At 40.9% G+C, this 140452-nt stretch overlaps 1 protein-coding gene and 1 long non-coding RNA gene across 3 annotated transcripts; one reads left to right on the top strand and one right to left on the bottom strand.

Moving 5' to 3' along the window:
• Positions 1–37314: 37314 nt before the first annotated feature.
• LOC126210161 (speckle-type POZ protein-like) lies at positions 37315–82513 on the bottom strand. 2 transcript variants are annotated; one of them, XM_049939313.1, is made up of 3 exons: positions 82414–82513; positions 68229–68318; positions 37315–39021 (listed from the first exon to the last, which is right to left on the bottom strand). In XM_049939313.1, exons 2-3 carry the CDS (start codon positions 68266–68268, stop codon positions 37994–37996), a joined length of 1068 nt encoding a protein of 355 aa, XP_049795270.1. In that variant the 5' UTR covers positions 68269–68318; positions 82414–82513; the 3' UTR covers positions 37315–37993. The 2 variants fall into 2 exon arrangements, with proteins under 2 accessions (XP_049795270.1, XP_049795269.1); XM_049939312.1 differs by lacking the exon at positions 82414–82513 and adding an exon at positions 79501–79621.
• Positions 82514–109774: 27261 nt separating this feature from the next.
• LOC126210485 (uncharacterized) lies at positions 109775–133324 on the top strand. The gene is made up of 4 exons (XR_007540684.1): positions 109775–109912; positions 116172–116234; positions 128610–128666; positions 132512–133324. It is a non-coding gene; the product is annotated as an uncharacterized LOC126210485 (long non-coding RNA).
• The last annotated feature ends 7128 nt before the right edge of the window (positions 133325–140452 follow it).

The raw sequence follows: 140452 nt of genomic DNA, 5'->3' as shown, positions 1-140452 counted from the left end.
GGTGTGTTGTTGTTGCGTTCCGATAATGATCAATCCAGAGTCGTGGTCCCACGTTCGTTACAGTCCTCTGTCTTAAAGCTTCTTCACCAAGGACATTGGGGTATAGTGCGTACGAAACAGCTTGCTCGACAGCACTGTACTTGGTTCGGAATCGATGCTGCGATTGCGAATATGTGCTCCTCTTGCGTGGCGTGTGCCGAACAACAATCCGCACCGCCGCGGAAATTCTTTGCATGGCCGAAAGCCACTTCCCCTTGGCAACGCTTGCACATCGATTTTGCTGGTCCATTCTGGAATGCTCGATGGTTGGTTGTGGTCGATGCTTTCAGTAATTTTCCTTTTGTTGTCCGGATGTCTTCTACGACGTCTTCTGCCACAATCCAAGCCTTGTCTGCTATCTTTTGCATTGAAGGTCTTCCGCAGATTATTGTTTCCGACAATGGCCCACAATTCATGTCCGCAGAATTTCAGTCATTCTGCCAGGCCAATGGTATTCAACATCTGACATCCGCGCCGTTTTCGCCTCAGTCAAACGGTGCCGCTGAACGATTGGTCCGGACTTTCAAGTCACAGATGTTGAAGTTGAAAGAGTCGCATTCTCGGGAGGACGCTTTGTTGCTCTTTTTGTCCTCATATCGCTCTCAGCCCCGCGATGGTCGCTCGCCGGCTGAGTTGCTCCATGGTCGTCCTCTTCGAACTCTGATGTCTTTGCTGCATCCGCCACATCAGGTTCCTGTGCAGCGGCAGTCTCCTGCTTTTGCTCCTGGCGACGTTGTATATTATCGCAACTATCGCGGTTCACAGCGTTGGCTCGCAGGGCGCATTCTTCGCTGCCTCGGCCGCGCGATGTATTTGGTTTTGGGGGCCTCTGGTGAGGTGCGTCGGCATCTCAATCAGCTGCGCCTCTGTCGTCGCCTGGGTTCTGCCGCTCCCCGTCTGCTTTCAGCGACGGAGCCGTCAGGTCAGCGCCCTGGGGACCCATCTACTGGCTCGCCTCATCCCCAGGTGTTACCGACGATGCCTTCCATTTTGCCTCATGGCGTCGCGCCGCCGCAGCCGCCGCCGGCGCCGCCAGCAGCGGACGCTTCGCTGCAGCCGCCTCGCGCCTCCCTGGGTCACGCGCCGCCGCTTGCTTCCCGTGACCAGCCGTCCTCCGCCATGGACCTCTTGCCCGCTCCGGACCGGATGTCGTCTTCGCCCGTCGGGTGCTCCGACCACATGGAGGTCGACCCCGCGGCTCCTCTTATATCATTCCGTGCGCAAACACCTCATGTTGACGTGCACCCTGGACTAGGTTTGCAGGCGTTTCCTAGCTCCCCTCGGACCGAATGGCCGGGTGCGGGTGGCACAGCCTCGCCTGTTGTTAGGCTCCCCACCTCATCGCATACGTCAACATGGGGTCCTCCCCACGGCGGGCGGAAGCCTTATCTCACGACCGTTCGCCGATTTGCGGGGGAGGAATGTGGTGTCACCGCTAGACACCACACTTGCTAGGTGGTAACTTAAATCGGCCGCGGTCCTGTAGTACATGTCGGACCCGCGTGTCGCCACTGTGTATTCGCAAACGTAGCGCCACCACAGGGCAGGTCAGAAGACACGGACTTGACCTCGCCCCAGTTGTACGGACGACATAGCTTGCGACTAGACCTACCAAGTATTCCTCTCATTTGCCGAGAGACAGATTGAATAGCCTTCAGCTTATTCCATAGCTACCATCTAGCAAGGCGCCAGTTGTATCATTGCTAATTGCTTACTACTATGCAAGAGATGTATTTCAACAAGAACAAGACTACATTAAAGTTAAGTATATTAAAATCTCTCTTCTTTTCTTTATAGTTTTCATCCAGTCTCCTGTTTCAGAATTTACGCCCGTCTGCGTTAGTTTCGCGTGCACCTAGCCACTCATTGTGTCGAGACCTTAGGGAATCGACACAACATAAGCCATTTGCACTACCCTTTCAAGTTAACTGTTCAACAATTTACAGCAGTCAAATAGATCACTTAAAAAACCCATCTCCACTTACGATGATCCTTCTTCACAATAAAACATTTCCAACGTTTCAGTATCACAGAGAAACATTAGGCCTATGCAGACCAAGTAATGAAATTTCCACTACAAACAGATCGCAGTGACAAATATATCTGAGGTCTTTGAGCCATGTGTCGACTCGTGCTACACCTTGTGTTTGGATTGCATTGGTTTTCCTTTTCTTCCCCTGACATGTTGGTTTGATATATTGTCTGTCATTAAGTGGCTGCTTGGTTGTCTTTTCCCTCTGCTATAGATATCTGCGTTTTTGCCTCCGGGAAACTGCTGTGGAGGAAGTGAGATCTTTGACCGGTTGTAACCTCGGGTGGTGGCGCGGAAGTAGGGGCGTTGCGGGGAGAGAGTGTGGTGGACACGGGAGGGCAGTGTGGCTCTCCAGCGCGAAGCAGGCGTCGTCGGTTGTACCGAATCGCCAAGTGATTTATGTCGGTTCTGTGTAACGAGAGGGTCGAGTTGACGGAAGAGCTCCCCACGGGTTGGTTGTATACTGAATCGCCCCACGAGTAGTTGCTGTTCATTTCGCCTTGGTGGGACGTTAACAAGCTTCTTTAAATCCTCCGTTTCAACACTGGAGTTTAAAAGGAGACACTAACATGAAGGAGCGGTCACTACCCGTCAACGTTGCAGAGAAGACGTGAACTCTGCTGACAGAGCGTGTTGTCGCGTGACCGTGGCGTGTCGGGTACACTGGCGACGCGTGCGCGGTCGGATGTGTGGATCCTGACCATCGGAAGTTGTGTACTGCTTGTTCGAGCATAATTGCAAGTTAAGTTCGTGGCAGGTTCAATCATTAAGTAATAATTTTGTGCCTCCGGCGACCGGGTTTCCTGTCCCTGGCACCAGTGTAATTGAAGACAGTAATCTTTCCTCCTCCTCTCGTTACTGTCCGATGGGAGGTGTAGTTTTGGCAGTTTAATTGTTTCGCTATTCTGTTGTCGGTTATGAGTAAATTCATGCTTCTTGTTGGTTGATCATGTGGTCGCTCATTCAGGATTGTGGTGGAATGTTTCCTTGCAAAAGATTAGCTCTAATTCTGTCAGCACGTTAAGCCATCTTATAACAAGTTTTCGCTGGCTAAAAGTCCGTGGCGTGACCAGCCTGAGAGTGGCAATTGTGTTTACTGGCGTATTTAAATTGGTCAGTATTCTGTCTAGCCTGAGCATCCCTGAGTGGGTGATTTGTGGCCGCCTTACACGGGTCCGTCATATCTATTATGTTCTAATGATATTCCAGGACACTTTTGTTTAAAATATTTTTAAATTCCTCCAAGTTTGTAAATTCCTTTAATTGCCATTAATTGTGTGTTTGCTGAGACCTGTTTAAATTTTGTAATGGCGGTGTTGGTAGCTTCACTACCTCACTGTACCTTATTAAGAAAGTTCTGTATTTACTTTAGTAGCCTGTTTATTAACATTCTTCAAATTTTTTTAAATTGTTGTATTGCTATAAATTACTTAATTGCCGTTAGCGGCGTGTTTTAAAAGGTTGTTTATTGCCGTACTGCTAGCTTCTGTGTTTTTTTAAGAAAAATAATTTATTATTGTATTGCTATACATTACTTGATTGCCGTTAGCGGCGTGTTTAAAAGGCTGTTTATTGCCGTATTGCTAGTTTCCGAAGATATGAATGAAACATTTGTGAAAATCTCAACTCGACAGTAAACTATTAGAAATTTGGCCCCGTTTCCCCAACTTGTGGTGTGGCTTTTAGTAACCGTAACCACTGTGTGTGTGTGTGTGTGTGTGTGTGTGTGTGTGTGTGTGTGTGTGTGTGTGAGTCTTGTATGCGCCAACGCTTGAGAGCACAAACACCCTCCTCCACCAACACGTTCCACTAAATATATCTGACAAAAAAGAAAAAAAATATTCATCCGATCACGCAAACTAGAGATAGCGAGGGGCGCGCATTTCGCCGCCTACAGCGTAGTCCAGTCCCCGTCTGCACAAGCCGGGACAGAGACCCACGCCCAAACGCATGCTTGCACGCAATTCAACTATCAGAAACAATAAATTGATCAATCTGGAATTTGACGTAGCGATTGGGTTTTTTAAAGTACTGTAGAATTCCTAAATTGAGGAATGGAGTAGGTCTACGTCGCATCTTCGTTCGTCTAGAGGAATGCTTCGCAATGGTTGAACTATAAACAACCGGGGCCGTGTATCTCCTTCCTGCTGGAATGACTGGAACTGATCGGCTGTCGGATCCCCTCTGTCTAATAGGCGCTGCTCATGCATGGATGTTTACATCTTTGGATGGGTTCAATGAAATCTCTGGACAGTGGAAGGGACACATTGTTCAACATGGTGTTTCTGGTACCGAGCGCTGCGGGTTTCGAATCCACGCCGGAGGCATGGAACTCGATGGCCACTAGAGGTCTCTGCAGCAGTCGCACCATACACCGTGGCTGCGCACGTTCCTGCCCCCGAGTCTAACGTGAGGGCGCCACTGTGGAGCACGTGGTCCCAGCGGCCAATACCGACATACCCTGTCGTGTATTTAGGTGGCTGCTGCTCACTCAGTGAGGCCATCCATAACACGGATTCCTACACCTTCTTCCCCTCCGCCGGTGTTCCCCACGGTTCCGTCCTTTCAAATGGTTCTGAGCACTATGGGACTTAACATCTGAGGTCATCAGTCCCCTAGAACTTAGAACTACTTAAACCTAACTAACCTAAGGACATCACACACATCCATGCCCGAGGCAGGATTCGAACCTGCGACCGTAGCGGTCGTGCGGTTCCAAACTGAAGCGCTTAGAACCGCTCGGCCACACTGGCCGGCATTCTGTCCTTTCCCCTCTTCTGTACCTTTTATATATGGCGGACATGCCGCCGCCTTCACTCCCCATCCACCTTCTCCAGTACGCCAATGACACCGCCTTCCTTGCCCTCGCCCCCACCCTGCAGCGCTCCCAACACCTTCTCCAGTCCCATCTTGACCGATTCACCACTTGGTGCAACCAGTGGTTACTTAAGGTTAATCCTTCCAAAACCCAGGCGATCATAGTAGGCAAAACCACCCCTTCCTTCCACCTCCTCAATTTCTATGTCACCGTCTATGGCCATCCTATCGCCCTCACCCCTACCCTTAAATACCTTGGCGTCACCCTCGACCGTCACCTCTCCTGGACCCCCCCACCTCCGGACAATCAAAGCCAAGGCACGCTCCTGAATCCATCTCCTCAAGCTCCTTTCTGGTCGTACATGGGGTCTGGACCTCTCCACCATCCTCCATACCTATAAATCCCTCACCCGCCCTATCCTCTGCTACGCCCACCCTGCCTGTATCTCCACTCCCCCTACCTTTTACAAATCCCTTCACATCCTAGAACGCCATGCTCTTTGCCTCGCCTATCACATCCGTCTCCCCTCCCCCACGCAGAACCTGTCCGACCTTATTCTGTTCCCCCACCTCCTCCTTTTCCTGGAACGGATATGTATCCTCTACACCTTCCATAAACTCGATCCTCCTCACCCGCTTGTCTCTCCCATCCTCTCCCACCCCCGTCCGCTGCCATGTCTGTATTTCCACGTCCCACCTGCTCTCCATCTCTCCACTCTCCATACCCTCTCCCAAGGTGGCTTCCGCCAGCTCCCCCTCCCTGATGATGCCCTCCTCCCCTCCATCTACCCTACCTATCAACTTTGATACTCCCTCCATCTTCCTGTGTTTGTTCCTACGGGCACCCTCTCTCCCTTCTCTCCCCCTTCCCTCCCTCTTCCCTTTCACCCCACTCCTCCCCCGGGCTTCCCCTACCTTCATTCCTCCTACCATCTCCTCTGCCATTGGCATCTTTGCTCTCAGCTCTCCCTCCCCCACCCCCACCCCCTTCTTCCCGTCTTGGCAGGTCCCCGGACTCGCACACATTAAGTGGACATTTGCGCGTCGGAGATCATCGCCATCAGTTTCCCGTGTGTGTGCCATCGTGTTTGTGGTTTAGTGTTTTTCGCCATCACGCTCCTTCGTACACCTGTACCGTCTAAGCCGTCAGTGTTTGTGCGCAGTACCGACAGTTTTTAGTGTTTTTTCATCGAGTGTGAACGGCATCATGTTATTTGTTTCTGTGTCTACTGTTTTTTGCCCCCTCCCCCCACTTTGTTCTGTATCCTCTGTGTCTCCATTGTCTTTTCTTTGTAAAACTTGTGGCTGAAGAGCAGCGTAATATGCTACTGCCAGCCCACCTTATGTAAGGTGTTAAATAACAATAAAGGAAAAGAACAAAAAAAAAAAACTCAGCGAGGCAGTCTAGTATTCACGCTGAGTCGGTTGATATCTCGCTTACAGACATCGTGTTTATGCTGCGTGTGCTTACTTCCTGTTTACGATTGGACGTTGTTTTGATTTCGTGAGGTTATCTCTTGTGACCCCATTGCTTAATACTTTGTTGTTGATCTTGGTGTCTAGCTCGGTTGTCCGTCGTCGTGCTTGTCCTTCCATTCCCGTTCGTCCATCTTGTTTGTTCGCGGGCCGCTCCCATCCAGTCCCACCGCGTTTTCGTTAGCGGCAACCCCGCGACCGTTCCTGTCGTGGTTACAACAGGGTTCCACATCACTCGACCCCTGCATATTTCCATGTTCACCCAACGATATCGTCATTTACGAGGGTGTTCAGTAAGCAAGAAAACATTTTTTGTTGAAAAAATGTGGCATTTGTCTGTGAAGTAGTTATGTTCCAAGAAGAAAGCTGTCATTGAGTTTCTTTTGTAGGAAAGCCAGAGCATCGCAAATACTCATAGGTGCAGAATATCTACAGAGACCTGGCAGTCAACAAAGTCATGGTGTGTCCTTGGTGGAGGCGTCTATTATCACAACAAGGTCACACAAACTTGGCTGATCTCCTGCATACCGGCCACACAGGTGTGACTACTGCAGCGTTGGAACGTGTGGACACTCTCATTCGACGTGATCGATGGATCACAGTCAAACACCTCGTTGCTCAACTGGACATCTCTGATGGTAGTGCTGGCACACTCGTCCAGCAGTTGGGATACTCAAAGTTGTGTGCCCACTGGATTCCTCGCAGCCTCACGGAAGAGCGTAAAGAGCAATGCGGAATTTCTTGCACATTACAAGGCTGATCTTCACAATTTTTTGTCGAACTTCGTCACAGGCAGGCGGTGAAACGTGGGTCATCACTTAGAACTGGAAACAAAACGGCAATCCACAGAGTGGTGGTGGTGGTGGTGGGGGGGGGGGGGGTTGTTTCAGGGAGAAGACCAGACAGCGAGGTCATCGGTCTCATCGGATTAGGGAAGGACGTGGAAGGAAGTCGGCTGTGCCCTTTCAAAGGAACCATCCTGGCATTGCCTAGAGCGATTTAGGGAAGTCACGGAAAACCTAAATCAGGATGGCCGGACGCGGGATTGAGCCGTCGTCCTCCCGAATGTGAGTCCAGTGTGCTAGCCACTGCGCCACCTCGCTAGGTAGAGTGGTGGCAGACCACCTCCACTGAGAAGAAAAAGTTCAAAGCCGCACCCCCAGTTGGTAAAGTCATGCAAACAGTTGTCTGGGACTCTGAAGGAGTTATTCTGTTTGATGTCCTTCCACCTGATGCAATAATCAACACTAAAGTGTACTGTGCTACCCTCAGGAAACTAGAAACGATTCAGCGTGTTTATCGCCACAAATGCAAACGAATGTCTCCTTTTCCATGACATCGCAAGGCCTCACAGAAGTCTGCCAATCCGAGAGGAGCACACAAAACTTCATTGGTCTCTTTTTCCTCACTCACCCTATACTTCGGATCTTGCACCACCTGTCTGTTCGGTCCAGTGAAGGATGCACTCTGTGGGAAGCAGTATGTGGATGGTGGAGAGGTTACTGATGCAGTAAGATGTTGGTTCCGACTACTGGAACCCTGGGGGGGGGGGGGGGGGGGAAAGTGTGTGTGTTGCATTACTTACTGAACACGTGCCGTACTATAGCGCTGGGCACACGAACGTTGTACTGTGCAACGATGGAAAAGTGTCGCCTGGGTAGATGAATCATATTTATTGTTATGTCAGGTCGATGATAGTGTCTGGATATGGCACGATCCCGGCAAACAGCTGCTCGAAACATAAATCACACCACAAATGCAAACCAATGGTAGCATTATTATGCTAAGGGGGATATTCACCTAAGCTTCCATGGGACCAGTGGTAGTAATCAAAGGCACTGTGACAGCTGTGGAGTACTGAACGATGTTGTGGACAACTTGTATCCCTTCGGCTTGACGTCTTCTCTGATGTTGATGGCATTTTCCAACAGGATAGTAGTCTGTGTCACAACATGTGAAGCATGCTACAGTAGTTTGAGCAGCAGAATAGTGAACTCACGGTTATGACCATGCCAACAAACTCACCTGGTCTGAACCCAATGGAACTGCTAGCATGCTACTGGGCGCCACCTCTGCACCTACAAACCTTTGGCTCATAATTTATGGGAGCTGTGTGTATATGGCACATGCTTCTTGAAACCTATAATACCACACAGAGTCGCTGTTGTATTTCTTTCCAAAGATGGCTCTAGATGCTATCAAGCAGGTGGTGTATCTACATCTTTACTATGGAATACAGATTTAATGTTTGACAGAGGGTTCACTGAACAACTTCCAGACATTTCTCAGAGATTTCACTTGGCAAGAATGAAAACCAAAACTTTTCTGTATGAACTCTCATTTCTCATAGTTTATCCTATTGTAGGGGTCACCCACTACTGGGCTGGAACCCCTACTGTTTTGTCAGGATCCAGACTGAAGACCTGTGTGGTGTTGGTAGATGCAATAAGACAGTATTCAAGATTATTCCATTTATTATTGAGAATACAAGTCGTTGCGTGTCTTCTGAGATGGCTAGTGGCTACATAATCCAGAGAGGAATCCACTAAATCCAACGGTGGACTCGAGGCTGCTGAGTACACTGCATTGGTTTGGAATGGAAGTCGATGACATCCTGAAGCAGTGGCTTGCCACTTGGTGTTGGACCCTGTCAGTAGTCCTGCTAGGAGATGGGGGTGATCGAGACAATTGTGTTTTGGGGAGTACTCAGTCCCTCCCAGATCACTGTCTGCGTTGCCCTAACGGGTGGACCGCAATGTCGTATGCATGATGTCATGCTGAACCTGCCCAGCCAGTAGGATAGGCAGTCAGACTAGTTCAGTGCTGGACTGTAGGGTCACCTTCTGCCCTGGACCAGAGCCCTATTGGTAGACATCTGGACTACTTATCAATGCTCGCTACTGTGCTGACTTTAGTACTGGATGCTGGACTTCATTATCCATGGTTATGGGTCACTAATCTTCTCATAAGGCAGTAAGTGTAAAATCAATACAAGAACGATCTTACACACAAGATGTTACCATACCATAACCAGAGATCCATGAGCACCATCGATCCTACTGACTACATGCTCCAGGCTAGTGAGGGGTGGAGACTACGTCATCGAGGAGAGACTCTGCTCTACGATGTCATTCATAGTGATCAAATCGGTTCTGCTCTTCTCAAGTTGTCAGTATTAGTTTTCAGTTTCGCAACATTTGCCTGACGAATTTGTCGCAGTGTCTTTACTGCTTAGTCAAACTCCTAATAGGTTGTGGGTATTATGGTTATAGTGACGGTCACCGCAACAAAAATCCCAACTTATTACGATAAGGCACTTTTATTACGGTTTGTATATTTACATGAGCACCAGAAAAACAATGCACAATTTCAAGACACGTGTATCACTAATCAAGACGCAGCCGGGACTGTCAAAGAAGCTTGAGTCCCCAAAGACCTCTTACTCTGCACTTCACCAATGAAGTTACTGGCAGTCGACTGTCGCCACAGAGCCCCCCCCCCCCCCCCCAGGAGTGCGGAGCACTGGGGGACGGACATGGGTGTCTTCCTGTGTAGTGGCGTTGTGGGATGCTCGCTGGTTGATAGCAGCGTGTGCTAAGTGTCCATACTGTCTGTGCAGGGTGGACTAGCGCTCGTATAGTCCACCATCCAGTGAGGGGGGCGGACTGGTCGACCTGCGCGCGTGAACTGGACGGGCACAGGAGATGTTGTTGCAGTACCGGCGGAGAGGGGGATGCGAATCTTGAGCATCCCATCGGTGCTGAACGTTGCGGTTATGGCAGCCGTATCCACCCCATTTGGGATAGGGACTGTGCGCAGGATGGTGATGTGTGACGTGGGTGTAGACCCACGTGAAGTGTCCCCTAAGCGGAGAATGAAGATGGATCCCTCGTGGAGCTGCAAGGAAAGCTTGTCACGTTGGCACTCGGAGACGTTGATGGCGATGCAAATTTCGTCGACAGTGGATGTAGGATGCACTAGGGGGGGTGGGGGCGAAAAGTAACGTAGTTCAGGAGAAACATTGGAACACTCTGTGGAGGTATTGGGTACCAACACTTGGGACGGTGTAATGTCACAAGCAACATGAGGTTGAGCCTGAGATTGTGGATTGTCACACGCAGTGCCTGTTTGGAACGAGGGTAGCATATCATCGTACGCAACCGCTGAGTTGCCCTCGGGTGTAGGCTCGGTGCACATACGATCATAGTGGGACGCAGGAGGGTGGGTGATCTGTGTGGGATCGGGGTCGTCACCATCTGATGGAAGAACACTCGACTCGGGGGGGTGTGTTACAGCTTCTTCGATCGTCCAGGCTGGTTTCACGCGTTGGAGGGAAACTGTCTGCCGGCGACCACTGACGAGAATGTCCATAGTATTGTCCCTGCGAGACACTACTCGATGTGGGCCAGAGTAGGGTGGTTGTAATGCCGATTTGACCGTGTCATCCCGTAACATAACGAACTCACAAGAGTCCAGAGCCGCATGCCTGAACACGCGAGGGCGGGTATGTGGCCGTGGAGGAGGCGTGCGGATCGCGGCTATGTGTGTCCGGACCCGTTCAACTAGCATGGGGAGGTCGGACAGGTCGGCGATTGCTTCGTCGTTGACGAACTCTGCGGGGAGGACTAGGGTCTCGCCATACAGGAGCTCTGCGAGTGAAGCCTGGAGGTCTGTCTTGTAAGCCGTGCGTATTCCTAGCATAACCCAGGGAAGGGCATCGCACCACTCACCACCGTGGCACATGAGTGCCGCTTTCAGTGTTCTGTGCCACCGCTCGACCAGTCCATTGCTCTGGGGGTGGTAAGCCGTAGTGCGGAATCTATCCACCCCACAGAGGACGCAGAGTTTGTTAAACAGCAGGGATTCAAACTGTCTTCCCTGGTCGGTGGTGATGAATGTAGGACAGCCAAATCGAGCTATCCAGGAGGATACAAATGCACGTGCTACGGAATCTGCTGTGATGTCCTGCAGGGGGATTGCCTCCACCCAACGTGTAACGCGATCAATGCCGGACAGGATATACCTGAAACCGTCCGACACGGGTAATGGTCCTACGAGATCCACATGTACATGACGGAAGCGGCCTTTCGGGATGTCGAATTTACCGAGACTGGGTTGTGTGTGCCTGCCAACTTTGCTGCGCTGGCACTGTAAACAAGCACGAGCCCAAGTACGACAATCCCTCTTCACACCTGGCCACACAAAGCGTTCTGTAACCAGGCACATAGTAGCCTTAGCGCCAGGATGTGCCAGGTTATGTAAGGTACTGAACATTTGGCGACGCAGCGCAGGGGGGACAATAGGCCGAGCGGTGCCTGTGGATGTATCACACCACAGTGGCTTGGCCGAGCCTGGTAGGTTGCACGAAACGATCTGAAGGGAAGTATCTGGGTCCTGTCGGAGGTTGTGCAATTCGGTGTCACTGTCCTGTAAGTGGGCCAATTCATCGAAATTAATGGGGGATGAAATTGCAGTGATACGTGATAGGTAGTCAGCCACCACATTTTCTGACCCTCGAATGTAACGGATGTCTGTTGTGTATTGGCAAATTAAGTCCATTTGCCGGAACCTACGTGGAGGGAGGTCAGTAGCGGGGTTACGGATAGCCTCCGCGAGGGGGCGGTGGTCCGTGAAGATTGTTATATTCCTTCCTTCAATGTCTGTGCAGAAATATTTTACAGCTTCATAAACTGCAAGCAATTCTCTGTCGAATGCTGACCATTTACGTTGAGCTGTAGATAATTTTTTGGAAAAAAAACGGAGTGGTTGAGTCGTGTCATTGACATGCTGTTGTAGGACTGCACCGATTGCGAAATCGCTTGCATCCGCTGTAATCGAGATGCAGGCATCTGGCAAAGGATGGGCGAGAGTGACACCACGTGCTGAAGCTGATTTAAGGTCTTCAAAAGCTCTCACCATGCTTTCAGACCACGGTACTCGGCGACTGCCTGAGGTTTGTTTTCCGGCCAATGCATCAGTCAAAGGGGCTTGAATTGCTGCCGCCATCGGCAGGTTACGACGGTAGAAATTGACAGTTCCTAAAAACCGGCGTAATTCGTGAAACGACACTGGGAGGGGTAGCTCACGAATGCAGTCAACCCGCTCCTGCGGGGGGCATATACCATCCGAGGAGACTGTGTACCCCAGAAAAGTGACAGCGGTGCAGCGGAGTTGTGACTTATCATTATTGATCTCGACTCCTTTACGTGTCAGTAAGTCCTGTATCGTGGCCAGGTGGAGTTCATGTTCCCTGTCAGAGGGGGAGAAAATTAGTATGTCATCGAGGTATGCGTAGCAGTATGTGCAGTTAAAAAGAAGTGAGTCTATAAAACGCTGCCAAGTTTGGGCCGCGTTTTTGAGACCATAAGGCATGTAACAAAATTCGTACAGACCAAAAGGTGTGATTACTGCTGTCTTTGGGATGTCACTCTGTTCCATTGGTATCTGTAAATATGCCTTGCGGCAGTCCAAGACACTGAAGATGCATGCTCCGCTAAGTACTTGCGCAAAGTCTTGTATGTGAGGTGTCGGGTAATTGTCTAATACCGTCCGCGCGTTGAGGCGACGATAGTCGCCGCACAGGCGCACAGTGCCGTCCTTTTTGGGAACTAAATGTATGGGGGAGGACCAGTTACTGTCCGATGGGCGAACAATGCCTGTCCTTAGAAGTTCCTCCACCGCGGCTTTAGCAAGGCGTAGTTTATGTGGTGGCAGCCGGCGCGCTTTATGGCGCACTGGAGGCCCATCTGTCGTGACAATTTTGTGTGTCGTGCCATTCGTAATAGCGTTCAGCTTGGCTGGCGAACTCATTTGGGGCCCGTCGTGAACGGGGATCGGTAGCACACGAGCGTCACTAACCTGATGTGCCAGGGAAGCAGTCTGCTTCGGTGTCAGCAAAGTTCCACGAGGTGCATCTCCGGTGTCAGGTGGTGGCGGCGTTGGCAGGCGTTGTCCGAGGCGTCGTGCCTCGATGAGGGCTTGCGTAGCCGATGATCTGGCACGGTTCCGTTCGACGTTGTGAGGACGGAGGTCGTCAACTGCAGGGCGTTCAGGCTGGAGATGGGCGGTGGAAATCGTGAAGCTGTCTGCCGATGAAGAGCACTTGATGGGAGCTGTTCCCAGGTCGTCGGGGAGCCGAGGGGGAGGGGGGGCCGAAGAGGCGACTGAACATGCAATGTGCGTGGACGAGGCGTGGTGCAATAATGCGGCTGACTGAAGATCTGGAGACAGTCCGAAGTGGAAAAGGAAGTCGATGCCTAATACTGGATCTTCGACATCAGCCACGTAGAAGGACCAAGTGAACTGTTTACCAGGTATGAGTTCAATAGGTAACTTGGCCAAATCCTGGACACGAAGTGTCGACTTATTTGCTGCTTGAAGGGACAGTTTGGTTGATGTCGTGTCCTTTACAGAAAATGTGGGGGGTATGACACTAACGTCTGCTCCGGTATCGACGAGAAAATACCGGCGCGAACCTACATCGAAGGCGTACAGACGTCCTCGTGGGGTGGGGAATCTGACAGAATGCAATGTCTGTGGGCGCCCCTGCCTGTATCCGCGGGCCGTGGCGCCTACTGCGGCCCGCGTGCGGCGTTTGGGAACGCGCAGGGCGGACGGCAGTTGCGAGCGGCGTCCCTGAAGGTGGTGTGAAACCAGCATATGCGTGAATCGGCTATACTCGTCCCGCCCGCCGAAGCGTCACGCGGGGGGAAGGCGGGGCGGGCAGGTGCTAGCCCGGTTGGTGTGGGGAGCGGCTGTTGCCGACCCGCTGGCGGTTCCCGGTCTTGGCCGCTAGGTGGCTGCTGTTCCGTGTGCTGTCCGCGATACGCGCGCGCCCGACCTCTACCGCCCGACGGTGGAAGTATACACACATGGTTACCAACCTCGGCGGTGTTAGGCACTGTGCTGTGTCGAATAATGGCGTATGCCTGATCCGCCAGCCGTAGTTTATCCTCGAGTGACGCTGCGGTATGTGGAAGCAAATGTAACTGTAGTTCTTGTGGCAGCTTCACCAACCACAATGCCCAGAGCGCTAAGTTCGGCAGGATCTCGGTACCGACCTGTGCACGCAAGCGTCGCCACAGCTGTGAGGATGTTCTGTCGCCTAAAGTCTCGTCGTAAATTACCTGTGCACGCAAGCGTCGCCACAGCTGTGAGGATGTTCTGTCGCCCAGGGTCTCGTCGTAAATTATGTTGTGAATAGTATCGGCCGGCGGACGAGAGAGGCGTTCGATAAGTAATGCGCGAGCAGAGGCATATTTGTTGCTCTTAGGAGGGTTCAGCAATAAGTCACTGATGAGACCAGGGTGGTCGTGCAGGTGGTTCACTAAACACACGAAACGGGTGCTGTCGTCCGCAATACCGTGTATGTCCAACATGTTGTCCACCAAGGTAAACCACGTCACTGGGTTGTCCGGTTGTAACGGCGGCAGCTTCGGAAAACGGCCAGGGGCCAGTGTTTGCGGGGCTGCAGGAGGGGCACGAAACGCAGGGGGATTCTGCACGGTGTTCACTGGTGCAAAATGTGCCTCAGTGGCAGGCGATGTGTTGCGTTGAACGTCCGTTAGCTGTGTTGGCGAGACGTGGTATCCGGTCCATGTAGGCACAGAATCTGTGCGGCCACACGACAAGCACGGCGCGGCAGGCGCGGGCGGGTCAACTGCCGGCGCAGCCGGAATCTCGAGCAGAGGCGCGAGATCGCGATTGAGCGCCGAGTGACGGGGCGGAACCACGGCAGGTGCGTCGCCCGAGATGTGCGCGGGGCGGCAGGACGGGTAGGCGTATAAATGGTCCGGCGCGGTTGGCGCGAGTGTCCCTTCGACCGGCGCGAAGGGGGGCACGTTAAACGGCAGCCGTGCATGTGGACCCAGAAACTGGCCAGCCGCGTGGTCCATGCTGTGCGGTAGAAACTCGGGGTTTCCGGGGTCCTGTGCTGAAGGGGCATTCTGTTGAGCGTAGAATGCCGTAGAAGGTGTCTGCGACGATGTGTACAGCGCCCGGTGTGGTATGCCGGCAGAGGTTAGAGTCGTCCGGCCAGGCGAAGCAAACACGGGAGATACGAACATTCCCGGTGTATTAGTGGCACACGGAGTGAAGCGTTGCGCTTCACAGTCGAATGTCCATTCTGCGGTCGCGGCGTCGTGCACTGCCGTAAAAACTGGAGGCTGCGACATTGTCTATTGGCGCGAAACCGGTGATACACAGCGAGCGACTGCAACGTATTTTCGCGACTCGGGGTCACCAATGTGGGTATTATGGTTATAGTGACGGTCACCGCACCAAAAATCCCAACTTATTACGATAAGGCACTTTTATTACGGTTTGTATATTTACATGAGCACCAGAAAAACAATGCACAATTTCAAGACACGTGTATCACTAATCAAGACGCAGCCGGGACTGTCAAAGAAGCTCGAGTCCCCAAAGACCTCTTACTCTGCGCTTCGCCAGTGAAGTTACTGGCAGTCGACTGTCGCCACAAGGTAATGTTGCTTCCTACCCAGTGTCTCCTACATAAAATTACGGAGTCAGTTTGGTATGCATTCCTCTGATTTTGTGTTGAGCTGGCTCGCAATCTTGCTTAAGAGTGTCGATGTTTCAGTCTTACTGACCGAGTAACGCAGTTGAAATTTTTACACTTCACAGTTGGTGGCTGTTGATAGCCACTTCCAAGTGACTGAGTAATCCCAGCTATTCGAACTTCGAAAACCTTATTCACCCGTTTCCTTCTTGATTTGTCACATAACACCATGGTTGTTTCTTCCTATGTACGGTACGTCAGAATCAACAAGATGTTACGCTGTTCAGACAAGAGAGTTTCTGACTGTAATTTTGTGAAGATATAGTGGCTTTGTTTTGATGATTGCCACCAAAATTCGCTTATACACTACTGGCCATTAAAATTGCTACACCATGAAGATGACGTGCTACAGACGCGAAATTTAACCGATAGGAAGAAGATGCTGTGATATGCAAATGATTAGCTTTTCAGAGCATTCACACAAGGTTGGCGCCGGTGGCGACACCTACAACGTCCTGACATGAGGAAAGTTTCCAACCGATTTCTCATACACACACAGCAGTTGACTGGTGTTGCCTGGTGAAATGTCATTGTGATGCCTTGTGTAAGGAGGAGAAATGCGTACTATCACGTTTCCGACTTTGATAAAGGTCGGATTGTAGGCTATTGCGATTGCGGTTTATCGTATCGCGACATTGCTGGTCGCGTTGGTCGAGATCCAATGACTGTTAGCAGAATATAGAATCAGTGGGTTCAGGAGGGTAATACGGAACGCTGTGCTGGATCCCAACGGCCTCATATCACCAGCAGTCGAGATGACAGGCATCTTATTCGCATGGCTGTAACGGATCGTGCAGCCACGTCTCGATCCCTGAGTCAACAGATGGGGACGTTTGCAAGACAACAACCATTTGCACGAACAGTTCGACGACGTTTGCAGCAGCATGGACTATCAGCTTGGAGACCATGGCTGCAGTTACCCAGACAGGAGTGCCTGCAATGGTGTACTCAACGACGAACCTGGGTGCACGAATGGCAAAACGCCATTTTTTCGGATGAATCCAGGTTCTGTTTACAGCATCATGATGGTCGCATCTGTGCTTGGTGACATCGCGGTGAATGCACATTGGAAGCGCGTATTCATCACTCCCATACTAGCGTATCACCTGGTGTGATGGTATGGGGTGCCATTGGCTACAAGCCTCAGTCACCTCTTGTTCGCACTGACAGCACTTTGAACAGTGGACGTTACATTTCAGTTGTGTTACGACCTGTGGCTCTACCCTTCATTCAATCCGTGTGAAATCCTACATTTCAGCAGGATAATGCACGACCGCATGTTGCAGGTGCTGTACGGGCCTTTCTGGATACAGAAAATGTTTGACTGCTGCCCTGGCTGGGACATTCTCCAGATCTCTCACCAATTGAAAATGTCTGGTCAATGGTGGCCGAGTAACTGGCTCGTCACAATACGCCAGTCACTACTCTTGGTGAACTATGGTACCATGTTGAAGCTGCATAGGCAGCTGTACCTGTACACGCCATCCAAGCTCTGACTCAATGCCCAGGTGTATCAAGGACGTTATTATGGCCAGAGGTGGTTGTCCTGGGTACTGATTTCTCAGGATCTATGCACCCAAACTGCGTGAAAATATAATCACGTCCCTTCTAGTATAAAATATTTGTCCAATGAATACCTGTTCATCATCTGCATTTCTTCTTGGTGTAGCAATTTTAATGGCCAGTAGTGTAGTATCTCTGCGAGTCCCTGCCCCATTTTGAGATGATAAAAAACAAACTGCCCTTCTTCGAGCTTTTTCGATGTTCTCTATCAATACTATGTTGTAAGGCTCCCATACTCAGAAGAGAACAGTTAAGCGGAATTAGGTAGTCTCCTTCGTTGATTTGTTATGTTAATGAAATGCAGCCTTTGGTTCCCCACAACATTTGCTAGGTGATGGTGCCATTTCAAGTCGTTCATAACTTGCTGCAGTAGGGCAGCGATATTATTGGGGTGCGGAGGGGGGAGGGGGGTTAGAGCCAGTGGCAGTGGTCCTACGTAGTGCACAGACTCAACAGTTTTTAAGTTTGTGTGATTGGATTGGTAGTGTAACCACTAACGATGTTATGCCGACGGTACTGGATAAGTGTAAATCGCTAATTCTCTTGGTTGAACAGTGCTTAATAACAAACAAAAATACATTCCAGGCAAATTATGAATGAGATGTTGGTATTCTAAGAGGTATCCTTGATGTGCTCTGCATTAGGTCCCCATTGGCAAATGAGATCTTGCTGTTTGTATTTCTAAAGTACCGGTTGTGACAAAACTTCAAGAGAAAATGTAGTTGCAGACCTATTGCATAACTCTGAAATGGTGAGCTGCAGTCTTCAAGTTGAGAACTTCTGTCTGTGCAGACAACAGCGGGAGACGGTGAGTACTGACAGCGATGGAAGAAGAGAATAAGCACTGTGCCCGTAACTACTTGCGCGCACAATTCATGAAGATGTTACTGAAAACAAAATTTAAACTTATTGCTTACTCTGACATGACTGAAATATTTGTTTTTGTTTCTTTGATTGGTCATGCAGACACTTTTAAGGTAGCATCATCAATTTATTTATTATAAGCGCCTAAATTTCCCTTTAAACAACATGCAACAATAATGTTAAGTAAACAGCTTTGTAGATAGAGGGAAGCAGGGGTGGTAATCACGACAATAAACAATCATTCACACTCTTGTCACTTACTATGAATACCTTTATTCTTGCACTGGCAAAGACACAGTTGTTCTTGCTCCTATAGGGCAGCGATATTATTGGGGGTGGAGCCAGTGGTTCTATGTCTGCACAGAGCCCCCCCCCCCCCCAACAAGTCCAAAGCATGGTGACTGGAGTACGTCCTGATGCGTTGTGCTGCTGGCGATTGCCAGGTCCGACATATCTTAGTCTGCCAGGTGTTTGGGCGGTCGGCCCGTAGCGTCAGCAGCGGTGCCGATGTGACGGTGGTGGTATCCGTTGAGGTATTGGTGGTTGGTTGTCTGTCATGTGGTGAGGCTGTCGATCAGCCAGTGGCAGTGTCTGGGGTGTCAGTCATTATGAAGTGCTTTGGGGCCAACACAAACAGGAAGCTGTCTGAAGAAACAGTGGATTTCAGATCTGCTGTGTCGATCGTAAGCAGAAGGGGCTTGGAGTGCTTTAATGACCTCAAGACCGTGCTGTAGCCGGAATTTGGCCTTAACCCCGAGTAGTGAGTCCTGCAGTGTTACGGAAATGTCTTCTGGGAGGTAGTCTCGCAGGTCTAGGCCTACTGTGAATTGACTTGAGGGGCCTGGAGCTGGGGCCAGTGGAGGGTAGACACTGGGTGTGTCCGCTAAAGTCCATGCCGGTTGTAGACAGTTCAGTAACACTGTTGTTGTTTTTCCAGCTTTTAAGATATCAAAAGTGTTCGTTCCTCATTTCAACACCTTTTTTGGGCCACTGTACACAGTGTGGAGAGCAGGTTTGACAGTCCTGAGCATGATGTGTGTACACGATTGGAGGTCCTTATGCACAAAAAAGATCAGTTTGGGGTGGTGGGATGGCAGTGGAATGCGGACATGGTGGATGTGGTCCCAGACAGGTTGGTGGTTTATGATATGAACTCCGCTGAGAGGGTGATCGCTTCCCTGTAGAGCACCTCTGCCAGTGAAGCGTCCAGATCTTCGTTGTAGACAGCTCATATGCCCAGCAGCACCCCAGGTAGGGCCTCCATCCACTCCTGGTTGTGGCACATGGGTGCTGTCTTGAGGACCTCATGCCACCATTCCACAAGACCATTAGGTTGGGGATGGTAGGCCATCGTGTGGAACCGGTGGCACCCACAGAGGGGTGCTCCCCAAATAGCAAAACTCCTTCACTACTTTAAGTGTCTCATTTCCTAATCTAATTCCCTCAGCATCACCCGACTTAATTCGAATACATTCCATGATCCTCGTTTTGCTTTTGTTGATGTTCATCTTATAGCCTCCTTTCAAGACACTATCCATTCCGTTCAACTGCTCTTCCAAGTCCTTTGCTGTCTCTGACAGAATTACAATGTCATTGGTGAACCTCAAAGTTTTTATTTCTTCACCATGGATTTTAATACCTACTCCAAATGTTTCTTTTGTTTCCTTCACTGCTTGCTCAATATACAGATTGAATAACATTGGGGAGAGGCTACAACCTTGTCTCACTCCCTTCCCAACCACTGATTCCCTTTCATGTCCCTCAACCCTTATAACTGCCATCTGGTTTCTGTACAAATTGAAAATAGCCTTTCGCTCCCTGTATTTTACCCCTGCCACCTTTAGAATTTGAAAGAGAGTATTCCAATCAACATTGTCAAAAGCTTTCTCCAAGTCTACAAATGCTAGAAGTATAGGTTTGCCTTTCCTTAATCTAGCTTCTAACATAAGTCGTAGGGTCAGTTTTGCTTCACGTGTTCCGATATTTCTGCGGAATCCAAACTGATCTTCCCCGACGTCCGCTTCTACCAGTTTTTCCATTCATCTGTAAAGAATTCGCATTAGTATTTTGCAGCCGTGACTTATTAAATTGATAGTAGGGTAATTTTCACATCTGTCAACACTTGCTTTCTTTGGGATTGGAATTATTATATTCTTCTTGAAGTCCGAGGGTATTTCGCCTGTCTCATACATCTTGCTCACCAGATGGTAGAGTTTTGTCAGGACTGGCTCTCCCAAGGCTGTCAGTAGTTCTAATGGAATGTTGTCTACTCCCGAGGCCTTGTTTGGCCTCAGGTCTTTCAGTGCTCTGTCAAACTCTTCACGCAGTATCTTATCTCCCTTTTCACCTTCATCTACATCCTCTCCAATTTCCATAATATTGTCCTCAAGTACATCGCCCTTGTATAGACTGTCTATATACTCCTTCCACCTTTCTGCTTTCCCTTCTTTGCTTAGAAATGGGTTGCCATCTGAGCTCTTGATATTCATACAAGTGGTTCTCTTTTCTCCAAAGGCCTATAATTTTCTTGTGGGCAGTATCTATCTTACCCCTAGTGAGATAAGCCACTACATCCTTACATTTGTCCTCTAGCCATCCCTGCTTAGCCATTTTGCTCTTCCTGTCCATCTCATTTTTGAGACGTTTGTATTCCTTTTTGCCTGCTTCATTTAACGGATTTTTATAATTTCTCCTTTCATCAGTTAAATTCAATATTTCTTCTGTTACCCAAGGATTTCTACTAGCCATCGTCTTTTTACTTACTAGGTCCTCTGCTGCCTTCACCACTCCATCCCTCAAAGCTACCCATTCTTCTTCTACTGTATAAAGAAATACCCCCATTCCTGTCAATTGTTCCCTTATGCTCTCCCTGAAACTCTCTACAACCTCTGGTTCTTTCAGTTTATCCAGGTCCCATCTCCTTAAATTCCCACCTTTTTGCAGTTTCTTCAGTTTTAATCTATAGTTCATAACCAATAGATTGTGGTCAGAGTCCACATCTGCCCCTGGAAATGTCTTAAAATTTAAAACCTGGTTCCTAAATCTCTGGCTTACCATTGTATAACCTATCTGAAACCTGTCAGTATCTCCAGGCTTCTTCCATGTATACAACCTTCTTTTATGATTGTTAAACCAAGTGTTAGCTATGATTAAGTTGTGCTCTGTGCAAAATTCTACCAGGCGGCTTCCTCTTTCATTTCTTATTGCTAATCCATATTCACCTACTACATTTCCTTCTCTCCCTTTCCCTACTTCCAGTCACCCGTGACTATTAAATTTTCGTCTCCCTTCACTATCTGAATAATTTCTTTTATTTCATCATACATTTCTTCAATTTCTTCGTCATCTGCAGAGCTAGTAGGCATATAAACTTGTACTACTGTAGTAGACATGGGCTTTGTGTATCTTGGCCATAATAATGCGTTCACTATGCTGTTTGTAGTAGCTTACACGCACTCCTATTTTTTTATTCACTATTAAACCGACTCCTGCATTACCACTATTTGATGTTGTATTTATAACCCTGTATTCGGCTGACCAGAAGTCTTGTTCCTCCTGCCACCAAACTATCCATTTCCTTTTTTAAATTTTCTAACCTACCCGCCCGATTAAGGGATCTGACATTCTCCGCTCCGATCTGTAGAATGCCAGTTTTCCTTCTCCTGATAACGACATCCTCTTGAGTAGTCCCCGCCCGGAGATTCAAATGGGGGACTATTTTACCTCCGGAATATTTTACCCAAGAGGACGCCATCATCATTTAACCATACAGTAAAGCTGCATGCCCTCGGGAAAAATTACAGCTGTAGTTTCCCCTTGCTTTCAGCCGTTCGCAGTACCAGCACAGCAAGGCTGTTTTCGTTAGTGCTATAAGGCCAGATCAATCAATCAAACGGTTCAAATGGCTTGAGCACTATGGGACTTAACCTCTTTGGTCATCAGTCCCCTAGAACTTAGAACTACTTAAACCTAACTAACCTAAGGACATCACTCACATCTATGCCCGCGGCAGGATTCGAACCTGCGACCATAACGGTCGCTCGGTTCCAGACTGCAGCGCCTAGAACCGCACGGCCACTTCGGCCGGCTTTACTACTTAAACCTAACTAACCTAAGGACATCACACAACACACAGTCATCACGAGGCAGATAAAATCCCTGACCCCGCTGCGAATCGAACCCAGGAACCCGGGCGCAGGAAGTGAGAACGCTACCGCACGACCACGAGCTGCAGACATCAATCAATCATCCAGACTGTTGCCCCTGCAACAACTGAAAAGGCTGCTGCCCCTCTTCAGGAACCATACATTTGTCTGGCCTCCAACAGATACCCCTCCGTTGTGGTTGCACCTACAGTACGGCTATCTGTATCGCTAAGGCACGCAAGCCTCCCCACCAATGGCAAGGTCCATGGTTCATGGGGGGGGGGGGGGGGGGTCATATCCTTTATGCTTACAAAATTTTTCATATCACTATTTTACTGAAACATTTGCCTCACTGGAATATTGACAGATATTTACACAAACCATTTAGAGTAAGCATTTCTCAAGGCTAACAACCACATTAACAGCAAAATCATCTCCTATATTAGATGTGTGGACAAATCAATAACACCAAAAATGAAACTGATGCATCAGCAACAAATCAGAACACATGCACAAACAAATTTGTTTCTCATAGAATATAGGATCAATCACAACATTAACTTCTAAAAATTAAAAATCTGCAACAAAACCATAGATATCATTTTGAGATTTATAGGAAACCAACAGGCACTAATACACTCCTGGAAATTGAAATAAGAACACCGTGAATTCATTGTCCCAGGAAGTGGAAACTTTATTGACACATTCCTGGGGTCAGATACATCACCTGATCACACTGACATAACCACAGGCACATAGACACAGGCAACAGAGCACGCACAATGTCGGCACTAGTACAGTGTATATCCACCTTCCGCAGCAATGCAGGCTGCTATTCTCCCATGGAGACGATCGTAGAGATGCTGGATGTAGTCCTGTGGAACGGCTTGCCATGCCATTTCCACCTGGCGCCTCAGATGGACCAGCGTGAGACGACGCTTCATCCAGTCCCAAACATGCTCCATGGGGGACAGATCCGGAGATCTTGCTGGCCAGGGTAGTTGACTTACACCTTCTAGAGCACGTTGGGTGGCACGGGATACATGCGGACGTGCATTGTCCTGTTGGAACAGCAAGTTCCCTTGCCGGTCTAGGAATGGTAGAATGATGGGTTCGATGACGGTTTGGATGTACCGTGCACTATTCAGTGTCCCCTCGACGATCACCAGTGGTGTACGGCCAGTGTAGGAGATCGCTCCCCACACCATGATGCCGGGTGTTGGCCCTGTGTGCCTCGGTCGTATGCAGTCCTGATTGTGGCGCTCACCTGCACGGCGCCAAACATGCATACGACCATCATTGGCACCAAGGCAGAAGCGACTCTCATCGCTGAAGACGACACGTCTCCATTCGTCCCTCCATTCACGCCTGTCGCGACACCACTGGAGGCGGGCTGCACAATGTTGGGGCGTGAGCGGAAGACGGCCTAACGGTGTGCGGGACCGTAGCCCAGCTTCATGGAGACGGTTGCGAATGGTCCACGCCGATACCCCAGGAGCAACAGCAACAGTGGCCCTAATTTGCTGGCAAGTGGCGGTGCGGTCCCCTACGGCACTGCGTAGGATCCTACGGTCTTGGCGTGCATCCGTGCGTCGCTGCGGTCCGGTCCCAGGTCGACGGGCACGTGCACCTTCCGCCGACCACTGGCGACAACATCGATGTACTGTGGAGACCTCACGCCCCACGTGTTGAGCAATTCGGCGGTACGTCCACCCGGCCTCCCGCATGCCCACTATACGCCCTCGCTCAAAGTCCGTCAACTGCACATAAGGTTCACGTCCACGCTGTCGCGGCATGCTACCAGTGTTAAAGACTGCGATGGAGCTCCGTATGCCACGGCAAACTGGCTGACACTGACGGCGGCGGTGCACAAATGCTGCGCAGCTAGCGCCATTCGACGGCCAACACCGCGGTTCCTGGTGTGTCCGCTGTGCCGTGCGTGTAATCATTGCTTGTACAGCCCTCTCGCAGTGTCCGGAGCAAGTATGGTGGGTCTGACACACCGGTGTCAATGTGTTCTTTTTTCCATTTCCAGGAGTGTATTTGCACAAGGAAAATATCTTGACACTCAAACCAGCGAAAGATGACATACTTTAGGTCCAAAATGAATCACCTACATAAAATTTCAGTAAAACTTAAATAACAATACCCGAGTTCAATAATTTGCAGGGATAAGGAATCAAATTATCACATAGACTCAGTCGTAGGTAAATCAGATTGTAGGTTTACATTTGTGAGTAGGGTACTGGGATAATGCAACAGGTCTACAGAGTACATCATTTACAAAACATTTGTGCCAGCCTTCCTAGAATATTGCTAAAGTGTGTTGGACCGAAGCCATATGGGACTAACGAGGGTAACTGAATGTATAAAATTAAGAGCACCTTGAATGGTCATAGGTTCATTTTACCAAAGGGAGACTGTCACTGAGATGCATAAAAAACCTCAACTGGCAGAAGCTTGTAGGTTAACAACAATAATTCCACAAAAGCATGACAAAGTTGTAAGAAACACTATTATGTGAAGAATCTGGGTATATATTACACCCGTCCCCTTTGTATCACTCCTGTAGAAACCTCAAAAAGAAACTTAGATTCCTTAAAGTGTGCACACAAGCTTTTCAGCAATTATTCTGCCTGTGCCCTATGGCGAATGGAATGGAAAGAAATCTTAATACTTGATATAATGGGAAGTACCAAGAGTACAGAAGGAGATACAGACATAACGAAAAAAAATAATATCACTACACCTGTAACTTCCAACAATGGGCACAAGGCATTCCAAGACAGATAAATCACCAAAAAAAATCAAACCAACACCAGTCAAGAAAGCTTCTCAACAGAAACTTGTGCAGACAGCACAGAACACCGTAGAAAACATCATATATAGAGCCATTATCATTTAAAAATATAATCTTTCACATAAACAACTTCCTGCAATTGTTGTTGTTGTTGTGGTCTTCAGTCCTGAGACTGGTTTGATGCAGCTCTCCATGCTACTCTATCCTGTGCAAGCTTCTTCATCTCCCAGTACCTACTGCAACCTACATCCTTCTGAATCTGCTTAGTGTATTGATCTCTTGGTCTCCCTCTACGATTTTTACCCTCCACGCTGCCCTCCAATGCTAAATTTGTGATCCCTTGATGCCTCAAAACATGTCCTACCAACCGATCCCTTCTTCTAGTCAAGTTGTGCCACAAACTTCTCTTCTCTCCAATCCTATTCAATACCTCCTCATTAGTTACGTGATCTACCCACCTTATCTTCAGCATTCTTCTGTAGCACCACATTTCGAAAGCTTCTATTCTCTTCTTGTCCAAACTAGTTATCGTCCATGTCTCACTTCCATACATGGCTACACTCCATACAAATACTTTCAGAAACGACTTCCTGACACCTAAATCTATACTCGATGTTAACAAATTTCTCTTCTTGAGAAACGCTTTCCTTGCCATTGCCAGTCTACATTTTATATCCTCTCTACTTCGACCATCATCGGTTATTTTACTCCCTAAATAGCAAAACTCTTTTACTACTTTAAGTGTCTCATTTCCTAGTCTAATTCCCTCAGCATCACCCGACTTAATTTGACTACATTCCATTATCCTCGTTTTGCTTTTGTTGATGTTCATCTTATATCCTCCTTTCAAGACACTGTCCATTCCGTTCAACTGCTCTCCCAAGTCCTTTGCTGTCTCTGACAGAATTACAATGTCATCGGCGAACCTCAAAGTTTTTACTTCTTCTCCATGAATTTTAATACCTACTCCGAATTTTTCTTTTGTTTCCTTTACTGCTTGCTCAATATACAGATTGAATAACATCGGGGAGAGGCTACAACCCTGTCTCACTCCTTTCCCAACCACTGCTTCCCTTTCATGCCCCTCGACTCTTATAACTGCCATCTGGTTTCTGTACAAATTGTAAATAGCCTTTCGCTCCCTGTATTTTACCCCTGCCACCTTCAGAATTTGAAAGAGAGTATTCCAGTCAACATTGTCAAAAGCTTTCTCTAAGTCTACAAATGCTAGAAATGTAGGTTTGCCTTTTCTTAATCTTTCTTCCAAGATAAGTCGTAAGGTCAGTATTGCCTCACGTGTTCCAACATTCCTACGGAATCCAAACTGATCTTCCCCGAGGTCAGCTTCTACCAGTTTTTCCATTCGTCTGTAAAGAATTCGCGTTAGTATTTTGCAGCTGTGACTTATTAAACTGATAGTTCGGTAATTTTCACATCTGTCAACCCCTGCTTTCTTTGGGATTGGAATTATTATATTCTTCTTGAAGTCTGAGGGTATTTCGCCTGTCTCATACATCGTGCTCACCAGATGGTAGAGTTTTGTCATGACTGGCTCTCCCGAAGCCATCAGTAGTTCTAGTGGAATGTTGTCTACTCCCGGGGCCTTGTTTCGACTCAGGTCTTTCAGTGCTCTGTCAAACTCTTCACGCAGTATCTTATCTCCCATTTCGTCTTCATCTACATCCTCTTCCATTTCCATAATATTGTCCTCAAGTACATCACCCTTGTATAAACCCTCTATATACTCCTTCCACCTTTCTACCTTCCCTTCTTTGCTTAGAACTGGGTTGCCATCTGAGCTCTTGATATTCATACAAGTGGTTCTCTTCTCTCCAAAGGTCTCTTTAATTTTCCTGTAGGCAGTATCTATCTTACCCCTAGTGAGACAAGCCTCTACATCCTTACATTTGTCCTCTAGCCATCCCTGCTTAGCCATTTTGCACTTCCTGTCGATCTCATTTTTGAGACGTTTGTATTCCTTTTTGCCTGCTTCATTTACTGCATTTTTATATTTTCTCCTTTCATCAATTAAATTCAATATTTCTTCTGTTACCCAAGGATTTCTATTAGCCCTCGTCTTTTTACCTACTTGATCGTCTGCTGCCTTCACCACTTCATCCCTCAGAGCTACCCATTCTTCTTCTACTGTATTTCTTTCCCCCATTCCTGTCAATTGTTCCCTTATGCTCTCCCTGAAACTCTCTTACAACCTCTGGTTCTTTCAGCTTATCCAGGTCCCATCTCCTTAAATTCCCACCTTTTTGCAGTTTCTTCAGTTTCAATCTGCAGTTCATAACCAATAGATTGTGGTCAGAATCCACATCTGCCCCCGGAAATGTCTTACAATTTAAAACCTGGTTCCTAAATCTCTGTCTTACCATTATATAATCTATCTGAAACCTGTCAGTATCTCCTGGCTTCTTCCATGTATACAGCCTCCTTTCATGATTCTTGAACCAAGTGTTAGCTATGATTAAGTTATGCTCTGTGCAAAATTCTACAAGGCGGCTTCCTCTTTCATTCCTTCCCCCCAATCCATATTCACCTACTATGTTTCCTTCTCGCCCTTTTCCTACTGACGAATTCCAGTCACCCATGACTATTAAATTTTCGTCTCCCTTCACTACCTGAATAATTTCTTTTATCTCGTCATACATTTCATCTATTTCTTCATCATCTGCAGAGCTAGTTGGCATATAAACTTGTACTACTGTAGTAGGCATGGGCTTTGTGTCTATCTTGGCCACAATAATGCGTTCACTATGCTGTTTGTAGTAGCTAACCCGCACTCCTATTTTTTTATTCATTATTAAACCTACTCCTGCATTACCCCTATTTGATTTTGTATTTATAACCCTGTAATCACCTGACCAAAAGTCTTGTTCCTCCTGCCACCGAACTTCACTAATTCCCACTATATCTAACTTTAACCTATCCATTTCCCTTTTTAAATTTTCTAACCTACCTGCCCGATTAAGTGATCTGACATTCCACGCTCCGATCCGTAGAACGCCAGTTTTCTTTCTCCTGATAACGACGTCCTCTTGAGTAGTCCCCGCCCGGAGATCCGAATGGGGGACTATTTTACCTCCGGAATATTTTACCCAAGAGGACGCCATCATCATTTAATCACACAGTAAAGCTGCATGTCCTCGGGAAAAATTACGGCTGTAGTTTCCCCTTGCTTTCAGCCGTTCGCAGTACCAGCACAGCAAGGCCGTTTTGGTTAATGTTACAAGGCCAGATCAGTCAATCATCCAGACTGTTGCCCCTGCAACTACTGAAAAGGCTGCTGCCCCTCTTCAGGAACCACATGTTTGTCTGGCCTCTCAACAGATACCCCTCCGTTGTGGTTGCACCTACGGTACGGCCATCTGTATCGCTGAGGCACGCAAGCCTCCCCACCAACGGCAAGGTCCATGGTTCATGGGGGGTTCCTGCAATTAGTCATTCATATCTTAAAGAATAATAATCTTCCCCCCCCCCCCTTTTACAAAACGATTAGGCTTATACAAGCTCAATTGCAAAGATATACCCTCCAACATAGCCAAACATACAAAGCAAATTGCCAGCAATCTGACGTAACGTCTGCTACCATAATATTTACACATACATGGATGTCTCTCGTTATTATTTTTGTTTCACTTTTGTATTTCAAAATATTTAACAGAATATTTCCATAATATTTTTACTAAATTCGTTTTCTTTATTTTTTCAGAATGGTTGTAATTAATGCTTCGTTGACTTCTGTCAGTGTAAATCATCATTATTCTATATAAACAACCATTAGTGTAAATATTTAGTTGGGTCCGTTACCTTTTTTTTCAGGGCCACAGGACTTTCAATGTGACTAACTCAGTTCTCATCTTAGAAACCTGTTTATGTTCTTTTACACCTTTTTAGGTAGAAAAGCAACTGTGGGGCACTACCATCCCAAGAAACTTTCGCCACAATGGGAAACAACCAACATTGCACGTACAGCATAATTCAAATATAATTTTACACATGAACAGTCATTTCGTGATGAACTTTTAATAACTGGTACAGCATTATTAAAATGGGCTGGTTCCTGTTCGCACTCTTTTTAATAAGAATTAAATCTGATTTTTCTTATCTGGTGACCTTTCTCATTCTCATAGATGAACTTTGGAGAGAAAAAAAATCTAATAATGAACAGAATGAAGTTTTATGCTTATATGTTTTAAGGAAAGATTCAGATCTTTGCAGAAAACTGGGTATATAGGTTCTTCAACAATGGATGAGATCCGAATTAGGGCTTATTTTGATTATGAGGGTAACATTTAAAAGTGAGCATTTGGTAGTAACAAGGGTCCTACTGCTGCAAATGTCTTCCTTAGCCAGTCAGTCACTGTTGTCTTTTTTAAAGTAGCCAATCACTGCTGCTTTTTTTTGAAGTAGTTCATATTCTTCCAGTGATAAACTTTACAGCTAAACAATTTTTATTTATATGTAAAGAAAATGTTATGTGGTCTGTGAAATGTTGGTTTCAGAATTTATTGTACTGTCTATGGCAATAATGCAATAAATAGGTAGTGCATGGCATTTATTAGTTCATCTATAAAACTTCGCCTAGATTGCCTGCATTCATCTAACACAACTCAGCCACTGTTCTTTATAACTGATTCAGTCCACATTATACATGGTCCACTCACAATGTTATCACCTAACAAAAGCCTGAATAATCCCCTTCTGCTATGCGGATCGTTGCAAGACGTGGAGGAACAGCCAATAAGGTTCTCGATGATACTGACAGGGATGAGAAGCCATGATGAGTCCAGTGCCGTGGTGGCCAGCTGTGCCAAGTTTCTCAGTTGAGGATTCATGGCACAAACAGCCCATTTTAGGTGATCCCACATGTTCTCAACTGGGTTTATATCTGGGGAGTATGCTAAACTCATCCTGGTACTCTTTGAACCACACTTGTACACTGCAAGCAGCGTGACATGTTGCAGTACCCTGCTGGTACATGCCACTGAGCCGAGGAAAAACAAACTGCATGTACACGTGGACATGGTCACCAAGAATAGACACATGCTTGTGTTGATCACCCAGGTATTGCCAGGAAAACATTCCCCCAGACAATTACACTCCCTTTCTCCACCCCGGAAACAATTATTGTAGGATGTTTGCTTTCAGATGTTTCACAACATACACACCCACGGCCATCTGTCCGATGGAGCATAAAATGTGTCTCACCCGAGAAGACTACCTGTCGTCACTCAGTGGATGCCCAGTCACAGTAATGCAAATTCCATCCTTCATCATCGATGAATAGCAATTAGCATTGATGAATGAATCAGGTGCCCGCTGTGGAGACCCATACATAGCAACATTTGGTGAACAGTCATTGAGGAAACACTGTTGGTGGCCCATCAGTTCATCTCAGCAGTTCGTTGCTCAACAGTTGCATGTCTATTCACCAGTCACATTCCTGCAGCTGTCTTTTGACCCTGACAGCTATGACTCAAGATGCACCACAGTTGCCCTGGCACTTGCATTGGATAGCGCCATTTTGCAATGCGTGGCATACTCTAACCAAGGCAGCATGCGAACAATTGACAAACTTAGCTGTTTTGGAAATACTGAAAGCCAATCCTCATGCCCTTTTGGACTTTAGGTAAATTGCTCTGTTTTGGAATTAAGACAATGACTGCACTGTTTCACATCCCTCCACACCCTCCCTGCTAGCACTACAACTTGTCGTCCGGGTGGTTACTGCATGTTGACACTGAACAAAGGAAGTGGTCACATTAACGTGACTGGACTGTGTGCATGTATATGAGGTGTGTTCAATAAGTAAGAAACACATTTTTGCACAGAGTGTTTATTCCAGATTCCAAAAGTTTTGGAGTTCTTCTCAGGTCTGCAGAATCATCTGAGACCCTCCGTTGTCATGGAGGAGGAGATCACCTTGAATGAGAGTGTCCGCACGTTCCAACATTGCAGGAGTCACAGCTGTGTGCAGCCAGGTGGCCAGCTGGCACACAGGATATTGGACAGGTTTGCGTGACCATATTGCAATGACGACAGATGCCATGCCCCATGACTCACTGTTCCTTGGTTCACTGCCACATACCCACAGACATTCTGCAACTGTCTCTGAACGTTTGTGATATGCTGGTTTTCTGTCAAAATAAACTCAATGACAGCTCTCTCCTTAGACACACACCTCCATTAGACACAATTTTCAAGGTTACGCATAGTGCAGCCAGCTATCAGAACTTCATGAAATCATTGAGGCTGAAGTGGAAATATTCCCTAATATCCCACAAAAAATTCTGCATTTTTTTGAACCAAAAATGGCTGAGATAAAAAGTGTTTCATTACTTACTGAAGGGCCACCTCCCTCTGTAATTGAGTTAACAGACACTCAAATTTTTCCTAAATACCACAAATTTAACAAAAATAGTAATGATTATTAGCTATTACTGGGATTCCTTCAGAAGATGGAATGTAATGGGCCAATTGTGGACTCCATCTGAAATCTCTGTCAATATTATCATGAGAAACACGGTGTGATCCTAATTTTGAAAGCATTCAGCTAATACGAAGCTGAATGTCCTCAACTGTGGGAGGTCAGAACCACAAAACACATCATCAGGCATCTGTGGAATTTATTATAATTGTACAGATATGGTAGAAGATAGTAAATGTCAAAACAGTTCACAAACATCTTTTATTGAATGATCATTTTCCGTGTACTTTGAAAAAGTGGTTCTTACACGAACACATTCACGAGTTGACGAATGGAAGCATGAATCAAAACACTACCATACTTCCATAGGATACCGAATTTACTCTGACATACAAACTCTATAGGTTGACTGAGATGGGGAGGTAATGTACTAATAAGCTTCATTTCAAGTAATCTTTACCTGAAAAAATTCAAATTTATATTCTGGAAACAATATCTATTAGTTACTCTCAATGGCATGTTCTCATCAATTTGAGGCATATGTTTAAGGTGGAAGCCAAGATTAGGATGTGAACTTTTGGCTACTCTATGTCGAGTTCAAACATTTTTGATAAACCACCGTACCTATCAGTGGAGGGTATAACTACATGTAATGCTGACATACCACTGATTATTTTCAAAAATCATATTTTAAAAAACTTATTTTTGTTGATGCAGTGTGTATCTTTGATGTTAAATGCTTAGTCTAGTGAAAAATTTTGGTAGCAGTGGTCTCTTCCTACCTCAGACTGCTGATTTGAGCATTGTTGTTTACAATTATATTGTCGAACAAACATTAGCATCCTCAGCTAATGACAATAAGCACAGTCAGAGTATTTTCATAATAGAAGGCAGCAGACAACAATAGTGAGCCTGTTAGCTCTACAAACATAAACAGTGAAAAATGTGCAATATACAGAAATCACAGTAGTAATGTGATATTAAGTGTACTGCGTGTCACAAAAATAGCGGAAGAACAGAATGTGGAAACAGTGAAACACTGAGGAACAAATCAAGTTGGCAAGTGCAAACACTTAACATGAAAATCCAGTGTATATAGTTAAATTACTGAAAATAGTAACAACAAATCATCATGTTAGAAAGTTATTCTTTCCTCTATGTAATGATACAAAAAGTAGATACAGAAACTAGTGTAAAAATGCTAAATTACAATGAAGAAACAGCACGTGCAGCGACCACATCGTATTGTGATCAGGAAAAAAAAAAAAAAAAAAAAAAAAAAAAAAAAAAAAAAAAAAAAAAAAAAAAAGGACAGAAATAAGTACTGCTATTGCAGCAAACAAGTCACAAAAGGTGTGATGTGTGTAAAATGCAGAGTGGTACACCATTACAGTTGTCCTGAAGATATCTCAAGCCGAAATATCTGGGATGTTGATACTGTTATGAAAAAAGAATTAAGCCTAAAATCTGACACAACTAACTTTTTTCAGTTACTCAAGGTAAAGAGAGTAACATATGCAGACGGCAAAGGAAGAACATTTGCCAAAACTTTATTGTATGAGAAAAATGTTATCTCTACCGAAATGAACTCAATAAAACCACTCATCGCTTACATGAGACACCGTATGACCTACGTAAATATCAAGCAATTGTTATGGATTTTCCTAAAAGAAACAACCTTTTGTGTTTTTCATGTGTAAATGAAGAAATAAAGAAAGCAAACAATTCATACAGAAAAAACTGCCAAACTTTACAACAGATGACATGGATGGAGAACATTATACAACACAAGACATGCACTTAAAAGGAAAGGGGAAATTTTTCCAAAGTCAAAAAATTGCGCATTTAATAAGCAATTATCATAGTGTGTCCCAGTGTACAAATACCAAGACATTACCTCAAACTACCAAAATGGCTCCAAAATGCAAGAAATTGAACTAAGGCTCTTCATCAAATGTCCCCGCTACTCCATACAGAAGAGCAAACAGACTATCTACAGCTGCCAAGAATAAACACAGAGGGTCATCAGCTACAGCAGCAACCGGGAGATCTGCAGCATTAGCAGTAGAGGCATTCAGTCATGGTAGGTACACAAAACCTAGGACACCTGCCACAATACATGAGATTTTTTATGGCATCGCATTAATGTAGGAAGATGTTGGAAAATCAGTAAGTAACAATACTAACCCATATGCAGACATTGCCAAGAATTGAAACTCAAAACAAAGCGATGGGTCAGTTGTAGTGTCACAACCTGGGGAAAAAAAAAATCAATGCAGTGTAACTAAATTCAAGGGGAGCAAGTGAAACGCTTACTGGCTCACAGGGAGGGGCCTCATTAAAATTAAAAGACAACAGAATACCTCACTAGAATGTACAGTGCACCAACAATAAAACAGATGAATTAGAGGTAATATTGCAGGAATATAAGCCAAACATTCTAGTAGTCATTGAACATGGGCTAAAAGAAAATCTGACAGAGGTCTACAACCAGAAATGTAAGCAGTTTTTGCATAACATTGCATAAGGATGGTGGTGTTGCCATTTTCTCAAGCTGCAAATCGACTACAGCTATCAAAACCATCACAAAATATGCTACAGAAATGAGCTTTGAAGCTACAGCAGTGGAAATTGCAGGGAAGTCATGCTGTGAATTAGGTCTGTACTGATCACCAAATGGTGAAATAAAAACATTTAATGAGCTAGAAGGCACAATCCAAGAACGTTTTAAAAACATGCTTATTTAACAATTATTGGGGATTTGAACATACCAGGAAAAATACAGGAAACTATGGACTTGTTGCATACTTTCAACCTAAAAATAAAAATAGATCAAACCCACAAGAGTAACTAACCATAGTGAAACCACTATTGATCACATATAAAATTTCCTTCATGTTACTGTGACATCCAAGTAATAAACTCCATATAAGCCGATCATTTTGATATCATGATAGACATTAAGATAAAGACTGCTGGAAGTGAGAAGAAATGAGAGCAATTGAGGTAGATCAGGGGGGGAAATATATATATATATATATATATATATATATATATATATATATATATATATATATATATATATAAAGAAAGATGATGAGACTTACCAAACAAAAGCGCTGGCAGGTCGATAGACACACAAACAAACACAAATATACACACAAAATTCAAGCTTTCGCAACAAACTGTTGCCTCATCAGGAAAGAGGGAAGGAGAGGGAAAGACGAAAGGATGTGGGTTTTAAGGGAGAGGGTAAGGAGTCATTCCAATCCCGGGAGCGGAAAGACTTACCTTAGGGGGAAAAAAGGACAGGTATACACTCGCACACACACACATATCCATCCACACATACAGACACAAGCAGACATCATATATATATATATATATATATATATATATATATATATATATAGGAAATACCATGTGCAGACAATGATTTAAATACTGAATGGGACCAATTTTTATCTTTATGTCAACAAAAGGCTAGTAAATAAATAAATAAATAAATAAATACAAAAAAAAAGAAAAGCTGAGTGACTAGTGAGGCACTCCATGCAAGAACTAAACAAATTGCATTATCACCTCTCCAAGCAAAAACAACAATGAGGCATAATGCTTTTTTACAAAATAAAAAAAAGAGAGTACTGCATTTTCATCAGAGAAACAAAGGCCACTGTTCATTAAGACAGCTGTAGATAAAAGAGTTATGCAAAAGTCTTATGGCCTTTTATAAAAGAAGAGAGAGGAAAATCAACAAAACTGACAGAGGACATCTGCCCACTCAAAGATGGCAAAAGTGATGTAGATCCTCTAGAAATAGCAAACACCTTTAACAGATACCATATAACTGCAATGAATGACGCGATAAAACAAAATTAAACAGCCAAACAAAGTACAATGCCAAAAATCCCACCCAAGCCATTGCTTTCATCCCAGCAACAGACACAGAAGTTGAAAATGTTCTCAGTTTACTCGACAGGCAACAGAAGACTTGTGGGATCTTCACAGATATTTCTGAAGAATTTGACTGCGTAAATCATTCCAGACTAATGGAGAAACTTATCAGTATGGGATTCGAGGGAAATGCTATGACACAGCCAAATCATATGTTATGAATAGGAAACAGTGCACAGAAACCAAACATACTAGTGCTGGAAATATAATTAATTAACAGATCTGAGTTACAAACTGTCAGGCATGATGTGCCATAAAGTTCTGATCTCACGCCAATAGTGTTTATTCTATGTGTAAATGATTTCCCAGAATATACAAAAAGAAACTTACAATGTATATTGATGATCCTACGAATATATGTGGAACTGATACTAAGGAGCTTGAAAATGAAGCACTCATAAATATTGAAATTGTAAATAAATATGTAATACCAAACAACATTTTTATGAATCAATCTAGCATTCCAAATCAAACAGAGTGAAAATTAAATAGCGAGGCAATTAACAAAGTAAGTAGCACAAAATTCTTAGGAACTATCAAAGATACATGTTCGGTGTAAAAAGCTAAACACACACACATCTTTATCATGCACAAAACAACAAAAGTTGTGGATGATAAAGTACTCAGTACAATATATTATGGAATTGTGTTCCCACACTTGTCCTACCTAACTCAGTAACAAGAAGTGGGTAAACACCTCCTAAATATAGATGTACATGATCACATAACACAAGGAAAGAAAACTTATTACACAAGACAGTGAAATCTGGAACTGACAATGAGTGCTCTAATGAAGCAACAAAAGGTTTCTTAACAATCTTCCAAAATCAGTTATGGAAGTATTGGAATTAAATTTATTTAAAAATTGTCTAAAAGTGTATCTTGCAGGGAAATATATATACAGTATGAGTGAGTATTAAAATGTCAGATTAAATATTAGCTGTCGTATTGTAACAGGAAGTATTTACTAACCTCATATGTACTCATAAAATGTAGTCCTGTTTTCTTTATTAAACATTTAATGTTTGTAAAAAATTGTTTGACGCACTTTATACTTTCAACTGAAAATTATCAGCTCAAGTCCATGGGCAACGAATAAATAAATAATCTAACATTTAATTTTATTCAAATAAAGGTTTTTGTTAAAGGAATTCTTATGGAGTTTTCCCACTGAAAATGGAGAACATACTCTCAGCCAAGCTAGGTTCTGCTCTCTCGTGTGTAAAATGCATGGTCGTTACTAAAATGGGTGATAAAAATGTACAAACAACAAATATTGCACACCAATGATCATCTCGCCTGGAGGATGAATGGGCAGCATCTGACTTCACTGTCTCAGGGACTGGAAGCAGCTATGGGGTTTCCTTGTGATATACACTATGTGTGGATTTTCCGTCACCACCAGCAAGAAGAGAAAAGGTTTCCTAGCTCAGCGGCCAATGTTCTTGCAGCAATAAATCATTTCATCTCCATAGTGAGTGGTTGTCTGTGAGCTTACTCATTATTTTCAGCCAGTGCAGGACATGCTAACAATGTACTGAAGATAGGAAATACATGAAGGGGGGGGAAAAGCTAATAGTGAATGATTGAACAGTTTTAACACAAAGATTCTGGTAGCATTTTCTTGAGGTATGGTATTTAATAGTTTCATTTTAGTATTCCTAATAACAATATAAAATTAAAATGTTTAAACTAAGTATTTCATTTTTATTAATGTACATTTGGGCACAGCTTACAAAGTTTACAAAATTCTAAACTGTAAATATGTTATCTGAAGATAACCTATCATCATTCGTAATACAAGATGAATTTTTTTTTTTAATGTATGCATGCATTTGAATACCTGTGACAAAATTTTTACAGCATCCTAACTTGAAGGTGACAGAAGTTCTAATACAGAATTGTACAACACTTATGTAAAGTTCAGTTGTGTGGTCAAAAGTAACATCTTTTAACTCGCATTAAGTAACCTAATGTCAATGTAATAACCTATAAAAAGTATTTTTTTAAGAACAAGAAATAATTAATTCTACTTGCAGCGCATAAAACTGAAAAGAAACCAGGACAAAACTGAATCTGCAGATCAGCCTTCAATGACGTTTCAAGTCGCTTGACGATACAAAATTTAAGTAAAAATATGTTGTGCTTCATATTCTCAAGTACCTTTTAAAACATTACAATATACCCATTATTTACTCATAACAAGCAGTTAGGAATTGTTAAATTGATTTAACAATTAGGAACAGTATTGAAAGCATTTCAAAGAGAACAGTTACCTCTCACTGACTCATCCCATAAGCTCACTGATACGTAGTACGGCTTCGGGATGTGTGGCTACAGTCTCGGCCCATCCAGGTGTGCGCATCACCTCGCACAGATTGTGTCTGATGAAAACGATAGCACGGTCCCACAGAAGGTCGCAGGAGAAAACTGAGGCATTGGCTGCAGTTGCTGCGGCATTGTCCACATTCAGACTGCTGGCGATGTAGGTCTCACACTGACGCTTCAGCTGGTGCAGCTGGTACTTATCAGCGGCTATCAAGAGCTCCAACGGCATGTCCTTGAGAGCCGGTGCTACACCTGTGTACATGTACAGCATAATCTGCTTCAGTATTTCCGGCTTCACGTCCTTTACCTCCACACGACCCTCCTTTGCTTCCTTTGTGTGGGGCTGCAGCATGGCAGCAAAGTAAGGACTCCGAACGGCCAGTAGTGCCCTATGTGCCTTTAGAACTGTATTTCCTGCATGTAGCTCAAAGTCTGCGAGGACTTCATCGCGCATCATCTCGTCCACAGCCTTCACTATACCGCCGTGTGGTTCTTCTGTGTCTGGCACAGGCAGTTCATCCTGGATAACGCACTGTAAGCAGATTTCGCACTGGAGTACTATCTCATTTTCATTGTAATTCTGTTCGACATTGTCTGCTTTCCTAATGACCTGCATTTCTGTTTTTTCGCCTTCCTTCAGGTGGAACCATTTGCACTGAAATACTTCACGTATCACACCAGTCGGAAGAATTTCGTCAGCCTTCAACTTTGCTCTCAATATCTTGTTGGTTTCACTCTTTTTTAGTAAAAAACACAAAAGCAGTTCGTTGGTTTTCTTCGTAAGGATCATGCACCATTTACTGCCATTCTGATGGGTTAACGGAGCAGACTCGATATATGTTGTTCCTTCACACAACGTCTTCAAACCCGTCACAGTCCAAGTATGGACAGATGAGAAGTCCTCAAATCTTGTACCACTTGAGTACTTTAGAACAGTTGGTGTTTGTGCTGCTACTTCTGCAACTGCACTTGTCACTGTACCTGAGCCTGGAAAAAAAAAGCATCATCATCAAACGAAGTTGGATAATATAACATTTCCACTGTCACACAAAAAAATAACAAAACTTGAATATGTTCCAATTATGGCGTACATATTGAGTTACTGGCCTAATGCTATAAAAAATACACTGATTGAAAAAAATATTTGTTACACAATTTAAAAAGCACAATGGCAGATTTTGAGCACTGTACTTGTGGTCATGGGACCCTCCGCCGCTCAGGTAAGTCGTGGCAGTCCAGCTGTACGAACTCAACACAGTAACATAGATCAACATGGAGACATATCAGACGAAGAAAGGAGCTACCATGTTTGGACATGTACGTGGCTACATCTTGAATGAACTTTCCCCTTGCCCAATTTGTTTGTGTGTCAATGTGGATTCTACAACATTTCTACAATGAATGGTGTACGACACGCAGACAAGTAACACTTTGGAGCAACAGTGGTATCGAAAAGATCCCGAATGACAGGAACTGGAGACAAGTGTCATGCTTTGTCAATGGCAATTTGTTTCACACCAATATAAATTGCTGCGTCCATCTCAACCAGGTTTGAAGAAACAGTGCGAAGACAACTCCAGGCAACTGATATTTGCAGTCGGGTATATCACAAAGGGGCACAGCTGACATGGGCAAATAGAGCTGTCTGTGTTCTATGAACCAAACACAGAAACTGCACAGCAGCTGATGGAAGGTGTGTAATATGATCCTACAAGTCACAATTTCTCTTCTTCTCAAATGAGACAAGGTTTGCTGTGCTGAGGTGTGCAACTATTATTGTTAGGAGTATGTTGTTTAGGCCATATGTTGTTCTGTGACATTTTGGGATGGTTTTTCCTACTACGATTTGGCTCACTCATTTGCAAACATGGACTAGGGTCTTTATTTCAACAGTCTCTGATCATGTAACGCCCTTTCTTCTGTATCATCATGTTGAGAAAGCTTTTTTTCCAAGATGACACCAGCCACCTGCTTTCTTGGTGGAACCACATCCCCAATGAGTTGTCAAGCAGTTCAAGTTTAGGCTTTTTCAATGTTTTGCAATTCTTAAGAGCATTTTCATCATCTACCATCATAGTACATGATTCAATGTCTTTCTGATTTCTCCTCAAATCTTTTATCGTCATAGTGCCTATATTGAGTTCCTTGGCAATTTTTTGCCCCGATTCCCCCAGGTCCAGTCTTCTTAGCACTCCTAATTCTTAATTTAGTGAAGGAATAATGTGTTTATGTTTCACTCCTGACATGACAAAAAAACACAGCCAACTGTACAGTACACAAACTGCAAAACAAATACATACAGTACCGTAACAAACATTGGAAAAAATAAAAGTCATGCAACCACTGAGCAGCAAGCACTAAAAACTTCACAGTGCAGAACTGTACAAAAAAACACAGACAATGACAGAAATGATATGGGAGATGACAGAGCACCAAAACAGAATACCTGTAAACAACAATGGTGCAATGGCTAGTCACCACCACAAATCAGGGCAAGTTTGGCTCTAGCACAATCGGATCAACTGAAACGGTGGACCAGCCAAGGACAGACGACTGGGGTTCTCCTGTAGACGTAAACTATCCCAAGAAAACCAAATAACAAAGCTTCAAGAACCAGCTTTACAAGGTGATTCTACGAATGTACTGAACTCCCTACGTACTGCTTGCTCAGGGATCGTGAGGCCAAGATCACAATAATTATACGGCACACAATGAGACATTAAAACAATCATGCTTCCTGTGCTCCATACGTGAATGGAATGGAAACAAACCCTAATAATGTATTTTCTGCCATGCACTTCACAGTGATTTGCAGAGTGTAGATGTGGATTGGTGGTGGTGGTGGTGGTGGTGGGAATATGAGAGGATTGCTCCAACAACACCTCAGGCAGTCAATGAGGCCAAAAAGCCCTACCTCACAGGGATGTATAGAATCCTCCTTCACAGGCAAAGTGTAACACCAGGTCAGCCCCTTTGGCATAGTCTGCTAGCACCAGACGTACCATGTCAGCAAGATTAAGATGCCACTTCGAAGCACCAAATCAGGGCTGTCAATGAGCACATGGACCACCGTCAGGCCAGCTCTGCATCAACAGTGAGGAGGAACCTCACATCTGCGAATGTAGCCATGTATCAGCCAAGGGTACCTAATTTGGAGCCAACAGAGTGTGCATGTGTGTATCCAAAGCCTGTTCATCCATCAAATGTGGAGCAATCGACAAATACCACTTCTGAACCCAGATAAATCTCAAGGACAGCCAGAGCAGGTTGCGAAAAATTGTGGTGTCAACAGAACCTTTTGAACCAAAGCAGATTTCGAGACAAATCTGAGTTCAGAGCACAAGCCATGGAGGCAAATACAATGTCTACCTGACCAGAGGTGACAATTGAGGAAGCTGCAGTTCTGAACAGACACTGGAGGCATGACAGAATTGTAAATCCAGTTCTGGGTCGCTGTTGTGGGAGGTGCAGGACATGGTAGTTGGGATGTTCAGGGAAGCTACAAACACAAATCATAATTCAGAAGCTGTTGTTGGCACCTGATAGATAATGGAGGAACTCCAGCCTCAGCTAGTAGGCTGTTCACAGGGCTGGTTTAGAAGGCTCCTGCTGCATGTTGGACACGTTTTGTAGCACTGCTAAAGGGTCGAGTGATCTGCACCCCAGCTAGTGTTACTGAGGCAGCAAAGTGTATTGAGGTGTCGCCAGCATTTCTGATTAAGTTGGCGAAGGTGGGGAAGCCATGTCAGCCACGAATCTATGACCAGTCCCAAAAAGCGGTGCATCTGAACTACAGGAAGTAACTGATTGTTTACATGAAGCTCTGGGGATGGGTGGGCAGTACAATGACAAAATAAGTGCATCCACACGAGTCTTGGTGGCTGAAAACCAAAAGCCATGGGTGAGAACCCATGATTGCACCTTTCACATGGCACCCTGAGACGATGCTGAGCAACACCCACACTAGAGGAGCTATAATAAAAATAAAAATCATCGGCATATAAAGAGGGTGATATCTAAACCCCCCAGTTACTGCTAGTCCATAATGGTCACCAGAAAGAGGGCGATGCTCAGCAGAGTCCAGCCGGAACCTGTACTCCTGGATATGGGGGGTACCGAGTGAAGCACCCACTCGAACCCAGAAGGTACGGTGTGACATGAAATTCTTGACAACCCCAGAGACCCCGCTCATGCAAGGATGTGGTGATGCCACGTGGTGTCATAAGCCTTCTGTAGATCAGAAAAGACAGTGATGAGGTGCTAACAACACGCGAAGGCTATACGTATGGTGGACTCCAGATGAACCAAATTATCAGCAGTGGAGAACCCTTTGCAAAACTGCCCCGAGATGCAGCTGAAAGGCCACCAAGACTCAAGGAGCCAACACAGCCGCTTCCTCACCATGCATTCGAACAACTTGGAGAGTGTTGGTAAGGCTGATTGGGCAGTAAATGTCCTCTCTGGGGGTTCTGGTTTCAGTACTCGAATTATCACACCTTCTCGCCACTGAGATGGAAACTCACGCTCGTTCCAGATCCAATTAAAGAGGGCAAGGATGTGACACTGACAATCGCTGAGAGATGCAGCAGCATTTGGTTGTGGATGCAGTCTGGCCCTGGGGCCATATAAGGGCAAGTAGTTAAGGCACTGTAGGGCTCCCATCCACTTAATGGATCACTATATGGCTCCAGGTGCCGGGTAGTAAAAGATAAGTGCATTCGCTCCACCTGCTGTTTTATCAGCTGAAAGGTGAGGTGGTAGTTCTTAGATGCAGATGCACCATCAAAGTACTCAGCAAAATGTTCGGCGACAGCATCTGGATCAGTACAAATGGCATCATCTACGGAAATACACGGTACATCTGCAGGGGACTGGAAGCTGTAGATGTGTCCGATCTTTGCTCATACCTGTGATGGAGAGTTACGTTATCCAGTGGTGGAAATTTACTGTTCCCAGGATTCTTGCTTTTTTTTCTCTCTCTCTCTTCCCTTCTTCATTTTATGTGGTAGCAGATTTGGGCATGAAGCTGTTTAAAAGTTATGAGGTGCTCCAATGAAGAGCGCCACCTATGGTGTTTGAGAGCCTGTCTAAGATCTCTAAGGGCTGTAGCAACCTCTGGGGTCCACCAGGGTACCATCTTCCAAAGGGGTAAACCCGAAGAATAGGGGATGGCATAGTTGGCTGCCAAAAGAATTGCTACCATTGTATGCTGAACAGCCACATCGATAATGCCTTGCGATGGGGAGCCAAGGACAACAGCAGAGGTGAATCCATACTAACAGCATTATGGAGAAACCATCTGGGCAGGCATCAGGGGAGCAATGCTGAGGGAGGAACAGGAAGATCAGGAAGTGGTCACTGCCACACAGGTCATTGTGGACCCTCCAGTGGATAGATGGTAGAAGGCTAGGGCTGCAAAAGGAGAGATCAATGGCTGAATAAGTTCCGTGTGCTACACTCAAGTGTGTGGACGCACCAGAGTTCAAAGGTCGAGCCGTGCCAGTGAAATTTTTATGTCTTTACCTCAGCCAGTGACCACTGTTCCACCCCGAGGCACAAGGTCACTCACTATATAGAGTGTGCAGCACATACACACGAACTTCGTCTGATACCCTCTCATAGCCAGTACGATTCTTAAAATAACCTCGGTAGCCAAAGGATTTCCACCTTGCGCACTGAAAGAGTACATGCTGAGTCCAGTGGCATGGGGGCCACCAGAGTTTCCTTCACCTCAGAGCATTTCTTTTTGTCCTTTTTCTCCTTACAAAACAAGACAAGGACTGGGAAGGTTTCCCTTAATTGGTTTAAAGGGCAGAGGAAGAATGAGAAGTTCGACCACCAGCAGCCTGTGGTTCCTTCAGCCACTTGGTAGTGGCTGGCTGTGGACCAGCAGGAACCATGGAAGGGAGGGTCCTGATGGACGTCTTCTTAGCTAAAGAATCTGGAGAAAGATTAGGTGCCTCCAGCTGGGGGATGGGGACCAGTGTCCTCAGCAGGTGGGGACCCAATGCTCCCGAAGCGGCTGCAGTGGGAGCACCAGGTCTCCCAACCGCCTGGCAAGTGGGGGAAGGGGGGGGGGCAGCTCTGAGGGCCCACTGTAATAGGTGCAACAGAGGAAGGCACAGTCGACAGCGAAGGCAACAACACTGTGGCTGTAGTGTAGGATTGTGTCATTTGTATTGGATTAAGATGCTCATACTCTTTTCTGGTCTCTTGATATGTGAGCCTGTCCAGACTTTTATATTCCTGGATTTTCTTCTCACACTTAAATATGGAGCAGTCTGGTGAGCAGGGGAGTGGAGCTCACTGCAGTTTACACAGATGGGAGAGTGGCACAAAGAACATTCATATGCAGTGGATGTCCACAATCCCTGCAGACTGGGGTAGCAGTGAAAAAGGAAGACATTGTCCAAACTTCATACATCTGAAGCATCTCATAGGAGGAGGAACATTGGGTTTCATGTCACACCGGTAGACCATCACCTTGACCTTCTCAGGCAATGTATCACCCTCTAAAGCCAAGTTGAAGGCCCCAGTAGCAACTCTGTTTTCCCTTGGTCCCCTATGGACACGACAGATGAAGTGCACATCCCAATGATATTTTAATGAGGAGGGACCCAGTCTTCATCTTAGAGATGGCTGCAACCCTCCCGTATTTGTCTTCACAATATATAAAGGCTTTGTGGCCAAAAAGGTGTCCCTTTCAGTCCTGGTACAAACCAGGTATTGAGGGGGGACGGGGGGGGGGGGGGGGGGATTTAGCTCCTTGCTATCTAGTCCTTCATTCCTCCCAAGGCTTGGCCAGAGAAAGGAATGCACTGTGATTGTACTTAGTTGCATCATATGAGGCCTTTCCATCCAGAGAGACTGCTGGGACTGTGTGACCACCAGTAGGTGAGAGTCTATGTCGTTTCATGTGTGAACTATCTGCCATAGTGCCACCCACTGCCAGTAATCTGTTGCCAGAAGTCCCCATGCCCCATTCATGATAGGCACATATTCCATGACATACATGAGGAGTGTGCAGTGCAGGCACCAATAGTGTGATCCATGCATGATCAGAGGGTGCAGGTTCTTGACAACCCTCCTGCAACGGGATGGCTACTGCATTGGGTTTTGCACATACTATTACAATAGGAAGGAAAGGTGCCAGGGTGGAAGGGCACAGAGGTGGAGCATACACACACAAGACAACATGCACTTCTGCAAAATTTGGAAAAGATGACAGGTCAAACGCAATAACAGGGACTATATAATTGTTAATGGTAGGTGAAGATAGCACCAGAAGTGAAGCCTGAAATCCACACCAAAATCATGAACTGAGTCCAGGCAGGCTCTGCACCAAAAAGACCATCCAATGGAAATTCAGAGAAGGTAAGAGATAGCACAGAAAGAGGAAGTAGCACTACAAAGGCTGGGGCCCTGTGATAGCCACATATGTACTCGCCAAACAAAGAGTGGTAAGCCCCTTGGGGGAAGGGGGAGGGGAGGGGGGGGGGGGCAAATCCCGAAATTGTTTGTGTAAGCTATTTTTACCTCGAATTCTATGCTGCAAAAGGCTCAAATATACATATTTATTTACCATGATGAGTAATTCAAATATGTTATGGCTGCCGTTTGGACCACTAGTGATCTAACACTTTCCTGCACGTTTCCAACTGATCATGTCACCCTGACTCCTGATTGCTGTGCCGCACACTTTTAGCACCAAAAGTTACATAAAACTGGTCACATATTGTTGTACATTAAAATACACACACCACCATTTGTTAGTGTTAGCAGCTAAGAATAGCTGCTTTAGGTATGTAGTAAAATAATGTATACAGTTATGAGATGATTGTTTATCTTCTACAATAATTGTAGCTGGCCACCAGTTGTAATACCATTTCATTGCATGTTTAGCTAGAAATGGATCCATCTATTTGTGGGCTGTCAGTAACAAGGAAACACAGATGTAGTACATCATTAGATGACAAGGGCCTATGCTACTATCTGAACGGCTACCTAAAAAAAAAGTGCTTTCTATACAAGCATTTCTCTAACAAATAAGTTGTTAGATAAAAATATGCTTCTCTAGCAAACAAATCGCCCAAATAGAGCAACACTTCCCTAGGATATAGTGGAGAAGCAGCTTAAAAAGGAGAAAATATGTGGAGCAGAGGACAATATGGAGTCAAAATTTTTAATTGGGTTGATGAAAGGAGAGTTCTAATGATTTCAAGTCTCCCTGGACATAGTGATGTTTTAGAGGACAAAAGGAAAAATAACAGAAAAGGAGAAGTTATAATTAAACCAAATGTTGTGCTGGAGTACAACAAGATTTCAGTGACCAGATGTCTTCGTATTATTCACTCTTGAGAAAGGGGGTGAAAAGTTGGGACAAAAGTTGCAATGAAACTGCAATTAGAGACCTCTATAGCAAATGCTAGGATTCTGCATCGTAAACAGAGCACTTCGAGGAGGAGGAGGAGGAGGAGGTCATTTCGAAATTTCTAACAGTCCATTGCCTTGCAAGTACATGGATGTGCCATTCCTCCATCAAGAAAGAAAGCACATACTTTGGGAAAAAATGAGGGACCTGCAAGCAAATTTTGGCGACACTGCACATTCTGCTACAAATGGATTTTCGCTCAAGAAGGCAAGAAAGCAGCATACAACAAACCCAAGAAAGTCACAACCTTCTGCAACCTAAACTGTGCATCAGTTATTTCAATGAAAACCACATTCAGGAATGACTTTTTAAGATTGTGGTGTTTAAATAGTGCAAAGGTTAGGTTGATAGGTATTTTTTGTATAATTTGTTTGTGTGTTTTGCAAATGAATTAGTAAGATAAAATGTCCTTCAAAAATAAAAGAAGCAAGAGACAATGAACCCAAGAATAACTTTTTAAAATTCCAACTATTACAGAGTGCAAAGTTTATGTGAAACTTATTTTATTTTTATTGTTTCCTGTAAGGTATGTGTTTGCCAAATAAAGTAGTACAGAAAAAAAGCATACTTTTGTGGTCATTTCACAATCAAGCTGGCCACTACTGAAGCAGTTTATGCAGTGATATGTTCCATTTGCTACTGACAGCCTACCAGGTACATACATGATGAAGTGATGTCATACAAAGATATAATTACACTCATGGCATTCGGGACACCGGTAACCTGAGCCACGTTTCAGCAAAGTTTTCATCAAGCCACCAGGATGTGATACGCAGTACAGGAATTTCCGCAGGGAACATTTTAGGAGGGGATACTTCAGCCAGAAATTCTTAGTAGAATCTGATATGAATTCCACTGGGGCTTGGCCCTTTGTTCAGTTTTAATGACTGGAGTTGGGTCTGAATGCCACTGACATTAATATCTGTATCACTCATCCTTGGAGCTATGCAAGAATTGACCTGGGTCTGTATTCCTGGATTTTCTATCGTAAAGGAAAAATTGAAAACAAAATTCAGCATTTCTGTTTTGGCTTTGCTAAACTCAGTTTCACAGAGTGTATACATGGACAAAGAAAAAAAAAAAATCCCGGATTTCTCCTGGATTTCCCGGTTAAAAATACACTTTCTCCCAGGTGAAAACATACTTTTTCCCTGTTAACTGACAGTATATTTTCTCTCAGAACTTTATAACTTACAAGTCTTTTGAATGATTGTGGTTTTATACACAGGCATAGAATTTCCCAGGGCTTTAGAAAACTAAACACAGAAAAAAACGTGTTTTGAAAAGATTTTTGATGTGCAGCAATATGTACGCTGAATATTTTTGTATTACGAAAGTATAAATTCAAATTCCACCAAACATCGCATGTTACTTTCTGAAGCATTAAAATAGAGATTGCGATGCACTTTTGTAAGCCAGTCATAGCTCATGTCACGTGATCTAGCTAGCCGATCACAATGGGTATTCAGAGCTTAGGACACGTGATGTACTCAACCAATAGCAACATCACTGTTAAGTAGCGCGAACACACAAACAGAAAAAGTTAATGGTTTAAATTAATGTACATATTGTTGCTACACGAAATGCAAAGCTCTCACATATAATATTGGTCTACAAGATTAATACGCTGCAAGAGAAGCTAAGCTGTCACATACCATGTTGGTCTTTTATGCATGTATTACAATATAAGATACACACACAAAGGTGCCAGTAAAATTTTTAATAACGACATAAATGTCTGATCTTCTGGGCTCGAAATTCATCTAAATGGCTCATCATCAAAGAATTGATTTTTAAATGAGAGTCAAACGCTGTGTGATTTAAGAAATTCATCTTACATTATCGCACATAGTCCCGGTTTAACTGCCAGAATGGTACTTTGATGGTAACGCTTTTCAAACCACTATTCGGAATATTTTCCCACAACCTGTTAGAAATCTGTTCGTTTCTGCAGTTACTAGGGAGCGCCAGATGACAGGTGTCACCGCGCTTGCGCAGCTACGATGTTGTAGGGAGCCCGTATGTTCGTACCTGTAAAAGATTAAAAGATCTTACATTATGTCATAAAAGAAACAAGGCATCAGAGGATACTCCAAGAGGATCATAATTTCGTGACCCCAGATTCCAAGTGAAGTAGGCCACGAGCTGATGTTAAGCTTTTCAATGTGGTTTTCGCGATGTAAATTTTCTTGGAGTACTGTGTTCTCATGTTTGGTTCTTTATTATGGCATAATGCCAAACATGCTATAAGTTGAAAACGTGCACTATAAATGCAGCTAACAGTGTGTGGAACTTAAACACTTTGTTTCGAATATATTGTCTGCCTCAGCGGAAATGATTAATAAAAGAAAATTTCTTTGGCAAACCGACAAAAATAACTTTATTGTTCTGCAAGGCAATTAATGCTTGACTGTCAGAAAGGTAGTAATAAAATAAAATCTGCAACTAATAACACATTTTAGCCTTCCGTAATTATGTGAATGTATTTTAATTCACTTGATAGCTCCCGACCACACAAATCTGTCTTGTTTTCATTTGAAGTGAGAGCAGTAAACTAAGAGGGAACACCAAAATCACTAAATGTTAACATGGGTCACGTGGAGACTACCCACTTCCCCACTGTAACTCAGACTGCTCTGCGCATCAGCCCCAGATCTACAATATTTCCTAACCGCGACAATACCACGCTATTCCCTCGAGCGTTTGAGATAGGACATCAAAAATATTCCAAAAAATCGAATTTTCAAAAAATGTTCATTTTGTAGCACACATCTTTTTGAAGATGTCTGATGCATAAAACATTTGTGTTCAAGGAAATGTAAGACACGATGTTATTTGGTCGTAAGTGTGCCAAAGTGCAGTGCCTCGCCCCCTCACACAGCATTCTTCTATCACACGTCACTGTACTTCGCTCTGTGGAATTGAAACGTGTATTTTGTAATGGATGCCATCAAACCATATTCAGGACAGTGGAAATTAAAATGTCCTGTGGTGCGTCTCCTGCTTACAGTCTGTCAGTTTGACATCCTGTCCCTCCGTTTCTTTTTTTTGTTTTTTTTTTTTTTTTTTTTTTTTTTAACTCTTCAGAAAATTTGCACCCTTTGTTCCCTATCAGCTAACAACTTGCTGCTTTGTGTGACATAAAATTAAATATAGGATACATAAACCCAGTAAAGACATGAGACAAGCAAGACAATACACATCTCTTCAATCCTTAGCTCCTAGAATTTTTTTCTGTCTAATCTTGGTACTGCAGTGAAATTGGGATTGTGAGGCCGAAAGTGCAGGAGGTCAGGTCCATATGTAGGAGGATAAGAGTGGAGAAACTTCAGGATAAGGAAATCAGGCACAAGTACATAACAGCGATCTCAGAAAGGTACCAGTTAGTTGAGTGTAGTCAATTACAGTCATTGGAAAAGGAATGGACAAGGTACAGGGACACAGTACTAGAAGTGGCTAAAGAATGTCTTGGAACAGTAGTGTGTAAAAGTAGGATGAAGCAAACAGCTTGGTGGAATGATACAGTCAAGGCAGCCTGTAAAAGGAAAAAGAAGGCGTATCAAAAATGGCTACATACCAGAACCCAGGTAGACAGAGAAAGTTATGTTGAAGAAAGAAACAAAGCCAAACAGATAATTGCAGCATCCAAGAAGAAATCGTGGGAAGACTTTGGAAACAGGTTGGAGACTATGGGTCAAGCTGCTGGAAAACCATTCTGGAGTGTAATTAGCAGTCTTCGAAAGGGAGGTAAGAAGGAAATGACAAGTATTTTGGACAGGTCAGGAAAACTGCTGGTGAATCCTGTGGATGCCTTGGGCAGATGGAGGGAATATTTTGAAGAGTTGCTCAATGTAGGTGAAAATGCGATCAGTAATGTTTCAGATTTCGAGGTAGAATGGGATAGGAATGATGATGGAAATAGGATCACATTTGAGGAAGTGGAAAAAATGGTCAATAGATTGCAGTGCAATAAAGCGGCTGGGGTGGATGAAATTAAGTCGGAACTCATCAAATACAGTGGAATGTCAGGTCTTAAATGGCTACACAGGATAATTGAAATGGTCTGGGAGTCGGGACAGGTTCCATCAGACTGGACAAAAGCAGTAATCACACCAATCTTTAAACTTGGAAACAGAAAAGATTGTAACAACTACAGAGGTATCTCTTTAATCAGTGTTGTGGGTAAAATCTTCTCACGTATTTTTGAAAGGAAAGTGCGAGTATTAGTTGAGGACCAATTGGATGAAAATCAGTGTGGGTTTAGGCCTCTTAGAGGCTGTCAGGACCAGATCTTTAGCTTACGGCAAATAATGGAGAAGTGTTATGAGTGGAACAGGGAATTGTATCTATGCTTTATAGATCTAGAAAAGGCATATGACCGGGTTCCTAGGAGGAAGTTATTGTCTGTCCTACAAGATTATGGAATAGGAGGCAAACTTTTGCTAGCAATTAAAGGTCTTTACATGGATAGTCAGGCAGCAGTTAGAGTTGACGGTAAATTGAGTTCATGGTTCAGAGTAGTTTCAGGGGTAAGACAAGGCTGCAACCTGTCTCCACTGTTGTTCATATTATTTATGGAACATATGTTGAAAACAATAGACTGGCTGGGTGAGATTAAGATATGTGAACACAAAATAAGCAGTCTTGCATATGCGGATGACTTAGTTGTGATGGCAGATTCGATTGAAAGTTTGCAAAGTAATATTTCAGAGCTAGATCAGAAATGTAAGGACTATGGTATGAAGATTAGCATCTCCAAAACGAAAGTAATGTCAGTGGGAAAGAAATATAAACGGATTGAGTGCCAAATAGGGGGAACAAAGTTAGAACAGGTGGACGGTTTCAAGTACTTAGGATGCATATTCTCACAGGATGGCAACATAGTGAAGGAACTGGAAGCGAGGTGTAGCAAAGCTAATGCAGTGAGCGCTCAGCTACGATCTACTCTCTTCTGCAAGAAGGAAGTCAGTACCAAGACTAAGTTATCTGTGCACTGTTCAATCTTTCGACCAACTTTGTTGTATGGGAGCGAAAGCTGGGTGGATTCAGGTTACCTTATCAACAAGGTTGAGGTTACGGATATGAAAGTAGCTAGGATGATTGCAGGTACTAGTAGATGGGAACAATGGCAGGAGGGTGTCCAAAATGAGGAAATCAAAGAAAAACTGGGGATGAACTCTATAGATGTAGCAGTCAGGGCGAACAGGCTTAGATGGTGTGGTCATGTTACACGCATGGGAGAAGCAAGGTTACCAAAGAGACTCATGGATTCAGCAGTAGAGGGTAAGAGGAGTCGGGGCAGACCGAGGAGAAGGTACCTGGATTCGGTTAAGAATGATTTTGAAGTAATAGGTTTAACATCAGAAGAGGCACCAATGTTAGCACTGAATAGGGGATCATGGAGGAACTGTATAAGGGGGGCTATGCTCCAGACTGAACGCTGAAAGGCATAATCAGTCTTAAATGATGATGATGATGATGATGATGATGATAATCTTGGTACAGGTTTACATGGTGTGCTTTCCTTTCTGCGATAGAATCTATTACCTCATCAAAGTTCGTCAAACATTTTGCTACACGAAAAGTCAAAATGTCGTTGTCTAATACTGAAAAAGCTGTTAATACAAATGAGACCCAAGACTGCTGTGGTTTCCCGATCTGATTACATCTATTTTGTCACTGTCTGCTAGATAAAACAAAACAGGCCTTTCTAATACTGCAACAATTTTAATACACACCAAATAAACGAGACTGTTTTGGCACAAACTTTTTTTTTTGTAATGACAGAATATAATTCACAAAGTCCAATATCAAATGCCCATTAGACCTACTACAAGCAAAAAGCTTTACGTTAGGAAATAGTTTCACACTTCACACTTCATTCATGCACTCCAGTTTCTCAAGCATTAGATCAAAAAGTAGTAGTACGAAATTTTAATACAAACTTGGAATAGTCATATTGTTCCACAATTTGTGTGATGTCCCCGTTTCTTCTCCCTCCTCTTTCTAACAAACAGTCTTGTTATCACTAATTCTGTAACTACTCCTGCCAATGTCAAAGCTTATTCGCAGGTTAACTTCACTAACTCTGCCAGAATCACCGGTTTAGTTATCCAGCGATTATTCTCCGGTTAGGTGTTGTCACATATTCGTACAACGAGTTTTCTGCGCTTCTTCCAGAATAGAACTTAAAACGGCTGCTAGCCAGGGACTGTACAACTGGCCCTTATTAGTATAGCAATCTGTCCAAGAATTTTCTGTCAAAATTTCATTTTCTTGGATACACCGTGAAGGTAATACGCAATCTTTCTTACCTGTTATTCGTTTAGTTCAACTCCTGTAGTCTGAATCTATGGATTTCACTAGTAATTATAACAACGCTCATCATTCGCAAACCCAATCAACCACACAATCAGACAGCGGTTGGCATTCATCCATTCGGTATTACTTCGCTCAGCTCATATAGCCCCTTTTGTCTGTAGGAAAGTTTGTTTCTACATGCGACGAGGATTCCCCTGACAGACATCATGTACACTATGCACACATTCACAAATCAACTTACGATTCATTCAGAAGTCAACTTAGAATGTGTTCAAAAATGTTCAAAAACCGACAGGGATGCATTTCAAAGTCATATGAATAATCGATAGACTAACGTGCGCTGGATGTTGGTCGCTTTGCGAGACAAGGTTCTTTCCCCTCAAGAATATGAATTTGCCCCTCCCCACTGCTGCGCATGCATGACTCTGGCAGCTTGGGCACTCCAGTAAAATTTTTCCTGGTAGCATCTAGCTGCTTGCTGTAACTGCTTACACAGCCAACATCCTCATTTCTGTAGCCAGAAGCGGAAGAAAGTACTGCTCAACTGCGCATGCGCATGACACCACTTGTAACTGCTAAAACAAATCTAGTGTAAACAGTTGTGACGTCACGCTCATCGCAGGCAATTTGTTGTTGGAGAGCATTGCACAGTCTTCCTAAAGCCTTTGACACATTTTGCTGTTGGCAGACGCTTGTATGAGCACTGTGTTTTGTTGCTGTATATTGCGCATTTCCCTTGCAATTTAAGTTTTATTTTTGTTTTTTCTCTCATTCATGTTTTATTGCTGCAGTATTATTCTGTAGTATCAGGACACAGTAATATCCTTTGTTAGAGTATCGGTTCTTACCAATCAAAATTACAAAAATTTAACTGAAAACAAAAACAATGAAAAATTCCCAGAATTCTAAAAAATTCCCAGTTTTTTCCCGGATCTCTCAGTTGTCCCGGGTCGTATACACCCTGTTTCAGTTCCAGTGTCACCTATGGTTGTGTGCAACTTACAGCTTTTACACGACTAGAATTTCTTTCACTTTTGTGGGAAATCTTTTTATACATTTCTGTTATAGTCATTGAAGACGTCACACACTGTCTTTTCTACAGCCTGAATATCATTTAGCATCTTTGTATCTATATTCCTATTCATTGTTTTACACTTTTTGTACTATATGCACTGTTCCTTACATACAGGGCGAAGAAAAATACCGCACTTTGTGGTCAGCATGCAATTCCTAATTCAGGTTCAAGACAAAAGTTTATGTAGCAGAATCAGATTGGGTGAATTTTGAAAAAAGATCTATGAAAACAAGAAGGTGAAAACACTGTCACATAGTGCAGCACATCAGAATGTACAGAGGAATGCATGTCACCCCACGCTACCATGCCATCTGTCGTAGCTCACTGAATAACTGCTGGGACACCAAATGCACATATGTCATGGCGCTATGGTTTGAATCCTCGTCAGGTTCCCTTTTTTATTTTTAGTAAGGTTCCTGTTTTATAGTTCTTGTTTATAAGCAGCTCATCATTTTGTCACGTGACAATAGCCTATCACAAAATTGTTAAGGCTTTCGTGGCCACTTGTTGACAAACTGCCTATTGGCTTCTGTCTCTGGTTCTTCAGCCGACGTTCATGTAATGATTTTTCTGACGTTTCGCCAGCACGAGTGGCTGGCATTGTCAAAGCTTCACCCTCCATTGCCGGTGGTGAACTGGAGCCGAGCTCGCGGCTGCAGACTATATGTACCTGGCGCGCCAACGTCTGAGGAGAAGCCCTCGGACGTTGGCGCGCCAGGTACATATAGTCTGCGGCTGCGAGCTCGGCTCCAGTTCACCACCGGCAATGGAGGGTGAAGCTTTGACAATGCCAGCCACTCGTGCTGGCGAAACGTCAGAAAAATCATTAGATGAACGTCGGCCGAAGAACCCGAGACAGAAGCCAATAGGCAGTTTGTCAATAGCCTAACACATGACACTGGGCTCCATTAAACTGCATACATGTCTATTAACTGTGCAGTACACAACCATAACAGGTCATGTCAAGTACATGTATGGCAGCTTCCCGATGGAGAACCCAAACGATGAATACATCAATATGCTTTTGGTGCTGTGTGTGTCCGATAACCAAGCTGCTGCTGCTGCTCATGCATATGCTGCACAGTACCCTCACAGGTGCCATCCTGATAAGAACGTTTTTCATCACCTAGAGCAAAGCCTTCAGGGAAACTTGCGATCTTCATCCAGAAGTTACAAATAGAAGTCATCCAAGAACTAGTTCAACGAGTGCAGCTTTGTGAATGGCGTTTGCAACAAGTGAAAGATATCTAACACTTTATACCGGGTGATCAAAAAGTCAGTATAAATTTGAAAACTTAATAAACCACAAAATAATGTAGATAGGGAGGTAAAAATTGACACACAAAAAAAAAAAAAAACATATTGCTAGATGCGTGAAAGATCTCTTGCGCGCATCGTTTCGTGATGATCGTGTGCTCAGCCGCCACTTTTGTCATGCTTGGCCTCCCAGGTCCCCAGACCTCAGTCTGTGTGAACAATGGCAGGAGGGTGACCACAATGAGGAAATCAAAGAAAAACTGGGGATGCTTTGGGGTTACATGAAGTCGCAAGTGTATCGTGATCGACCGACATCTCTAGGGATACTGAAAGACAACATCCTACACCAATGCCTCACCATAACTCCGGACATGCTTTACAGTGCTGTTCATAACATTATTCCTCTACTACAGCTATTGTTGAGGAATGATGGTGGACATATTGAGCATTTTCTGTAAAGAACATCATCTTTGCTTTGCCTTACTTTATTATGCTAATTATTGCTATTCTGATCAGATAAAGTGCCATCTGTTGGACATTTTTTGAACGTTTGTATTTTTTTGGTTCTAATAAAACCCCATGTCATTCCAAGCATGTGTGTCAATTTGTACCTCTCTATCTACATTATTCCATGATTTATTCAGTTTTCAAATTTATACTGACTTTTTGATCACCCGGTACATGTAACACTATATGGAATCATAAATCAAGCTTCACTCGTAATCATTTTCAACCTCCCAACAGCCACTGCTGGTCAGAACGCAACCCAGATCACCCGTGAACGTGGCTTTAAGGAAGACTTTGGCATAAATCTGTGGGTTGAATAATGGGAGTGCTTTGAAGCTCTTACCTATTGCTGGTCAAGTTAAATCATACATTTCTTCCCAATACTTTGAGGCATTAGAAAATATGCTACTTGGTGTTTGGCAGCAGCTATGATTTCAGCATGATGGTGCACCGCCACACTTTGGAATGAATGTGCGTAACTATTTAAATGAAATGTGACCGGGGAAATGGACTGGTCATACAGGCCCAACGTTCTGCCCTCCATGTTCCCCAGACCTAATTCATTAGATTTTGATTTGTGGGGACACAACAAGAACAAGTTTATAACACTCCAATAATGGATCTATAATACCTAATAGCTCACGTGCAAGCTGCTTTGGCAATGGTGGATGCAGTTGTGTTGCATAGGATACAGTGAAGTACGATCCAGCAAGTTGCTAAGTGTTTCACAAGGTGGTCACTTTGCACATCTCCTCTAAATCGAACATTGCTCGTACCTGTATGTACTGGTTCTATGACGATAACCCTGGATGTCAATCCTACATAACGTGCTATTTAGTGTAGCCTACCTATTGTAGTTTTTGTACCTCAATGGATATAGATGAAGTTACTATATCTACTATTTTCTTCTGGCCTTATTTGTGTCATGGACAAAACAAAATGGTCATTTATGTCTGTAAGAAGTTCATGTTACGTCTTCAGGTTTAAATATAGGTAACAGTGACAGAAAGAAATATACAAGCTACCACATTGTAGAAGTGTAAATTGGATACAATTTAATGCTTCAATTAAGTGGGTGGGGGCGAGGGGAGAAGTAATTAAGATTGGTGCGAACGCGACTAACATCAGTAAGTTTACATATTTGTTCCCACGGCATTTGCTAAGAGAACAGGTCTAGCTCAGTGCTACCTGTTCATGGCATGCTGTTACAGCATTGCCAGAGATTTGTTTTTTAAATTGCAAATCAATTAAACCTATTGTTGGGACTGTGTTTTGCTAGATACACTATTGTCTTGAACTGGGATAAGCAATTGCATCGCAACCTCCAAGTGCAGCATTTTTTCCTTCACCTTATGTGTTGCATACCAGGAAGAGTCCATCACATTACGAACTGTTCTATGTATATAATTGTCTACTTTTTGGTCCACCATTCTAACGGATTATTGGAGTTAGAGGACAAATTGAAATGGAAAGGGGTATAGAAGGGAACATATTATAAATACAAGGGTCAGACAAATGAAATGATACAGTCAGGAAAAATGTAAATAGACTTTGTTGTTTCCAAAGTGATCACCATAACTATTAATACATTTATCCCACTGTGAGACCCAATCAATGCCTTCATGGAAAAATGTTTGTGGTTGCCTAAGACACCACGATTGTATCCAGACATGTACCTGTTTGCCTGCAACAAATTGATGGTCATTAATGTCTTTCTTTAGGGCTCCACAAATATGGAAAATAGATGTGGGATAGCTCAGGACAATATGAAGGGTGTGTGAGGACTTCACAGAGAAAATTCTGCAGTGTAGTCAAAACACCCTTGACAATGTGTTTGCAGTATCCTGCAACAGGAAGATGCTGTCTGCCAACATTCCTGTATGTTTGGGCTTGATCGCGCAGTTCAAGTTTTGCACAGCACCCATGTGGACAGAAACTGAAGCACATCATGAATGTTCACGGATGGCATCATTTTGATGTAGGATAATGCCTGCCCATATGTTGCCAAGATTATTTCAACTATGCTGCAGACGTTTTGCTGGGAAGCCCTTAAAAATCTTCCACTCTTGACCTCTCCACATGCAATCTCCGTATTTTTTGAGCCCTGAAGAAAGAAATTAGTGGCCACTGATTTGCTTCAGATGAAGAGATGCAATCTATGGGGACTACTTGTCAAATAATAAACAGTTCACTTACTTTTTTTCCATCTCTCTCGTTTTCATTTTAGTGCCCCTTATTCATATTGATTAGAACTGAATAGAAAGTCCAAGTATTAAAAACAACATGTTTGTTTTCACAAAGATGATGCATATTACACTATGCTAATGTGAGCATCCAAGCAAAACTTATTCCTTACCATAGTTACAGAGCCTCAATGCCTAGGTAACTGCTCGTTCTTTGATCATTGCGAGTTTCAATTAGTCGTAAATTTGCTTATGCTTGAATCTTCCACCAGTGTATGAAGTTACACAAACAATTCCAATTAATTTGTGGACAGCTGCTATGTGAGTATCTTCCCTTTTACAATCTGGACAGTCCATCTAGTAAAATATGGTTACAACTTTGAACGATCTTTTACTTGAACATTCACATTTGAGATTTTTTTCTGTGGAGTCAAGTACTAAAGTGAAAGTGTGTAAATGTCAGACGACGAAGTGATTATGCATCTGCATCTGTACGTTGTGTTGGAGAGGGTGCTTAGCATACACTATCATTGAATTCCCTTTTTATTACATTTATGCCTGGTATGGGAGAAGAAAAACTGTTGGCACTCTTCCTTATGAATTTCTTTAATTTCAGTACAATCATTATATGAGAGATATGCTGGAGAAGTTAATATGTTTCTTGCCTCTTTTGGAAAAATGAGGTCTCTGAATTTTGTAAGGTCTCCCACTTCAGTTTATTGAGCATAGCTGTAACACATTCCATGAGCACAGTCTTTCTACAGACAGCAGTTTATTGTATGGGTTGATGAACAGCTGAAGAATGCCAGCAAAACTTAAGAATAATGCGGTAAAATACTTGCTCTAAATAAAAGGTCTGTAGAAGCAAAGTATTGTAAACATACATATTTTTTAAGAACACAGTAGCCAGATAATCAAATAAAAATATTTAAATTCAAAACATATACAGGATAATGGTAATATGAGAAATAATGTAAATATGAAGTATCATACAACAAACAATGTAAGTTAAAATGAAATACAATGAAACACACACACACACACACACACACACACACACACACACACACACACACACACACACACACACAGAGAGAGAGAGAGAGAGAGAGAGAGAGAGAGAGAGAGAGAGAGAGAGAGAGAGAGAGCATGTAAAAAAAAAAAAAAAAAAGACTTTTACATATTTGGAGACAGTACAATAAGGAACAACAAAGAAACTGACATAGCACATTTTCACGTAAAACATTCACTGTACATAAATTTCATGAAGCCATAATTTTAATATAAAGAGAAAAAAATGTTCAGTCGAACAAAGAAATTGCAAACTTGCAGCCAGTAGTCAATAAATACACTCCATAATATTCTGACCGGGTATCTGCAAGTCATCCTGATTTGAGGCATCAAAGACTGGCGAAGATGTCCATCATCCACAATTTATTAGTGTGCTGTCAGTATTACTCGCATGCACCAATATCATGGTAACAGACTGAGCACATTGCCCAGCAGGTAGCACCCTTGTTGCGGGAACTGCAGAACTCAGCTGCCGTCAGGGTTACCACTCACCACAGCCGTCAACATGCTCCGTTGTCTTCGATTAGTCACAAAGCATGCAGGCCGAACACAGGAAGAACATAGATACAGGAACCATCGGTTTAACAGCTCTAAATTGTCGTAGCTGTGTTGGGAAAGTACCGCAGTTCCAAGCGCTAATAGAAAGCACCGACGCTCAAATCATTATAGGCACTGAAAGCTGGTTAAAGCCAGAGACAAGTTCAGATGAAATTTTTGCGGAGAACCTAACGGTGTTCTGAAAGGATAGGCTAAACACAGTTGGTGGTGGAATTTTTGTTGCTGTTAGAAGTAGTATAGCTTGTCACGAAATTGAAGTAGATAGTTCCTGAGTTAATATGGGCAGAGGTCATTCTTGGCAACCAGAATAAAATAATAATTGGATCCTTTTACTAACCTCCGAATTCAGATGATACAATTGCTGAAAGGTTCAAAGAAAACTTGAGTTTGATTTCAAACACATACCCGACTCATACAATTATACCTGTACTTAATGGCGACTTTAATATACCCTCGATATGTTGGTGAAAATACATGTTCCATTCCGGAGGTACGCATAAAACATCATCTGAAATTGTGCTCAATGCATTCTGTGAAAATTATTTTGACCAGTTAGTTCATGAGCCGACACAAATAGTAAATGGTTGTGAAAACACATTTGACCTCTTAGCAACAAATAAATCTGAGCTAATAACTGAGCATCAAATTGGATATTAGGATTAGTGAACACATGGATGTCGTAGTGAGACTGAATATTGAAACCACAAATCTTACAAAAATAAAAGAAAAATATACCTATTCAAAAAAGGAGAAAAATTCATTCCATGCCTTCCTGAGAGACACTCTCCTCTATTATCAGATTAACAATGTAAGCGTATACCAGATGTGGCTTGAATTCAAGGAAATAGTATCAGCAGCAACTGAGAGATTTATACCAAATAAATTAATAAACAACAGAGCTGATCCTCCTTGGTAAACAAAATGGGTCAGAACACTTGAAAAAAAAAAAAAAAAAAACATGCCAAATCCAAACGGACACAAAATCTCTAAGACTGGCAATCTTTAAAAGAAGCTTGAAATTTAATGCGGACTTCAATGCAAGATGCTTATAATAGTTTCCACAATAAAACTTTTTCTCGAAACCTGACAGAAAATCCAAAAAGATTCTGGTCGTATGTAAAGTAGGTTAGCAGCAGACATAATCGATGCCTTCTCTGCGTGATAGCAGTGGAAATACCATTGACGACAGTGCTGCCGAAGCAGAGTTACTAAGCACAGCTTTCTGAAATTTGTTCGCCAAAGAAGACGATGTAAATATTCTGGAATTTGAATCAAGAACAGCTGCCAACATGAGTAACATAGAAATAGATATCCTCGGAGTAGTGAAGCAACTTAAAACACTTAACGAAAGCTAGTCTTCTGGTCCAGTTAGGTTCCTTTCAGAGTATGCTGATACAATAGCTCCATACTTAACAATCATATATGACTGTTCGCTTGATGAAAGATCCATACCCAAAGACTGGAAAGTTGCATAGGACACACCAATATTCAAGAAAGATAGTACGAGTAATCCTGTAAATTACAGGCCCATACCATTAATGTCAATATGCAGCAGGATTCTGAAACATATATTGTGTTCGAACATTACGAATTACCTTGAAGAAAATGGTCTATTGACACCAAGTCAACACATATTTAGAATACACCATTCTTGTGAAATACAAGTAGCTCTTTACTCAAAGTGTCGAGTGCTACTGACAAGGGATTTCAAATTGATTCCGTATTTCTAGATTTCCAGAAGGCTTTTGACACTGCACCACACAAGCGCCTTGTAGTGAAATTGTGTGCTTACGGAATATCTGTGACTAAATTCATGATTTGCTGTCAAAGGTCACAGTTCGTAGAAACTGATGGAAAGTCATTGGGTACAAGAGAAATGATTTCTGCAATTTCCCAAGGTAGTGTTATAGGCTCTTTGCTGTTCCTCCTCTATGTAAGTGATTTACAAGACAATCTGAGCTGTCGTCTTGGGTTGTTAGCAGATGATACTGTCAGTTATAGACTACTAAAGACATCAGAAGAGCAAATGAACTGCAAAACGATTTAGAAAAGATACCTGTATAGTGTAAAAAATTGGCATTTGATCCTGACTAACGAAAAGTGTGACGTCATCCATGTGAGTGCTAAAAGAAGTCCATTAAACTTCGGTTACACGATGAATCAGTCAAATCTAAGGGCCGTAAATTCAACTAGATACCTAGGAATTACAATTAGAACAACTTATATTGGAAGGAACATGTAGGAAATGTTATGGGGAAGGCTAACCAAAGACTGCATTTTATTGGCAGGACACTTAGAAAATGTAACAGATCAACTAAAGAGACTGCCTACACTATGCTTATCCGCCCTCTTTTAGAGTACTGCTGCGTGGTGTGAGATTCTTACCACACAGGATTGACAGTACATTGAGAAACTTCAAAGAAGGGCAGCATGTTTTGTATTATCATGAAAGAGAGGAGATAGTGTCACAGAAATGACACTGGATTTGGGTTGGACATCATTAAAACAAAAGGGATTTTCGTTGTGACTGAACATTCTCATGAAATTTCAATCACCAACTTTCTCCTCCAAGAGCGAAAATATATTGTTGATGCCACCCTACACAGGGAGAAATGAACACCATAATAAAATAAGGGAAATCAGAGCTCACACTGAAAGATATAGGTGTTCCTTTATAGTCAGTACCGCCATTAGACTGCTTTTTATTTGCAGTATTACATTTACATGATCATGATTTCAGCTTTAAAGTGTCATTATCAAGCGTTTTTAATGTTCTACCGTGCCTAAGATGCCATACTGTCATATTTAAAATACACTATTAGACTCATTGTTCAGTCAAGATGGTATACTCAGTGATAAAACAAAGCAGTAGGCTTTTATCAGAAATATTGACTCTTAGACAATGAGTCTAATAGTGTATTTTAAATATGACAGTATGTCATCTTAGTCACTGTATAACATTAAAACACTTGATAATGGCACTTTAAAGCCAAAGTCATGATCGTGTAAATGTAACACTGAAAATAAAAAAACAGTCTAATGGCAGTACTGACTTTAAAGAAATATATTATGACTGTGGCCCCACATTATGAAAAAATTGGATATAGGTGTTCGTTTTTTACATGCACTGTATGAGATTGGAATAATAGAGAATTACTGTGAAGGTGGTTCAATGAACCTTCTGCCAGGACTTAAATGTGATTTGCAGACTATTCATCATGTAGATTTAGATTAGAGCGAAGCATGGAGATGCTAACATCCCATACAACCTTTGGCAGATACTATCATCATTCATCATATATTCAGCCACACATATTTTCATGTACTCTTTAACAGTGGTGTCCCAGAAAGATGTTGCTGTGGCCAAAATCATTGTTGTATCATACTCCATTGAATGTCTGCTGGAGATACCGTGTTTGGTTACACAACGCAAGTGCAGTATTCTTCCAGGTTGTGTGTGAACTGATCTATACAAATCACACTACATTGGCAAAGTGTGTTGTGAATTCCAGCCTTGCACAATAACAAATTATCCTTCACTGATCCCAGATGGTATATGATCTACGGTGGATGGAAAACCACTTTCACTTGAAATTTATGGAAGACTTTTGCTATCATAAACGAAATACTACCAACAAATGGAGGGAGGGGGAGGGGGGGGGGTAAATCTAGAAATTTTACTGATAGTCTCACCTCTTTGTGCACTTCACACTCCTAGATTTTAACTTTTAGTGCCCTTTTAATCTGCTGGATGGAATATTAATTTTCCCTGTACACTGCCTTTAGGACTTTAGGTAAAGTATCTGGTTCTAAAACTATGTGAGCTCTGTGCCCAAGGAGACTCAAATGGGAATTCCTGGAGAAAAGGTAATGTTCTTTTCGAGAAACACTACTGAGAAAATTTAGAGAACCAGCATTTGGAGCTGACTGCAGAACAATTCTACTGCTGCCAACATACATTTTGCGTAAGGACCACAAAGTTAACAAAAATTAGGGCTCTTACGGAGACAGAGACAGTCACTTTTCCCCTCAATCCATTTATGAGCAGAAAATGAAATAGAAGACTAGTAATGGTACAGGGCACCCTCCACCAAGCACCACACAGCAGTGTGTGGAGTATCTATGTTGACACAGACATACATGAAGAATTCCTAAATCCAAAAGTTTTCTTTTGCAGATATCCTGTAGGATTGTAATAAATCTTACAGGTAGAATCAATTAGCACACAATACATCTTAATACACAAACTACGAGGTACCAGTACTGTTGCTTTATCTTTCAGTCTTCAGTACTACTACATCAAGATCCACTCAGCAATTTCATAGTGCAGTTCTTTCTGCAGAGGTTAAGTTACTGCACTCAGCAGAAGGTCTCAAAAAAAAGCATGACACGCTTCCCTTCTCATTTCTTCTGCATCATCCAAAGGAAGACATCATTCAGCTTCTTCAACACCACTCACAAAACTTTGAAGCTGATGCTACAAGTGCACATACAAAATTGAGGTCTTTGCACAATACATGCAGCATTGCATCATCCATATTTTTCTTCACGAAACTGACAGCACGATGTGATGAAGTTCTCCACTGGGACAATGACTGCCGTGGCAGCATACAATCAAATTTTGACATCTGCTGAGAACATGCATCCTTATTCATCCAATCAAACGTGGCCAAAGTCACTCCGTCAACTCAATACCATGATACAGGAAAAAGATGTGTTACAACCATTAGATGTAAGTGGTACAATTCTTCAGAAATGGCTTGGAAAATGTGACACTGATGCTATTAGGTAGATGACTCAATTTTGCAACTAAACCTAGGGCACCTACTATAATTAGTTTTGTGAGTAGTGTTGAAGAAGCCATGTAACTCCTTCCTCTGGATGCTGCAGAAGAAATAAGAAAGCAAACTTCCGGTGCCCTTTTGGAAGCACCTCCCCAACACAGTAACAACCTCCACAGAAAGAGTTGCACCATGAAATCTCCAAGAATATCCTGACTTAGTGGTACTGAAGCCTAATAACGGTAATGCAAGTACTGAAACCTAACAACGGTAATGCAACATTACTGTTGCTCCATAGATGATAATGAGGCATTTAAAGTGACTAAACCACTGGGTCATCTGTCCCTCCATTTCATTAGGGAAACATGTAAAAAGTAAAGAGTGAAAAAAGTGGGAACTTGGCTGCTCCAACTACATAAGTAAGTGAAAGAGTTTGAAAAAGAGATGACAGTAGCTGTAACACAACAGGTCAATGAAAATAAAGATAACCCAGGAAGCATCTTGCACAAGAGGGTCTAAATGCACAACAAGGTGAGGAGAGAGAAGAAAGTAACCTGCGGTCGCGTGGGTAGCACCCCCCCCCCCCCCCCACCCTCACACAAAAACCTAACACTGGAAGTCGAGGAGTATTATAGTTTACTGTAAAATTCACTCTCCCTCATGAAATGCAAAACTTTGGTAGTGCCTGTCTAGTCATCTGCAAGCATCTGAGATAGTGAGGTGGGCAAGCTGAGAATCCGCCGAAGCAGGGCGCAGTCAACAAGAATGTGCACTATTGTCAGTGGACTACCACAGCTGCAGTGAGGAGGATCCTCTTGGGCGAGTGTCATGTGGCCAATGCATATTCAGCACAATATAATGGCATCTTTCTGAGAGGCCTGGAAAGATGCATGCCACACTTTTTTTGGGTTGTAGCAGCCTGTCATTGCAATTGCCAGAGCCTCAAAATATTGTCTCAAAGTTTAGATCATAAGTCGGTGCCCGGTATTCCAACATCGAGTTGACCTCCTGTAGTTGCGTCTGGCTGCACGGTCGGCAAGTTCATTTCCTGGAATGCACACGTGGCTTGGTGTCCAGATGAAGGTCACTGTCTTTCCAGAGCTGTAGAGATAAACCAGTAAGTGCTGGATGTTTGGGACCAAAAGATATTTGGGATAGCACAGATGTTGCCTCCATAGTTCGTATGTTGATAGAAGTATGGTCTAGCAGTGATTCTATCTACAAGAAGACTGATTACAGCCCTACAGGATGTGTACAATGAAAAACTTTTGTATTCACAAATTCTTCCTAGTTATCTCAAAATACCCTCGTAAGGTTAAGATTGCATTGTTATGAACCACCAGGACTGTATGACCTTCCTAGAAGTCATAAAGGTCTATCTTTTACCTAATAATAAGCTACATTAGTGCTCCTGCATATGATTTAGACCAGGGACCATCAATCATTTTTCACAAGAGGCTGGATAACTGGAAGAAAAAAAAAGGCATGCGCATCATTGTTCTCTACAACACTTAAACTCCAGAACAAAATCTCAGGGAAAAAGGATTTAAGTTCAGCATCCCATGTAAATCATGAGTGAGTGACAGGTAATGCATAAAACACAAGGATAACAAAGATATTTATTTACTTATTTATTTACTAAAAATTTTATCAAAGAACGCAATTTAGCAAAAAGATAGGTGTAGCTGACCTAGGGTGCACATATCTGAATCTCACAAATTAAGCAACAAGATATTTGTTGAACTGACATTTGGTCTTCTAGATATTGTTTAGTTTGGTATTGCTGTATCTTATCAAGGCAATTGGTTTCAAATGTACAGTAGTCAACCTTGTTCGATATAGTGACTTCCGAAAGTTCATTTCTAAATATGATTGTTCACAGACATAAGTTGTTCAAAACATGGATGTAATACTAGCGAAAAATTTCTTCAGTTTCGGAAATTCACCATCAGATAAACAGCAGTAAAATTCAACAACTTTTCCTTATTTGTGCTTCCCTTTCAAAAAGTCATTGGTTTGAAAATCAATGAGGTGCTACTGTAGGTCAGTGGCCATATCATCAAGGTTACAATCAAACGAATTATGGAAAAGAAGAGGTTCACTCTCAATGTTGTCAAGATCTGAAAATCTCTCAAAAAATGCTTCTTCAAGTCAAGATTTCCTAGGACTCCATATGCCATATGTCAATGACAGGCCAAATTTGTAGGCTGAACTCTTGACTCGCTGAAGTAGGAACGAATGTTCTTGTGAAGGGTGGCCACATTGTTGCTTGAAAAATTACAAGGGGAGTCCAAGTGGTTCACCATACATGGATTCTGCTGTAGAAGCTCCAATGTCAAACTTAATGGCTGCGCGTAGTCCTAGTAACACCAGCAGTAAAGCAGATATGTCACACATTAAATACATTTTATCAAGCAAATTCAAGTACTGTTGGCAGGCCAGATGAAATTATGTCATGGCCGGATTCGTTTGAAGACCCCTGATTTAGACGAACGCAGTACATTACATTTGTTCAGGTTGAGGATCAACTGCTACACTCTGCACCAAAAGTTGATGGTCTGGAAGCCTTCCTGCAGCATTTCACCACAATTTCTAGTGTCACTACTTTGGTGTATACAACAGCATCACTATCCATGAAAAGCCTTGAGGAACTTAAAATGTTATCTACTAGGTCATTTATAAATGTACTGTGAAAAGTAACGGTCCTAACTACTCGCCTAGAGCACGCCTGAAGTTACTTTTATGTCTGAAGACTTCTCTCTGTTCAGAATGGCATGCTGTGTTCCGTTCACTAGAAACTCTTCAATCCAGTCACACAGTTGGTCTGATATCCCAAATGTTAATGTGCTGTCCCCTAGTAGCCAACTATTTTACGAACGACTTTGAGGAGATAGCACTTGAATCAGCAGCCTTTAAAGAAACTTACATTGGAGATGTGTGAGCAATACTATAATAGGATGGCCTCATAGAGAAGATAAAATAATAGAGTTCTTACTTCACCTCAACTACATTAATAACATACGGTCCCCTATGTAAACAGAGGAAGGTGATTATCTGCCTTTCTTGGATGTTTTGGTTAGATGTATGAATAATAGTTCTCTGGGACATTTAGTTTATCAATAGACCCAACATTACTGGTTTGTATTTTCTAATAGAGCACCATTAGTTAAAACCTAGAACCATGAAGTGTATAAAAAGGAAAGCATGCCCCCAAAATCTCTACGTTTTCTTCCCTTTGGTTGCAATTTTTCACTTAAGATAGCAAGAATCCTATGTAAATTTCAGGTAAAAGTGATTTTCCGCCCACCATCTAAGACTATAGACTATCTGGGATCAGTGATTTGTTATTTCAGAAGGAGGGAACATACAAAATACCTTGCCACTGTGGTGTATCCTACATAGGACAGATTATATGCACAGTGAAAGAACACTGCACAGAACATCAATGTTCCACTCGCAACCTAGCGGATCTGCTAATGCCAAAGAGTCTACACCTACCAGACAGTCAATGAAGTGTGATAAAACAATAATCTCAGCCACAACTATGTGTTTTTGGGATTCCATTATTAGAGAGTCCATGGCAATATGCTTTGGAGAATATCGGATGAACCATGACAGTAGCTACTGATTGGATCTCCACAATTTCCCCCAATCGAAGACTTCAGATGATGCTGATGGCTGTCACAATAAGATAACCTGAGTTCTGTAATTTCATCAGTGAGGGTGCTGTCAGTTGGATAATTTGCTCATATGTCACCACAATCTTGATGCATGCATGGAATACTAACAGCGCTAATAACATGTGGACTTTGTGATGTTTCTGACAGTATTCAATGGCTTTACCTGAGGATTACTGACAGGTATCAGAGACTGTAGTTAACAACTACTGGATGCAAGCACAAATTTCTTTGAACAGCCAATTCGCTGGCCAAATTTTAAAAGTTCACGAAAGTTCCATTTTAAAAGGTTTACTGGCGTATACTACATACTAAACAGTGTAAGTTTAGTACCTGTAGATAAAGTACGATAAGTGTATGAACTGAAGTTCATGCTTGCACCAGAGAGCTCAGGAGGGGTATAAAGCAAAATAACCCTTTCTCCTGTAACAAAAAGATAAGTTAATAAACAAATCAAAGATAAAACAAACATGGCACTGTGAAAGACAGATTAATTTCAGATGCAGTATTAAGTAATTCCAAAACATTTATCATATTTGAATTTTCCACATTAAACAATCTACAGATTTTGATATTTATGGAGACATTAGTAAAACATATGAATCCAAAAGAAGCATAAAACTTAATACTGATGATTAAGTAAAATAAAAGATATCAGATAAAATAGAAGTTTCTATAAACCACTATAACAGGTAAAGCTACAGTTCACTTCTACTAGTGGGAATAAGTAATATGAACAACTGACCAAAACTAAAGGATATCTTCTCAGCTTGAAGGAAGTACAATACAGAGAGATCCATGCTGAAATTAATTTTTTTGTACATAATTTTTTAGACATTGGGAATCAAGACTAAATTACAACCATTGATTCATTTTTGTCACCAGCAAAATAAAAATAATAGAATGTTGGCCACAATTATCTTCATTGAATAAAAAAAAATCAAAGCACCAACTAATGGTCATAATTTACTGAGGACTCACAACAATCTTTGAGAACCATATTCCTATCTTTAGGTGTGAAACATGTCAATTCAATAAGTGCATAATCTCCAAGTGAGAACACAGTACTGGAAAAACTATGGTCAATATCAATACTTCAGTACAGATGCACAATTTGTCAGTTGCAGCCAGAGACTTAAACCTTTCATTCATTCTAGATGTAAAAGATACAGTGGACAATCAAACAAAACCAAAAATTTATTAATAATTCATACTTAATCCGTAACAACTATAAACTATCAGTTGGACCCATAACACTTTTGTATTCTGATATTTAACACACCTCTATGATGCACTGTTGTTGCCCTTTTCCAGGGACCTGAGAGGTCTCAAAGATGAACCCTAGTGTTTGCACACACCATGTTTGGTTGAATGTTACCTTTTGTCCATGGCAGGGGTAAGGAAAACTGGACATTCTATGCAATATGTTTTATGTGAGACCAATGTGGATGCTCAAGAACACCTCAGTGAATACTCAGACATGAAGACTTCAACAACAGCGATGTCACCTTGATTTTGAGATATTTAGTGATCAAACAAAATCTAAACTGGAAATAAAGTGCTTATGACATGACAGCTGATGATGGAGAAACTCACATCTTCAGTAAGAATAGATGTTTTCAATGGAGAAAACAGCAACCACCAGGTAATGTAATTAAAGGCTATATAACCTGTTTCTGCTGTTGCCTGGACTGCAACAGATGGCAAGAAGTCTTCAAGGAAACTCTGCTGTTTTGGATCTATGGAATCCCTTCTTTACCCCAGATATTCTAGACGAAATAGCAAATCTGAAACTATCTAGATTTAAAGCACAGTATGTTAACGATCCCTTATCCTATCTACAAGACTGTGATATCACTGAACTGTAGGCACTAACTGGACTATTAGTGTATTCAGCCATTTTTAAATCACAGCTTGTTTGTAACAAATGGGAGTGGGCAGAGATGATTTCAGGTGAAATGTTAGTAAAGTAAGTTTATTTTTATTATCTGCTTTATAATTAAAAATTGCAGATGATTGGGAGGAAGGGAAGGAAGTAGGCAAGTCTCCAGCAATATCACAAATATTTCTGCGTTTCATTGAGAACTGTCAACCATTATCTTCTGCAACTCCAATAGTGTGGGTCACTGAAATGTTTGTACCCTGCCATGGAAGGTTTGGGTACGGAAGGTATATGCCACACAAACTGGCACAATATGGCTTAAATATTCATTGCTTGACTGAACAACATATGACTTCCTTGTATTACTCTCAAATTTATTATGGGAAACGCAGAGACAGTCAAACACTTTCAAACGGTGTAGAAGATCAGCACTCCCACAAAGGCTGTCCTTCAGCTGGTGAAAGCCACTGAAAATATGCAGAGAAATGTTACAGGTGACAGTTGGTACTACTCAGTAAAACTATGGCTGAAGGGCAACAGGCGGATTCCATATTCCTCGAGTTCCGAAAAGCATTTGACATTGTGTCCTACTGCAGACTGTTAACAAAGTGGCTCAAAGACTACTTCACTAACAGAACTCAGTACACTGTCCTCGACAGCAAGTATTAATCAGAGACACAGATATAGTAAGGAGTAGGCCAGGGAAGCGTGGTACGGCCGCTGTTATATACACAGATGATCTGGTGGAAAAAGTGAGCAGCAGTCTGCCACTGTTTGCTGATGATGCTGTAGTGTACGAGAAGGTGTCGTTGAGCGACTGTAGGAGGATACAAGATGACTTAGACAAACTTTCTAGTTGGTGTTATGAATGGCAGGTAGCTCTAAATGTAGAAAAATGTAAGTTAATGCAAATGAGTAGCAAAAACAAACTCAAATACAGCATTAGTAACATGCTGCTCGACTACCACATTGAATAAATATCTATACATAATTATGCAAAGAGATATGAAATGCAGCGAGCACATAGAAAAGCTAGTAGGGAAGGCGAGTCGTTAACTTCAGTTTACTGGCAGAATTTTAGGAAAACGTGATTCATCTGTACAGAAGACCAAGGACAATAGTAGTGTGATGCATTCTTGAGTATTGCGTGAGTGTTTGGGATCCACACCAGGTCATATTAAAGGAAGACACTGTACAACTTCATAAGTAGGCTGCTAGATTTTTTACCAGTAGATGTTTCAAGAACTGAAATGGGAGTCCCTGGAGGGAAGACTATATTCTGTTCGAGAAACACTTCTGAGAAAATTTAGAGAACCAGCATTTGAAGCTGACTACAGAATGACTCTACTGCTGCCAACATACATTTCACAGAAAGTGCATGAAAATAAGACAAATTATGGCTTGTATAGATGCATACAGTCAGTCAAGTTCCCCTTGCTTTATCTGTGAGTGAACAGGGAAAAAATGAAAGACAGCCTTTGGCCATTTTCTCCACATTTGTTGATGTTGCTTGTGGTGTGAATTCTTGTGTTACATCAAGTTTAGCCAAAGACAAAAGTCGCGATGAGACTGATCTTCACGAAGAGTCTCGCAAGAGACCTTGTAATGTGTAGGCTTTCTATTTGGAGGAAAACAAGATATGCATCAACTGTGTGGTGTTGCAATTTCTTTGGAATGTTCTAGGATGGCCTGGGTGAAATATGATTCAGAGCTTCATGAGAATATATAACTACTTTCCTCTTGATCTTTTAATTTAAATTGTTGCCAAATTTCTCCTTTCATAAAAGTACAGAGTGCAACACAGTAGTCACTCTACATTGGAATGAAGTGCAGGAAACTCAAAGCTGATTTCACCAACAATTTCTCATAAATGAAATGCCTTCCCCAATATACTTTCATAGGGAACCTGTAATATTCTCTCACTTATGATAATCTGTGAACTAGTGGAGAGGTAACAATCTACTACTACTTTAATAATGCGTAAAATAAAAATATACCATAAATTTTGCTGTATTTTAGTTGTCCAAGTGTTTTAAATCCTACAATGTTAAAAAAATTCAAGTTTCCATGAAGTCTAATTACAAAATGTGTCTCAGACAACTTGAAGTCATCAAAATATACATTCACCACAGTAATGGTTTTTTATGCAAAAATAAATAAATTAATTAATTAATTAAATAAAATAAAAAGACACACTGAGGGATCACTCCATAATAGTTGTGCTCCTGTGAATGTCCATAGTAGCTAACAATTGTGTAAACAAAGGAAACCAAAATGTTCTTACTCTGATGTAGTAGGGTCATTCCATGTCAAGTCACCCAGGCCTTGACACCAACCATGTCAGATTTTGATGAAACTTGGTACAATTACTTCTTTTATCATCCTGAAAGCACTTGTAAATTTTTTTTGCTCTATCTCTTATAGTTTTTTTTTTATAAATTTTTAAAGTTTTTAGATTTGGCGTTGTTTCAGCAGTCGGAAATTGTAACTTAACGTGTCCTCACAAGTAAAAAAATTTGTATATTAAAGAATACTCAAGATATCAGTATGAAATTTTGGAATAAGTTTATGTATTATATCTAAATGTTTAAAAAAAAATTACCATAAAGATATATTAAAATCTTCCAAATGAAAAAAATTTACAAGTTTTTTATTTTTTTTTAGCTAACGGATGTTTAGTTTTACAAAAACTGCAATATCTAGAGTCTCAGACCTGATAGAAAGCTCAAATTTGTTTTAAAATACTCTTAATTGTATAGGCTATTAGATAGAAGAAAAATTATGTTGGCTTTTTAACCTGTTTAATAGTTATCTAATTTTTAAAATAATATTAATTATATTTTAAAAACAAAAAATACCAAGTGACTTAGACACCGAAAATAAGTTTTTGTCTTCTTGGAGTAGCAATGTACACTTGGATTTTGTTTTGTTACTCCTGTGTTTTGAAGTAAAAAATTATTACAGTGTTAAATAGTGCTTGGATAGTATTTTATTAAGTTTATTCGAACTCTCAGTAAGTACTGTTACTTAGTTTACAGAGATTCTTTTCCAATATCCTATAAAAGTAACCAGAACAGTAATCAGACCAAAAGTGAAATCAGTATGTCAGATATTCAAACCTGTAGTGTAGGGTTATTTAAAAAATCTGACTGTTTCCAAACAACCTACACACCTTCAAAAAAGTTACAACCGGTATCAGAATTGAGTGAGGAAGAAAAAGATTTGATCCACTTACGATCTGGAATTAATCTGTGTGAATTTAAGAATATATGTTCACACCACAGCTACTACTTTTTAAATGTTTTTGAAAAGTATCAAACAACATGTGTAGACCCACTAAAAAAACACAAAAAGCCCATCAAAAAATCATTGAGAAGTGTAGGCTTGGATCTTTCTAAACAATTACTGACAAAAAATATTAGCATAAAACCCGGACAAAAGCTTTGCTCAACATGCCGTAACTTTTGTGAGGAAAAATTAAGAGTTGAAGTCAATGAAAGTGAAACAGATGATGAAGTCATGGTTGAATTAGAATCATTGGAATCCAGAAATGAATCCCTCGTACAAACAAACATTGCTCTTGATTATTTAGGTTTAACACCGATAAAGCTTCATGGCTTGTCAGAACAAAGTAAAGGGTCTTATTTTAAAAGGAAGGTTAGCAGTATTGAAAAGACTGCAAAAAAGGTGGTTTCAAAAGCATTAAAATATGATGCACCAGGTTCTGATGATGACGAAGAAGATAAAAGCGTGGTTGAGAAAGCAAAGAATTTTGATGTAATGATTTCTCTTATGAAAGAGAAGATTTCATCTGTTGGGAGGTCTAGAAAAATCCAGATTCTGACCTTGGCTCCAGATTCTTGGAGTCGAAATAAAGTGATGAAAGCATTTAATGTAAGTGAGTACATGGTGCGACAAGCTAGAAAGCTAAAATCTGAAAAGGGTATTTTGGAAACTCCTGGTCCAAAAAAAGGTAAAAAACTTTCTGAAAATACGGTAAGACTTGTAACAGATTTTTATGAAAAGGATGAAAGTTCCAGAGTGCTACCTGGAACGAAAGACAAAGTAAGTGTTCAAGAAAATGTGTACATGCAAAAAAGACTCATTTTGTGTAACTTGAGAAAACTATTATTATTTCAAATAGGAGAATCCCGAGGTAGAAGTAGGATTTTCAAAATTTTGTTTCTTGAGACCTAAATGGTGTATCCTTGCTGGTGCTGCAGGCACACACACTGTATGTGTATGCAGTATCCACCAGAATGTTAAACTATTACTGGATGCTGTGAAAATTTAAGAATCTTATAAAGACCTAATTAAGATGCTTGTGTGCAACACAGAAAACCAAAACTGCATGCTACATCATTGCAACAGCTGTCCTGCAAATACTGTACTAACAGAGTGCTTAACTGAAAAACTAAGTGAATATTATGATTTAGAAGAAGAAATTGTAATCAGTCAGTGGGTTAACACAGACAGGGCAGAAATGATCAAACAGTCTATCAGTGTTGAAGACTACATTTCTTTATTGATTAGGTCATTGTAAAAGCTCACCCCGAACTCGTTTATAGCAAAATCCCAATCAGCAGCCTTTAAAAGATTGAAAGAAGACCCACCACGCAAAACAGCAATTATTGTGATGGATTTCAGTGAAAATTATTCCTTTGTTATACAAAATGAGATCCAAAGTTACCACTGGAATAGAGGTGGTTGTACTCTACACCCAGTTGGAGTTTTTCTAAGAAATGAGGAAAACAATGTTTTTGTTTCCAACCACTGTTTTATTAGTGATGACAAAGAACATGACACTGGTTTTGTTAACTTTGTACAAAAAGAAATTACAAAGTCGCTGTCATTACATCATACTGACATTGACTCAGTTCACTACTTTACAGATGGTTGTGCTGGGCAGTACAAAAATAGAAACAGTTTTAAAAATTTGACTGAACACTTCAGAGACTAATTTGAAGGCCCAACACTCTTTTTTTGCAACAAGTCATGGGAAGTCAATTTGTGATGGCCTAGGAGGAACTATTAAAAGAATTTTAAGGAAAGCCAGTCTACAGCTTTCAGACAAAGAACAAATAATGACAGCAATCGATGTGTATAAGTTTTGTGAAAAAAATATTGAAAACATTCATTTTCACTTTATTGACAAAAAAGAAGCTGATTTGCTATGGTTAAAAGTAGAAAAACATTTTTCAGCGACCCAAACCATTCCTGGAACAAGAAGTTTTCATAACTTCAAACCACTTCCAACAAACAACCTTGAAATTAGAAGGACTACAGATAGTGTAAAACCCTCCTTAGTCTTTTCTTTCCATTCTTCTTCTGATTGGGTTCGTGTTGAACCATCCATAAATAGCTATGTGGCTGCAAATTATGATGGTAACTGGTACTTTGGACTGGTAAAAACAATATTCAATGATGAAGAAGATGCAGAAATTCTATTTCTACATCCTTCAGGACCTGCTGCATCATTTTATTGGCCTGAAAGATAAGATTCCTGCATAGTGCCTTTGGAGCACATAGTCTGTGTAGTAGACGCACCTCAATCAAGTGGCACTGGGAGAATGTATTACTTCAAAAAAGACTGTATCAAAAGAACTGAAAGCTCTTGGATGAAGTGGAAAAACAGTTTGAATCAGCATTAATGTTTATTAAAAAGACAAAATTACTCAAAAAATTCAATGTTTCAAGCAATCAGTTGGGTTATACATAAGTGTCGTAAGTATCTTTGTACATAATTCTAATGTAATCTACTATAATTAATAAACATGTTAAAAAGCCATCATTATTTTTGTTTTATCAAATAGCCTATATGTTTAAGAGTAAATTAAAACAAATTTGAGCATTCTATCAGGTCTGAGACTCTAGATATTGCAATTCTTATAGAACAAAACATCCGTAAAAAAAAAAAAAAAATATATATATATATATATTCATAGAAAATATTAATATATTTTAATAGCATCATTTTTATCTTCAAATATGTATAATAAATAAACTTGCTGCAAAAATTCATGATGTTATCTAAAAGAGTTTTTAAGATAAGCAAATTTAAAGTTTTGAATACAAATTAAATTGACCATTTCCGAAGGTTCAGAAAACGCAAAACATAAAAACTTTAAAAATTTATAAAAAAAAAAAAATACTGTAAGAGATACAGCAGAAAAAAAATTGCAGGTGTTGTCAGGATGGTATTAGAACCATTTGAGCCAAATTTCATGAAAATCTCAGGAGGTGGGTGTAAAATTTATTTTTTATTGGGTGATTTGATATGGAATGACCCAGTAGTCATTGATCACAATAAAATTTGCTACATACATTAGCAAATGCAATGAAGGAAACAATCTTATTTACACTGAAGAACCTCGTGTTTTAATTATCTGTAAGTTTATTCATTAACAGTCAATATTTGATAGACATTACTCTGTATTCAGGCCATAGCGTTCAGGCAGCTATTTCCATCTTTAGGCAATTCTCTGTGTTTGGACACAATGCGTTAAGTCCATTCTCTACAAAAAAGAGTGGAAGGAGCTTTTCACAAAACCATACTGTCCAATATCCTTGAATCCACCTATTGTTGATCTTAGAAAATATCCTGAGCTCAAACATAATGAGCTCGAAATAACTGACCTCCAACATGCCACCCAAAAAAAAAATTCCACACACATGCGCATTTTTCTCACAAAGACATTTGTGAAAGCAAACAGCAAGCAGAACTATATCTTGCCCTGTACCACACAAAATAATTATTAACAGAAGTCAGAGAATACAGAGTACCAAACATAATTTGTCAGTGGGTTGAGGATTTACTGGAACAAAGGATGCAGCATGCTATCTTAGAGGGAAAAGTCACTGACAGGTGTAGAAGTTACCACAGGTATGCCCCATAGAAGTGTGTTGGAATCTTTATTGTATTATGTTGCATAATAATTCACTGGCAAACAAAATTAACAATAACCTCAGTTGATGCAGTTATCGATACAGAAGCACTGTCAAAGAGCTGCATACTTATTCAGTCAGTTCTTGACGGGATTTAAAAGCTGTGCAAAGGCTGCCAACTTGGTTTGTGTGTCCAGAAACACATAATGTGCTCTTTACAAAATTACAATTTCTATCAGATTCAGCTTATCCATTATATATGGGTATTTTTTAGAACTCATGTCTGCATATTTAGTATAAATACAGAAAATTGCAACACGTCAATTTTTTAAAATTTTGTTTAATCCATCAACTGGTTTTAGAACCTTTTCAGGCTTCAATCTTCATATGTGGAACATGGAAGCTACACATTTATTTCCATAGCCTAGTGAAAGTTACTGCCTATTTGAGAAGGTACATAAAAAGATTTTAATGCTCAGCCATGAATAATAGTTATACAGTGAGTTGCACAAAAAAAAATGAAATCTGTTAATTATAAATTAGAGAGAATCTGCCTTTTTGGCATGAACACAGTTGCTCATTTGTTTTAATACACAAATATGTTTCAACACAACTGTGGCACTTCCACTGGGTATTTCCCTTTGACTGTACCTGAAATACATACAGGCACATTTTAAGTCTGGTAGGAATACATTACTTCAGATTTAGCGATTTAAACTACATGTGTACTTTATCCTTTTTATTTTGTATGGTTGCCAACAGAACCAGCCATATGTTTAAATTAATAGATCATGACATCAGCAAACACAAAATGTTCTTAGGGCATTGTCCGAACTTAATTTTTGTTTCAGATACAACCTTCTGTTAAAATCATTGCATATGGCCCATTCACACTTACTATTGCTGTATTGGACCTGACCCGGGATATGGAAGGTTTTTATTTGCTTGCTAATTGTGTCTGTTGTTTAGTATTAAGAATAACCTATAGAAATTGGTAAGGGATTTGTGAGGCTTTGGTATGAAGAACTATTTGATTTGGTTTGGTATTTATGGATTAGGCTGTGTACTGGGATGTTAACAGCATTTACTTATGACTTTTCCTGCTCATTGCAGAATTCTGGATCTTAATAAGTTGCTGTGGCTTGTTCTTACGTTTTGCTGCACTATTTACGTTTCTGACGTACGTCTGACAAACATTTGTTTCACCGTTTTGATTCGGATTAGTGGTCTCGAAATTTGATTTCATTGTCTCTCACACTCATGTGTAAAGGTGGAGGGGGGGGGGGGGGGGGCTTGACCAGGCTCTGAGCGTACATATAAAACAAACACATTGTGCTGCATGATGCTCAAAGAAAGAACTCCCGACTGGCAAGTAGCTAGCCCCTTCTACTGCACTCTCTGAGAAGTTGACCACAAAGTTATTTTAACATGAGTATATACTACTTTTGAGTATTTTTAATCTTTTCTCCAGTGTATTATCAGTTCTATATGCCACATATATTCCTTGTTTCCCTTACTGTTTTCTATTCTGTATGTTGTTTTGTTATTCACATTCAGACAGATGACCACGGACAATGTTACAAAATAAACACAGAAATGTTATAAAATAAACACAGTAGAAAAATTGAACCAAACCAACACTGAACGGAGAGTTAACAATCACACAACAGAAAATACATGAACACACAAGATGAAGACAACAACAAACAGGAAAACATGGCAGACAGTGACATCTGTCTACAAAATAACACACATAAAATAAACACAGTAGAAAAATTGAACCAAACCAACACTGAACGGAGAGTTAACAATCACACAACAGAAAATACATGAACACACAAGATGAAGAAAACAACAAACAGGAAAACATGGCAGACAGTGACATCTGTCTACAAAATAACACACATAAAAGGAAACATAAGAAAACAAGGAATACTTGTGGCATATATAACAAATAACGAAGTGCAGAAAATATTAAAAATACAAAACCATTAAGGTAAATTCAAGAAAGCAGGAATATATCAGCTAACCTGCAATGCCTGTGATTCAGTATGTTCAGGACAACACAAGTAGACTTGAAACAAAAGCACTTTAGGGTGACAGCTAACATTCATCATCTAGAACCCACCACATTAAAATAATCTCCATTCTAGTTGCATAGCAACAACCCTCCAGCTAAAAAGATAGTGCCCGTCTTTACCACTTTTAAACAAGTGGTGAAAATTACCACATCCAATAGGCTGTCATAAGGGCGAAAAAGCTATCTATGATCGAACGGTAGTACCCTCCCCCCTTACTTACTTACTTAACAACAACAACTAAAACAACATAACACGGCACAGAATATAACAAAGCACGGGAGGAAACATAAGCAAAAGTATCGAAATACGTAACATGACATATAAATAACAAAACTACACCAAATTGTGCTCCAAATTTCACAAATCTTTCACCGGCGTTCACAGGTCATTCTAAGAAACAGTGGCAAGCAAATAAAAACCAAAAATCAGCTCTGGAGAAGTCACTACAGAAATAGTAAACCTAAATGGAGCATATGCCACGATTTTAACGGAACATAAATTTTTAGTAGTTGTAACCCGACATGCCGTACTAATTTAACCCTCTGGATGATTTCACATGTATATATTTCAGGAACAATTTAAGGAAGAAAAACCAACGAGGGTACCGTAACTCCAGTGAAATGTCTTTTGGTATCGAAGCAAAACAATAACTGTGTACCTACAAAAAAGCCGGATTCTTTATTTAATTAGTTTTTATTTTGATGCAACTACAGGAATAACAATTAAGAGTTTTAATGTAATCAATTCCACTACTTACTGTGAAAATTTGGGCGGCTTTGCAGTTCGTATCCACTTACTAGCTTATCTTCCGACTACAATTGAGCAATCCATCAGACGAACTCCCCGATTTCGTCTCAGCCAACGTCACTCGCTAAGCTATCAGCCAATGACTGGCTCCTCCAGAGTGGCCAACGCTGCGGCACAATTTCCCCCCATATCGCATTTGCGTTAGGTTTAAATCGAGCCAAAATATTCTATACTGATGAAAAATATTATTTTAAAGGCAAGAAAACATTTTATTAGCTTTGCAATTACACCCTGGATACGAAAAAAAAACACATTTACTGAAAGAAAACAACAGAAGTTACATACAAGCCAAGAATAAAGATATTGACAGCAGAGTCATGGAGCAGCACATTAATATAGACGTCAAGGAATTTTTTCTTTTCTTTTAACACTTCCTCGAAAAGAAAAAAAATCATGAAATTATTGCTTTGCTTTCTGCAACTGACTTGTCCATGATTCTGCATGACCTGAATTATTGCTTTTCTTTCTGCAACTGACTTGTCCATGACACTGCACCACCTGAGTACTTTAGAAGAATTCCAGTTGTTGAGCGCTCTGTCCAGTTATCACCTGCGAAATCTGCATCGGCATAAATCTTTAATTCTTCCTCGGTTTTGCAATATTTTGGCATTCTTCGGACGGTCAACCAGCACCCAGGTATTGTTTTTCTTTAGTGATTGGTTGGTTGGTTGGTTTTGGGGGAAGGAGACCAGACAGCGAGGTCATCGGTCTCATCGGATTAGGGAAGGACGGGGAAGGAAGTCGGCCGTGCCCTTTGAAAGGAACCATCCCGGCATTTGCCTGGAGCGATTTAGGGAAATCACGGAAAACCTAAATCAGGATGGCCGGACGCGGGATTGAACCGTCGTCCTCCCGAATGCGAGTCCAGTGTCTAACCACTGCGCCACCTCGCTCGGTCTTCTTTAGTGATTGAGGCTTTTCACTGATAGCTTGCATCCATTCTTCCTTCTCGTTTGACTGCAATATTTCTGAAACACAGTTTGGATCTTTGTGTTCAAGTGCATCAACTTGTTGCCATACAAAATTCGCCACTTTCCATCCAGGTTGGTTTTCTTCATAGTCTTTTATTCTTCTGTTTCTCTTCATTAGAAGATTCAGCAGCTTCTGCTTTTAGAAATTGTGTTAATTCTTTATTTTCATCAGATTCACTCGACTCTTGACTTTCTCTAGAATCGAGAGTGCCAATTTTTTCTTGAGTTTGACTTCCTCCAGAAGTGTACATCCTAGGAGATTTACATTGGTCATCTTTAGATGAATTCGGATCATTAAATTTTTCCTGAGGGACTTCAGATTCAACATGATCACTATATTCAACATGATCACTATGTAAATCACAAACAATTTCTGGCTTAAATTTCACATCGTGACTTAACACCACTTTTCTTTTAGATGGAATCCGAACTCTAAACCCATCTTTGTCATTAACATATCCAACAAGTCGTCCAAAAACTGCCATATCATCAAACTTGGAACGGAATTGTTTGTTAATGTGAACATAGCAGCCTGTGCCAAAAATTCTGAGATGATCAAGTAGTCCTACTTGTCGATTAAACCATAGTTCATAAGGGGTTTTATTTTCAACTGAAGATTTTCCAGTACGATTTATTAGGTAGACTGCTGTGTTACATGCCTCTGCCCACAACCCTTTAGGTAATTTACTCGGATTTAGCATTGACTGGGCAGCTTCAACAATGGTCTTATTTTCCTGTTCAGCCACACCATTTTGTTCAGGAGTGTAAGGAAGAGGAATCAGTAGCTCTATTCCCCTGTCTGCAAGCAGTTCACTGACATTCTTATTGTTAAATTCTTTGCCACCATCACATCTAAATCGTTTGACAACATGTCCATTAGTTCGTGCTTCATTTAAAAACTGCTTAAGCACAGTACACACTTCACTTTTGTGTCTTAAAAAGAAAATTCGACGAAATTTACTAAAATCGTCTTTGAAACATACATAATAATGCTTACTTCCAAAAGATTTCGTGCTCATTGGTCCATTGACATCCGCGTGGATTAATTCCCCAATACTGGTAGGGTGTATTGTTCGTGTTTTGAATGGCAGCCTATGCATCTTTCCAACCGCACAGCCGTCACAAAATTCACTCTTGGCATCTTCCACATTAATGTTCATTCCTTTTAAAATATTCTTCACATGTTGTTTATTTTGATGACCAAACCTTTCATGGTACACTTGCAATGTTTCAGATGAAGTCATCAATCTCACACGATTCATTTTTGCATTTGAAAATTACCATATCCAAAAGGCTGTCATAAGGGCGAAAAAGCTATCTATGATCGAACGGTAGTACCCTCCCCCCTTACTTACTTACTTAACAACAACAACTAAAACAACATAACACGGCACAGAATATAACAAAGCATGGGAGGAAACATAAGCAAAGGTATCCAAATACGTAACATGACATATAAATAACAAAACTACACCAAATTGTGCTCCAAATTTCACAAATCTTTCACCGGTGTTCACAGGTCATTCTAAAAAACAGTGGCAAGCAAATAAAAACCAAAAATCAGCTCTGGACAAGTCACTACAGAAATCGTAAACCTAAATGGAGCATATGCCACGATTTTAACGGAACATAAATTTTTAGTAGTTGTAACCCGACATGCCATACTAATTTAACCCTCTGGATGATTTCACATGTATATATTTCAGGAACAATTTAAGGAAGAAAAACCAACGAGGGTACCGTAACTCTAGTGAATTGTCTTTTGGCATCGAAGCAAAACAATAACTGTGTACCCAAAAAAATTCCGGACTCTTTATTTAATTAGTCTTTATTTTGATGCAACTACAGGAAAAACAATTAAGAGTTTTAATGTAATCAATTCCACCACTTACTGCGAAAATTTGGGCGGCTTTGCAGTTTGTATCCACTTACTAGCTTACGTTGCGACTACAATTGAGCAAACCATCAGACGAACTCCCCGATTTCGTCTCAGCCAATGTCACTCGGTACGCTATCAGCCAATGACTGGCTTCTCCAGAGTGGCCAACTCCGCGGCACAATTTCCCCCCATATCGCATTTGAGTTTGGTTTAAATCGAGCCAAAATATTCTATACAAACAAAAGTTAGCTGATTATAGCGATCTAAGAACAAACAGAAGCGCGACAGTTTACTCACTGGTGCAATATTGGTATCTATTCCCACTAGATGTTTACCTGGGAATGGTGCTACAGCTAAAACAAACTAGTAGAAAAGAAATTCATTATACAGATCTGTATTTGCATTCACCAATGTTTCTGTGAGAAACAGAGTTTTAAAATTCTCATACCCAATACCAAGTGATTATCAAGTGATCCGTAATGTCTGATAAGAACACGCAATAGCAAAACAATTTTTTAAACAGTTACTTACAACTTCATTATCTATTAAATCAATGCAATTTTCTGGACATATATAATGCTTCACTTGTAAAACCAGGTCCCCACCTTGATATCACTTATTGTCGCATAGGTTGTCGTGAGAACCATACATTTAGGGTACATTGGGTACACTGATAAGTACTAAAATATTCTTCATCTATGTAGTTCTTTTTCTGTAAGACCTTATCGCGTGATTCAAATGACCATATCTCGGCTTCAGGCGACAATTGGGCTGCAGAAAAAGGTTGTTTTCCTTCGGGGAACATCTTTTGACAACACTAGAAAACAAACAGATGCTTAAAATTAGTATTAATGGTCAAAATGTTTGATGCACATCAATAGCTCTTATTTTCTGTAGCTGTAGATCACAACATAAAGAAAGCAATTCCAACATATCAACTAGCACAGAGCAGAATAATCTCTCTCGCAAAAATGAATTAATATGATGAAAATGTTAAAAGAATAATTTGTTGCCCACCTCAAATAAGCACATAGCATATATCTTATTTGTGGTACTTTCAAGCACATTTAAGTAAAATAACATTTCTGTGTATTATTCGTGTGCAAATACCAGTAATTATGGACATTCTTACAATCATAAAACTACACAATGTCCTATTCATATTTTATGACTATTAAATTACTGTTGGATTTCAAAATGAGTATACAATCTCAGAACATGAATATTGAGAAAGTAAATCATTCAACAATCCTCCATTATCTGTGGTATGTACGTTTTATACAGAATCATGAACTTGAATCCTAGAGTCAACACACTTTCCGCATACGTTTTAGGTGAGCAGGATTATTTTATTGCACAGTTCTTTGCCTATGGCCCTCCACACACAGAGCAACTCAAATGCTACCCGTTGCCGACGTTAGCTGGTCCTTCACACAGTTGCGTATTCATTTATTATGCAAATGAACGACAGGTTGCTAACATAACATTTGTACGGGAAGTGGAAAAAAACCTTATTTTATGTAATTTCAAGCCGCCAGGCTACTGCAGGAGGGATTTAGCACAGAAAGCATGGTTTTAAGTGGGGAAAGAAGTTCATATGACAAGTTTGTAGTGTATTGTTCATCTGTTGTTTAAAACAAAACTAGTGGCATGTCAACAGGAGCAATTGCACAAGCATGTTAATCATTCTGGGAGCATTTATTTGTGACTAGCAGCGCCTGTGCTGTTCTGTTAAATTAGATTATTGTGTGCAAGTGCACCATGAAAACGGCGGGAAACGACAATACGACCACAAGTCTATGGTATTTGTATACACAATAGTGTTCACATTCAAATGATTTTTAAGGGAGGATGTAACGGAAAAACATTTATTTAAAAAATCATTACAGCCATATTTATTAGTGTACAAATATAAAATTTTGCATGTGTAAAGCAAAAGAGCCTTGTTTTAAAGGAAAAAATTTAATAAAATATGCAGGATTAATATTTTACCAGAAATTTTAATTTTTAATTTTTTGTTATTGTCTTTACAAAAAGCCATAACTCAAATTCTAACCAAGCAATTAATCTGAAAATTTTATTGTAGTATCCTGAGAACGTTATAAGACCACTGAACTACAGTTATTAATTTATGGTACAAATTGTATCATTAACAAAGTTTTTAATTTTACACATCGAAAATTAACTTTTTTCTACATACAATCATCTAAAACTCAGACTGTAATTTCATGATCTCGTATTTTTCAGTTCCAGGGAGACAGCAGCATGTTGTGGCGTGTGCTTAGAATTGCGGTATTTTACAAATCGTGGGCAGGACTACAACAAAACCAATTACTTATGATTAGTGTAACATGGGGTTTCATTTAATCGCTGCGTCTCCCAGATAAATAGAAATCTCTACCTGAGAACATGTACCAATGTTGTCCGTCAAGCAGTGTAAATGGGACTAAATTTTTTCAGAGTGATCTCACATAATTTAGCGAACTATTATTCAAGGTGGCATTGTTTCTCTTAAACAAAATGAACTACTTTTACACACAATACCACACACGCACGACACTAATGTATTCTTCCCTGTCAATAAGTATTTCCTAATAGTTCTTATAAAATAATCAGTTACACCGTCAGCGAGAGCGCACCACTATTTCCTGCTACTAATAAGGCGAGTACACCGTTCGATTGTTACATATTTTTACGAGCTTCAAACAGGAGCGACTTATTTTCAGTTATCTGTGTAGTTACTAGTTTATGTTTGTAATTTCTTGCATGTTCGAGTGCTTACTAGCGACAACCTTTCATTTCAATAACAGTGTAGTATACAGTACCACCGTTGCTATCGACCATTGCATCGATTCTCGTATCGTGCAGGCTCTTGTTTGTTTGGTTAGAACAGCTCAGTATCAGTTAAACTGTCAACGAGAGCGCACCACTAGTTCCTGGTACTAATAAGGCGAGTACACCGTTCGCTTGTTACGTATTTTTACGTGCTTCAAACAGGAGCGACTGCAGTAATGGATAGGAACAGCTTCAGGCTGAGTTGGCTTCCGTCACACAGCTTGAGGCTGCTACCAAGGGGCGTCACTATGGGGGATCGGACGCGGGGATGTGAGTGACGTCGAGCATGTCCCACGTGTCCTCCGATCGCTCCAGTGCTGTGACCTCCCTGAGTACTGCCTGCACTGAGGTTGACCCCTCACCCGTTGTCGAGTGGGAGATCATTCCAAAGTCTGGCAGGCAGCGAAAAACTTTCCGAGGAGCATATCATAGGGCCTCCCCGGTTCGTTTGACGAGCAGGTTTCGGGCGTTATCAGTAGCTGACGACGTCTCTGAGCTGGATGCAGTCGTCCTCCCTGTTCCAGAGGAAGCTTCTCGGCCCGCAAGGTCTGGGCATTCACAGGGGTTGGGTTTGCTGGTAGTTGGGAGCTCCAACATTAGGCGTGTAATGGGCCCCTTAGGAACATGGCTGCCAAGGAGAGAAAGGAAGCTTGTGTGCACTCCGTGTGCATGCCAGGGGGAGTCATTCCGAATGTGGAAAGGGTGCTTCCGGATGACATGAAGAGTACAGGGAGCAGCCAATTGAAGGTGGTGGCTCATTTCAGTACCAATGATGCGTGTCGCTTTAGATCGGAGCAGAGTCTGTCAGGTTTTGGGGGCGGCTTACGGAAATGATGAAGACTGCCAGTCTTGCTCCCGAGATTAAGGCGGAGCTCACCATCTGCAGCATCATCGATAGAACCGACTGTGGTCCGTTGGTGCAGGGCGGATTGGAGGGTCTGAACCAGAGGCTCAGGCAGCTCTGTGGGTGGGTTTCCAGGCTCCGCTTAATAGGTCAGGAGGCGGCTACATGGGTAGCGGGGACTGTGTGGAAGAAACTGGGCGGTTTATTAGGTCAGAGGGTCTCAGGGAACCACAGAAGGGAAGTCCGTCTAAAAGTGGGCAGGTAAAAAGCAGTAAGGTAGTTATAGAAACGATTGGTATTGTAATTGTAAACTGTCATAGCTGTGTTGGGAAAGAACCAGAGCTCAAAGCGCTAATAGAAAGCACTGAAGCTCAAATAGTTGAAGGTACAGAGAGCTGTCTAAAGCCGGAAATAAGGTCAGCTGAAACTTTTACAACAGTGTTCAAAAAGGATAGATTAAATACAGTTGGTGGTGGAGTATTTATTGCTGTCAGAGGTAGTTTGCCTTGTAGCGAAAGTGAAGTAGATAGTTCATGTGAAATACAATGGGTAGAGGTTATACCTGACAATCGGACTAAACTATTAATTGGATCGTTTTACCGACCCCCCAACTAAGAAGACATGGTTGCTAAACAGTTCAAAGAAAACTTGAGTCTCATTTCAAATAAGTACCCCGCTCATACAATTATAGTTGGTGGTGACTTCAATCTACTCTCCATATGCTGGAAAAATTATACGCTAAAACCGGCGGCAGGCATAAAACATCATCCAAAATTGTACTGAATGTTTTCTCAGAAACTTATTTTGAACAATTAGTTGCGAAAGCATACTTGACCTTTCACAACAAATAATCCTGGACAAATAGTGAGTGTTGTGACGAATACAGGGATTAGCGACCACAAGACAGTTGTTGCTAGGCTGCATACCATAACACCTAAAACCATCAAAAAGAAACGCAAAGTACATCTATTCAAGAAAGCTGATAAAAAACTCTTAACACCTTCTTAGAGACAGTCTTCACTCCTTCCGATCTGATCATGTAAGTGTAGAAAAGTTGTGGAATGTTTACAAAGAGATAGTATCAACAGAAATTGAGAGATATATACCACATAAATTAATAAGTTATGGTACTGATCTCCCATCGTACACAAAACAGGTCAGACCATAGTTGCAAAAGCAACGAAAAAAGCATGTCAAATTTAAAAGAACGCAAAATCCCCATGATTGTGCAAAGTTTTACAGAAGTTCGAAATATAGCGCGTACTTCAATGCGAGAAGCTTTTAATAATTTCCACAACGAAATTCTGTCTCTAAATCAGCCAGAAAACCCAAAGAGATTCTGGCCATACATAAAGCATACCAGTGGCAAGACGCAATCAACACCTTCACTGCGTGATAACAACGGTGAGGTCACTGATGACAGTGCCACTAAAGCGGAGTTATTCAATACAGTTTTCCAAAACTCCTTCACCAAAGAAGACGAAGTAAATATTCCTGAATTCCAATCAAGAACAACTGCCCAGATCAGAAACATAGAAGTAGATATCCTTGGTGTAACAAAGCAGCTTAAATCACTTAATAAATTCAAGGCCTCCGGTCCAGGTTCCTCTCAGAGTATGCTGATAAAATAGCTCCATATTTAGCAATTATATACAACCACTCGCTCAAAGAAAGATCCGTACCTAAAGACTGGAAATACCCAGAGAGGGAAGTAGGAGTAGTCCGCTGAATTACAGGCCTATACCACTAACTTCGATTTGCAGTAGCGTTTTAGATCATACACTTGCATTACTGGTAATATTTCCAAGATTTAATAGCCATATAGATTTTTCCTAATCGATGAGTTCAAAGCTCAAACTAAATATTTGTGTACATTTGACAATGATTTTCGCAGTGTCAATGGGGATACACAATTTTTGCCTAAAGAAACGGTACATTCCACCATGAGTGGGACGTTTGGCAACGCTGGTCTACGAGTATAATCTAAGTTTTCATTGTTGTATAAAAACTCAGTGCATTGTTGGAACTGTTGTAAGGTTGTAACAGTCAGTCGGCAGGTTACTATGGAAATGTGATGTGATTATGTAGTGTACTATGTGCACTCTTCGTCAGTTTACAACATAAAAAGAAGTGTTAGTGCCGAAATACAATGTCGAAACAACAAACTTTAATTTCTTTCTTTTCTAATAAAAGACAATGTATTGCAAAAGACAAAGACGAGTGTGAGTCTACTGAAAGAAGTGCTAGTGATTGTGACGATGAACTGCGAAGGTCTACCAAGTCTTCAGTTTCCCTTCCACAGTTTTCAAACTGGTGTTTTTGTGGTCTTCAGTCCTGAGACTGGTTTGATGCAGCTCTCCATACTACTCTATCCTGTGCAAGCTTCTTCATCTCCCAGTACCTACTGCGGCCTACATCCTTCTGAATCTGCTTAGTGTATTCATCTCTTGGTCTCCCTCTACGATTTTTACCCTCCACGCTGCCCTCCAATACTAAATTGGTGATCCCTTGATGCCTCAGAACATGTCCTACCAACCGATCCCTTCTTCTAGTCAAGTTGTGCCACAAACTTCTCTTCTCCCCAATCCTATTCAATACCTCCTCATTGGTTATGTGATCTACCCATCTAATCTTCAGCATTCTTCTGTAGCACCACATTTCAAAAGCTTCTATTCTCTTCTTGTCCAAACTATTTATCGTCCATGTTTCACTTCCATACATGGCTACACTTTCAAACTATAAATGTGCTATTTCTGGCCCATCCATAAATTGCAATCCTAAACAAAGTATTGAACGCGAGATTAAGTATCAGCAAAAATGGGAGTGTAAGTACAATTGGTTGTACTTTGATCATGAGCAAGGTGGGGCTTTCTGCAAATTGTATGAAATGCATTTCAAAAACCATATCGAAGCTCTACAGAATACAGGAGGAGTGTTCATTTTTGTACCTTTCACTAAATTTAGAAAAGCTACTGGAAGCACAGGAAAACTAGAAAAGCACGCCAACTCAAAAAACATGCAAGAGCCGCTGCACTTGACAATTGTAGACTACAAGGATTAAATGTTCAAATTCATACACAGATATTTAAAGGAAATTAAAATGGAAAAGCTTTAAACTGCCAAGCATTGTCATCGTTAATTCGAAGTCTGTATTTCATTAGTAAGGAAGAAATACCCCACACAACAAAATATGAATCTCTAATTCGTAAGGTAGTACTGAAAAGTGGTTAAAATTTCAGAGCGAAAGGTCCACATATCTTAGTAAGTATACTGCGTCAGAATTGTTGAGTTGTTTGGGAGAGTCTTTAGCCTTTCAAGATGAAACACTTCTCCATGACATATATTTTTCATTAATAGAGGACGAATCTACAAATGTTAGCAACCAAAGTGAACTGTCTTTAGTAGTCTCCGTCGTTTGAAGTGCAGGAAAAGTTTGTATGTCTCGTTGAGTTGAAAAGCACTTCAGCTGAATCCATTTTTACAGCAATTGATACTGAACTAAAGAAAAGAAAACTTTCTTACGCCAGATTATTATCTTGTTCTTTCGATGATGCTAATTTTAGTGGTTCTATCTGAAGAGTCCGCGCTCGGTTGTCAGAGAGGAATGGCCATAAGCTGCCATACATTCACTGTAGAGCACATGTTTTGTCAATTGCTGTCACCAACTCTAGGAATAAACACCCCATTATAAAACGCACATTACACGTTGTTAAAGACATTTACAAACTTTTTCATGGCTCTTCCAAACGAGAAAATGTTTTGGATGAAATTCAGTGTGCTTTAGAGCATGCTATTTTAAAAATACCCGAAGCTGTAGACATCCGATAGCTAAGTACCTATTGCACAGTTCATGCTATTTTCCTAACCTACAAGTCATTTAGAATGGCATGTGAACATATCCACAAGGATGGCCCGGATTTAACAAGTCTAGCTGGAGGAATCTTGTTAGTAATGATAATTCCAATTTCGTTGTAGGTTTAGTAATTTTAGATGATAGATTAAATGCAGTCTCAAACTTGTGTAAAGTTTTGCAGAGAGGATCACTTAAAATTTCGCAAATCCCTCTACTTGTTTCTGGGACTCTAGAACATTTACGACACATCGACTGTCTTTCTGACTGCAATGGACGTAGTGCAGAAAATGAAACTCTTAATAAAATTAAAGGACGTAGTGCAGAAACTGAAACTCTTAATAAAATTAAAAAACTACAGGAGGACGCAACAGAATTTAAAGGTGTGCTGTTCACGAACGTAGAGGAGCAAATTCAAGCTATGAAAAGCGGAAGGAAATTTGTTATAAGTATGATTGATGAAACTGAGCAACGGTTTGATGAGAAGGCAACAAAAGTGATGGAACTAAGTGCATATTTTGAAAGTTTTAAAAAATTTCTAGAGTTTAGTACAATGAACAGGGTGATCACAAAATTATGGAATAGGATGGGTCAGGGAACGCTCCAATGTTGTGTGAAGATTTCAAATGAAGGGGACAACGAGCCAACAGAAAGTTTTATTGATGACGTCATCAAGAGATATGCTGTAAAAAAGCCTCGACGTATTAGTTTGATGTAAATGTAAGATTTTTGCATGCAATAAAATTATTTTATTATTTAATATAATTAACTTAGGCTTAGCCTAACAGCTTAGTACTGAACCTAATATTATTTAAGTATATATTGGCTATTCATGAAAATTTTTAAATATTAATAGCGCTGCTACGTCTTTCGAACGCTATCACTTAAATTTTAAGCCTATAACTTTGTCCTCTAATTCCCCCCCCCCCTCAAGCTATATTCCCCTCCTGGGCAAAGTGGCTGTATTCATCACTGCATACAGCCAGCATGGATTCAGGAAATAACGTTCTTCTGAAACACAACTAGCTCTTTATACTCATGAAGTAATAAGTGTAATAAGTGCTATCGACAGGGGATGTCAAATTGATTCCATATTTTTAGATTTCCAGAAGGCTTTCGTCACCGTTCCTCACATGTGTCTTCTAACCAAACTGCGTGCCTACATAGTATTGCCTCAATTGTGCGACTGGATTCGTGATAACCTGTCAGAAAGATCACAGTTGATAGTAATACACGGAAAGTCATCGAGTAAAACAGAAGTAATGTCCGGCGTTCCCCTAGGAAGTGTTATAGGCCCTCTATTGTTCCTGATCTATATTAACTACATAGGAGACAATAGATTGTTTGCAGAAAATGCTGTCATTTACCGTTTTGTAAAGTCATCAGATGATCAAAACGACTTGCAAAATGATTTAGATATCTCTATGGTGCGAAAAGTGGTAATTTACCCTGAATAAAGAAAAGTGTGAAGTTCTTCTCATGAGAACTAAAAGAAATGAGCTAAATTTCCATTACGCGATAAGTCACACAAATCTGAGGGCTGTAAATTTAACTAAATACTTAGGGATTACACTTACAAATAAATTAAATTGGAACGATCACATAGATAATATTACAGGTAGAGCAAACCAAAGACTGCGATTCATTGGCAGAACACTTAGAAAGTGCAACAGGTCTACCAAAGAGACTGCTTACACTACGTTTGTCTGCCCTATTCTAGAGTATTGCTGTGCGGTGTGGGACCTGCATCAGATTGGATTGACAGATGACATCGAAAAAGTACACAGAAGGGCAGCTCCTTTTGTATTGTCGTGAAATAGGGGAGATAGTGACACAGACACCATACGTGAATTGAGAGTGGCAATCATTAAAACAAAGGCGTTTTTCGTTGCGACAGGATTTTCTCATGAAATTTCTATCACCAGTTTTCTCCTTCGATATCGAAAACATTCTGTTGGCACGAACCTACATAGGGAGAAATGATCATCACGATAAAATAAGAGAAATCAGGGCTCGCACAGAAAAATTTAAGTGCTGGTCTTTCCCGCGTGGCGTTCGAGAGTGGAACGGCTGCATACCCGAGAAGAATATTACCATGATGGTGGTTCATTGAACACTCTGCCAGGCACTTTATTGTGAATAGCAGAGTAATCACGTACATGTAGATGTTCGTACATTAACAGAGAACAATTTCACCACACAAAATACTTTTTGCAACATATTTAAAGATTATTCATAACCTAAGTCGAGTTTATGATTTTTGGGTGAGTTCTGGGCCACCAATACACAATTATTATCGTGAAAATTGACGATCAAGTTTCTTATGTCCTTTTTAGTTTGATTTAAAACTGCCACTGCAATATTTCACAAAGATGGCGGCCTCATACAGTCCTTTATCAGTTCTGGTTCAGGCATTGTTTCACTGTCAACAAATAATATATATATATATATATATATATATATATATATATATATATATATATATATGATCTTTTCTGTACCTTAACTATATGCATTAACATTTAAAATTATTTCTCTGTGTTAATCACTCATTATTCAGCACTTTACCAATAATCCATGCGGTAGAACAATGGCGCTAATGGCTGCGCTCCATTGTAGCCGAACAGAAAACTTAACATTTATATAGGACGAGAATCATATTAAAATAAAAGTTCAAACACACATATTGATTTCAACGACACAGAAACTGTATTTTTCAAATATTACTTAGCAATATAATACTGTTTTTTACCGACCTCATGGCTACAAGATATCAATCGTGTACGATCATTAGAACAGTTCGAACAATTACTCTAGACGTATCATATATAACAAAAGATGAAGATTTCCATTATCTTTTTCCATGAATATTGTCTGAGATATAATTCTCACAGAAAATTAAATTATATCACCCACAATAATTAATTATTATTATTTTAGTATTGAATCCTTTTTTATTAATATCACAAGAACGTTTGCACACACAATGCCATCACGAATATTGTTGTGAATAAAATATAATTGTGGATATTACAACGTTGCGAACAGTTCCTGAAAATTTCATATCATTACTGCATATACTATTTGCGAAAAGGCTTTTAATAATGTAAAAAATGTAAAACAGGGAAAATGAGGTTCAAAGATTTTCTTCTTCTATTCTACATGTAATAAGCTTACCTCGATTTTAAAATCCTCCATACTGAAACTCCTCATCATCCAGGTTTCTCTTCTCTCCTCTTCACATCTGCCTGGCCTGTATTTGCAGGTAAGACACATATCTGTTAGCTTTCTTAACCCTGCTCTCGTCGATGGTGTAAAATGATTTTGTTGTAAACACACCAAGATCTATACCAACTCTCTTCATCACTACAATTCTGCCATTATTTCCGTTATTGTAACATAAAACTGCATCATAGACACTTATTTTGAATATTTCAAGTCCATAGAATGTCCTTTTTGAGCATCTAATCAAAATTAAATTATTGAGGTTTTCATTTGCATTTTGTCTCTTTCCATGAAGACATTTCCTCAATAAAGCAAGGTTTGCAAGAAAGTTGAATGTGGGCTTAACAGCATTTATAACAGATTCTGGTAATGAGTGTTTATGTGAATATGTCTCATTTCCGTTTTTGAACTTATACCAGACGTCTTTTGGAAACAGATTGTGCACTGGCATTTGATAAGTGGCTATCTTACGTTCTTCATTTCCAGATGCTTCCTCTTTTTTTTGGGAAACCGATTTCCGTTTCCTGAACACAGTTTTTCCACCACCCTCTGTGCATAAATCTTGACTTCCATGTAAAGGTTTGCAAATTAAACCTGTCATCTACTAATATGTGTTAGTATTGTCATAACATAAATTAACCACATGTAAGAAAGTTTTCAGGCAAAGATATAGATGTCAGCCAAAGACATCGAAAGAAAATAGTCTTCACACTGACAAAAATTCTGTTGAAGCAAGCAGGTTCCCTGATCAAAATCCATTACATCTCTCCTTAAGGAACACAAACCACTATCACCACATTCCTGTGGTTATAAATCTAATGACATTTGGATTTTCAAAATATAAGTTGCTGGCACCATTTGAAATGAAGGATTTATTTTTTGTTCATTCACGTAATATAACTGCAGTCAGTATAAAATAAACGTTCAAGTGCAGTAGCTCCATTGCCCCAGAAGAGATGATGCACATGGCGTTACAAAGTAATTTGTTAAATAATTTCATAATACAGTTGCAGATGAATTAGCACACACTGTAACGTTTTGAGCTGCTTGTAATATTGCAGCACCATCAGTGGTTTCATGATTTTCTTGTGAGTGTACTGATGTCTATTCTACACCTTCTTGTTTGTATACAAATTGCCATAATGATATCATTCACAGTGGTAGGATTCCTGCAACATATTGTACTGTTTAACACTTGAAACTTTTCTGAAGCCATTCGAAATGAATATGCATTGGTTTCGCCTCATCTACCTAGTCAGTAGTTTAAAATTCTTTACACATTATCAAGATTTTATAGAGACTGATCTCAGCATGATAACGGGAACGCTACACTTGCAACACAATATTAGGGAATAGGGCTATCACTCTCACCTTACATTAATTTTGATGGAGGTGGAATATCAAGGCCTGCATATGTTATCCAGTAATTGAATGCCTCCATCAATGTTCCCTCCAGCATAATCTATCTCTGTTAAATTAAATAATCCATCAGCATTGCAGCATGCCATTAACCCAATAGAGTGGTATGATTTATAATTTAAGTATATGCTTGTCATCTGGTGCACCAGTATGGTTTGGCAGATTCCATAAAGGGCAAAAATGTTCAGCCATCTTTTTCTAGTCCTTTCTTTTGTGACGAACAAATACATTTCCAGGAGTACATCCCAGAATATTTTTGTGGTCTCCGCTATGGTGCATCTAACAATGGTCCCTCCTCATGTAAAGTATAATGAAAGTGAAACAAATGTACAGTTAGTAGCCAAGTACCTGTAAGTGAAAACTTCATTCCATGAATCACTACATTTTGTTGTTTTTTTGGCTCTTAAGGGTGAAGTTTTGTTTTTGTTTCAGTGCCTGAATGCAAAGACAAAGGACAGAATTTACGAACTGTCTTTGTTTGGAACATGGAACCTGCCACAAGTGGAGGTGGGACAAAAACAAGGAAGCCACATTACTTACTGAAAGCAATTCAGTTTATTAAATCCTTAACTTCTGCTACGACTGTAAATTTGCAGATATCCCAATGTCAAATATGTATTTGCCACTTTAAGCTGTGAAGAAATCTCTTCTCAGCATCTCCCACATTTGCCACCATCATCATTGTCGACACCGCCACCTCCGCCAGAAACAGATTAACGCCCTTTCCAACGATTGTGAGTAATGAGCAGAATGAAGACAGTCCATCTGAATAACTCCAAATTTGCCATTCTGAGAGAAACTTCCACACGATACCAAACTATCCTCCACAATCAAAAAAATCTCTTAAACAATGTTGTGAAGCAGATGAAATTGACAACTGTTTCATCGAACTTATTAAAGACAAAAAGGTTAAAATTGACATCACCTTACAATAGTCTAAGTTCCACAACCAGAGGAGAAAATATATGAAGACGTTTCTTCTTAGCCTCTCTTGTAAGGGTTATAAGGTAACTGACCAACAAACAAAAATATTCAAATATAGGGTATTACAACTAATCAACAAAATCATGAACCAAGCATCCATTCCAACAGTGTCTGTCCCAATAGCCGTTACACACTCATTGAGATCACAATCAATGTTCACTCAAATGGGATGAAAATGCTGAGAACAGTATCCAAGAGCATAGTGCTGCCAAGCAATATTATGTGGTAGTTCAGAGCGACACCGAAAATGATATAAGTATGACTTTCAGTGAATGTTATTACTTACTAATCTGATTATTTTAATGTTTATTATTTTTATAATTTCCTGTATTTATTTGCGTGGGTATAAAAGATACCAGCACTTTCTTACTTCAGAGTAATTAATATCCATTCCTCTATGCCGACACATTCCTTCATGATCATATTACAATGTCTAATGACAGAAGACATCAACTATACCAAATCACTGTAGCAATGCTTATCTATTCGACAAAAACAACGAATTTCGAATCTGTCTGTCGCAGCTCCTTAACTGCTACAAATAGCAGTTTATGTTTCCCTTTCTGTACATGTGATTCCACCATCTTCTCTATGTTCGCTTTCTTTTGTAGTAATAATAGAGCACCACAACGTCCTGGCAACTTGAATCTGAAGTAGACATGCCGAGTGTAATAAAAAAATGCTCAGGTGTGACAAACAATTCCTCCTCTCCTCCATGCTTGCATACGACAACTGCACTTTCTCAGCTCTGAGTTGCGCCATGTGTGGAACTGCATTGCCAGCCAGTCGGAAACCAGTTGCCGATGTAGATCACTGGCCACAGCGTTCCTTTTCAGTCGCTTTGTAAGCAGATGGCCTAAGACGAACTGTTGAAAGCGAGGTTTGGTCAATCTTAAATTGTATAGTGCTCCACATAGATGCTCGTCAGTTGTTTCTCCTCACAGCGTTCCACCACAGCACTTTCCAACCCTCAATTTTTCGAAATCTGACATCACACGAGAGAAAAATGAAGACAGTACAACCAAAGAAGAAGCGCAAATTTGGCAACGAAAGTGGTAAAATAAAGTAAAAAAAGTGAGAGTGCTCTCCGAGTTCTCAATTGGATGTTGTAGCTTGTTGACACAAACTCTGCTGGAGTTTTCCGCAGACTTGTGTACAGTATGAGAAACAGAGATTTGGTCGTGAACTGTAAAGGAGTGTGTTGGAGTCGGAATTCAATGTTGAATTTGAATGAGAGGAGGAGACAGAGATCAGCCGTCCAAGCCAAAGCCAAGGTGCACTGGGCACTGCATTGTGTATGAATTTCCTAGTATTGTCCCTGGAGCTGTGGTTCTGTGCCTTAGAGGTGTTGAGAGGCAGAACTTTATTAGAGGTGCTCACATACCTAGGCACCAGACAGAGATTTTGTATTAGTAAATGTTGAAACTGTGAATAGATAATTGAAAATCATAAAGATCCAGAAATATATTTGATACCATTAAGAAGCAACAATGGCAATTGTGTTGACACACAAATGTATTACGATGTCACTTTATTACAAGCATTGGCTGTAGTCATAAGCATTTTACTCAGAAAACCCGGATACATTCTATTTACAAAGCACATAGGTGTGCTAACAGCTATGTAAAAGACGCAATAATGGATGAGATACACCTGTGTATGCAAGAAATTGCTCACTCAGGAACATAAACGTAGGCATAATATCAACTGTAATAGACTTGGGTGCAGTATCCTTTGATGCTAACACATTTCTTTTTAGGCAGTGTGGCAAAGGTTGCGTGGATTTAAATAGGTTAGACTCAAAGAAACTTAAACTGCCTGTTGTTGTTGTTGTGTGTTGTCCAGAGACTGGTTTGATGTAGCTCTCCATGCTACTCTACCCTGTGCAAGCTTCTTTATGTCCGAGTACCTATTACAAACTACATCCATCTGAATCTGTTTAGTGTATTTATGCTTTGGTCTCCCGCTACGATTTTTACCCTCTGCAGTTCCCTCATTTCTCTTCTTCAGAAGCGCTTTCCTTCCCATTGCCAGTCTACATTTTATACCCTCTCTACTTCGACCATCATCAGTTATATTGCTCCCCAAATGGCAAAACTCATCTACTACTTTAAGTGCCTCATTTCCTAATCGAATCCCCTCACCATCGCCTGATTTAATTCTACTGCATTCCATTATCCTCGTTTTGCTTTTGTTGATGTTCGTCTTACATCCTCCTTTCAAGACACTGTCCATTCCGCTCAACTGCTCTTCCAGGTCCTTTGGTGTCTCCGACAGAATTACAATGTCGTCGGTAAATGTCACTGGATTTTAATTCCTACTCAAAATTTTGCTCTTGTTTCCTTTACAGATTGCTCAATATACAGATTGAATAACATCGGGGATAGTCTAAAACCCTGTCTCACTCTCTTCTCAACCACTGCTTCACTTTCGTGCCCCTCATCACTTATAACTGCCATCTGGTTTCTGTACAAATTGTAAACAGCCTTTTGCTCTCTGTATTTTACCCCTGCCACTTTCAGAATTGAGCTGCTCGGGGGAACAAAATGGTAAGCGCCAAATCAAAGTTTCGAGCTACAGCGCATCTAAAATTTCAATTGATCTGCAAATCTGAATAATTTTTTTTGAACAGTCCTTTTATTCTGTAGTGATTCTAACATCTATCTCCTACTATACAGACATAAATGAAACACAGAACTGACTAAGACAAATGAAATATACAAAAATTATTACATTACCATACACCATTAACAACACATAGTGATAGAACATTACATATTAAATTTCACAGTAAGTCTTCAACACTTTACTGAAACTGCAAAATCATTCATCACTCTCATTACTAATGTCTTTTTCATCCAAAACTGTTGGCTTTAGTGACAGGAAAAATACATGGTGGACAGGAGGTATGTAATTTAGGAGCGACAGGACGTCAGAAACTTTCTTCTTTTCAATAAGCTTTGGCCCATTGTATTTAAGTCGAAGTGTAGGAACTGGTCCTTGCCTTACACGTTTCCTGAAGCTTATTTTATGCCAAAGGTCATGACAAAATCTCTCGCTGATGAATAAAGATGATGGATATTCGGAGGTCACCTTCCACCTACATACTTTCCTTAGGTTGACATCTCGACCATCAGCTGTCTTCTTTCTGAAGACAAACGCTTCTTTAGAGTGTCGTATTTGATAGAAATCCTCTCTTTTCATATTATATACAAGCAATGGATTCTTCTTAGCCGACTTCTTGATGTTCTCACACCACTGATCTGGACTGTACACATCTTGTACTTGTCGGCGAATGTAATTTTTAATTGTCGCGAAATCTCTATCGGACGGCAACATTGTGTGCCCGCTCACGGGGAAGTGGTGTTCAATCACACGAAACCTACCTGTTGAAATTAGATATTTCCAAAACAGCCACAGCAGTTATCAGATATCGCAATGAGAGTCTCTCCTTTTATGTCGTTTTCCTCAAAGTAACGTAAAAGGCAGCTCAAAATTTCCTCTGATTCACGGGCAGCAGTAGTCTCATTCCACAAAAAGCAGTGCTCTTTCTTCTTGACACAATCATGAACATTGAGATTATACAACCAAATCTTCCTTTTGTAAAAAGCTGGACCACAACTTAACTTACGATCTGGGAGAGTCTGCTGCAAGTCAAAAGTCACAACATGTAGATTACTGTCTGCTTCTGCTCGTTTTGTCTGGATGGCAATGTTAGCTTGCCCTGCTTCTGCCCGACGTTGGTGTAATTCCAACTGATGCTCCAGACTTACTTTCAGTTGGGTGGCATCAGTGCTCTCAATTTGCCTTTGCGCGTGTCACATACCATTCTTTGTTGACTTTACCCCTATGTTGTACCCTTCAGTGAAAATTCGCCTGTACTTGTCTGCAGATACAGGCTCATAGAACATCTCCTTGCAGAAAACATTCTCATAGTGCTCGTAACAGGAGGCGATTGTTGCATCTGTGCCCAGGTACAATCTGGCACGACTGTTCGTAATGACTCTCGTATTTCGGTATTTTGTCGATATTTTCCCTGACATGGTTAACACTAGTTTCAGAGTAAGCATGTGGACGTACGGTATGCTTGCCCCGTTTGTCCTGGGGTGTGGTGGTCGATCCGGATGCGATTTTCTTCTGTATATTTTCGACACGACCGCGATTGTTATGTAGACCATGAATGGCAAGAAAAGCTTACTTGCATACTTTTATATCACTGCCACTAACTTTTACGCTGTAGGAAATAGTACAGTTTCTCCGGGAATTTTCTCCAGCTGCTTTTTGGCGACGTGCAACAGTATTAGATTTCATTGCACCAAATAAGTAAGCATTTTGAATGTTAAAATCACCTACTTCCCAAAATGTTTTGAATAGTTTCATCACATTCAAATCTCCTACTTTTTCGAAGTATTTACGAGGGCACTGGCAATTAGGTCCCACAGTTGTTTTACTTACAGTTGCTCCTGTACGAGAAACATATACTCTTCGCGCAAATTACGCCTCTTCTGTTTAATTTTGCGTTGTGAATCGACTCTCAGCCTTTTCCGAGACGACCTCTTTGTCTGTTCGAGGGCCCCTTCCTGAATGGTTTCTGCAGGAGCGATACACTGTTTGTTGTTTTGGGCAATCTGATCTGATTCGCTATTAACCTGTATAACAACAAAAACTACTATTACCATGACCATTCTTATTATTACATGTAACAATATAAATGAGAAATGCGCATTCACACACCACTTAGCCAAAAAAATGCAGCCATTCTAAAATAACCTCAAAATTAACGTACTTCAGGAACATATTGGTATGTACATGCACTTACCATTATGTTCGTGAAACGTACTAAGACAGTATATTTACAAAATAATATACCTCTTAGTCATCCGAATCGTTAGGAATGTATTCTGGATACCTCTGGAAGATATTAGTATCATTGGAAATATATTCCTCGTCTTCTGCCATGTTCACTGTTGCCATAATCTCGGAGATGTTTTTACTTGCCGCCATTCTCTCTGTCACTTACCATTATGTTTCCGCAACAGACGGACAGTGGCGCTTACCATTAAGCTCCGCTGTGACGTCTGTTGAGTGAATTTGGAACTACTGGTAAGTTTACTGCATTGTGCATCCCACAGGTGGTGTCATTAGACTTCTAAAGCAAAATACACGGCGATGGCGCTTACCATTGTGTTCCCCCGAGCAGCTCAATTTTAAAGAGCGCATTCCAGTCAACATTGTCAAAAGCTTTCTGTAAGTCTACAAATGATAGAAATGTAGGTTTGTCTTCCCTTATCCTATCTTCTAAGATAAGTGGTAGAATCCAAACTGATCTTCCACAAGGTCAGCTTCTGCCAGTTTTTACATTCGTCTGTATGGAATTCGTATTAGTATTTTGCAGCCATGACTTATTAAACAGATAGTTCGGTAATTTTCACACCTGTCAGTACCTGCTTCCTTTGGAATTGGAATTATTACATTCTTCTTGAAGTCTGACGGTATTTCGCTCACTAGATGGTAGAGCTCTGTCATGGTTGATTCTCCCACAGCCATCAGTAGTTCTAATGGGATGTTTTTTACTCCCGGGGCCTTGTTTGGACTTTGGTCTTTCAGTGCTCTGTCAAATTCTTCAAGCAGTATCATATTTCCCATTTCATTTTCATCTACATCCTTTTCCATTTCCGTAATATCGCCCTGAAGTACATCGCCCTTGTATAGACCCTCTATATACTTTTTCCAATTTTCTGCTTTCTCTTATTTGTTTAGAACTGGTTTTCCATCTGAGCTCTTGATATTCATACAAGTGGTTCAGTGGTTCTCTTCTCTCCAAGGGTATCTTTGATTTTCCTGTAGGTAGTATCTATCTTATCCCTAGTGATATATGCCTCTACATCGTACTTAGCCATTTTGCACTTACTTTCGATTTCATTTTTGGGATATTTGTATTCCTTTACGCCTACTTCATGTACTGAATTTTTACATTTTCTCCTTTCATCAATTAAATTCAGTATCTCTGCTGTTACACAAGGATTTCTACTAGCCCTCATCGTTTTTACCTACTTGATCCTCTGCTGTCTTCACTGAGTTGAAACCATTTCCAGTACATTCTTCAAATGCTGCTGTAGAGAAATAACTAAAGTTCTCAGCCACACCTTTAGATGTCTCTTGGGAAAGGAATAGTCCCTGACACATTAGAATGCTGACTTATTTGGTCAATTTCTAAAAAAAGGGAGAAAAGACAGATTCTACAAACTATTGCATAATTTCATTACTCTCAGTTTTTTCCTAAAATTGTTGTCCAGCAAAATGGCTGAGCACCTTAGTGAATACAACATCCTCAGCAGTAGCCAGTTTGGGTTTCATAAAGGGGTGTCAACAGAGGAAGCAATACATGCATTTGTTGAGAATGTGTCGGAATCCATAAATGACAATATGTTGGCAGTAGAATATACTGTACTCTGTGAAAAGTTTTTGACAGTGTCAGTCTCCATATTTTCATGGATAAAGCCAAGAACTTAGGAATGAGTGGAATAGTAGGCCAGCGACTTGAATCTTACCTGTGTAGTAGAAAGCAGAAAGTAATCATGGGAAGACTGCACAGTGCCAATGTATCTTCAGCCAGGGGCTCCATTGGCATTACAGTGCATCAAGGCTCATTATTAGGCCCACTGCTTTTTTTAATGTATATAAACGATTTTCTTATACATGCAGAACACGAAAAGGTCACCATATTTGCCGGTGACACCACTATATCAATTAATAATCCAACATGAAATACATTCAGTGAGGTAAATAAGGCATTTGCAGATACGAGAAACTAGTCTGAAATTATTGGTCTCTCAGTCAATTATAAAAAAAATTTAGGTCATTTCTTCTTTAATACTAACGTTGCAGACGAAAGAAATCTCAAAATGGGTAAATACGAGATCTTCAATGTTGAGTACTCCAGGATTTTGTCTGCATATGGGCAGCAAACTGACGTGGCACCACCACATTCAAGATATGTGCAAAAGATTAAGCACAGTAATCTTTGACACAAGGATTATATCTGACAGTAGTGAAATGAGCAAAATAAATACAGCATTCGTTGGCTATTTTCATACATTTATAGCCTATGGTATAACATTCTCAGGAAAACAGCCATTAGCAAAAAAGTTGTTCTATGCGCAGAAATGAGCTATAAGAATTGTGTGTAGAGACCATCCCACTACCCATGTGGAAATCTGTGAATAAATCTTCAATTATTTACAACAATTGCACAACATATTTTTTCCCTAATATGCTTTGTTACTAAAAACAGCAGCTTACTCAAAACCACTTCTCATACTGAAATTGTGACTGCTGTAGGAAACTTTGTGTCCACTATGATAAAAAAAAAGAGTATGATGCAAAATAGGGTTCTGGACAGTGGCACCAAGATTTTGAAAGCCTTCTCATCACAAACTAAAGATCTGGTTGGAAACATACCCAAGTTCACAGAAAAACTAAAGTAATTACTTCTACATGGATATTATTATAGTACAGATAGAGTCCTTAGTCGCACTGCATAACATCATTCTTGGTTTACGTATGACATAACTTACATTTATCTGTATCTGTATATTCCTAGCAAGAATGTAAGGCAGGTCATATGTTAAAGTACCCTTAATTTTCTGTTACTCGTACATTGTTTATATCTTTCATCACATAAATTCAGTGTAATTCTGAACTAAACAATAATTTGTAAAACTGTCCTGAGAACTGTTTGTATTCGGTTCTATAAAACTAGAAATAAATGAATAAATAATAAAGACATACTTTGTGGGTTTTGAGATTAATGTTACCTGTGAACAGTTAAAACCATAGTTGGAGGAAAATAACAACAGACGCTACATTATTCATCCTCGCAATGTTTTCAAGGTCTTGTTTCATGAAATCAAACGGGATATTAAATAGACACTGTAACATTTGCACTTTTCCAACAACAAGTGAGTCGTGCTTAAGGCCTTTTGTAAAGCTGAGTCCATCTGATTTACTGATAATGCATACGCTGCTGTCTTATGATTATAATAGTACCTACAGCGTCAAAATATGAAAAATAATTTAATACCGCGACACAATCGGTATATTGAAAAATATGAAACTGACAATACCACCCGTATGCTTTAACACATGATGTCTTCAAATAGTGGTGGAAACAATCCTAATAACTACCAAATTAGTCACATAGCATTTCGAGTAATTACTTTAATACACTTGACATCCCGTAACCATTGCATTGATGATGCTAAAGAAACTGATCTGGCCGACTTTTGAAGATAAACATGAACTGTCCTGAGAAAGTCTACTAACAAAGTTTCAAGAAGCGACAACTCTGATACCGCGTAATTCGTTTGTCGTCATCTTGCTCCATGATATCTACATCTAGAACCATACTCTGCAAACCACCGAGAAGCGCATGACAGAGGATACGTCGCATTGTTCCCGTTATTAGGGTCTATTCCCGTTCCATTCGCATATGGAGCGAGGGAAGAATGATTGTCTGAATGGGATGTAATATATTCGTAACACCATCATTAAAGGTGTGGTTCTAGATGTAGATCTCATGGAGCAAGAAGACGACAAACGAATTACACGGTATCAGAGTTGTCGATCAGCGATATTCGACTGCAACGATACTCATAAGTCGGTAACTATCGATTTATAGTTACACATAAATCGAAACGTTTGAGCTGTTTATGTGTTTACATCTAGCGGCGTGCGGCAAATTCTATAAGTTAAGCGAAAGTAAACAGAGTACCGAGTCATAAATTGTACCACTCGCGGCTGAAGAGCATCCCGTGTCTCTGCCCCCTTCTCTCCCTCGAGTCCATTTGCATTTCCCTCCTCTGCCTCTTCTCATTCCCTCTCGCGTCAGCCCACCGCCTTTCCCACCCTTATGAGTCCTCTCTAGTGGTGGGCAGGAAATCGCGTATCTGTTAGAAATCACAGTGACTGAGAAGTCACAGATATCACAGTAGCAACTTTACAGAATCTAACTGCGATTTCAGTCACAGTTAGCAGTCGCAATAAGTATTTCACATTCAAAGGCGTGAGCCATCTATTGGTCGAATTTAGCACTGCTTTCTGCGATTTCAGTGACAAGTCGCAACTAAGAGTCGCAAGTAGCAACTAGAAAGCGCGGCTAACAGTGCCATCTGTGGGTCAAAGTTCGTACTACGCCCATTCTGCGATACACTATTGAGTCCAACTGCGATTTCCGTGACAAATCGCAACTAAGAGTCGCAAGTAGCAACTAAAAAGCGCAGTTAGCACTCCCATCTGTTGAGCAAAGTTCATACTACGCTATTCGCTACCGACTCAAACTGTGATTTCTGTGACAAATCGCAACTAAGAGTCGCAAGTAGCAACTAAAAAGCGCAGTTAACATACTTTTCCTAGTGTCATCGGTTGACCGACGTACGTACTTCGTTATGAGAGCCTTGTGCCTCACGAGATCGATGTGCTGTGTGTGCATATGAAGGGCTTATTTCAATAGTGGTACAAGTCCATTTTTGTTCATTTTGAGACACAGAGTCGTAAAGTTAAATGAGCGCTGAAAAATCTGCAGTTGAGATACCAGAAATATTCAAGCATACGGCTTCTTGCTAGAGATGAACCTTTATTTATGTTTGTTCGGATCACTAATTTCAGAAGCATTATAGACAGAAAAGTGGAGGTAATGGACTTGTACCACTATTGAAATAAGCCTTTCATATTATATGACGACATGCACATTCAGCAACAGTTATGGTTGGTCAAATACTGCTGTGACTCTGAATGTATTATATTAATAAGAAGCAACATTGCTCTTTTCTCCTGAAAATATCAAGTAACGTAACAAATGTGTTTGATTCTGCTTCCAATATGACAGTTTTGGTTAATACTCCACATGCCTACAGGACTTTGCAATGTTAACACAGCAGAACTCAGACATCTGTATAAGTGTAGAGAAATGAAAACAGTCATATGAATGCCTCACTTTTGTTCCGACAAAGTTCAAGACTCGGGAGAAAAGTTTTACACCTGGTGTTCTACATGGCAACTTCACACACAAGAACTTTTTGCCGACACTACTACCACCTACATAAGTAAGCTTTTCCTGTGTTACTTTCAAGTAATGCACTTAAGCTATTCCTGATTTAACTGGAAGATCTGTACTTCCCACTTTCATATCAACAGTCTCAAAATGCATATTGTAGACTTCGGGATATGTTACAGGTCAGTGTCACACCAAGATTGTGGAGAAAGGGGGGGGGGGGCATGTCGCTCTCCAACAAGTGTTTACCAATAAGTAAGTGGCGGAAAATTATGGGTATAGGACGGCTTAAACATGTGTAAATGAGATTTTTATTATTCACTCACTGTATTTGACATTTATTATTCCTTTAAAATCGCACAACAACTTCAATAAAACACAGTTTAATCATTCACACACTTATTTCACAATTATTTCACTTTTAAACTGCAAATCCTCTAAGAGCTGTCTTGAATCTTCACGAGTCTCTCCCAACAGCCTTGATGTGGATAGATACGTACAGCAACCAGTAATCAGAGTCAGAACTGTGTCTGCAAAAACACAAGGATTATTAAACCATTTTTGCTGTCGCTAATTACTAGCAATATAATTGACAGAGTAGATTGCTAATATTTGCTATAATGAATATCACATTTGCAAGAACGATCTCACTGAAGTAATTAAGTCCATCGAAACGCTTAGAAACTAACCTCTCGTCTGACGAAAACGGTCTAAAGACGCAGTGGCAATTTCTTCAGATCTGTTGACAATGATATTTTGAGTTATCACTTTACTGAGTGACTGAAACGTAGTTCAGGTACCTGTGAACATAACAATATGTTAGAATTCATTTTCTAAATACGAACTATTACGGTAGTGTACGGCTGCTTACATATTAATTACACTATTAATATTTTCACAGTTGTTTCGTTAATACAAAATTAAAGCCAACGGATGAAAAAACGTAAAACATACAGTGGTAAGTCGCAGAAATCGCAGGAGTCACAGAAATCGCAGAAGTAGCAGAAGCCACAGAAATCGCAGAAGTAGCAGAAATCGCAGAAGTCACAGAAGTAGCAGAAATCGCGGAAGTAGCAGAAATCGCAGAAATAGCAGTGGCGGAGGGATACACGACTTATGTTCCCTAACTGCGACTCTTAACTGCGACAAATCGCAGTTAAGAATAACAGGTACTGAAAAGTAGCATTCACAGAAATCACTGATATCGGAAAATCGCAGTTTAGCCCATCACTAGACCTCGGTGGCAGGAGGAACAAGACTTTTGGTCAGGTGATTACAGGGTTATAAATACAAAGTCAAATAGGGGTAATGCAGGAGTGGGTTTAATAATGAATAAAAAAATAGGAGTGCGGGTTAGCTACTACAAACAGCATAGTGAACGCATTATTGTGGCCAAGATAGACACAAAGCCCATGCCTACTACAGTAGTACAAGTTTATATGCCAACTAGCTCTGCAGATGATGAAGAAATAGATGAAATGTATGACGAGATAAAAGAAATTATTCAGGTAGTGAAGGGAGACGAAAATTTAATAGTCATGGGTGACTGGAATTCGTCAGTAGGAAAAGGGAGAGAAGGAAACATAGTAGGTGAATATGGATTGGGGGGAAGGAATGAAAGAGGAAGCCGCCTTGTAGAATTTTGCACAGAGCATAACTTAATCATAGCTAACACTTGGTTCAAGAATCATGAAAGGAGGCTGTATACATGGAAGAAGCCAGGAGATACTGACAGGTTTCAGATAGATTATATAATGGTAAGACAGAGATTTAGGAACCAGGTTTTAAACTGTAAGACATTTCCTGGGGCAGATGTGGATTCTGACCACAATCTATTGGTTATGAACTGCAGATTGAAACTGAAGAAACTGCAAAAAGGTGGGAATTTAAGGAGATGGGACCTGGATAAACTGAAAGAACCAGAGGTTGTAGAGAGTTTCAGGGAGAGCATAAGGGAACAATTGACAGGAATGGGGGAAAGAAATACAGTAGAAGAAGAATGGGTAGCTCTGAGGGATGAAGTGGTGAAGGCAGCAGACGATCAAGTAGGTAAAAAGACGAGGGCTAATAGAAATCCTTGGGTAACAGAAGAAATATTGAATTTAATTGATGAAAGGAGAAAATATAAAAATGCAGTAAATGAAGCAGGCAAAAAGGAATACAAACGTCTCAAAAATGAGATCGACAGGAAGTGCAAAATGGCTAAGCAGGGATGGCTAGAGGACAAATGTAAGGATGTAGAGGCTTGTCTCACTAGGGGTAAGATAGATACTGCCTACAGGAAAATTAAAGAGACCTTTGGAGAGAAGAGAACCACTTGTATGAATGTCAAGAGCTCAGATGGAAACCCAGTTCTAAGCAAAGAAGGGAAGGTAGAAAGGTGGAAGGAGTATATAGAGGGTTTATACAAGGGAGATGTACTTGAGGACAATATTATGGAAATGGAAGAGGATGTAGATGAAGACGAAATGGGAGATAAGATACTGCGTGAAGAGTTTGACAGAGCACTGAAAGACCTGAGTCGAAACAAGGCCCCGGGAGTAGACAACATTCCACTAGAACTACTGATGGCCTCGGGAGAGCCAGTCATGACAAAACTCTACCATCTGGTGAGCACGATGTATGAGACAGGCGAAATACCCTCAGACTTCAAGAAGAATATAATAATTCCAATCCCAAGGAAAGCAGGTGTTGACAACTGTGAAAATTACCGAACTATCAGTTTAATAAGTCACAGCTGCAAAATACTAACGCGAATTCTTTACAGACGAATGGAAAAACTGGTAGAAGCTGACCTCGGGGAAGATCAGTTTGGATTCCGTAGGAATGTTGGAACACGTGAGGCAATACTGACCCTACGACTTATCTTGGAAGAAAGATTAAGAAAAGGCAAACCTACGTTTCTAGCATTTGTAGACTTAGAGAAAGCTTTTGACAATGTTGACTGGAATACTCTCTTTCAAATTCTGAAGGTGGCAGGGGTAAAATACAGGGAGCGAAAGGCTATTTACAATTTGTACAGAAACCAGATGGCAGTTATAAGAGTCGAGGGGCATGAAAGGGAAGCAGTGGTTGGGAAAGGAGTGAGACAGGGTTGTAGCCTCTCCCCGATGTTATTCAATCTGTATATTGAGCAAGCAGTAAAGGAAACAAAAGAAACATTCGGAGTAGGTATTAAAATTCATGGAGAAGAAGTAAAAACTTTGAGGTTCGCCGATGACATTGTAATTCTGTCAGAGACAGCAAAGGACTTGGAAGAGCAGTTGAACGGAATGGACAGTGTCTTGAAAGGAGGATATAAGATGAACATCAACAAAAGCAAAACGAGGATAATGGAATGTAGTCAAATTAAGTCGGGTGATGCTGAGGGAATTAGATTAGGAAATGAGACACTTAAAGTAGTAAAGGAGTTTTGCTATTTAGGGAGTAAAATAACCGATGATGGTCGAAGTAGAGAGGATATAAAATGTAGACTGGCAATGGCAAGGAAAGCGTTTCTCAAGAAGAGAAATTTGTTAACATCGAGTATAGATTTAGGTGTCAGGAAGTCGTTTCTGAAAGTATTTGTATGGAGTGTAGCCATGTATGGAAGTGAGACATGGACGATAACTAGTTTGGACAAGAAGAGAATAGAAGCTTTCGAAATGTGGTGCTACCGAAGAATGCTGAAGATAAGGTGGGTAGATCACGTAACTAATGAGGAGGTATTGAATAGGATTGGAGAGAAGAGAAGTTTGTGGCACAACTTGACTAGAAGAAGGGATCGGTTGGTAGGACATGTTTTGAGGCATCAAGGGATCAGAAATTTAGCATTGGAGGGCAGCGTGGAGGGTAAAAATCGTAGAGGGAGACCAAGAGATGAATACACTAAGCAGATTCAGAAGGATGTAGGCCGCAGTAGGTACTGGGAGATGAAGAAGCTTGCACAGGATAGAGTACCATGGAGAGCTGCATCAAACCAGTCTCAGGACTGAAGACCACAACAACAACATAGTCCTCTCCATCCTTTGTCCCCCCCCTCCCCCTTTCGTTTGTTTTTTCCTCTCCTCCCTCCTTGTTTTTTTCCCCCCTCCTCCAGGTCCCCCCCCCCCCCCTTCGCCAACTGCCTTTGGCTCGGGAGTGTCATCTTTGTGCCGCCATTTTCGTGCAGTGTTTTACAGTGAGTGTTTTTACAGTGAGTGTGCTGTGTTGTGTCTTTTGGGGAGTGTTGCGAACGGCCATCATACTGTTGCTGGGTGTGATTTTTATCTCTTGCGAGCAGAAACCAGACTGTCGCCATGTTTTTTGATTGTGTGTCTACTATGGTACTTGTCTCAGTCCTGTGTATTTTATTAACATGCCAACCCCTTTTGCTTTCTGTTTTAACTTTCGGCATTTTTCCGCCGTTTTACACTTTGTCACCGTTTTATCGCCTGTTTTTCTTGTTTCTTTTCTTCTCCCGTTTTTTAAAAAAAGTCTGTAGGCTGTAGAGCAGCGTACTAAGCTGCTTCCAGCCCGCCCCCTTCGGTAGGAGGGGGGGGGGGGGGGGAATTGAAAATCAATAAAGAAGAAAACAAAAAGGTGAAGAGCAGCGTACTATGCTGTTGACAGCCCACCTTTGTACAAGGTGTTTAAAATAACAATAAAGAGAAAAAAAAACAGAGTACCGATAAAGCGGCAGTTCGGCACTCTGAGAACACTGAAACGATATCGTTAAAACGTCGATACACCCAGCAGTAGGTGTTTGTTTTTCAGCGATTATCCTGGAGATGGACCAACATATAACAAAAGTTAAATGTTGTTATGGAACGTAATACTATTTACTGTCTGTTCAATATTGCATAGTGACAGTGAATATGCACAAGAATCATTTTGGAAAAAAAAAACATGATTTTAGACAGATTTTAACAGCGCACCGCCACTATAGCAAATACTCAAAAATTCACTGACAGCAGCTGGTTGGCATCCCCAAGGCCCAAAAAACTAGTTCATACTGTGTTTGCTGTTGATGATTATGATGATGTTTACAAGGTTAAGAAAGTTAGAAATTACGAATCGCATTTTTTTAATAGTTGCACTTCGGTAACGTTTCAAAACAATTCGAGCTAGATATGGTGAGTACATGATAATAACTGAGGAATGAGTTGTGTGCAATCTTCATCGTCGGACAGTACATATTTCTTCACGATTATGTGAAATTGTCATCTGCACAAGTGTCATGACACGCCGTCCAGCCCCGCTTTCGGTTGGAGATTAAACGGACAATTTTAACTGCGGCTACTTGAGAATAATTTATGAATGCCGTGAGTCACAAAATTGAAAATGACTGTTTACAGCTATTATGTATATTTGTGCCTCCATTATGTTAAGAAGAATTTAGATTCCTTAAGTAAAACGCATGATTACACGAACACAACATCCGTACCAAGCAGTCGACTGTCCAAGACAGCAAGACGGCTTTCTGAATCTACAGCTCAAAGAATGGTCACATCCGTGGAAGTGCAGGTCTTGCCACAGGATAGATTCAAGGAAATAAATAAATAAGCAGAACGACGTCCGCAATATTCCACTTGAGTGTGGAAAGTAAATGGATTTACCGAACTTCCACCAAAACTAATAAATCAGTCATAGTTCGTAAAATTTTGATGGTAGATGAAATGTATTTATAGTAAAATGCTTAAACTGTTTGTAATAATACTGTACATACCGATAATTGTGATTCATCAGTTTTCTTACTTTTGAAGTTGTCTAACCAGCCACAGCTTTTGGATGACACAGACTTTGTAATAAGCGGTACTAACTATGAACGAATGTCATGTGACATTTAAATAATTATTTAATGTGGTTCACATGACAACAGTGTTTTAAATCTAATATATGCTTATCAGCATTGGAAGACTACATGTGTCATCAACACCTAACAGACCTGTGATTACCATCTGACCCAGTTGAAACTGATAGAAATTTTGCACAGATGTTCCCTATATACTGCACTAAGCTGTGCAAACTTTTATCTCAAGATAGAAAACAAACCAGTTTGACGACACACTCAATGGAGGGCTAAAAGTTTTCATCCAAGCTCTATTCTAATTTTGGCAAAGCTTATGATTACTTAAAATTGGAACTAGACACCCCTTTAAAATTTGGCACCATACTATTCATCATTTCCAGGCATCATTTCAAAACTGGGTAAAAATTTTTCAACAATTTTGTGCCTGCAGTTATTTTTGGGCGAAGCTTGGTGGACCCACAGCAGTAAACGTCACTTGTTTCTTACACAAAATTTATAAGGAACGGATATGTTTTTAGCAGAAAAAGTTTTGATTTTTCTGGAGACTGAATAATTTTAAAACAATGGGGCTGAAAATCCTACTGTTAAACATAAATAAACTGTTGTCTTATGTAATTGGGAAATTAACTGTTAATAATTTGTGAGTGAATATTAATAGATACTGTAACTAAACTATATCTCAGTATTCAGAAATTTCAAATATACAACTGTACAAATTATCTGCTAGCAATCACAGTCAAAGGGTGATAATTGTGATGTACGGTATGTCAAGATTTGTTGAAATTTGTGCCTCAGATTTTCTCGAGCTTCCACTGTCACCCTTGGAGACTGTTAACCTCACAGGTGTTTTTGCTCCCTCCCCCCCCCTCCCCCACTCCTTTGAGTTGTTTCCTAAAACCTTAGGAATCAGAGCACACCGATCGGCATAGCACCCACCAAAACAGTGGTTTTAATACCAATATAATTCAATAATATTATTATTTTTCTTTTGTAGACTTATAATTTCCTGCTCCTCCCCCCCCCTCCCACCCCCAACCGTGCTATGTGTGAAACTTCCTGGCAGATTAAAACTGTGTGCCCGACCGAGACTCGAACTCGGGACCTTTGCCTTTCGCGGGCAAGTGCTCTATCATCTGAGCTACCGAAGCACGACTCAAACCCGGTACTCACAGCTTTACTTCTGCCAGTAGCTCGTCTCCTACCTTCCAAACTTTACAGAAGTTCTCCTGCGAACCTTGCAGAACTAGCACTCCTGAAAGAAAGGTTACTGCGGAGACATGGCTTAGCCACAGCCTGGGGGATGTTTCCAGAATGAGATTTTCACTCTGCAGTGGAGTGTGCGCTGATATGAAACTTCCTGGCAGATTAAATCTGTGTGCCCGACCGAGACTCGAACTCGGGACCTTTGCCTTTCGCGGGCAAGTGCGCTACCATCTGAGCTACCGAAGCACGACTCACACCCGGTACTCACAGCTTTACTTCTGCCAGTATCTCGTCTCCTACCTTCCAAACTTTACAGAAGTTCTCCTGCGAACCTTGCAGAACTAGCACTCCTGAAAGAAAGGACATCCCCCAGGCTGTGGCTAAGCCATGTCTCTGCAGTATCCTTTCTTTCAGGAGTGCTAGTTCTGCAAGGTTCGCAGGAGAACTTCTGTAAAGTTTGGAAGGTAGGAGATGAGATACTGGCAGAAGTAAAGCTGTGAGTACCGGCCGTGAGTTGTGCTTCGGTAGCTAAGCTGGTAGAGCACTTGCTGGCGAAAGGCAAAGGTCCCGAGTTCGAGTCTCGGTCGGGCACACAGTTTTAATCTGCCAGGAAGTTTCATATCAGCGCACACTCCGCTGCAGAGTGAAAATCTCATTCCGGAAACATCGTGCTATGTGTGTCGTACCATAATGTTATGTATTTCCAGGCAATAAGTCATATGTGTATTAAACCTCCCTCCCTCTTAATTTCGTTTCTTTATCCGTCATTCTTCTCAAAACTTGTTAAATAATTCTCTTTTGAATTCCCTGTTTCATTACAAATTCTTTATTCTCTTAACATCCTTGTCTTGCATCTTTTTTCTCTCTCCGGTAACATAAAAGGAAACAACATAGTTCTGTTTTAGATACATTTTTGTGTTTTTAAATCATCTGTTTTGCACTTTCTATTTGTTCCTTGTTCCTCCCCTGCATCAATCTGTTCCCTTGCTCCTGTGCACACACAGACACGAACTCACTCTCTTCCTCACATGCGTGATAGAATATAAATCTCGGAATATAAAGCTTCCTTAATGCAAATTTTAGTTAATAGTACCCAGTTTGTGATACCTGAAATGGAGTATCAGTGATATAGAAATGAGGAAAGTGACATAATATTTATTGATTTCACCAGACATTTGAGATGGTGGTAATAACATTTGCTTGCATCAAGCTTACATGCCTTGGTCATGTCATTAATTCTGACTTGGTAAAGAGAGTCAGTAGGTATTGATCATCTGTCCAAAAACCAAAAAACCACATAATCTTATGTCGTTTTGTCTTTGTGATGTTCATTTTAATTAAAAGTTCAAATCCATAAAATAATATTTGTGTCATTAAACTTCAAATGGCCAACACCCAAGTGGAATCTGTACACAACCAACAACAACACATGAATTATGCTGTTTCTGGTGCTTGATAAATTTTTATCGGTGATTTATGTGCAATTGTGCCTTCTTGGGAGCACATCTCAGTGCATATCTAAAAGGCTGTACTGTTGCTGAGGCTGCGTTATTAGTTCATCCTCCTCCAGACACACCTCTCTCTGTTTTGATAGGCACATCATTGACTGCCATTGGATCTGTATGTGACACGAGTGGCAATCCCTCACTGAAACATTGTCACCATTGCAAACAGATTGGTCAGTGTGTCACAGCAAGCTACAAAAGTCCTGTGGCTCGCATCAAAAAGTACTGGTACATGCATGAAGGTAGGTATTTCATGATTAATACTGACCATAAACCATTCGTATTCACCTTCCATTAGAGGCCAGATGTGACATAACCACAACATTTGCGGGCTCTTCATCACACAGTTCACTTCAGATATTCAAAATGATGGTGAACAGAATGGATCAACAAATGATCTGTCTCATATTAATGCCATTGTGAAGGCACTTGACTTCTTAGCATTTAGATGTCACTCAGGAAGGAGACCACTAACCGAAGGTGTTCCTCACAGCATTGTAATGTTTACAGCTCCCACATGTTCAAACACCAGTCTCAAAGTAGTGCGGTACCGCAATGTATCCACATCACAAGCACAATTGTTTGTTACAGCAGATTTCCCCCACCAGGCAATTTCCTTTCAGTATGGCTTCTCTCCAGAATTTAGGGTTAAAGTACAACTAATGGAAATGGCAATTATTTGTCCAAATATTGAGACGGATTCCAAGGCATTTGTCTGCCAGTGCAGTGCTTGCCATCACAAAAGAACAACATGGCACATCACAGTCATGCTAAGTACTTTCACCTCACATACTTAAGCATTTGAGTATGTAGTAGTGTTGTTGTTGTTGTTGTTGTTGTTGTGGTCTTCAGTGTAGAGACTGATTTGATGCAGCCCTCCATGCTACTCTATCCTCTATCCTATGCAAGCTTATTCATCTCCAAGTGACTACTGCAAACGACATCCTTCTGAATCTGTTTAGTATATTCATGCCTTGGTCTCCCTCTATGATTTGTATCCTCTGCACTTCCCTCAAATAATAAACTGAGGATCCCTTGATGCCTCAGAATGTGTCCTACCAACCGATCCCTTCTTCTAGTCAAGTTGTGCCACAAATTCCTCTTCTCCCCAGTTCTATTCAGTACCTTCTCGTTACTTACATGCTCTATCCATCTAATCTTCAGCATCCTTCTGTAGCACCACATTTCGAAAGGTTCTGTTTTCTTCTTGTCTAAACTATTTATCGTCCATGTTTCACTTCCATACATGGCTACACTAGATACAAACACTTTCAGAAGAGACTTCCTGACACTTAAATCTCTACTCAGTGTTAACAAATTTCTCATCTTCAGAAATGCTTTCCTTGCCATTGCCAATCTGCATTTTATGTCCCCTCTGCTTTGACCATCATCAGTTATTTGGCTTCCCAAATAGCAAAACTCGTCTACTACGTTAAGTGTCTCATGTCCTAATCTAATTCCCTCAGTATCACCTGATTTAATTCGACTACATTCCATTATCCTCAGTTTACTTTTGTTGATGTTCATCTTATATCCTCCTTTCAAGACACTGTCCATTCCATTCAACTGTCAACAATGTTACAAGGCCAGATCAGTCAGTCATCCAGACTGTTGCCCCTGCAACTACTGAAAAGGCTGCTGCCCCTCTTCAGGAACCACACGTTTGTCTGGCCTCTCAACAGATAACCACTCTGTTGTGGTTGCATCTACGGTACGGCTATCTGTATCGCTGAGGTGCACAAGCCTCCCCACCAATGCAAGGTCCATGGTTCATGGGAGAAGGGTGATGAAGTTATGTAAAATAATCTGTAAGTAATTACTTCAAATACCAGTTTCAGAAGATATGATTAGTGAGAAGTTGTAAGTACACTTTACAGAAGTAGACAGCAGTAGCTTCTTCTGCCTCTTAATGTGCAACTTGACTCGTTCCATAACCCGGAAGACTCTCCTTCATGGCGAAATTTATGGAACACAGTGTGAGCATGAATAAGTGAGAGAGAATGTGAGTGAGTGACTATCCTTTCTGCTGACTTTTGGTCTTCCCTCTGCTTTTGCTAAATTTTCTGGTGTGTTCTCTCCTTGCAGGAATCCACAGGGGAGAAAGAGGCAGTCTCACTGTGCAGTGTAATAGACAGCAAAGAAGAACCAGTAAGTGATAGTAATCAAAATACTCATTGCAGCTTTTTCTTTTTGTACAACAATTATGACAAATGGAAAAAAAAATCCACTCCAATAAAAACTAGTATCTGTTTGTAGAGCTTATGTGTCACAAAGAAAATAATCAAATTGATAAGTTGTGAGCCACTTTATTCACATGGAACAGCCACACAAGAACGACAGGCTAATTCTTAGTAGCTCTGTTATTTATGGGAAGAATTTGGTAGAAATATTAGTTGGTGAAATATGACTACACACAGGAATGCTATGTACATAAGCTTCTTTGAGGTGAGTTTGCGGGTTGATCTGAGGCTAAGTAGAAAGACAGAAGTATCAGTGACTCAGTTTAATTGATTTTATTCACATGTTATGTTCAGTAAATCCCATTAAGTAGATTCTTCGGGTCGACAGAAGCGTCCGATCGCACGCGTCGGCTTTGACCCGTGACGTAAGGGTGTTGTCGTGTGTGATGTCATAACGGCGAGGAGTTAGGTTTGTGAGTGTGGCGTGTTTGTAGATGTCGTAGTGTTGTGGTTTGTTGTGCTCTCTGGTGGTATGTTCAGGGTTTTCGTTTGTGTGGAGTAATGGGCTCAGTTTGCTTTTGCTCATTATCCAGAATTGTTCGAGTGTCGGCTGTGTTTGTAGTGGAATTCATTTCAGTGAGTTAACGATTTTGTGTGAAGGTTAATTTAGTGTTGTTCGCTGTACATCGTGTGGTAATTTTAGTAAAATTAATCGGTTGTTGTTTTTGTTCAGAAATGGATATGACGGATAAAATTAACAGTGCGCAGGTCAAGGAAAGTGTTCAATCCCAATGTGTGGCTGATTATGTTGATATTGGTAGTGGGAGATGTTTTTGAGCTATATAGGCCAAGGGAAATGTTTGATCCTAATTTATGGGATCGGGAGCTGCTGTTGAGCTATATAGGTCAAGGGAAGTGTCCGATTCCAGATGATATTGTGTTTAGTGGTATTTGGGGAGTTTTGTGATGTTTTTTTTCGTCGTTTTGTGTGGTTTTGTATGGGGTGGGTGTCTAAATTTGTTTATATTTAGTTTGCTCCCAACCAAAAACACCATTTCCCGCGCTTGTCCCGTTGGTGTCATTAGTCTTTTTGTAGAAAGTGTGTGTGTGTTTGTTTTTCGATGTATTTTCGTCCTCATAATGTGTACGTACCGACTTTATATGCGCCATATCGGAATCGTGGTTTATGGTCGTTTCCGCCATATTTGTAACGTCATGGGTCAAAGCAGACGGGCGGGATCGGATGCTTCCGTATTTCCGATTCTTCAGAGATGTTGCACAAGTTGTGTTACACAATATAGGCAGAAACAGACGCTTATGTAAAGTGTACTAACGACAAATCTACTCATTGATAATTATGGGAATTGTGTCCGGATAAGTTTGCGAGTGTGTGTGTGTACACGTGCATACGCACACAGGGAGAGCCTCCTTTTGGAGTGCAGACGTGGAGGAAGATAATCAGTGCAGTTCTGATAGGTAGTGACAGGGCTGTCGAGCCACACCGATTCCATTGCTGTGCCATCTCTGCTAGGTTTCTCAGTTGAGGATCCATGTCACGAACAGCCTGATCAAAGTGGTCACACAGATTCTTGACTATGTTCAAAACCGGGGAGTTTGGTGGTCTTCAAACCATGCACGTACACTGCGATCTATGTGACACATTACATTGTCCAGCTGGTAGATGGCATCTTGCTGAGGGGAGGGGGGAAACTGCATGCAGAGGTGCACATGGTCCCTAAGGACAGGTGCATACTTGTGTTGATCCATTGTGCCTTCCAGAATGATGAGATCACCCAGGGTATGCCATGAAAACATTTCGCAGACCATAATTCTTCTTCCTCTGGCCGGAGACCTGACAACATTTGTTGCAGGCCCATACATGCCAATGAGCATCAGTCCATTGGAGCATGGAATATGATTCATCTGAAAAGGCCACATGCTGCCACTCAGTGGATGTCCAGTTGCTGTACTGGAACGTAAATTTCAGCCTCTGTTTGCAATGGACAGCAGTCAGCATGGATGCACGACCCAGGCATCTGCTGCAGAGGTCCATACACAGCAATGTTCGCTGAACCGTTGTTGAGCACACACTGTTGTTAGCCCCTTGGTTACTCTGGGTGGTCAGTCACTCAGCAGTTGCACATCTACGAGGGCTATCCACAAAGTACATTACGTTTTGGAATTAAATAAAGTATTGGAATTTTTTTTTATTATACAGGGTGTTACAAAAAGGTACGGCCAAACTTTCAGGAAACATTCCTCACACACAAATAAAGAAAAGATGTTATGTGGACGTGTGTCCGGAAACGCTTAATTTCCATGTTACAGCTCATTTTAGTTTGTTCTTCCACCTACGCTCAATGGAGCACGTTATCATGATTTCATACGAGATACTCTACCTGTGCTGCTAGAACGTGTGCCTTTACAAGTACGACACAACGTGTGGTTCATGAGCAATGGAGCTCCTGCACATTTCAGTCGAAGTGTTCGTACGCTTCTCAACAACAGATTCGGTGACCGATGGATTGGTAGAGGCGGACCAATTCCGTGGTCTCCACACTCTCCTGACCTCAATCCTCTTGACTTTAATTTATGGGGACATTTGAAAGCTCTTGTCTACACAACCCCGGTACCAAATGTAGAGACTATTCGTGCTCGTATTGTGGATGGCTGTGATACAATACACCATTCTCCAGGGCTGCATCAGCGCATCAGGGATTCCTTGCGACGGAGGGTGGATGCATGTATCCTCGCTAACCGAGGACATTTTGAACATTTCCTGTAACAAAGTGCCAGGTCGGGACTGTACGGCGGATGAGGAAACAACTCCCACTTAAAAGATTCGAGAATTTCACGAGTGGCATTTGCTGTGTGGGCCCGGGCATTGTCGTGAATCAGCAAGATCTTTGAGCTCAACTTTCCCCTGCGGTTGTTTTATATTGCTCTTCTGAGGTTGTGCAGAGTTTGGCAATACCTTTGAGAGTTTATTGTAGTGCCTCTTTCCAGGAAATCCACAAAAATCACACATTTTCTGTCCCAAAAGACAGTCGCCATCACCTTCCTTGCCGACATTGTCTGCATGAATTTCTTGGACTTTTGGGGGGAATTTGTGTGCCCCCACTGCATTGACTGCAATTTTGTCTTCCAGTTCACATGCTTAACCCATGTTTCGTCACCAGTAACGATGCGATCGAGTAATGAGTCGCCATCTTTCTCGTAAGCGTCCAAAAACGTTAACGCTGCAGCCATTCGCTGATTTTTGTGAATCTCGGTCAAGATTTTTGGTAACCATCTTGCACAAAACTTGTGGTAACCAAGCTTTTCGGTAATGATTTCGTGCAACAAAATTCGTGAAATTTGTGGAAAACTCATAGAGAGTTCCGTTATTGTGAAATTACGGTTTTCATGGACCGCGTCATCGACTTTTTCGACAAGTTCGGCAGTCACTATGCTGGGTCTTCCACTTCGCTCTTCGTCGTGAACGTTGGTTCGGCCATTTTTAAATTTTATGACCCATTGACGCACTCCATCTTCAGTGATTATGTTGCCCCCATACACTTCACAAAGCTGCCAATAGATTTTATCGGTGTACAGTTTTTTGCAGTCAGAAACCTTATTAAAGCACGCACTTCGCGGCATTTTCAATTAACGCTGATGTTTCAAACTGTCACAGTATCTCAACGGAGTACAGCACGAACCTCTCACTAGCATGGCAGGATGCCGACTGAGCGGCGGAATGCCATGACACCAAGATGGCCGCGCTAGCCCCGCCCGTAACGGACACAAACGAAAACGTAATGTACTTTGTGGATAGCCCTCGTATTTGCTAATACACATCTCTGCAGCTATTGTTGGCCCTTGTCATCTGTCATCTGTGGTCTGTGGTGCACCACAGTTGTCTTGGCACCGGCATCGGATAGCGCCATTTTGCCATGCACGGTATTCTTTAACCATGGCAGCATGCAAACAGTTTACAGATTTATCCATTTTGTAAATGTTTCACCCTTGTCGTGAAAGCCAATGATCACGCCCTTTAGGACATCAGATAAACTACTCCGTTTCCGCATTGTGACTGTTTTCTGCATCCCCCTCACCATTTGTCATCCCCCCTCTGACATGCACTATACACCCTCCCCTGATAGTGCTGGCATCAGTGAGTGGTTATTGCACATTGACTTTGAACATAGCGATGATCACATTAAGGTGACTGGACCGTGTATTTCTGAATGAGAAAATTAGTATCGTCATTGGATTCAGACAAAGATACCAAGATGAATGCGCCAGATTTGGCCATCTAGAATTGCACGGTTTCGTGGCCACATGGTGAGCGAGGCAGATGCCCTGTTAGCTGGCGAGATACCCTTGCGGTGTGTAGGGTGGGAGGAAAATGAGCTTGCATCCCTTGGCCAGTTGTGTTTATGTATCTGGAGCTTTCTGATTGCCAGCATTACTATTAACATGACAAGCTTGTTCTAAGCTATTCTCTCAGTTTGTGATTCTGGTTTTATTCATATAGTATTGATGATTTTTTTGGCCTTACATAAAAAAAACCACACACACACACACACACACACACACACACACACACAGAGAGAGAGAGAGAGAGAGAGAGAGAGAGAGAGAGAGAGAGATGGCTTCGGATGGTGGAACTGAACTAACAACGTCACTCACGGTCTGTCACTCAGATGTTGTTCATGAGCACTTCTACCTTATTTAAGATCTACAGTTGCCTTCTTGTGTGTTCTTGATGCAATGGACCTGCTAAGCAGTGCCATGACTTGTAGCTTTGGACCGATTTCACTTTTGCCAGAATTCTCAAAAATTTTAGAAAAAGTAATGTACAGGCAACTTCTCAACCATCTGACCACAAATAACATATTATCAAGAACACAGTTTGGATTTCTGAAGGGTTCTGATATCGAAAAGGCTATTTACACCTACAGTGAAAATGTACTTAATTCATTAAATAACAAGTTACAAGCAGCAGGTATTTTCTGTGATTTGTCAAAGGCATTCGATTGTGTAAACCACAACATCCTTTTAAATAAATTAGAATTCTATGGTGTCACGGGCAGTGCTGCAAAATGGTTCAAGTCATACCTCACTAACAGGAAACAAAGGGTGTCAGTGCAAGGGACTAGTGAATTAAGTCATCAATCATCATCAGAATGGGAAGAAATTACATGTGGTGTCCCACAAGGATCCATCTTAGGGCCATTGCTTTTTCTTGTATACATTAATGATCTCTCATCAGTTACACTGCCAGAATCAGAGTTCGTTTTGTTTGCAGATGAGACAAGTATTGCAATAAATAGTTTGTTGTGTGTAGTTCTAGAAAGATCTGCTAATGATATTTTCATGGATATTAATAAATGGTTTAAAGTCAACTCACTGACATTAAACTTCGAAAAGACTCACTATATGCAATTCAGAACCTGTAAGAGGTTTCCACCCAGCATATGCATAAAGTACGAAGAAGAGCAGATAGAAGAGGTTGACAGTCTTAAATTCCTTGGATTACAACTTGGTAATAAATTCAGTTGGGAGGAGCACTCCACAGAACTGCAGAAACGCTTTAACAAGTCTGTATTTGCAATTCAAGTGTTAGCAGACATAGGCAACATAAAAGTGAAAAAGCTTGCATACTTTGCCTACTTTCATTCCATAATGTCATATGATATAATATTTTGTGGTAACTCTTAAAGTCAAACAAAAGTTTTCAGATTCCAAAAGCATGTACTACGTATTATTTGTGGAGTAAATTCACGGACATCTTGTAGAAACCTCTTCAAAGAACTGGGTATACTAACTACTGCCTCTCAGTATATTTACTCCTTGATGAAATTTGTCCTAAATAATATATCTCTTTTTTTCAACAAACAGCTCAGTTCATACATACAATACCAGGAACAAACATGATCTGCACAAGGACTTAAAAGCACTTACTTTAGTTCAAAAAGGGGTTCACTACTCAGGAACACTCATCTTCAATAATTTGCCAGCAAACATAAAAAATTTAGTTACAAATAAAGATCAGTTTAAAAGGAGCCTGAAAGACTTACTAGTGGCCAACTCCTTCTACTCCATTGAAGAATTTTTTAATAGAAACAAATGATGTATTGTATATATTCGTACTATTGGTATTGTTATTTCAGCTTAAAAAAAAAAAGTTACATGTTCCACATCCATGAGGATCTCCTCAACACGGATCTATGGAACGAAAAACTAATCTAATCTAATCTAATCTAAAACTTCTTCGCCGTCTGAAGAGTGTCGAGGACTGTAAGAGAGCTCACATCTACACCAACTTGCTACAGAATGACATAACTGTCTTTTTAGGGAACTATTCTGTATTTGGCTGTTCTCGTATCTAACTTTAACAAAGTTAGGTGACAAATCTCTCATTACTCAAAACAACATATTTGAAGTGAATCTCAGAAAAGAACTTAAGAGAACGACATTTCTCCTCAGCTTCTTTTAGCTGTTTTGTGGTGTTGTCCTTGTAGGCAGCTCCTCTTGCTCTCTGCATAAGCGACCCTTTCACAGTTGGTTGAGGTGCTCAGTTGATGATGTGCCTCGGCGATGTTTTGGGCTCACGTGTCTTGTTCCGGTTCTGAACATTGACAAACCCTTCATGTGCACAGTAAAAATTCTCTACATGCTAAATATCTAAACAAGGTTTTTTTATATATATGTGAACATCTTTCATGTGATTATGAGGAATAGGTGGAACAACCTGTTACACTACATACATTTAATCTTTCTGTTAATTATATTTCAACAAGGACAATCCATTTTATTATTCACACAGCCACATGGCTTCCTTTATCCTATTACTTAAGCTGTAACATTCAATATTAATTTATCCCATCTTCACCCTTTATTACTGACCATGGTATCTTTTCCATTCTTATACTTAGGATCCATCTGTTCTTGTGTTGCTGTTAAGAATGATTGCAGCACAGTTCTAATATCTACTTAATAATTTTGGAGATTTCAGTAGTATTAATAACAAGAATATTACCTTAAAAAAAGTATATAATACATAAACTCATTTACAATACGATTTTGTTTCAGTAGAACATAGCTGAACTAAGAATCGTGATCAGCAAGAATGACAAAACGTTAATTAAAAGTCTGTTTTGCTGTACAAGCTTTAGTTGTTTGTCTCTGTGATTTAGAATGCAGCACATATCTAAGGCAGACCGGCACTCCACAAAGTAATTGTTTCTGTGTCCAAGCATGCATCTCCTCTCGTGAAGTTGCTGCAGTTGCAATCCCATATTGAAGACGTGCGTCATCCTTTGATAGAGTTCAGTGTGTGCAAATCAAAATCACAATTCCACACAATATCTGTACATTTTCCTACAACATCTTATTTTATAATTCTTTTTTGTGAGTATCATTTGTCAGTAAAAAGATGTAGGGATCAATCCTCTGGAATGATACACATAACTACATATCTTGTGTCACCTGTCCTTCATTGCCGTATCAAGTACTTTAACCATTTTCGTTCTCTCTTGTTGCCCATCTGTGTCTTCTACTACAGTTCCTATCTCCCCTTTGTCATGCACACATTACCACCCATCACTAGCATGATTGTGCTGGACTTTGTTGCATGCTGTCGCTTGAGTCGCAGGCCATTTTGACAGCAGTGCTCATTATCCACCAAGTTACTGAACAGCAGGATTTCAGTTTAACCTGATTTGATCCGCTCGACTCCTCTCCCACCAATTGTTCCTATCATTGTGTGACATGATCTCTGCAGACCAATATTACCTACAACTTTTAGATGTAAATGATCTTCTGTTGCCTTCTGGAGAAGAATTCACAGTTTGCTCTCTCAGGAGCAAGTGACTTCTGTGTGTCCTTCACAGTGATCACTTGACATCTGACACTGTTCACGCCCTTTAGTCTATGTCCTCTGTGAGCAACAGAGAAATTGACAGCATGTGACCACTTCAGGTGACAAAGCACGACTGCCGGTACAGCTACAGAAATACCCTAGGTTGGTGATGTCTGTGGCACTACCAATTGTCTGCTACAAGTCACATTGTTTTAATGCAAACGTGACTGAATCTTGTCACAGGGACAGTGACAGCTCTGAGTCTCCTTGGCAAAGTGCCAGATTGGATGCTATGGAATACTTATCATCCACTTTTAAGAAATCTGATGAAATAATGTGATTCTTTCAAATCTTACAGCTCATTTTCTTCACTCGCAAAAGAACTGAATGTTGTTTTGTTATTCATCATAGTTACTGTGCTGCATGAATCTAAGTAAATGACAGCGTGAAATTTTTAAACGTTTGCAGAGGTAAAAACACGTTGTGTAGACTGTGCATTTAGTTCATTTTACTGTGTGAAATGTAGCCAACAAATTGAAATTGTATTTAAAGTTGACAGATGTTGTGTACATAGTTCCGCATAGTCAGCGCGTACACAACTTTCCCACTAGAGCACGTCCCGCTAAGCACAACAGCGCAGGCGCAGCGCTCATCCGTCTCCGCACTACGAGATGGCACTGCCTTAGAGACAGACGAAGTTCTGCTTCCACCGATCCGCGTATTAATATGTAATGCAGCCAATAAGATTGCTGCTAATGTAGAACCTTTTCTCCTCGCGGATCACACTCGCGCAGTGATACCTGAACGTGCGAGGTATTATAACGAGTGTACAGACCTCCGATTAATCAGTCTGCATTTGTCTGCACCTGTCTGTACCAGTCTGCATTAGTCTGTACCAGTCTATAGTCAAGTTTCAGTCTGCGCCTAATAAGATTACCATATTCCTGTACATAGCCATGAAGATAAATGTATAGACACTTTTGTCAAGTATCAGAGATATGTGAGAATAAGATTAACGTACCAAGACCAAGGGAACTACAGATTGTCAGTTGTAAATAGCATCCAGAATCAAGTTAAGTAATGTCTACGCTTGTTATTATTTTAATAAATGTGTGTGAAAATTAATCAAGTTCTGTTTAAAGTTGGTCACCGTCAATCTGCTACTCTAAGCGTGCAAGTGGCATTTCTATCGTCTGACCTAACGGCAGAAGATAAACACGCCACGATAAGACCACGAGACAGATTGCTGACACTCGCCTACTTCGTTAGAGCGACGAGTCAACTAATCTGATGTTGTGTGTACCGGAGGTCTTACAGTACGCACACCACAACAGCAAATTGATATCTCCTTTCATTCTATCTGCCGGATGGGCAGCACGTGGTGTGCCCAGTTCTTTCCCTGCGCATTGTCATCGAAAAATTGTTGTATCTCATAAACAGTTAGAGATATCGAAACTAGGTTTTGTGCGACAGCGAAGGGGATGTGTTTTGTCATATGATTAAAACTTGAAATATTTTGGTCAGATGTTTGAGCAGAGCTAAAACAAGAATGCCTATAAATTACTCAATGGGTTTTTATCCAAATTTTCACAGCCAAACAGAGATCAGGAAATGGCCAAATGGGGTATCAAAGTGACCAGCGTGAGACCTTGTTTTGCAAACAAATATTGAATTACTTGAAGGGTAATTAAAAAAAAAAAACTTAGTGAGTTGAGGGAAAATTAGAATATTTCATGAACAGCTACTGCTAGCTAGGCAAATGAAGTGTCAAAAAGTTCATCTCTTCAAGGTCTAGCCATTTCACAAATAAAATGATACATGGATGTGGTACTTAACTGTCAAAAATGCTTCCTTCAAATCAAATACTAAATTTAGGATGTTTCAGGAACATAAGATGCTAGGAAGGCAAATGTGGTGTCAGTAAGATCAAGCTTTCTAAATAAAACTTGGAAATAAAAATAAAAATTAAAATAAATGAAAAAGAAATTGGTCAAATGTTTTGTGAAATGATTTGCTTAAAAGCAATAAAATAAGATTAGAGGAACATTTGAGGCACCTGTGAATGGTGCTTGAAATTGAGTGCAGCAAATGACATGTGTTGCTGGTTTCTCTAATCTCTTTTATTTAATACTTTTACAGAAATCATACCACAAAACGTTTGACCTTTCATTTTTAAAAAATTTATGATTTATGTATGCAGACTATTTATATTAATTGAAACACTTGACTTTAACATTGATTGCTGATGAATTACGTTCCTAACAATAAAGTATCAGTAAAATTTCATGATTGGTCAATGTATTATATAAGGAATTTAATGTGTGTGATATACCCGGGATAGATGCATATACGCCTAAAGATCAATTACTTTGGCAGTACCTAAAAAATAAACTTTGAGATGCAGTGTAAAAAGTATAGATAAAACTTAATGCACAGAACAGGTGATAGGATTGTAGATGAGTCAGTTAAATTATAAGAAGTAGGCAGGTCCGAAACTGGAACCCACGATGACTCAGATTACTAGCCAGATACTTCTATACCACAGACACTTTGTGGGAAAAGTATTGCATTTATCAGCTGTTAAAAGCTTGTGTTCACATAGGAAGCACTCTTCTTTAATTCATTTATGAGCTAGTCATAGGTATTTCTGCTCATCCGTGTATATTCAAAGAATTTGTCTCATGGTCTTTGCAGCTGATATAAATTATGCAATTCTCCATGAAGATTCCTCCCATTATGAATTTTATGCTCAACATTCCTTTACTTACTAAGGAAAATTGCCAAACTGCTGCATGTTTTGAATAGTAATTTTATTTAGACAACCAGTTCTGGCATCTCAGTAATTCCATTTTCAGGCTCCTGTGCACTCCATGTACAACCATATGTATTGAACCTTGAATACTGGAGCCATCAATATCTGGATTCTATGAATTTGTCTCTTGAGTGTTCACTTCATTCAAAGACTTGTTTTCAAGTCTTCAAAGTAAAGACTCAAAAGATGAATTCATAGGATTCAGATATTGATGACCACAGTATGCAAGGATAGATATATTTGATTGTCTGTACGTGGAGTGCATAGAGGTCTGAAGAAGTCGTCACTGAAATGCTGAAACTGGTTGTCTAAATAAAATAACTGCCCAAAACACACGTCTGTTTGGTGATTTTCCTTGGGAAATATTTGACCGCCCACTATCCATATTCCACAATGGGTTAACAGATACATTTCTTTATAGCTTTATTTTAATAAGTGAAGTTAACTTTGTTGCCTTACTCTTAAGCTACAATATTCTACAGTTTGTGGGCATCATTTTATAGAAACAGCTGGTCAGCTCCAGTAGCCTGTCTTATAGCAGGAATTTGTTGCTCGCACACAGGACAACTTGGGATGTTGCCTGACACTGTTGGTTGTAGCTGGAATGTCACAAATCCAGATGTCGCGCTGTTGGTAGGTCACTTCTGTCACTAATGTTTGATGCGGCCTTATATACTCTATTAGGTTCTACCTGCCACAGAGAACTGCAACTGATTTATATGCATACTGATTGTGTGTATGAGTACGAAGTTACATTGACATCTGACCATGTGTTCTGAGTGCTTCACTTTTTTTGTCAGGCAGTGTAATTTGAGCTGGATTTCATTTCTCACTTCTTGATGAGTAAATGTAGCTGGTATTTACAGTAAAAGTCATTCTTTTGTTAAATACTGTTGTCTCTCATCAGTTATATTTTTATATCTGTGAAGTTATATATTTATGATCTCCTTTCTGTCCCTCAGTTAAATGGTCATGTTAATGTACATTATAAAACAAATTACAACTCAAAATGTAGTCACAAATATGGGGCATTTTTTGTGAAGCAGAGTGTACACCTGAATGGGAATGGTAATGGGAAGCCGAAGTCACTTGATCTGACCAGTGAAAGCATAGTGGAGTGAGTCATGGACAAAGTCCCACACACATACGGCCACTGTCATCTACTAGCATTGTTAGGCCACAGTGCCCAGAGATGGCAGTGGCTATGTGGTGAGTAGCAACCATCCTAAATCATATTGGCATTCTTATTCCAGCCCATATTTTCAATATATATATATATATATATACACACACACACACACACACACACACACACACACACACACACACACACACACACACACACACACACACACACACACACTCTCTCTCTAATCATGCAAACAACGATATGTAAAATTGGAGTGTATTTAAGTAGAACAATTCTTCTTCAAAATGTGGAGTCAATAACAAATAAAATACAGCAATTTGGATTTCAGTGTTTAAACAGCACAGTAGTTTCTTCACTGGATGTGTTGTAGGGAGATGGAAAACCATTATATAGTATTAGCCTCATATTGAAAAGCTGACTGTTGTTGTAGGGCTTCCTCAAAGTATGGGGTGTTATGTTCAGAAATTTGTAACTAACAAAATTTTTTCTGTCAAAATGAATCTGTGTGGACCCACTGTGTTTTCTTACTCTGCAGATATTAACCTACCAGCAACCAGAAACTGAACAGATCTGCATTAAAGAAGAAAATGTTGTAAGTATACCAGTTATTTGTGCCTGTAAGTGCTAGCATTTTGCACAGAGTTTTTAATTAAATTAAATTAATAGTATTACACTGACGATCAGTTTCTACATCGTGTCAGTGCTGAGAGAGAGACTAGAGATTAATTGAGTCAGAAAAAAGTAAGATATCATGTGTCACCAATTGTAAGACTTAAGATCTTGGGATGCAGTTAGCTGCATTAATGTTTGTACACACAGTTCATATGGGGTGTTCAGAAATTCCCATTACAAACGTCTAGGACTTGTAGAGGGGAGTGAGTACATAATACTTTTAATAGGAACCCACATCCAGAAACATTATTCGTCAGTGTACAGAGCATTGAAATTATAGGTGGGCTCTAAAGTCCATACCTGAGGAGCAATGAGCACTTGTTCAATAAAGGAGATGCATTTCATAGTAGTGAAGATGAACAAGTACTCACTGCTCCTCAGGTATGCACTTTAGAGCCCATGTTTACTAGACATTGTTTCTTGTTTTGGTTTATATTACCACCTCTAAAAATTGTGTACCCTACATTCTTAACAACAACAGTTGTGTTACATGTATTCCACTGTCAGAGCTATCAAAACAGTTTTCACTTGTAATTTTTGACTTGTTCATTTCTGGACCAGGGACCCTGTTCCTAAACTTGATACATTTATCCATCTCCATCGTCCAAGAAAGTTTGTAACATCATCATGGAATCACTTTGCATAAAGACTTACATGCATTTACAGGCACCAGCGACTATAACTTAACACTCGGACACTCTGTAGCATCGATGGATCACATTTCCAAACATGGGTTCCTATTCTAAGTTATTATGTACTCAGTCCCCTCTACAAGTTCTAGAAGCTTGTAATGGAAATTTCGGAAGTGCCTGTAGATCCTCCACTTGGGGGAGTTGGACAAAACAAATGTATATCCACCTAATGCAATGTTGGGCTACTCATAACACCTTTAGTACATTGGGATCATGCACCTAATTCCTGAATGGTTGTACGAGTGCACTGTGACAAAACGACTCACACCCTGGGCTATGGCTAATGATGTTTGGTAAAAGGCTCCATTCCAAAACTCGTAATGATCAACAAAACCTTAAATCTACCTGGGATTTTTTTTTAAAATCTTTTACTTAAAATGTTGATATTTGACCTTAGAGGCACTGTTTCATTTTCATTTTATTTCCTTCTTGTTTTCCTCTGTCTTTCATCAGTTGAATCTTTCTGACTGCTCCTACACTGTAAAGGCCTTTGTTTTGTCCAAAGTGCAGCTTGTTCCCTGTCCTTTCTTCATTTCTCAGGATAGAACAATTATGATTTTATCACTCAGTTTAATTCAAGCGGTATCTTTCTTCTTAATCAGTGAAACATTTGTTTATTAAGGCACTTCTTTGCCACATCGGCCTTTCGCACTTGATTTTTAATAAATGGAACAGTGCTCAACTGATTAAAAAATATGAGGGGCATTCAGTTTTGGTTGAAAAAATGTGTAATTTATTTGTGGGACGTCATGGAATATTCCTGCTTCATGAAGCTCTGATAGTTGGTGGCCCTGTATGTAGCCTTCAAAATGGCATCTGCGACAGAGGTGTGTTCCAAGCAGAAAGCTGCCATTGGGGTTCTTTTGGTGCAAAAGCAGAGCATCGCAGATGTTCATGGGTGCTTGCAGAATGTCTGTGGAGACCTGGCAGTGAACAAAAGCACAGTCAGTTGTTGAGTGAGGTGCCTGTCATCATTGCAGCAAAGTCGTGTAAACCTGTCTGATCTTCCGTGTGCCAGCTGGGTGCACACAGCTGTGACTCCTGCAATGTTGCATTGCATGGACACCTTCAGAATGCAAATAAACTTCCCCTTCTGCATTACAATGCAAGGCATTACAAAGTCTGTGCACCCGAGAGGAGATCACAAAATTTAATTGGACTGTTCTTCCTCATCTACCCTACAGTCAGAGTATCACACCTTCTGACTTCTATCTGTTTGCCCCAATTAAGGATGCACTCTGTGGGCAGCAGTATGTGGATGATTTGGAAGTTATTGATGCAGCAAGAAGTTGGCTCCAATTTCAACCAGTGGAGTGGTACTATACAGGATCCAGACCCTTCCAGTAAGGCAGTAGTGTGAGGCTGTTGCATTAAATGGAGATTAAATTGAAAAGTAGGGTTTTGTAGCAAAAACAGTGGGGAATACTATGGTCTATTGGAAGCCTAAATAAAACCAACCTGCTTTCATAAAAAAAAAGTGTTGCATTACTTCTTGAACATCCCTCATGTTGACAATGACACATCATAATTCTTAGAAGACAGACAGGAATAAGAAATCTTTAAAGAGTTTCACTGTGGTTCTAAAGACAGTATGGTGAAGGCCCAAACAGCAGTGTAAGGCTCATATTTTTGTGACAAGATTGGCATATGCTACTGAGTATGCGTTACCACCCTTTGCAGCCTGATGGTTTCTGAAATAAAATTATAGTTTCTGAAATAAAATTATAGTTTCTGAAATAAAATTAGCAAACAACTTCTAACTCATATGCTAGATAACACACGCTTTCTAAATAATGCAGTAACTTGCATGTGAAGGCATGACTCACTCAATGATTGGTGACATCAGCACATATAGAACATAATCTTTTACTGTTAGAAATATATTTACAACTGTGGCCAACCAGCTACAGCCATATTGATCATTTTATTTAATCGTATGGCTGGGGTCCCCATCTGGCAGACTGTTCGTCAGGTGCCGGTCTTTAAATTTGACGCCACTTCGGTGACCTACAGTCGATGAGGATGATAGGATGATGATGAGGACAGCACAACACCCAGTCCCTGGATGGAGAAAATTCCCCAATCCAGCCAGGAATTGAACCCGGGCCCAGAGGATTGACAATCCATCATGCTGACCATTCAGCTACCGAGGGCGCCGAGTGCACCAACCCCGCTTAAAAAGCATGATAACCAAGGTCCCGCAATCATGGTTAAAAGTAAATCACATTTAAAATGTTCCTGCAGTGCACCAACGTTAATCGCTGGTCAGCAAACCATTGTCAGCCAAACGTGCATTTGACCACAGTAAACTCTGCACATTGCAATGGAACTTGCCCTGACGACACAAAGATTTTTAGTAAACATCAAATTGCACAAATAATCACTGGTGTCAAATTCTCTCTCTGCTATGTTTTCTGTCGACAAGCAGAAGTGTATATATGTACCTTGGTACCTATTTTCGATCTGTTCCTTTTTTTGGAAAATAATGGAGAATAAAAGAACAACACCGAATTTCTCGAAGTACGAGATAGGTGTACTTCTTGAACTGGTGGGTGTAAATGCATCCGGTCTTGAAAGGAAAACAGGCAATGTGGTCCCATGTGGAGGCGCAATGTAATTCTACTCCTGGTAAGTTAATAACTTTTCTGGGTTCATCGTAAGCATAGGATACGGCACACTCTGGCTTTTAGTTTGAAATTTGAAAGTGTTATTGGCGTACCACTGAAATACATGATACGGCTATGTACATTTACGGTTGTAATTGTTTTGTTTGTTTTAAATTTAAAATCCAATGCCGTGCCACTGTTAATTAAATATTATGTGACTAACAGGAGCTTTCTTGTTGAAAATTGTGAACATACATTTCTCAGTTAGCCCTGTGCCGTATTCTTCATATATGCCTATATCACTTTCTTTTTAATGAACTGATTTGTAAACAGCAGCCATATATAGATCTTAGATTTTTATTGCAGTTATAAGTTAAGAGTCTCAGAATGCAAAATGGACTTATGAATGTAAATAATATAAGAATTAATTTATGGTACTTCAAACTACAACATTTATTTAATTTCAGGTGTGACAAAAAGATCCTGTGACAGGCTGAAAACCTGTTACGAAAACATGAAAAGAAGACTTCAGAAAGATCTTGCAGAAGAAGAAGTGGAAGTGTATAAAACAGGTTGGGGGGAAGCCTACCCAAAAAACCAACAAATGCGTACGATTCTGATGCACAGTTTAGCATGACTGTGGATGTTGTTAACATAGAGTGCAGTGCTGTGCAGTGAGAACACGCCATCTGCTTCAGTTGTCGAGTTAGCAGAGTGCACACAACCTAGCACTTCCCACACACCTGACGTAATACAAAGTAAAGAGACACCAAAGAATGTTCTGGTGGCTGTCACCCAGCTGCAGACTGTTTCGCAGTCTCCTGATCCACCCAAAGAAAACATTTTCACACCGAAAAATAAATGGCATCGTCACAGGATGCCTGCAAAACCGGGGCCATCAGGTTCGGGAACAGTAATTGAAAATGTGTGCAAGAAGAGAGTGGAACTACTGGAGGCCCAATTACACATAATGAAGGCTGAACATAAGAAGGAGCTGAGGATTAAAAATTTAAAGATTCTGGCCCTAAAAGAAAAACTAAAATACTGGAAGAAGAAAATTGCCAGTAACATGACTTTTTCTCCTATTACAGTGAATTTTTGTAATTTTTTATGCTGTTTTGTATTCTAGCTAATGTATCAAAGTTGTCTCACAGGTGAAACTGTTTCTGTGTTTGTCCCATTAGTGATAACTGCTACTATCCTAATTGTTGTCTGTCTAATATCTGCTTATACACGGTGTTTCAAAAATGACCGGTATATTTGAAACGGCAATAAAAACTAAACGAGCAGCGATAGAAATACACCGTTTGTTGCAATATGCTTGGGACAACAGTACATTTTCAGGCCGACAAACTTTCGAAATTACAGTACTTACAATTTTCAACAACAGATGGCGCTGCAAGTGATGTGAAAGATATAGAAGACAACGCAGTCTGTGGGTGCGCCATTCTGTACGTCGTCTTTCTGCTGTAAGTGTGTGCTGTTCACAACGTGCAAGTGTGCTGTGGACAACATGGTTTATTCCTTAGAACAGAGGATTTTTCTGGTGTTCGAATTCCACCGCCTAGAACACAGTGTTGTTGCAACAAGACGAAGTTTTCAACGGAGGTTTAATGTAACCAAAGGACCGAAAAGCGATACAATAAAGGATCTGTTTGAAAAATTTCAACGGACTGGGAACGTGACGGATGAACGTGCTGGAAAGGTAGGGCGACCACGTACGGCAACCACAGAGGGCAACGCGCAGCTAGTGCAGCAGATGATCCAACAGCGGCCTCGGGTTTCCGTTCGCCGTGTTGCAGCTGCGGTCCAAATGACGCCAACGTTCACGTATCGTCTCATGCACCAGAGTTTACACCTCCATCCATACAAAATTCAAACGCGGCAACCCCTCAGCGCCGCTACCATTGCTGCACGAGAGACATTCGCTAACGATATAGTGCACAGGATTGATGACGGTGATATGCATGTGGGCAGCATTTGGTTTACTGACGAAGCTTATCTTTAGTACCTGGACGGCTTCGTCAATAAACAGAACTGGCGCATATGGGGAACCGAAAAGCCCCATGTTGCAGTCCCATCGTCCCTGCATCCTCAAAAAGTACTGGTCTGGGCCGCCATTTCTTCCAAAGGAATCATTGGCCCATTTTTCAGATCCGAAACGATTACTGCATCACGCTATCTGGACATTTTTCGTGAATTTGTGGCGGTACAAACTGCCTTAGACGACACTGCGAACACCTCGTGGTTTATGCAAGATGGTGCCCGGCCACATCGCACGGCCGACGTCTTTAATTTCCTGAATGAATATTTCGATGATCGTGTGATTGCTTTGGGCTATCCGAAACATACAGGAGGCGGCGTGGATTTGCCTCCCTATTCGCCAGACATGAACCCCTGTGACTTCTTTCTGTGGGGACACTTGAAAGACCAGGTGTACCGCCAGAATCCAGAAACAATTGAACAGCTGAAGCAGTACATCTCATCTGCATGTGAAGCCATTCCGCCAGACACGTTGTCAAAGGTTTCGGGTAATTTCATTCAGAGACTACGCCATATTATTGCTATGCATGGTGGATATGTGGAAAATATCGTACTATAGAGTTTCCCAGACCGCAGCGCCATCTGTTGTTGAAAATTGTAACTACTGTAATTTCGAAAGTTTGTCTGCCTGAAAATGTACTGTTGTCCCAAGCATATTGCAACAAACTGTGTATTTCTATCGCTGCTCGTTTAGTTTTTATTACCGTTTCAAATATACCGGTCATTTTTGAAACACCCTGTAGCTTACTTGGTCTGGACTAAGTTTCATCTAATCACTTGAAATTAGAATTGCTTCGTAAATAAAAACAGGTTAGCGATACTGCTGTGTGTGCCATTTTTCTAGCAATACTCTGCACCTGGTAATGTTTATAATGGAAACCTATAACTTTTATTACAATACAATTTGTAGTGAGGCATTTTGAGAAATACATTGCTGTGATGGGCATTCTTTTCTGCAAAAGTAAGCGTAGCATATGTGGCTTTCCTAGCAATACTCTGCACCTGGTAATGTGTATGGTGGAAACCCGTAACGTTCATCACAACAGTATTTGTAGAGAGGCATTATTGAGTAATACATTGCTAATATGGGCACTCTCTTCTGCAGTAGTGAGCTTATCATAGTGTGGCTTTTCTAGCAATGCTCTGCACCTGTTAATGTTTATAATGTCAGCCCATAACTTTTATCACAACAGAATTTATAGCAAGATTTTTTCAGTAATGCATTCCCATGATTGGGGCACTGTTTTCTGCTATAGTAAGCATACCATGTGTGGCTTTCTTAGCAATACTCTGCACCTGCTAATGTTTATGATGGCAACCTGTAACTTCTGCCACAACTGTATTTGTAGTGAGGCATTTTTCAGTGGCACTATGCTATGACAAGGAATTCACTTCTGCAAAGGTGAGCATTAAATACATGAAAAAACTGCATCAATATCAGTGACAGAGTGATTTTTCGTCAGTAATAACTTAAAGCATGACACTTCTTACAAACGACCCACAGCATTACGGTTCTGCTTTCATATCTTCTGAAGTAGCATACTCCTTAACTAATTATTGCTCCTGCACACTGATCCCCAAAGTGTTAGACATTGCTGACAAAATTCCATTGCCTTTTGTAGCAGTGAGAACTTATTTTTGGTGGCAATTTCTAAACACAGATTTGTGTTCAATTTCATCCATTTTTTTTACCATATAGTTGTACATAATATTGTGCAAAGTGCTGCTACAAGCATGACTGGCTAGGATTAACAATGTAATTCAATTCTTTGCACAGTTTGTCATTACATCAACATTTTTCTAGAAATCTACAACCCCAGATCACATAAGTGATCTGGGCTCCAACCTTATAGCCACACACACTTATGTTTGAAGCAAATCATATTGTAAACAAAGAGTAGTGATTAACATGGAAACAATTTAACAAATGAACTATCCCAAGCTGACATTTTATGTTATTACACAAATGATTATTTATTTTGTGCTAATCTAGGTGATAAGACTGCATTAATAGTGAGCAGAAGCGCAGTAAAATAATATCAAATCTGAAAGGTTCTCATAATAAACAATACGCTCTTTTAATACTGCAAAACTGTTGGACATTCACATATTTGTTGTTACAGTAGAAAATTTAAGAGATGTTTAGAATTTCTAGTGAACATACTACAGAACTATCCCATTATATTTTATCCCACTCGCTTTTACTCTCACACTTTCTAAATGTAATGGAGCCATTTTTTTCTCAAATTTAAGTACATACACATAAATTGAACATGTCTATAAATAACAGTACTGCATTGCTTTCACAACCAATGTTATATGAGAAATATATCTTTAATAATGAATTATGAACAGTTCCACACTAAAAAAAATTCTCAGGAAAGCGACAGCTGGGTAATTTTATGCAGGCAGCATATCCTGTCCCTGGTACACCACAACCTCAAATTTCTAATCACACATCCAGTTCAGTGAGTACTTTCATGTTCCCTAGATAACAGAAAAAATAGATTACATGCTGAAATAATCGGGAAAATTAAAAATACGGTGAAATCCCGTAACTATAATTGTAATTTTTCATTTTGAACAACGTCTGAATTTATGTTACCTTATTGGAAATGTTCATTAATTGTAGCACGGCGACTGCTCTTCCTGGTAATGTGTCATCACTATACATCTGCTGTCCAGGTAGCACAGGTTCGTTATCTTCAATGTTGGGGCCTCTCTCATCACGTAACTGATTTAAAGGTCGAGACATTTCTGGATCTTCTGGTGGTTCCTCACTGCTTGTACTCCTCACTGTATTGTGCAAGATAGCTGTACCCACAATTATTGACATTGCTTGCTGTGGATTACATCTTATTCCTACAGATAATATGGGAAAACTTTCTCTCCCACAAGCTTTATTTTCTCTCAACAGTGTTTCTAGTTATAATATGAAACTTGTTATATTGATGCTCTGTTTCATCTTGCAGATTTAAAAGTGGAGTTAACAAGTAGGATCTACATGTGTAACCACTATCTCCCAATAAGTGACCTTGTTGTATTTCTTGGTTTTCAAATTGAGCTCTGAGAGCGCAGTTGAGAAATATGGTACTGTCGTGCACAGAGCCCGGCCATTGAGCGACAATCTCTCTTATTAACAAATTGTGATCACTAATGGTTTGACAGTTAAAGGAATTGCGAAAGCGTTACGGAGATGATAGATAAACTCCAGTGGAAGACTCTGCAGGAGAGATGCTCAGGAGCTCGGTACGGGTTTTTCTTGAAGTTTCGAGAACATAACTTCACCGAGGAGTCAAGCAGTATATTGCTCCCTCCTACGTATATCTCGCGAAGAGACCATGAGGATAAAATCAGAGAGATTAGAGCCCACACAGAGGCATACCAACAGTCCTTCTTTCCACGAACAATATGAGACTGAAATACAAGGGAGAACTGATAGAGGTACTCAAGGTACCCTCCGCCACACACTATCAGGTGGCTTGCGGAGTATGGATGTAGATGTAGATGTAGAAAAATATGATTTCCTATTGTGGAAAAGTGCCGCATTATGTCCTCCAGGAGACTGAATTGTTATATGGGTACAATCCAAGGTACCAAGAACACCAGGAAATTGGTCCAATTGACTAAAACCATACATCATGGAGCGCACTACTTCTCTTGTAGGAAATTTTATAAAGCGAGGAGACATTGATGCTATGATGTCTGATACATCACCAATGATTAGTTGTGCTGTTGTACGATGTACATTACTGTTGTCCCCAATAGCAATGTTGTATGCACCTGTTGCATATGCCCTTAAAGTAATCAAAAGTCTGTTCATCGACAAAATAGGGTTATTCCGATCAGTAGGAAATTCTAACCTATCATTAATTTGGTTTAATAACCACCACATTGTTTCTTTTGACAGACGAAATCTGTTTTCAAACTTACTGTCACCATAATCTTCAAAAGGGTTTCCCCTTTCCACAATCACTCCAACATGGTTTCAGCCATGATTTAAATGGTCAAGGCATAACAATTCGTCCTCAATGCTATCCATAACATCAAAACGCGCCGCCATCTTAATAGCTTATGCTTCTAAAACCGTGGTTATGTCGAGAAAACTGGGAAAGAGCCCCAGTTAAATATAACCATGATTGATTCGTTTAACTTAGATTGATGTTGGTGCACCAGAATTTTGCGTTGAACAGGATTATATATCGACTTAAGTGTGATTAACTGTTAATCAAGATTGGTGCACTTGGCCATTAGTGGTTAATGGGTTTTATATCACTTGTCAGAAAGAAACAATTCAATTCCTATAGAGATGCTAGTGTGTAGTAATGTGCATTGTAGCATGCCTAAACTGGGTTACCTGAAGAACTATATTTTTTAAAAATTGTTTGTCTCTTTTTTTCTCATGATTTATAGAAAGATAAACCTAACAAGATTTTACAACATGTGGTATAGAATCAATGCTACCTTAGTAATCTCAATTTCTTTAATGTTCATTTTTAACAGTTTTTTTTATATATAAATCACTTCTCTTGTTTTGGATACCTCCATGTTAGGATTTTTAGAGAGATGCTCCATCTTTTTTGTGAAGACAAAAGTATAAACTTTTCTCAAAAAGTATTAAGTACAGAGTTTATTAAAAGTTTGGAGTGGGGTTTTATTTAGTAGGAGGAAAACCTGCATCTATTAAGATTCCTGCTAAGAAGATTTTATATCATGAAGACAATGTCTTATTGATGTGACTGGTCAGGAGGAATTTATTAACTAGTAGGTGGAAGGCTGCAGAAGAAAATTCCGGGGCTGCTGCTATTAAGAAGAAATGAGGTAAAGCCTTAACTTCCATGGACATTATTTTACTAGACAGTAATGAGAATTAGTAGTGTTACAGGTGAACATAACAATAGCAGCTGTCCGATTTATCCCTTCCCCACATATCTTCAAAGATCTACCATTATTTAATTAAAAAAAAAAACCTAAATCATGTTGCCCGACCTCAGCATGTAATTGTGCTATTCATGTTTTATATTAATGACCTTGTGGATACTATTAATAATACCTCAGAGTGCGCAGACGATGCAGTTATCTATAATGAAGTACTGCCTGAAAGAGCTGCACAAATATTCAGTCAGATCTCGATAAGATTTCAAAGTTGTGTGAAGGTGGGCAACTTGCTTTAAATGCTCCGAGACGTAAAATTATGGACTTCACAAAATGGAAAAAAAAAAGTACGCTATGACTATATCAATGAGTGACACTTGAAATAGGCCAACTCATACTAATGCCTGGGTGTAACAAATTGTAGGGATATGAAATGGAATGATCATATAAGCTCTGTCATGGATAAAGCAGGTGGTAAACTTTTGGTTTATGTGGAGAATACTGGGGAAGTGCAATCGGACTACAAAGGAGATTGCTTACAAATCACTTGTGCAACCAATTCCAGAATATTGCTCAAGTGTGTGGGATTAACAGGGTATACTGCTCAGGTGTGTGGGACTAACAGAGGATATTGAAAGTATACAGAGAAGGGCAGCACAAATGGCCACAGATTTGTTTGACCCAAGGGAAAATGTTAGAGAAATACCGAAGAAACTGAACTGGCAGACTCTTGAATATAGATGTAAACTATCCCAAGAAAGCCTACTAACAAAGTTTCAATAACTGGCTTTAAATAATGATTCCATGAATATACTACATTCCCCTATGTATCATCCACATAGAGACTATGAGAACAAGATTAGAATAACTGCAGCACGCACAGATAAATTGAGACAGTCATTTTTCCTATGCTCCATATGTGAATGGAACCATAAGAAACACTAATAACTGGTACAATGGGGCTTACCTGCTGCCATGCACTTCACTGTGGTTTGCAGAGTATGGATGCAGATGAAGATCTAGAAAGATTGCAGTGGCTAGGTAGTGTGTATACCTATACATCTGCATATATACTTTACAAACTGTTGTGAAGTGTATGGCAGATGGTACCTCATAACATTCCACTTACTGGGGCTTCTCCCCATTCCACTCACATATGGAATGCAGGAAGAATGATTGGTTAGATGCCTCTGTATGAGGTGTAAGTAGTATGATCTTCTCTTTACAAACCCTACGGGAGCAATATGTAGGGGATTGTAGTACCCCATCAATCTAGAAAGTGTAGAGACTGGAGAAATAAAAAGTATAGACATGGTTACATGTGGTTTTAATGCTTCATGTGTTGTATGTATTCTACATACACTTGACTCAATGCACAAAATCTTCATGCAATCATGTGAAACTGTCGGTAAACTCCTTCTTCGGGATTATGTTCAACTTTTCCATCGCAATGACTTGAATGGCAGGTACTGTATGCCATCAAAGTAGTG

The sequence above is a fragment of the Schistocerca nitens genome, chromosome 10 (genome assembly GCF_023898315.1).
Source record: "Schistocerca nitens isolate TAMUIC-IGC-003100 chromosome 10, iqSchNite1.1, whole genome shotgun sequence".
NCBI lineage: Eukaryota > Metazoa > Arthropoda > Insecta > Orthoptera > Acrididae > Schistocerca > Schistocerca nitens.
This window is presented reverse-complemented; position numbering and strand designations above follow the sequence as displayed.

What these genes read in the sequence shown, in the direction of transcription:
- LOC126210161 (XM_049939313.1), bottom strand. Translation starts at nt 68,268, where the DNA reads ATGAACTTCAGTTCATACACTTATCGTACTTTATCTACAG. An exon ending in TTATCGTACTTTATCTACAG is followed by an intron (nt 39,022 to 68,228) that starts GTACTAAACTTA and finishes TTTTTTTTCCAG; the next exon opens with GCTCAGGTACAGTGACAAGT.